Raw genomic sequence first — 116,562 nt, 5'->3', positions numbered from 1 at the left:
TTATCTATCTAGTTCTATATATAGTTCTATATCTAGTTAATTCTATATCTAGTTGTATATCTAGTTCTCTATCTAGTTCTATATGTAGGTTTCTATCGACTTATGCTTTATTAATTTTTTTTAAATCCTAACTTTTTAAAATTTGACAAATTAAATCTGTCTAATCCTGTTTTCTCAGGATGATTGTGTCACTGTCAACTGGAGGATTGTGGAATAAATCTGTTTATTTTTAATATTTCTTATCCCTAATCCTTCTCACACTCTTTCAACCTGTCTTTAATTTTTCTTTATTTTAAAGCAATTCCTCCTACACCAGAATCAAGAACTTTCTATTTTGCTTCTATTCTGTACGTTCCTTATTTAACTTGCTTTCATGCAAAATTTGGTATTTCTGTTTATCTCTTCTTCTGCTCACTTTGTTTTTTTTTTACTGTTTCTTTTATTGTGAATATCCCCTGCTGCTGAATTAAATGTTTAGATAAAGGTGAACATTATTTCCGGAAATCGGAAATAGAAGATTTCCTTTCATCATAATTTCTGATAAAAACAGGTTTTGGAGGTTCAGGATAAATTGAAGAAATTAAACATTATTTTACAGATAATCTACCCATTTGTTTAGACCTTTTGACAATCAAATATTTTTTATAAATTCTTTGTTTTAAAAGGAGGAAACAACTTTTTTATTCGATATCCCTTCCCTTGGCTCTACTGCTCTCATGATTTAGCAACAAGACGTATTTTCCGGGAGAACTTTTTTTATATTTTTTGAAAAATTAAACGTTTTTGTAAACCATTTTATTATCATTATCATTGTTTCTATTTTTTTACATACCCTGCAGACACTATACAACTAACTAGATTAATATGAACATTTGTACTGTTCTCTTTTGTGTTTAAGGTCCCCTCAGATACTATTATGTACTGACAACATAAATGAATGATTATATGGTTGCATAAAATTACTTTAAAAAACTATGAAAATGCTATCTACAGCTTTATTTTTACAAAAAAAATTCTCAAAAATATAAAAAGTCCTCCAGTAATGCTAATATTATTTCATAAAATACCGTGTTACCATTTAAATAAAAGTATTTTATGAAAATTATATCTATTTTACACCAATTTCTCAAAAATATGAAAAATGTTCTCCCGGAAAATACGCCTTGCTGCTATACCTAGCGATTTCTATAATGTTAGACGCCGATGATTTTGGACCATCTTTCAATTATGACTTAATTAAAAACTTTTCTATTATCTCTTTTTTAACTCGAAGAAAGTTACGCAGATGACTAACGAATGCGGTAAAGACTTTTAAAGACTAGTAAGAACTTAACTTTGACTTCACAAAAAAAATTCTTTTCTGGAACAACATACAAAAAACAGACGACAAAAGAAACTACAGACAAATACTGAAGAATATAAGAAATGGTAAAAATTATACCGTACTATTAGGTAAATCCTCTAGGCTAAGAGGAGAACAGATATGGCCCTTTACTGGCATACAAGGGCAGAGGAAGTAACATGCAAGGACGATACAAAAAGACCAAACCTAGATTATGAACAGACAAAAAACAAGGTTCTTTGGGGAACTGCTTTTAGGACTGCATAGAGATACAGATACCCACTACACAGGCAATCTATTACAAAAGATAGCAATAAACATAAACATATATGATGGATATGACTATACCAGAGACTAACCGACACCAAGAAATACAGACAAATACAACCAATACAAATACAATGGTTTGTAAAAAGGAGAAAGAAGACAAGTATTGTTTTTAAAAAAATTGTGGAAATAACGAGAAATTGTTGAACATTCAACTGAACATAAACAAAGTTTTTTTCCATAAAACACATTTCTTATATAAGGGGCTATCCCCCCCAGCCCATCTCTTATAAAAAATATTTGCCTCCCCCTTAGAAAAGTTCTAATTTCACCCCTGAACCCCAATTAAATAGTGTCAATTGAAGACCTAAAATGAGATAAAGATCACGCAACCTCTGTATTGAAAATATCAGAAAATCTTTGGACTGGATTGAAGTTAAGATTATTATTGCGTCGATTCAAAAGTTTGGTCTTAGTCCCAGCAAGCTGTGACTTTCGATCCCAATTTCAATTAAACCTAAAAATATTTAGTTGTTGGCGGATTCGTTTTGAATAAAGAAGTATTTAAGGATTTTTTGTAAATTTTAGGATTGTTTAATTATTGACAAAATGTGATTGAATTGATGTTGAAAACCCGAACGCATTAAGCTTTAGTTAGTACAGTTTGTTATACCCTTTACCTTCAAATTCAACTCCACTGTCATTACTTAACATATCCCAATATGCGGGTTTTATCTATCTTCCATTGGTTTAAAGTACCCCCCCTGGCCTCCCCATTGCTGTGTCTAATCCCCATGATGGTATCTAATCCCACTGGTTGTATTTAATCCCCCTGGTTGTATATAATCCCCTGGTTGTATTTAATCCCCCTGGTTGTATCTAATCCCCCTGGTTGTATCTAATCCCCCTGGTTGTATTTAATCCCCTGGTTGTATTTAAACCCCTGGTTGTATATAATCCCCCTGGTTTTATCTAATCCCCCTGGTTGTATCTAGTTCCCTGGTTGTATCTAATTCCCCTGGTTGTATCTAATCCCACTGGTTGCATCTAATCCCCTGGTTGTATCTGATCTCCCTGGTTGTATCTAATCCCCTTGATGTATCTAATCCCCCTGGTTGTATCTAATCCCCTGGTTGTATCTAATCCCCTGATTGTATCTAGTCTCCCTGGTTGTATCTAATCCCCCTGGTTGTATATAATCCCCCTGGTTCCATCTAGTCCCCTGGTTGTATATAATCCCCCTGGTTGTATCTAATCCCCTGGTTGTATCTAGTCCCGTGGTTGTATCCAAACCCACCTGGTTGTATCTAATCCCCCTGTTTGCAACTAATCCCCTGGTTGTATCTGACTCCCCTGGTTGTATCTAATTCCCTGGTTGTATATAATCCCATGGTTGTATCTAATCCCTCTGGTTGTATCTGACTCTCCTGGTTTTATAGTATCCCCCCAGGTTTGTTTATATTATCGTATTATCTATCATCTTGAACCCTGAATGTTGAGTTTATGCAATTGTTAGGAATTCTGCATTTAATCTTTAAACTAGATTCTAGAAGAATACAAATGATGTGAAACAAAACTAAATTCAAATATCTAAGGACGAAAATTATGAAAATTATGGGAGTTCAAAACTTCAAGATCAGGTTTAGATATAGTTTGGAAAACGGGGGAAACTGTTTTTGGACAACAGAAAATTTTCATATAAAGGGGTTTTGATAGCAAACAACGGTTTGGGACACCAGGGAAAGGTTTGGAACACCAAGGAAAGGTGACAACAGGAAAAGGTATAGGACACCAGGGAAAGGTTTGGAACACCAAGGAAAGGTGACAACAGGAAAAGGTATAGGACACCAGGGAAAGTTTTGGAACACCAAGGAAAGGTGACAACAGGAATAGGTATAGGACACCAGGGAAAGGTTTGAAACACCAAGGAAAGGTGACAACAGGAATAGGTATAGGACACCAAGGAAAGGTTTGGAACACCAAGGAAAGGTGACAACAGGGAAAGGTATAGGATATCAGGGAAAGGTGTGCAGTGGGGCACTAGGTAAAGGTATAGGAAACCAGGGAAAGGTGTGGGACACTAGGGAAAGGTATAAGACACCAGGCAAAGGTTAGAAAACGTATGGGACGACAGGTAACGGCATTATATCAATGGATATATCATAGACAAGGTTTGATGTAAATTTTCCGCTGGGGTGTTATGCAGTACGCGTAGACATTAAACCCTGGACTTACAATTTGTTTTTGGTTTTCGTAAAGTTAATAGTTGTCAAAGGAGTAAAGAAAAACATTGTAAGTCTTTAAAACTTGTATCATAAAAATTGTTGGAGATACTAAAGATTTTAACAAGGAGCTTGTGATGCTACCTACTCTTTGAAGGCCATTAATGCTATGTTCACAAGATTTCAGCTACAGTATCTCATTTCTGCTTACTGGATCCAGGGCCCTCGATCTACCAAAGTTCTTCTCTGACTTCACTTCAAACTTTTTAAAAAGTTTTAGAAGGCTGCGTGTTCAAATTACGTCGGGGTCACCCCTTTTGAAGTAAATTTATTGCTTCTAGTTGTAAATACATGGTTCCAGGATCTGACACTACTGACTTGCAAGTTTTATAATCCTCTCTCGGGGATTTCTTCCGCTATAAAGTAAAAATTATTTATATTGAATGAAGGATAACCAGAATGAAAATTTGTTGGAGTAAAACCTAATAAAAGTACACTATGCAGAAGATTTAAAAATTTTCAAAAAAAAATCTAGGGTCCACTCGGATATAACAGCTGTTAAGCACATCCACAAAATTATATGTACGCTAGCCCAGAATAGTACAGATCGGTTGTGATTATATTACAAATGCGATAGTTATTCAAATTTCATATTAAATTTCTCAAAAATTTATTTTTCAGATCTTTAAAAATGTTGCAGGGAATAGTATCCTGATATAAAATCAAAACAAGCTTTCAAGCTTCAGACAGGATCAATCAAAACAAACATTAAATCTATTTTTTGTCGTAAAAAAAGAGTCAATAGTTCTAAAACAAGATTTTATTTTTTTAATTATTTAGAATGATATTGTCAAATGCCTTTTGTAAGTCAAAGTCCAGGTTTATTAAAAGTGAATAAAAACTTTTATTTCTCATCTTCTTATTAGGAAAGGGAAACGGAAAGGGAAGGGTGGAGTTAAAGGGTAAGGGAAGGAGAAAGGGAAGGGAAAAGGGAAGGGAAAAGTGAAGGAGAAAGGGAAAGTGAAAGTGAAGGGGAAAGGGAAGGGGAAAGGGAAGGGGAAAGGGAAGGGAAAGGGAAGGGGAAAGAGAAAAGAAGAAATAAAAACTTTTATATTTTTAAATTATTAACTAAATTGTTCGATAACTGAAACAATTAACTGTCAGGGATGTGGCGCCAAATTGATATATTGTAGAGTTTAATATATTTAATACTATATTATTGGAGTTAAATATGTTAAATAATGTATTATTATAGAATAGAACTTTATCAATTAAACCTGATAGTTTTTCAACACGTATTCACGCATTAAATGCATACATCCAATTATTGAAATAAAGGAATGGAGTTTCTGTCACAAACTCTGATTTTCTTATCCCTATATCTTTGCCTTTCAATGTCAGAGTCCTTGGATATTTCAAACTATGAATTATTTTAGATCAAATAATAATAGTTCCAAAAATCAAAGGTTAACACCATCAGGTTGCAAAGATATAGTGATTTAAAAATCAGAATTTGTCGCTAAACTCATGTCCTTTATTTTGAAACAAACCCTGATGATTGGGTAATAAAATAGGGACCAGAGAGCTCAACCAACTTATTATAAGTTGAGGGCCTTAGTACACCTATTCATCACCACAGAGAGTGTTCAAGTTTAGCGGACTAAACGAGCATATATATACTATCCATAGACACGTGTTGTTTCGTCCTATATAGACTCATCAGTATTGCTGAATTTTTTTAGTTTTGCAGTTGACGGGGCTTGAACCATGAATCCTTAGATTAGACGTATATATATTGTTAAAGTAAATAAAAAAACAGTATTTTCCAACTTGCATTTTGAAGAACTAATTCACGAAACGATACGAGATACTTTATCAAATAAAAGGGTAAAGACTGTAATGGATTGGTAAACACCATATACAGATGCACATCTTGGTCAGAATGATCAGCTCCACCTCCGCTCCGGCTAGTTCGTACACGACTCACTCCCCTCTCCTCCTTCCCTGGCCATCTTGTGGAGATCCTTGAACCCTTGTTTCAGGAATCCCAGGTGGAATCCCAGGACGGGTATTTCCGAGTAAGCTTGGGCCCCATTTTGGCGGGTTTCTATAAATATCCTTAAACACTAAACAAGAGGTATATATTATTTACAAAACAAAAAATCACTATTCCGACATCTTCTACAATATATATATATTTATACGTCTATTGAGAGTTAAACTTGATGTTCCCTTGGCGTTTAGTTTAGAAGGAATAACAAGTATATACAGAGCTCTTATACAAGAACTTTGTTTCCTTGTCGTAATATACAAACACACCATCAACAAAAACGAACAAAAATAATTTATAATATAATATTTGGTTCATCTGTTTCCATGTTTTTAAACAACGAAAAACATGACGTGCTTGTTGTCGTCGTATAGCTAGCTATCAGTTTATAGAAGTGTAAAGAAATAGACAGGAAGTGAGTTATTGCCACAAACTCTAATTTTCTGATCCCTATATCTGTGCAACCTAATGTCAAAGACTTTCAAACTATGAATTCTGATATGTCAAATCATCAAATAAAAAAACACTCTAAAATATCTTAAAAATCCTATGTTGTTAAGTTTACAATTTTTATAAATCAATAGCACCAAGTAAGTTATAAAAGAACTAAAACAAATTTTCCTTAAAGGAAATGAGTCTTTGTCACAAACTTTGTAACCCAATGCCGTAGACCTTAGATATTTCTGTTATGAATCTTAGTTTGAAATATCAAAGGTTTACACCATCAGGTGGAAAAAATATAGGTATTAGAAAATCAGAGTTTGTTACAAAGACTCAATTCCTTTACAGGATTATTTTGTTTCTACTTTTTTTGCTTTAAACTTGATTGTATATTGTATAAACTGGATTAAAGAAAAGTATTTTAAATGTTTTGATCAGGAGAACACACAACATTTAGAAGTCAGGCTCTTAGCTCCAGGATCGAACAAGAACTTGTTTACATCATAGATAGATAGATAGATAGATGATAGATAGATAGATAGATAGATAGATTAATTTTAAAATTAATTTCCATCCCTAAGTTTATCTCTCTACGAGAGTGAAACCTTTTTTTGCCAGTACGGACAGTTTACTATTTTTAATCTTATCAGAATAATTAGGGATTTGCCCCCCTCAAACCAACACAGTGATAACCAAATAGATTATCAAGTACAATAGGTGGCAACAGAGGAATAGACCAATTATACAGGACGTCACAAGTGTCAAATATAACAGGGAAAACGAAATTTTATCACATTAGTTGACATGTTTTCCACAATTAAATAAAAAAGTGTAAAAACAGGAAATAAAGAACACATAAAATTGCACTTATTTTATGTTAAAATAAGCATTTTATTCTAAAATTATCACTATTATTAATAATTTTGTCGGACACACAAACTGAGTTGACACTTGTGACGTCAGAATATTGCTGTACTGAGAGTGTACAAATTCTACGTTGCCATCTATTGTACTAGAATCTATTTGGTGAAAACCAGAAGACAATAAAAAGGAAGACGACTTTAGAATCAAGTTCTAACTTTAAAAAGTCCAATGAACATGTGACATAGCAAATGTGCAGTGTAAACAGACCCATTTCACTAGATTAGTGGTGTAATACGTGTAATAGTAAAACAATATTATTTTGTAACAACATCAAATACACTTAAGTATTGCTTAATTACGTTAAGGCTTTGAGAGTAAACACAGCGGGCTTTTAGTATATTTCAAACTTTGTTCATCACTGTCTCAAGTTTTAACATTAAACAATATAAATGAAGAAGAAGGATAAAACTGAGGACTCATGTCAACAGTTTAATTACGTGCTTAATTATTCAGGAATAATTCAGCAGGTAACAAATACTACTCCCCATACGGTGCATTCTTAGCAAAATAGTCTCGTGAAGAATGTTCAATTTAATTTGATTTAATTCTTGTACAGCATGTTAAACTAGATTTGGTTAAATTCTTTTTAGCACGTTAAACTAGTTTTTAATAAAATCTTGTACAGCATGTTCAACTAGATTTGGTTAAATTCTTTTTAGCACGTTAAACTAGTTTTTAATAAAATCTTGTACAGCACGTTCAACTAGATCTGGTTAAATTCTCGTAAAGAATATTAAACTATATTTCGTTAAATTCTTTTGCAAATGAGGTTAAACTAGTTTTATTTAAATTCTTGTACAGCACGTTAACCTAGATTTCTTAAAATACTTGTGTAGCATGTTAAACTAGTTTTTGGATGATCTCTTGTGCAGCACGTTTTTCTAGATTTGGTAAAATACGTGTACAGCACGTTCAACTAGAGTTGGTTAAATTCTCGCAAGGCAAATTAAACTAGATTTGGTTTAATTCTTTCACAGCACGTTAAACTAGTTTTGATTAAATTCTCGAACAGCAAGTTAAACTAGTTTTCGATAAACTTTATACAGCATGTTATACAAGATAAGGTCAAATTCTTGTACAGCACGTTAAACTAGATATTATTAAATTCTTGCGAAGCACGTTAAACAAGATTTGGTTAAATTCTTGTAAAGCACGCTAAATTAGATTTGATTAAATTCTTGTGTAGCAGGTTAAACTAAATTTGGTAAAATTCTCTTACAGCACGTTAAACTAAAGTTGGTTAAATTCTTGTACAGCATGTTAAAAAAGATTTGGTTAAATTCTTGTACAACATGTTAAAGCTAGGGTTGGTTAAATTCTTGTACAACATGTTAAATTAAAGCTAATCACATTCTTCTATAGCACGTTAAGCTAGAATTTGTAAAATTCTTTTACAGCACATTAAACTTGATTTGGTTAAATTATTGCGAAGCACATTAAACTAGTGATGGTTAAATTCTTGTGAAGCACGTTAAACTGGATTTGTTTAAATTCTTGTAAAGCACGTCAAACTAGAGTTGGTTAAATTCTTGTTCATCACTTTAGACTAGATTTGATTAACTACTTGTGTAGCACGTTAAATTAATTTTGGTTAAATTCTTGTACTGCAAGTTAAACTAGATTTGAGAAAATTCTTTTACAGCACGTTAAACTAGAGTTGGTTAAATTCTTTTTCAGCACATTAAACTAGAGTAAGTTAAATTCTTGTACAGCATGTTAAACTAGATTTTATTAATGCAGCATTTTAAAATACTGCATCTGCATATTCTGTCCTTTCATTTAAACCTTTCATTAAATTCTTGTGTATCACGTCGAACTAGATTTGATTGAATGCTTGTGTAGTCGGCTGGGGGAGCGTTTGGCGCCCCCCCCCCTTGTAGTGTTTTTGTCCTAGCACTCCCATTTTTAACACCATCACTGTGAAATTTTATGACTTTTAATTTATGGGGTGGGTAGAGGGCGGATAAAAAGTCTTGTCTGTGAAGAAAAAAAATCTAAAATAGCCCATGAATTGTTTTGTGAATAAAGATACAGATCTGAAAAATGCATGTAGTAACATGTGTCACACTTTGATATTTGTTTAAGACAAAACAAAAATATTTTTTTCATTTTTTTTTCACCCTTTTTAAAGCATTTTCTTCCACCCTCCTTAGCACCCAAACTATTAAAGTTATCTGTCTAATTTTTTTTCTTTGACCTGGCCACGAAAAATTGGGCTATGAACATGCATTTCAACTTTAAACCTAAAATATAAGGCCTTTTTCTAGGGGGGGGGGCGCCAAACGCCCCCCCCCCAGGCTGTACATAGTTTCAGACCCCACAGCCTTTATAGGGTTAAACTAATTTTGGTTAAATTCTTGTACAGCAAGTTAAACTATGTTGGCTAAATTCTTGTACAACAAGTTAATATGCTTGTGTAGCACTTTAAACTAGAGTAGGTTAAATCTTGTACGTGAACCTAATTTTGGTTCATTTCTTGTGTACAGCACATAAGTCTAAACTTGATTAAATTATTGTGTGGCACGTTAAACTCGATTTGGTTAAATTCTTGTAAAGCACGTTTAACTAGTTTTGATTAACTTCTTGTGTAGCATGTTAAAATAGATTTGGTAAAATTCTTGTGTACAGCATGTTAAACTAAATTTTGGTTAAATTCTTGTGCAGCATGATAAACTAGACTTTCTTCAGTGCTTGTGTAGCACGTTAAACTAGATTTTGTTATTGCTTGTGTGACACGTTAAACGTGATTTGGTTAAATTCTTGTACAGCATGTTAACCTATTTTTGGTTAACTTCTTGTTTACAGCACATTAGCCTAAATTCAATTAAATTCTTGTTAAGCCCGGTAGCCTAGATTCGGCTTAAATCCTGTAGCACGTTAAACTAGTTTTCAATGAATTCTTGTATAGCACGTTTTCCTTTTTTCAAACTTTTTAAACACAGTTTTATTTCAAGGTTTTACATTCTATACTACAATGATATAGAATCAAGTTATTTTCACATAATCAATGATGGTAAAATTACATATTTTAAGATTTTTTTAACATGTTTTAGTCACGACTTTTTGGTGCAATGCTTGTTTTTCTAACATAAGTTTTAAATGATTTTTTGAAAGTTTTTTATGTTATTCATTGATGGAAGAAACCCTCCTCTTTAGATCGTCCTATCTAAAAGACCGAGGACTGTTAGATCTTATGAACACGGGGTTCATTACCCTATTGGCCAGCATTGGTTTTCCTTCTGTCATTCCTATTGGGCAGCAGTACCAAATCCAACCAACCAGGAGAGTGTATACATTAGCTCATCTTTCTTTCATTGCTTAACTACCTTTTATGAAGGATAATTATGACCCACAAGGAGAAAAAACCAAAATGAGAACACGTTGATATTGTACAGTACAAAACAAATAGCAACGTACTTTATAACATATTCATTTAAGTTCACTTTTTTTTCTCTCTCTTTTAAAAGAATTCTTTGATCTCAAGGTATGCATTGTAAACAGTTCTAAGAATTTTGTAATTTCAATCTAAAACCACTTTAAACATTTTATTGAAGAATATTTATCCACTCTAAGTCATGTTCCACTAAACCTGTACCGGCCCGGCCACAATGCACAGGAATAATCCGGTTTTATGATTAGTCTAGCTTCGGAACCCAGCATTGCCCAAGTTACTCATAGTTACTCCCACCGCTTACCCGCGCTTGTTCTTAAATTGTGATTTTAGCTACTGTTCCCAATAAAAGTCGACTCACTTTTCTGTGGTTCTCTCGAGTTCCCGAAACAAAATTTGAGGCTGATTTAGTCCAGGGCTTCATGAGTTATGATCGGACATTGAAACAAACTAACAAAAAACAGAGATTAATACTTTATATAAGACAGACATATATCTTTTTATTCCAACATTCGAGAATTGAATCAGACAAGTTCACCTTGTGATTTTTACTTTTGTCTCTCTAGCTTGTAGTAATACATTGTAACTTAATCCTTATCCTGGCTCAATGAACCTCTCACCCATCATCCATCCCAGACCATGTCGTAATTACAAACATTAGAATGCAAATTCTACATAAATCCCTATGCAAACTTTATCTCCTTTTCAACCATTATCTAAAAATTAGACTTTGTTAGGTCGGGTTCAGATAATAAGACTAAACAGTAGGTTAGGTCGGGTTCAGATAATAAGACTAAAGAGTAGGTTAGGTCGGGTTCAGATAATAAGACTAAAGAGTAGGTTAGGTCGGGTTCAGATAATAAGACTATAGAGTAGGTTAGGTCGGGTTCAGATAATAAGACTATAGAGTAGGTTAGGTCGGGTTCAGATAATAAGATTAGAGTAGGTTAGGTCGGGTTCAGATAATAAAACAATGGAGTAGGTTAGGTCGGGTTCAGATAATAAGACTAAACAGTAGGTTAGGTCGGGTTCAGATAATAAGACTATAGAGTAGGTTAGATCGGGTTCAGATAATAAGATTAGAGTAGGTTAGGTCGGGTTCAGATAATAAGACTATAGAGTTGGTTAGGTCGGGTTCAGTAATAAGACTAGAGTAGATTTAAAATTCAGTAATGGTGATGGACCAAACCTCTGTAGAGTAAAAAAGTAGATGTTAGTTCCACATTTATTGAAAATATATTTCGGTCTGGGTTGACCCTCGTCAGTTCTTGAGATTAGGTTAGGTTGGGTTCATATAATAAGATTAGAGTAGGTTAGATCGGGTTCAGATAATAAGACTATAGAGTAGGTTAGGTTGGGTTCAGTAAAAAGATTAGAGTAGGTTAGGTTGGGTTCAGATAATAAGACTAGAGTAGGTTAGGTCGGGTTCAGATAATAAGACTAGTGTAGGTTAGGTCGGGTTCAGATAATAAGACTAGAGTAGGTTAGGTCGGGTTCAGATAATAAGACTATAGAGTAGGTTAGGTCGGGTTCAGATAATAAGACTATAGAGTTTGTTAGGTCGGGTTCAGATAAGACTAGAGTAGGTTAGGTCGGGTTCAGATAATAAGACTATACAGTAGGTTAGGTCGGGTTCAGATAATAAGACTAGAGTAGGTTAGGTCGGGTTCAGATAATAAGACTATAGAGTAGGTTAGGTCGGGTTCAGATGTAGGTTAGGTCGGGTTCAGATAATAAGACTAGAGTAGGTTAGGGATGATTTATATTGGGCACTGTGTCCCGTTTTACCGTCTTTAGGCTGTAGTTATTATAGAAAAATCTAGTCTTTACATTAAATGAACCGAAGTTTTCAATTGGACATTTTATGAACGGATTGTTTCATGGAAAAAATTATTTCCTTTTTCAATTACTTTTTCATTTATTTACTATCTGAAGAATTTTTTTTTTTAAATTTATAGAAAAAGATTTCGACTTTTTTAGCGTATGTACTTACCCCCGGGCCACCCATGAGTTCCCTAAAAAAATCGGTCCATTCGGTCCAGCTATTAGCCGGTCAGAGGGAACATATATATGAATGTGTTGTTTTATTATATAGATTACACAGTACATATATATTGTATTTATGATAAAACTTTTTACAGTTTTTAAATCATTCTCAAATTTTAGGATTTATTTTAGAAATTAAATATTCTATTTATGAAAGTTCATCTCGGCTATGAAATGTCCAATCTATGATTTTGTTATCTATGAAATGTCCAATCTATGATTTTGTTATCTATGAAATGTCCAATCTATGATTTTGTTATCTATGAAAGGTCCAGTCTATGATTTTGTTATCTATGAAAGGTCCAATCTATGATTTTGTTATATATGAAAGGTCCAATCTATGATTTTGTTATCTATGAAAGGTCCATTCAGGAAATGCTTCCCACAAAATGTTCTAAACCCATTTTAACAAACATATATTTTGTTTTCATCATAAACTAGCTGAGGTGCCCGGTGTTGCCCATGGAATTTTAAACAAGCACTTGAAAACAAAATATTTTGAAAAAAAAATACAATTTTTAAGCTTATGTTACCCTCAGGGAACCCATAGGTTCCCTCAAAAAATATACAACGGTTTGGCCAGCTAAAGCTAACAAATATACAAATATATATGAGCAAAGAGAATTACGTAAATAGATACTTTTTATTTCAAATAGTTGCAGGTTTAAGGGAAAAAGTTCTTTTCGGGGGTTGACTACAACGTTCTACCGAAGTTTGGAGGAAAAGTTAAGTTTTTTTGGAGAATTAGTTTGATACCAAGAAACTTGTTACACTACTGGGACTAAGCTTCTAGGTAATAAATAAAAACTAAACAAGGACTTTTACAGAATAAATAATTCAATTTTGTCGGTTTTTAGTTTGTGTTTGTGAGTAGGATATTGGTCACATACTGCAAAATATTTAAAGGATCCATGTTTTTGGGATTTAGATCACATCTAAGTCTAAATTGTTCCTAAGGACCCGAATAATATGAACGTATCGTAGAAATTTCACTGCAAACTAGACAAAAAGAGATTACTGTGACCTCGTAGCTCCTTAAATTTTGAATTTACGGAAAAGTATGATATATATATATATTGGAAATATTTTTCATCGTTATATAATACCTCCTCAACAACCGAAGTTATGATTTATCTTACGTCCAATCTACTTTATCTTAGCGTGATTTGCGTGCAATTTACTTTAGCTTAGCGTGATTTGCGTGCAATTTACGTGAAATTTACTTTAGCTTAGCGTGATTTGCGTGCAATTTTCTTTAGTTTAGCGTGATTTGCGTGCAATTTACTTTAGCTGAACGTGATTTGCGTGCATTTTACTTTAGTTTAGGAGATTTCCGTGCAATATACTTTAGTTTAGCGTGATTTGCGTGCAATTAGTTTAGTTTAACGTGATTTGCGTGCAATTTAGTTTAGTTTAGGAGAATTGCGTGCAATTTAGTTCAGTTTAGCGTGATTTGCGTGCAATTTAATTTAGTTTCGGGGATTTGCGTGCAATTTACATTAGCTTAGCGTTATTTGCATGCAATTTACTTTAATTTAGCGTGATTTGCATGCAATTTACTTTAATTTAGAGTGATTTGCGTGCAAACTTAGTTTAGGAAATTGGCTAAAAGAATCTATGGTTTCCATACATTACAGATCGATTCATTGCATAAGCAACAATGCCAGATAGCTATGAATCATGGAAAAAAAACAGTTATTAATTTGAAATAAGGAGTTAAAACTTCTTGACATAAAATGTAATTCAATTCATTTGCTAAAATTTCTATTTCTATATATTGGTTAAACGGTCTGACTATTTTGTTATTTTTTTTTGTTAAGCTTTTTTGGGGAGAAAGTTTCGAATAATAGAATAATACGTGAAATTCACAGTTAAACCATTTTCGCAGTGCCATGTACATGAAGGGAGGTCGATTTTTCGCAGTGCCATGTACATGAAGGGAGGTCGATTTTTCGCAGTGCCATGTACATGAAGGGAGGTCGATTTTTTAGGAATTCTTGAAATTTTAATTGCGTAAGAATTAAACGGATACAAATTTAAATTTTTTTTCTGTAAAATCAATTTTAGTTGGACGAATTTGACTTTAAAGAAGAAAATATAAAAGAATAACACTTGTAAAAAAAATCTACAGAACTTGCTGATATATTTATAAAAGATCTGCAGAAGGCTGCTGATTATGGTACATTTTTAGTTTAGATTTTCGATATTTTAAAAATTGGTCGAGTTAAGGCCCAAAAACGTTTTTTTACTCTTATTTCCCTCCTTAAACCTTTTTGTTGGTCATATTTCACGATATTTTAAGTTACAGCTGCGACCTAAATTTTCAAGTGGTTTGCACAAATAGTTTTGTTTGATAGTGATCAGATTTCTTGAGAAAATAAGAGTTGATTTGTTTTTAAATTGGATTGTTTTGAACAATAAATACATTTTATATAAAGAGGGAGAATTCTCTTAGATCCTGCTGAACATATTAGAAGCTTTAGATAGATTTCATAGAGGAGCTTAGAGTAGATAGATTTCATAGAGAAGCTTAGAGTAGATAGATTTCATAGAGGAGCTTAGAGTAGATAGATTTCATAGAGAAGCTTAGAGTAGATATATTTCATAGAGGAGCTTAGAGTAGATATATTTCATGAAGGAGCTTAGAGCAGATAGATCTCATAGAGGAGCTCAGAGTAGATATATTTCATAGAGGAGCGTAGAGTAGGTATAATTAATAGAGGAGCTTAGAGTAGATATATTTCATGAAGGAGCTTAGAGCAAATAGATTTCATGGAGAAGCTTAGAGTAGATATATTTCATAGAGGAGCTTAGAGTAGATATATTTCATGAAGGAGCTTAGAGCAGATAGATTTCATGGAGAAGCTTAGAGTAGATATATTTCATAGAGGAGCTTAGAGTAGATATATTTCATGAAGGAGCTTAGAGCAGATAGATTTCATAGAGGAGCTTAGAGTAGATAAGATTTCATAGAGGAGCTTAGAGAAGATAGATTTTATATAGGATTTTAGAGAAGAAAGTATTAATAGAGGAGATTCACAGTGATCCAAAAGTTGCAAGCTCTCAAGCAAAAATCGGTGAGAAGTTTGCCAACCACTTCTTTATATAAAAGCTAAAAAAACTAGTGCTTTACAGTTTTATATGTACATGTCTAGAGCTACAAAAAAGTAACACTGAGTTAACGAGGTTTTTAAGGTAAAAGACGTTGTTACACTTTAAAATCGACGTGGTCTTGAAAGCAATCTAAATCTATGCGGCTTAGAAATAGGGACATACTAATAATAAATGAAATACAAAGTTTATGTTTATTAATAAAATTTATATCTTTTACTGATAATTTGTAACAGTAATTATATACATATAATATTGATTAAACTCTTACATAATATTCATAAATAGATATTCATGTACATTTGATAAAATACAACAATTTGTTCAGTTGAAATAAATCATTTGAAAATTAATTTTTTTATTTAATTGCACATGTATATAATGATTAAAATGTGTATACACAAATATTTCGTTTAAATAAATCAATTTTGATTATTGATTAAACATAGAAGGATCAATTCTGATTATTGATTTAACATAGAAGGATCAATTCTGATTATTGATTTAACTTAGAAATATTAATTCTGCATTCTGCATAATCAGGTAAATTCTGATAATGGATCATTTACGATCATTGATTTAATATAGACGTATACATTCTATTTATTGATTTAATATTGTAGGATCATTTCTGATTATTTAGATAACATAGTAGGATCAATTCTGATTATGAACTTAACAAAGAAAAATCAATTCTGATTATTGATTCAACACAAAGGATCAATTTTGATTTTGGATCAAACACAATCAAATCTGATTATTGATTCAACACAAAGGATCAATTTTGATTATCATAGATTTAACATACTAGGATCAATTCTGGTTATTGATTTAACATAGAAGTATCAATTCTGATTATTAAATTAACATTGTGGGATCAATTTTATATTATTGATTTACCAATGAAGGATTAATTCTAATTATTAATTTAACAGAAAAAGATCAATTCTGCTTAGGAACTGAACATACTCGTGTAAATTCTGATTATGGATCATTAATGATCATTGATTTAACAAATTATGATCAATTCTGATTATTTATTCAACACATAGGATCAATTCTGATTATAGATATAATATAATAAGTTCCACTACTGATTAAACTTAACATTTCCACACCAGAAAAATTGACCCTGACATCATGATTTCTATTTTAGTAAATAAAAATGTCTTTTATTGGAAAATAGTTAATTTTTAATTACTTCTAGTTTAGTTGCACTCTTGTAACTTATTTTATTTATTATTTGTCAAACACCAAAATGTTAAATGTTAAAAATTGTTGTTAACTAGATATGATTTATATTTTTATGACAAAGTTCAGTTGACGGATGTAATAATTCAATTTAAACGGTGCTGTAAGAAAACATCTGATGTTATTATTTACAACTACTTGACAAAATGGTTTTTAGATTTAAATCTACGAATATTGGTGTGAAAACAAATTACAATATTGTGTTCTGGGGTCCCGCCATTTTGGTAAAATCTAGTTGAATCATTGGTCTGTTTTTCAAAATGCGGTAAAAAGCATGATTTTGATTGATGGGTAAAGGAATTGATTCTTTGCCACAAACTCTGAATTTCTAATTCCTTTAGACCTTAGATATTTCAAACTATGAAATATGTTAGATTAAATAATTAAAGTTTGAAATATCAAAGATTTAAACTATCAGGTTGCGAAGAAATAAGGTTAAGAAAATTTGAGTTTGTGGCAAGGGCTCAATTGCCTCACGGTAATATATTTTTAACTTGCAAAACATAGATGTTTTAGGTTAAGCTATTGCACTGCAAACTAACCAGGAGGCGAAGGTCAAATTTAGTTGACATTGCTGTTACGACTTTGTGACTCCGTTGCTCCTCTAGTTCTGATTTTAAGTACAAGTGTAATAATAGCAAATTTATTTGGTTACATAATATGAATTCAAAACATTTATGTTCTTCTCAATAACTCTTTAAAAAGATGAGTTATGATGAAAAACATAAAAGATTTAAATCGCAAGTGCATTTTACATTAGTTTGACGTGATTGAGAATAATCTAGCTGTGTTTAGTTTCAGCTGCAAAACCAATTGGGGCTTATGACCCAAGTGGCTGTCCCGCGCAAGCATACACCATTGCACTATGCTTAGCTAACGTGCCGGTCACCCAATTTTTGACTGTCCGATAGTTTTTCGGAGCGAACAGCTGCCTCAAAATAGATAGATAGATAGGTTGACCTCCAGTTGTAGGTTAACATCAAATTGTTATTGTAACTTGGTGCAGTGTAAGTTGACCTACAGTTGTAGCCGTAACATGATTTATTAGGTTGACCTACAGCTGTAGCTGTAACATGATTTAGTAGGTTGACCCACAGCTTTAGCTGTAAGATTTAGGAGGTTGACCCACAGTTGTAGCTGTAACATGAGTTATTAGGTTGACCTACAGCTGTAACTGTAACATGATTTAGTAGGTTGACCCACAGCTATAACTGTTACATGATTTTGTAGGTTGGCCTACAGCTAAAACTGTAACATGATTTAGTAGGTTGACCCACAGCTGTAACTTACTTAGATGATTATTTTGACCAGCCAACGAAGCTAAAGGCTTGGGCAGCATAAGTTTTACATCTAATATTTAGAAGAACATGTAGAAATATCTGAAAAGAAAATTGTAAAGATAATCATTTTTATAGTGCAGATTATTTTACAATAGTTTCAGAAAAATTGAACAATTCTAATTACAAATTCAACAAACTTTGAAAAGGTTTATAATAAATTTTGAATCTTCCTCATAGGTCTATATTTTTATAAATACATTTAAATACATGGCAACCTCTAAATATTAACTGTTTAAACCCCTCCCATTCCCCTTACCTATCATTATGCAATGTAATATTCTCTTAGATGAATCTATTATAATTATGTTTAAACAATTTGCCCAATTATTTCTTATTTTTAAAACGTTTTTATACTTTGATTTTCAACATTCCCTGGCTCTGTAACAAACTTGGATCTATGTGTTTTGTAAAATATTTCAAGTTCTAGGTTTTTAGAATTAATAATAATAAACCAATACAGTGAGACCCATAATACTGTGGAATAGGAAGGAATACTTGTTCAGTAAACACAGATTCATTTCATCACATAAATTTCAAAATTCTATTCCACTGTAGATTTAAAGAATACAATGTCAAATTACCACTACTGAGTACTGCAATAAAGGTTTTTTATCTTCCAAAAGACAAATGTCAAATGTAGTTAATGGTCTAATTTATAAATGTCAAATGTAGTTAATGGTCTAATTTATAAATGTCAAATGTAGTTAATGGTCTAATTTATAAATGTCAAATGTAGTTAATGGTCTAATTTATAAATGTCAAATGTAGTTAATGGTCTAATTTATAAATGTCAAATGTAGTTAATGGTCTAATTTATAAATGTCTAAGACTGGAAACACATTTGACTGCATGACAGTATGAATGATAGATCTTGGACTTTTTTCAAAACCAGCCAATCGTCCAGGAAATCATAATTCTAGTTTTTTGTCCCGTCAGATAAACCTTTTCAACTGAGAAAATTCAAATTTTGCAGATAGCACATTAATATAATTATTATAGGACCCCAGCACCAGGGGCTGATTTGCTAATTTTGAACAAAAACGTTTATTTGAAAAAAAAATCACCCAATTGAACAGTGAACAGTTTAGTACAATGAGAATCAGAAAACGGTGGAAAAGGAAGACGACATTAAAACAATCTGTAAGTGTTCTAAAGATGTTTCAAAGCAAATAGTTTTACTATTAGTTTAAAAATTCCTCATTTAGTAAAATCGCTCTGTTTACACTGCACAATTGCTGTGTCTTATGTTAACAGGACAATTTAAAATTATAACATAATTTTCAAAGTCGTCTTCTTATTTCACAGTTGTCTGGTTATTACTGTATGCAGCGTACATAATGTACATCGTGCATATACTGTTGGGTTATGGGCGAAATTATTATTGACGAATGACGGAGAGTCAATGATAGATAACGGAAAGATTTGCACACATTTAGACCCCCCCCCCCCCTCCGGCCTAGTGAAAAAATATTTACCCAAGAATAAGAATAAAGGTTGAGGGCCCTGTAATCTGTAAACCAGAGTTCAAATACAATTCAGCAGCATTCTCTTCTAAAACAGGAAAATATTTAGCTTTATTCCTAAACGAAACAAGGTGTCAGCATTTCTTTTATAAAAATATTTCTGCAATATTTTTCTCTAAATCAGGAAACATTTAGTAGATTTCCTTGAGCAACAAAGATATCATTTTCTCACATTCTTCTCAAAAAAGAGAAGATTGTTAAGATATAATTCGTAACATTTATGTATATAATAAAGAATATAAAGTCTCCAAAATTACTCCATAAACTTGACATACGAGTTTTTAAACATTCTACCTTTATTTAAAGTTTTAGAAAACTAAAATATTATTTTCAGAATTAAATGCTTCCTGAAATTCTTGGCAACGTGTGAAGGTACACATACTTATATGAAGTTTTAATAATACAGATTTTTGGTTAAATAAAACTTAAACTTATCTTAAAAGGACCGTAGGCTACATTTTGAGTGACCCTCCATTTATAGAGGGACTTGGCCGATTCTCGATGGTGCCCCTTAAACCTTTGTCTAATACTAATATTAAAACAGGTTGAAAACGATCAAAAATTTTCTGTAGATAAACAAGGATAAGTCCGTCAGCAGTCAGAGATTTGAAGGGTACCGTTGTGAATAGGACACGATGCTTTACACTAATGTTAGGTAACTTTAAATTATGCCAATGGTCTCTTTTAAACTTTTGCCAACCATAATATTTTTTTTCGGCCAAACTGGACGGTTAGGCGAATGATTAAAACTACTTCTTTGTAAAATGATTAATCGTACGTTTTCTTAAAAATATTAATGATCAAAACAAATTTAGGTTTGCAACTTCTCAAGCTGTAATATATCGCTACAAGGAATTAATAAGAGCGAAATAAGATTATCATATAAGGCATGATGTCTTGTGAAATAAATGTATCATAATTTTAAAAAAATGGTTTTAAATGCAAGTTTGTTTTGTAAACAAACACACATTTCGCGAACAGTCCGATTTCTTGGTAAATTGTATGTGTGTGCGCTGGTAATGTTTCTTTGATAATTCATTATTTTTATAATCAATGATGAAAATTGGAAAAATTGACATTAAATGAATTTATTGTGTTGAGACTTACTTTTCATGACGTTAACACACAAAATTGTGTTATTATTAATATGTTCACACTTAGTGTATATCGAAGAAAGGAGGGGTCCATGGTTCATGCGCAACATTTCGCAAAAAATATTTCCGGTTTTGCGCAAATTGCGCAAAAAAAAATAGCGCAAAACCGCGCAAAACTCATTGCGTTTCATGCGCAAAAATAGCGCAAAAGTTCGCAAAAAAAAAATTTGCGCGAAAATAGCGCAAATTTTGCGCAAAAGATTTAGCCATTTCGTGGAAACCCTAGAAAGAATGTATAGGCTTACGTCGAAAAATATTCGATGGTGATTGCTACTGATCTTACTTCTATCTGTTGCGTATATAAGGAGAAAATTGTTAAACCGACTCATACTGAAGAACGTATCGTCAATACAAATTAAGAAAGTTACAAAATTCAAAATACAATTTAATTCCAAACAAATCATTCAGTTATTACAACCTATAATCATAGATTTTTTTTCGACGCATTTGTATAAAGTTGATATTTTATAATATTTTTATATTTTTTATACCCCCTTTCATTTTTCGCGAACACTCCCTTTTACATGCAAATTAAAGAATAATAAATTGATTTTATGTTAGATTTGAATACTTTTGTCTCTTTTATACACAAAAAAGAAAATATTAATAAATATCTTTTTACTATTTTGTCTAGGATATTAAAATTTTCATTTTGCATAAATCAAACAAGAATAGATATCAGATGGTTTAGATGAAAACATAATTTGATATTTATAGTATTTACTTATTTGATGCTATAGGAGGAAAGTCAGTAAGAAAAGATTTAAGTATTTGCCACAATTACTCTGATTTTTTAAAATCCCTATATCTTTGCAACCTAATTTTGTGGACATTAGATATTTTAAACTTTGAATTCTGTTGGATCAAATAATGTAAGTTTGAAATATCAAAGGTTTACACCATCAGGTTAAAAAGACATAGGGGATAGAAAAATAAGTTTGTGGCTAAACTCAATTCCTTTGTGACAATTTAGTCAACATAGGATCTGTACTTTACTAACTGGTAGGGAGATTGTACTGTAATGACTGGTTGTATTGTATACCTGTATATACATCAAGGGAGATTGTATTGTACTGACTGGTTGTATTTTATACTTGTATGTATATGAAGGGAGATTGTATTGTATACCTGTATGTACATAAAGGGGGAGATTGTAATGTACTGACTGGTTGTATTGTATGCCTGTATGTACATGAAGGAAGATTGTACTGTACTGACTGGTTGTATTGTATACCTGTATGTACATGAAGGGGGAGATTGTAATGTACTGACTGGTTGTATTGTATATCTGTATGTACATGAAGGGAGATTGTACTGAACCGACTGGTTGTACTGTATGCCTGTATGTACATGAAGGGAGATTGTAATGTACTGACTGATTGTATTGTATACCTGTATGTACATGAAGGTAGATTGTACTGTACTGACTGGTTGTATTGTATACCTGTATGTACATGAAGGGAGATTGTAATGTACTGACTGGTTGTATTGTATGCCTGAAGGGAGATTGTACTGTACCGACTGGTTGTATTGTATGCCTGTATGTACATGAAGGGAGATTGTAATGTACTGACTGATTGTATTGTATACCTGTATGTACATAAAGGGGGAGATTTACTTTACTAACTGGTTGTATTGTTTACCTGTATGTACATAAAGGGGGAGATTGTACTGTACTGACTGGTTGTATTGTATACCTGTATGTACATGAAGGGAGATTGTACTGTACTGACTGGTTGTATTGTATACTTGTATGTATATGAAGGGAGATTGTATTGTATACCTGTATGTACATAGGGAGATTGTACTGTACTGACTGGTTGTATTGTATACCTGTATGTACATGAAGGGAGATTGTACTGTACTGACTGGTTGTATTGTACACCTGTATGTACATGAAGGGAGATTGTACTGTACTGACTGATTGTATTGTATACCTATATGTACATAAAGGGAGATTGTACTATACTGACTGGTTGTATTTTATACCTGTGTGTACATGAAGGGAGATTGTACTGTACTGACTAGTTATATTGTACACCTGTATGTACATGAAGGGAGATTGTACTAGACTGACTGGTTGTATTGTATACCTGTATGTACATGAAGGGAGATTGTAATGTACTGACTGATTGTATTGTATACCTGTATATACATGAAGGGAGATTGTACTAGACCGACTGGTTGCATTGTATACCTGTAGATAAATGTATGTACATGAAGGGAGATTGTACTGTACTGACTGGTTGTATTGTATACCTGTATATACATGAAGGGAGATTGTACTGTACTGACTGATTTTATTGTATACCTGTATGTACATGAAGGGAGATTGTACTATACTGATTGGTTGTATTGTGTACCTGTATGTACATGAAGGGAGATTGTACTAGACTGTCTGGTTGTATTGTATACCTGTATGTACATGAAGGGAGATTGTACTGTACAGACTGATTGTATTGTATACCTATATGTACATGAAGGGAGATTGTACTATACTGATTGGTTGTATTGTGTACCTGTATGTACATGAAGGGAGATTTTACTAGACTGACTAGTTGTATTGTGTACCTGTATGTACATGAAGGGAGATTGTACTAGACTGACTGATTGTATTTTATACCTGTATGTACATGAAGGGAGATTGTACTGTACTGACTGGTTGTATTTTATGCCTGTATGTACATGAAGGGAGATTGTACTAGACTGTCTGGTTGTATTGTATACCTGTATGTACATGCAGGGAGATTGTACTGTACTGACTGATTGTATTGTAGTATACCTGTATGTACATGAAGGGAGATTGTACTGCACTGACTGATTGTATAGTATACCTGTATGTACATGAAGGGAGATTGTACTAGACTGACCGGCCGGGGAGATGCAGTGGTATTTCCCTGAGTTAAAGAATAATTAAAGAAGAGAATTAAAGACTAAGAAAAAAAAATATAAAAGCAAAACCCTCATAATTGCCCATACGTTTACTCACAATGAATGTGAAAAAAGTTTTTTTTCTACTTTCTTTAGCTTTTTCATTCATATTTGTAGAGCCTTTTTCTATTTATAATGTATTTTTTGCAAACGCGCTCCTAATTTTTTTTTAATTAATCAATTCCTGAATGCTTTCGTTCTGCTGACGATACCAGAAGAGACATGGAATAATCCTCCCCTCCCATTCTCATACCAGACCTAAATATTTTATATATTCTTATACCAGACCTTGATATTTTATATATTCTCATACCAGACCTAGATACTAGATACATTCTTATACCAGCCCTAGATATTAGACATATTCTCATGCCAGACCTAAATTCTAGATACATTCTTATACTAGCCCTAAATATTAGATATATTCTCATACCAGACCTAGATACTAAATACATTCTTATACCAGCTCTAGATATTAGAGACATTCTTATACCCGCCCTAGATATTAGATAAATTCTTATACCAGACCTAGATATTAGAGACATTCTTATACCAGACCTAGGGCCCTCTAGTTCACTACACAAGAATGGATTACTCTAATACTGTAAACAAGCAGAGTCTTAGTCCAACTAATGTATATTTTAGGTTTAATGGTACAGGTTAAATCAATGAACGAAATTGAATCAAATCGTAATACACGTTAACGATAAGGACCAATAGGTTTTCTCAGAAATTAACAAGCCTAGTTACAGATAATGTACACCTTAATATATCTAGGTGTGGTCAGGTTTACAAATATGGGTTTTACTACGATATTTATTACAGGTACTTATAAATAGATTATGAAATCAATTACAGAGTTACTCAGAAAGGATGGCCTTTTATGACGACCTGTAAATATATAAATATATAGACTTTGAAGAAATAACTTAGAGTTCCGCACTCAAATAATTTGATCATTTTTATTTATTATTTGATAAAGAAATAAATAATTTTACAACTGCAGGGCACATAAATTTCACTAGAAGGGGATCACTCATTTGGTGTATAGTCACGTTTTTCCATATTCTGTATTTGTACTGTACAGCATGCTTTAGCTGATTAAATATCGGCCTGGAACTTGAAATGAACTGGAGTTTACAGTAAGGGAATCAAAAATGTAAGAATAAAGACTGAATAATTCTGTGTACTCGTCTCTGAAGTCTTATCCTTTGTTGGTAACATCGTAATTGAAAAAAATATATAATTATTTAGAGAATATACTTACGCTTTAAAGGTATCAGATTCAGCCAGATTGATTTGCTAAAATAATATTAAAATTAGATTTTTTTCAATATTTTTCAAATATTAAAATTTTTTTGCATTCCTTTTGAAAAATATCAGAAAAAAAGAGTTTGTTTAAATTAATGATAGAAGGATAAAATAGTACATATACGGATGAATTATTGTAGAGAATATTACAATTTGAAAGTCTGTCAAATTCAGAATTCACATTTTTCAAGATTTCTCAGATTTTATTTCAAAATTTGATTTCCAAATGTCAAAATAAACGTTGAAACTATTTATCAAGTGATCCATATCTAAAATGTATATTCATACTCTGCTCAACCGATTTTTTGTGTGATATAGACGTGTCTACTCACTACTGTATTATTCTTCTAATGCAAGAAGGGATTTAAAAATCAAATATAATTTAGTTGACACAAATAAAAGAACTAAAGGGATATTTGGTAACTTTATTGAATAATAGCATGAAATGAGAAATAAAAGCAAAGCAGTTTTAAAATATTGACCCTTAACTGGGAGTATCTAAAAGGTTGAAAATGAAATAACATTGATTATTAGTTTTGAAAGGAATGGAACAGTTGGAGCTTCATGATGGTCAGCTCGCAGGTGTCAGCATCTTGGCAGCAAAGGGTTCACATCTAGGCGACGGTCCTGGAGGGTTTGCAGTCTGTAACATGTGTGGTGAGGAACGATTTGCCTCTCATACCACAGGACATGCGACTGTTTTGTGGATTTGGACATCTGGAGGCTTAGACATTGCAGCATTTGTTGCTGAGTAGACATCTGCGGCAGTATGAAGGAGTTAGTTCCTAATCGGAGGTGTTCACATCTCGACGTTCTAAAGCTAACTGACGCTGCTCTCCACAAGTAGAGGCGGTGAAGGGGGGGGGGAGAACATGAGGAGACACATTTCGGAGCGGATATAGTTTAATGTATTGTAAATGTTGCCCGGTCAACTGCGCTGCACATTGGTAATCGTCTTCTTATTTTTTCTTGAATTTGTTACAAATTTACAGTTGTATGATTTTAATAAACTAAACAGAAAACAACATTTTTTTTTAATAATTTTTCTCATTAAATCATCCTTCATTCACTTTCCTTTTCCTTATTTATTTATGCAATTAAACTTGGTTTGATAAGGTATAAATTGGATAAATTGTCTAATCAGAGTTGGAAATTTATCAATGACATAGAAGCCACTGGATTAACACTTTAAGTAAGAACATTAAGTAAGCTCAATGGTTAAACAATGTGTTCATGAGACAATGGGGGGTGAAAAATCCGCATTTTAAACCCGTAGTTTACCCCGATTCAAATTGAATTGCATTCATAAATCTCGGACTCTAAACTGAGGAAATACTAATGTAAAGAGTATTGGCCAATTTCTTATTCATTTAACCATAGGTAAAACTATAGGTCGTATCAATCTATCTACACTGCTCTGGTAAAGCGTAACCATAGTGTGACTATGGTTCTACCTATGGTAGAGCGTCTAAGAAATTGGCCATATATTAACCTGATTGTTATGATACCAGAGTATATATGGGATAGATTGTTGATAGCTGGATACCCTACAGGTCAGGTTAAATGGAGATCCTTTGTCAATATGACGTTCCTTACTTCCCCAAATCTCGGTCAACGAATCTAAATTTAAATATTAAAAGTCAGAAGTTTTATTTTGAATCGTTCATATAGAATACTCCTATAAAGGTCTGCCAACGTAATTTTAAGTGACCCTACATTAATAAAGTAGCATGTCCGATTCACAACAGTACCTTTAAAAGCTTTGTCTGATCCAGAAAGACATAGATCTTTAGGTAATTACTTGAAACTACGTCAGCAGTTTTTTTAGACGATGAAAGTCAAGCATTTTTTTAGCGTTAATTTAAAAGGGGAAAATTACACTTTTCTGGGTTAGAAATTTCATAAATATAACCAGCAATTCATCTATTTCTGGATTAGAAATTCCATAAATATAATTCCAGCAATTCATCTATTTCTGGCTTAGAAATTCCATAAATATAACCAGAAATTCATCTATTTCTGGGTTAGAAATTTAATAAATATAACCAACAATTCATTTATTTCTGGGTTACAAATTCCATAAATATAACAAGCAATTCATTTATTTCTGGATTAGAAATTCCATAAATAAAACCAGCAATTCATCTATTTCTGGGTTATACATGTTCCATAAATATAACCAGCAATTCATCTATTTCTGGTTTAGAAATTCCATAAATATAACCAGTAGTTCATCTATTTCTGGCTTAGAAATTCCATAAATATAACCAGCAATTCATCTATTTCTGGGTTAGAAATTTCATAAATATAACCAGCAATTCATCTATTTCTGGATTACATGTTCCATAAATATAACCAGCAATTCATCTATTTCTGGATTAGAAATTCCATAAATATAACCAGAAGTTCATCTATTTCTGGGTTACAAATTCCATAAATATAGCCAGCAATTCATCTATTTCTGGATTAGAAATTCCATAAATATAGCCAGCAATTCATCTATTTCTGGGTTAGAAATTCCATTAATATAACCATTAGTTCATCTATTTCTGGGTTACAAATTCCATAAATATAGCCAGCAATTCATCTATTTCTGGATTAGAAATTCCATAAATATAACCAGTAATTCATCTACTTCTGGGTTACATGTTCCATAAATATAACCAGCAATTCATCTATTTACCAGGATATAGGGTTGTATGTTATAGGGTCATATGTTACGAAAGAGTTCCAACCGACATTTATACAAAAAAAAACAATTGGAAAGGTCTAACGGTGGCCTCTGGTCTACGTTAACAGAACACCTAGATTTTTATAATGAATATGGATAATTAGGAACATAGTATTGGGTTCATGTGCATTGTGCATTTTAAGGGGCCTCTGATAACAAATAAGTGTCTCTGATGTAGAAATCAACGTTCCGATATGCCACACGTGAAAACTTTTTATAATTTGAATAATCCAAGTTCTCTGATGAAAACTAGGAGAGGTAGGGGCTCCGAAAGCAATCCTAAGGAAATAGGGGAGAAGACGGAGAACGAGAATATAAGTAATCAAATTATAGAATAATGAACAATAATTATATTAATTGAATCCAGCACACTCTAATTTAATAATTAGAAGAGTACATATATCAACACTGATAATATTTTTTACGAAAAAAAAACAAAGTCCGAATTTAATGAATTTGAGCCACGGCTCAAATATGAGATGCGGTTCAAACATGGTTGGTTACACTTGAAATTGTATTTAGTATTTCGAGATTCGAGCCGGCGATCAATTGGAACCGGTTTTTGGCGGATCAGCGACGCGGTTTAAATTCTTTAAATTCAGCCTCAGATAAATCTAATTTTCCTCCTAACACGTGGATACATTAATTAAATTAATCATCAAATAATTTACTAAGTTGTTGAAAAGCTTTGAAAGTTGAATAATCAGTAAAATCAATAGAATATACAAAGTTGACTAATTTGGAATTTAATAATTCAAAGTTCGTGCTGCTAAAACTCCAAATAAATCTATGATTAATGCCTTCTAGGGATTTCCACAATTTACTGGGAGTTTAAACATAACACCTTGAATTATTTAAGATTATACAATAAAATTGATTTAAAGGAACTGCAGACGTGATTTTAAATGACTCTCTGTTGGCACGTCTGATTAAATGTGGTACTCTTAAAAGATAGTTAGATAGATAGATAAAGTGTATTGCTAAAATACATGTATCTGTGTACAGAACGAGTTTACAATTTCAAATTGATAATTATTCTAACAGTACAAGTATAAAGCAATTAGATGGAAAATTGCTCCTGGCGGTTTTGATTATTTTTTCAACCTAATTTCAATAATGATAACAAAACAATTCAATTAAATATCTTTAAGGAGAGCTATTAACTTTGCCTGATCAATAATGTATAAAGAAATCCATAATCTTCTCTTCTAAAATTGAATACTTTCAATTACAGTTTTTCTATAAAGTTGTTAGATAAAAGTTGAAAGGGTAAAGTTGTGAATTGGGTATGGCACTTTAAAAAAAGGTGGCTTCAAATTACAATGACAGTTCGTTTAACCCAGAAAAAAGTGTTGTTTGAAAACATTACTATAATATGCAATTTGAGAAATTTAAAGAAAAAAAGTCTAAAAATACAATGCTCACCTTCTGGAAATAAAAAAGGTTTATATAGTTTTAAAAATGCCGTTACAAAACAATAAAACCATTTGTTTCCAGAACTGCAAGCCTTCTGTCATATTTTACATATTTATTTTCAAGAGAACTTATTTTGATAATATTTACAAGAACTACTTTGGTTTGGAGTGCTTGTAGAAGCGGGGAAAGAAAATTGAAAACTCAATTAGAAAAATTCTTGAATTCTAGAGTTTATATTCATGGAATTCTAGGATTCTAGAGTTTATATGCATGGAATTCTAGGATTCTAGAGTTTACATTCATGGAATTCTAAGATTCTAGAATTAAATAGAAATGTAATTCAAGACACTAGGCTCTTAACCTGATGAACTATAAATGCAAACAATTAACTGTAATTGAGACATAAATCTGTAATTTTTACCCTCTCTGTCTGTAATTAGCAACCTGTAATCCTTTACCCTCTCCGCCTGTAATTACCAACATCTCTGTAATCTTGAATCCTCTCTGCTTGTAATTACCATCGATGTAATCTTTTATCCTCTCTACCTCTATTACCAATAGCTATGTAATCTTGTACCCTCTCTGCCTGTAACAATTTCTCTGTGATCTTGTATACTCTCTGCCTGTAACTACCAACTCTGTAATCCATTACCCTCTCTGCCTGTCATTATAATCTCTGTAATCCTTTATCATCTCTGCCTATAATTACCAACTATGTAATCCTTAACCCTATCTGCCTTTAATTACCAACTTTGTAAGCCTTTATTCTCTCTGCATGTATCTTTTCCGTAATCTTGGATACTCTTTGGTTTTGACTGACCTGATATGTTTAGCTGAAACTGAAGACTGCGGACTGGGTTGGTTGAGATCTGACATTCATATATTCCTAAAAACATGACTATTTAGAAAACAATTACTTAAAATCAATATTCATTTTTTAAATGCATCCACCTTTATTATTCTAAGAAAGGGTGATTGATTTGTGACCTTTTTTAGAAATCAGCTAACCTCCCACCAAAGGTTGCTGTGTTTTCACTTTAAAAAAACATTGCAATGTAAAAAAAATCGAAATCGTCCAGACGGTTACGGAGTGACGAAAAATATTTTGAAAAATTTCATGTTATACATTATTTTCTTGGAAATTTTATGCTGAATTCCAATATAAAAAGCGCTTTGGGTATAAGTTCTTTAATTTCAAATTTGAAATTTTTCAAAACATTTTTTGGGGACTTTCTCTGATATTAAATCGTCAATTCGCAAACGTATTGACGATTTGGAAATTTTTCTTTGAGTGCAAAAATTTTTTAAGTGAAAACGCAGTCTGTTGGGTGGTTGGCTTAATTTCAGTATCAATCACTCTTAATCCTAAGCTTTCATATATTGTGAAAGCTATTATAAAGACATTTCATGGAAAAACTTTTTGCTATGCAGAAGACATTTTAAAGCCAGGACATTTAATAGACGGTATCACTTTAAAGGTAGAACATTATATAGACAGTACACTTTAAAGGTAGTACATTTAATAGACAGTACACTTTAAAGGTAGTACATTTAATAGACAGCACTCTTTAAAGGTAGGACGTTTAATAGACAGTACACTTTAAAGGTAGGACGTTTAATAGACAGTAAACTTTAAAGGCAGGACATTTAATAGCCAGTACACTTTAAAGGCAGAATATTTAATAGACAGGACACTTTAAAGGCAAAACATTTAATAGCCAGTACACTTTAAAGGCAGGACATTTAATAGACAGTACACTTTACAGGCAGGAAGACATTTAATAAACAGTACACTTTAAAGTCAGGGCATATAATATACAGGACACTTTAAAAGCAGGACATTTAATAGACAGTACACTTTAAAGGCAAAACATTTAATAGACATGACACTTTAAAGGCAGGACATTTAATAGCCATACACTTTAAAGGCATAACATTTAATGGACATGACACTTTAGAGGCAGGACATTTAATAGACAGTACACTTTTAAGGCAGGGCATTTAATAAATAGTACACTTTAAAGGCAGGACATTTAATAGACAGTACACTTTACAGGCAGGACATTTAATAGACAGTACACTTTACAGGCAGGACATTTAATAGATAGTACTCTTTAAAGACAGGACATTTAATAGACAGTACACTCTTAAGGCAGGACATTTAATTGACAGGACACTTTAAAGGCAGAACATTTAATAGACATGGTAATTTAAAGGCAGGACATATAATAGACAGAACATTTTAAATCCAGAACATTTCATAGACGGTACCATTAAAAGGCTGGACATTTTATTTACAGAACACTTTAAAGACATGAACATGGTCGTACAAACAAACAACAGACAAACAGTGATTACAACGTTATATATATACAGATACACATACATTAGCCTATACATTAGAGTTCCCGGCGTCAATTAGGTTTTATAAACGTTTAGAAAAAATAAGATTAGGCCTAGAGGATAGAGTTACCACTGTACGCGACCACCTCAGAAGTAAGAGAAAATTTTAAAATTTGTTTTTGGAAAATTCCTCCCTTTTAAGGTAGACAAGTGGTTTCATCTTTGAGACAGTTTAAACTATAAACTCCTGAAACTTCATCAGAATTTATTAAAATATCTATTAAAAAGTTTAAACACAGATGCTTAGATTAAACTTAAATATTCAGGAGCTTAAACATTCTCAGGAAGGTTTCTAAAACTTTAAAGGGACGGAGTTGGTCAATTGATGTACCATACTGCCATGTTCTGCAATCTGATTATCTATCTATCTATCTATCTATCTATCTATCTATCTATCTATCTATCTATCTATCTATCTATCTATCTATCTATCTATCTATCCATCTATCTATCTATCTATCTATCCATATAAACTGATTGATTGGAAGAATGCATCAAGGTATAGTGCTCCAGGAATGGAATATGCCCGGAGCAAGATATTTTAATATCCGAACCCAAAGCTTGATCCAACTCCTGGCTGATAAACAGGTTCTAAAACTTCTAGATCAGATATGTGTTTCATGAAAAATCACTTTTTAGGGTTTCTGTTGAAAACTGGTTATTTCCAGATATTAATTATTATAACTTTGCTTGTTTGTCTATATCAAGATGGAAGTTGGCAAAAATAGATTTCAAGCAATCAATAATTCAGAATAAGGTAAAAAAAAGATTATTTCGCTTTACAGATGATAATTTCCCAAGAAATACAATTTGAGACAAACTTTCTCTTCTTGTATTGCATGTCAATGTGATGATGGGTCGATGATCTTAACTAAACTAGGTAGAAAATTTACAATTTAAACATGAAATTATTTAATTATTGAGTTTGGTATTGAATTCTCCCAGAATCCGGCTCCACTACGGCAGCACGAAATTCGAATCAACGAAAACTATGGATAAGAAAGAATCTGTAAAATCCTTATAAACTTTCTTCTCTAAAGATGGAAGATGAGGGAAGTATCTTGCAGTAATTCTGCCAGGAAAATTACAATTCTCTCTAAATGTTTACTGTATACAGTGTACTTTCTGTAGTATTTACATCAATATTGTACTCTGGATGTTTATTGCATACGTAGTGTAAATTCTGTAATATTTACATCAAGATTGTACTCTGTATGTTTATTGTATACAGTGTACATTCTATTGTATTTACATCAAGATTGCACTCTGTATGTTTATTGTATACAGTGTACATTCTGTAATATTTACATCAAGATTGTACTCTGAATTTTTATTGCATAGAGTCAGTGTACATTCTGTAATATTTACATCAAGATTGTACTCTGAATGTTTATTGTATACAGTGTACATTCTGTAATATTTACATCAAGATTGTACTCTGAATGTTTGTTGTATATAGTGTACATTCTGTAATATTTACATCAAGATTGTACTCTGAATGCGCTCTAATGTAATAAAAAAGGAGAAAATCCTTGCCACCTCCCTAGTAACGTTGTTACTTCATCTTTCGCCAATAATAAGTTACGTCATATGAGGATTTCCAATGCCACGAAGACGACATTTATTTTCATTTTAGCGCATCAAGAGAATCTAACCTTAATAAACGACCTTGATTTCCATACTACCTCTTCAAAATTAGGTCTTTACGTGAAATGGTTTGAGAGTACTGTCGAACATAACGTGACTTAAAGGGACTGTAAGCAAAATTTCGAGTGACCCACCATGCAAAGATGACAATGTCCAATTTACAACGGTACCCATTAAATCTAATCTGATATAAAGGTGGAAGATATCGTTGTTTTTCTAAGGGTTTTAAATGGGGTACCATTAGAAATCAGGCATTGCCATCTTTGCATGGAGGGTCACTTCAAATTATGTTAACAGTACGGCCCTTTAAATCTTTAATAATTTTATTTATACCCTGCCAAGCTAGTCATTTACTCCCTTTATAATCCAGTGCTTATACCCTACCAAGCCAGTCATGCACTCCCTTTATAATCCTGTACTTATGCCCTACCAAGCCAGTTACCCCCTTTAACCTTAAATCTTTTTTAAGTTTATAACTCTTATTTAAACCATACCTAGCTAGCCACTCCCTTTAAACTTAAATCTTTTACAATTTTTATAATCCTGTATTTAAACCATACCTAGCCAGTCGCCCCCTTTAAACTTAAATCTCTTAAAATTTTATAATTCTGTACTTTAACCATACCTAGCTAGTCACTCCCTTTAAACTCAAATCTTTTATAATTTTATAATCCTGTATTTAAACCACACCTAGCCAGTCACCCCCTTTAACTTTATAATCCTGTATTTAAACCACACCTAGCCAGTCACCCCCTTTAACTTTATAATCCTGTATTTTAACCATACCTAGCCCGTCAACCCCTTTAACTTTATAATCCTGTATCTAAACCACACCTAGCCAGTCACCCCCTTTAACTTTAAAATCCTGTATTTTAACCATACCTAGCCCGTCACCCCCTTTAACTTTATAATTCTGTATTTTAACCATACCTAGCCCGTTACCCCCTTTAACTTTATAATTCTGTATTTTAACCATACCTAGCCAGTCACCCCCTTTAACTTTATAATCCTGTATTTAAACCATACCTAGCCAGTCACCCCCTTTAACTTTATAATCCTGTATTTAAACCATACCTAGCCAGTCACCCCCTTTAACTTTATAATCCTGTATTTTAACCATACCTAACCCGTCACCCCCTTTAACTTTATAATCCTGTATTTACACCACACCTAGCCAGTCACTCCCTTTAAACTAAAATTATTTCTGATAATAACCTGCGTCTGATGTATTAGTATCTCTAATCTCTAGAACCCAGTTTTCGGAGCTAGGTTTATGAACAGATGTAAACCTAGATAAAATAAAGTAAAAAAATTAAACCTAATGCGATATCAATGGATAGAGCTCATATAACTTGGATCAAATAGGTTCCGTGAGTTAGGAGGTTTTACTAATGAGATATAAAAGACAGAGTTAATCAGATTTAAATTAGTTCTGTCAATTCAAAATTTTCCACCTCAGGCCTGTTTTTCAGCCATTGCATGAATATTTCCATCCATCATGAATTCGGATAAAAAAAATTATTTTGGGACAATGTTATTCGGTAATTTAAACTCTTTATACAATTATTCATAAATAACAGGACTTCCTCTTTTAATATTTAATTCTGCATTAAACTTTAATAATATTTAATTTAAAGTTAGAATTAAGTTATAAATTTTATTCTTGTGGTTAGGTTCTTAATTATGTAATAGCGTAAACTTCATACAAACCTCACACTTGAACTAAAATATTCATAAACCTACAGTGAGACCGATAAAACTATGCAAAAGGAAGACGACAGTTAGACTCAAGTTTATTTTTTAAATAACCCAATGAGCAATGTAACCAAGCAGTGCAATGCACAAAAGCACATTTAACTACGTTGATCATTTGATGTTTATGAGACAGGTACACCTATTTGCTTTACTTTAAAATATCAAAGATTTCAACATAAGATTGCTGAATGCTGAAATGTAGTCTTCCTTTTTATGGGTTCTACAGTATGGTAAGTTTAGAAAACATCCCATTGAGTAATGTACAATCTATGAGACAATTTCAATTATGATTATGCTCTCTAATCAATACATAATTCATTAAATTTTATCAAACAGCAATACCTATATAAAATATAATTTAAAGTAATTTTAAATATATTTTAGATTTTTTCTTCTTTTACAATTTTAACTGTTGCGTTTTTATTTGAAAGCCGCAATGTTTGCAATTTTTGCTCTAAACATTTTTTTGCTAGTAATTTGAGAAGAAATTTTAAGGAAAGTAGAATAAAATAAATTTCATAATGTTTTTGGTTTACTATAAAAATATTTTTTTTTTACATTGTTAATGTTATCTTATGATTAATTGTTATCATCAAGTATTGGAAGGAAAATCTAAAAGTAAAACTATGTTTCACTACATGCAACCTTTAAATCAATAATGAAACAAAAGTTTTTTATACGTTTATTGGAAATTCTTAAATTCATTTTCGATATATTAAAATCTGCATAAAGAGCAATATTTGGATGAATATTCTCCTGTATCTAGTAGATGAGTATATATATATATGTATATATATCCTAGCTAGTATACCTTGTATCAGGAGTATATGTGTATCCTCCTGTATCTAGTAGATGAGTATATATATATATATATATATATCCTAGCTAGTATACCTTGTATCAGGAGTATATGTGTATCCTCCTGTAGCTAGAAGATGAGTATCTGAATGTCGGACCCATGAAACCTGAAGAAAAATAACTTGAGAGGGGGGGGGGCACTATACATGTACTATTACGCGAATAAAAGTTATAAAGTGGTTAAAACCAAATATTAATTAAAGGGACTGTAAAGGAAAAATGAAATCTAAGAACTTCAGGAGTTGATCCAGACCTATAAGAATTCTATCCATGATGTTCCTGTCTCGAGAAATTGATATAAAACTGTGTTCAATTGGGGGGTTAATTGATTTCAGACAGACATTTGAAACGAAATAATTGCCTTTTTAAAGTTTAATAATATGTTTTGTCATATGACATAGATATTAACTAAACTAAATCAACTAATATTATTATTTAGGGTCGCCATAGGAGAAAAATAAACTTGTATTTTCTGTCAAACATAACCCAATAAAAGAAAAAGTTTCCTGATTTCTATTGCGTGCATTTATACAATCCTAGTTATGTCTTCTTATATAATATAACAAGAGAAAATAAATTGGAATAAAAATATTCTTAAACCAGAAAATAAGAAAAAAGTTATAAGAAAAAGTCTGTAAAATAATGCAGGATTAAAAGCAAAAACAAAAGGATCTATGGGAAAAAACTGATTGGACACTAAAAGCAGAATAAGCAGGAACTTTGAGCAGAAGAATAAAGGGGAGAAATAGGAAAAAAGAACCAAAATGAGTTTTTCCACTTTATAATGGAAGAGATTAGCTCGATTTAAGATTGTCTATTAATATATAAAGTTTGCTTGTCTGTCTTGTTTGTAACGGCTGAAACAATCGGGCCCAAATTGTGTGTGGGACCTCGCATGACCCCAGGGAAGGTTTATTGATTCAAAAGCTTTTTACTTTCGTCATTTAAAAAATGCACGCAAAAAAAATTGAAAATCCGCGAACTTTTTTGTTTGTTATTGTATTTAACTGCAGAAAAAGAGAAGATGCTCACAGATAGAGCCATAACTAAAAGCTTAGTTAAATAAATTTGAATAAAACACTTACCGTATAGTTTGATAGATTACGGATAGTACAGACAAGAAAAGTAGTTTTTCCAATTATTCCTGAAAAATTTAAAATTCTGAAATACTACTGTTCGTTTTTATATACATCATAATTTTAAACCATATAATTTTATATTAATCATCTGTCCATCCAATCCAATATTAAGATTATTATTAAGATCCAATATCTAAGATAGGACCAAGATTTAAGATCCAAGATCTAAGATCGAATATACAAGATCCAAGATTCTAGATTCAAGGTCTAAGATTCAAGATACAAGATCCAAGATGCAAGGTCTAAGATTCAAGATCCAAGATCCAAGGTTCAAGATCCAAGATCCAAGATCCAAGATCCAAGATCCAAGAAAAAAAGATCTAAGATCGAAAATTAAAGATTCAAGGTCTAAGATTCTAGATCCAAGATTCAAGATTCAAGATTCAAGATTCAAGATTCAAGGTTCAAGGTTCAAGATCCAAGATTCAAGATTCAAGATTCAAGGTCCAAGATCTTAAGATCCAAGATTCAAGATTCGATATTTAAGATTCAAGATTCAAGATCCAAGATCCAAGATCCAAGATCCAAGATCCAAGATCCAAGATCCACGATCCAAGATCCAAGATTCAAGATCCAAGATTCAAGATCCAAGACCCAAGATTCAAGACCAAAGATTTAAGAACCAAGATTCAAGATCCAAGATTCAAGATCCAAGATCCAAGATTAAGGACCCAATATTTAAGATTCAAGATCCAAGATTCAAGATCCAAGATTCAAGACCCAAGGTTCAAGATCCAAGATCCAAGATTCAAGGTCCAAGATCCAAGATCCAAGATCCAAGATCCAAGATCCAAGATCCAAGATTCAAGATCCAAGATTCAAGATCCAAGATTCAAGATCCAAGATTATGATAAAAATGAGTGGGGATAAAATTTTAAATGAATTCTATTATAATTTCTTACTTTTAAATAGTGTGCTTAAGAAGAAAATGTTCAAATGTTTCCTGCCTTTTATATTTATGAAAATGCAGAGCATTGGTTAAGGTACGTGAGAAGGATCTGTTCAAAAATTGTGTTCATCTCGTCCCCGTAGTGTTTAAGTTAGAAATATAATGTGATGCTGTAAAGAATTATATTTTACCGATCAAAGAAGAAAATATTGAGGTTAAATTGCTTGGGCTGAGCCTCCTACGTGAAGGTTTAGAGAACAGATAAAAACAAGGTTTTACAAGAAAATTTATGCATCTACCCTAATAAATGTACTTTACAGCTTTCACAATTTTACATTCATAAAATATACAAAATAAATCAACCTCAAATATAAAATGTTCAGTGAGCAAGAGAACAAGATAAATATAACACCTTTTTTATATAAATATGACAGTTTAATACCATCATATCTAGATTTAGGTTCAGTGTTCAACCCCTTTTATCGAGAAACAGAACTGTATATAATTGCTTGGTCACGAAACAAAAACAATAAAAAAGAAAAAGAAACATATTTCAGTATTTAAAAAAAAATGAACAGAATTTTCTATAGATTCTGTCGAACATTAAAATATCTATGCGGTGCTGAAATCAAATTAAAGGGAGTCTCCACAAACATTAAAAAAGGGTAAATTTAGAATCTTAAAAAATCCTAATCAAACAATTTTAATTCGATGCATTTCTTGCAAGAGCACAGTAGAAACCTCAAATGCAACAAATGTTTAAATTGCGGTAGAAATCTATCTGAAACTCCTTTTTGAAATAGAGAAATATACCTCTCTTTCAGCCTAGTTTTCCGTTCTTGATTCTAACCTGTAACCGTGGTTCCTGTCTCCTGTAGAAAGTATGGTCCGGAGAGGGATCCTGTTGGGTTCGGAGTAACACTGTCGTAGAGTTTACTTAGATCACTTCCTGATCTCCAACTACCACCCTTACCATCAGATTCCCCTGTACAATGGATAATGTACGTGAATTATGAAAAGGAATGGAGTCATAGCTAAAAACTTAAATTTTTTAATCCATTCTTTGCAATCTGATGGATGTAATCCTTTGATATTTTAAGCTTAATTATGCATTTAAAAGAATTTATAGTTTTAAATATTTAAGTTCTACGACATTGTTTTACAAATATAAAGGGATTAGAGAATCAGAGTTTGTGGCAAAGACTCAATTCTTTTATAGAAGCACTGCATATACAATCCATCCAGAGGTCAAATTGAACTTATGACAGAGAATATAAACGAAACTTGGTAAAGAAAAACAAGTTTAACAAATTGGTACATGTTTTATTTTATTCACATTTCTGAAGTTATGATTACAAAAGTTTTTTAAAAAGTTTTTTATGTACCATTTTTTATTTATAAATATCTAACCATTTTTACAGTTTATTTACAATACTACTTAAAGCCAACTGTGTGCATATACGTATATGTATTTACATTGTTATTGATTATGTATTACAACTTACAAGCATTTCTGAACTGCCTGGTATTTTCGCGCCTCTTTCCTATCTATAGTTTTACCATAAAAGAATTTGGGTTTAGATTAACTTTCCTCCGGGTAGGGATTAGAACTCTATTGATCTAGAACTATCAACAGTTTCAATCTAATTCTCCGGTCTATCCATCGATATTCTAGATAGGTATAGATGGTTTACAGAGTGTATCCATCGATATTCTAGATAGGTAAAGATGGTTTATAGAGTGTACCCATCGATATTGTAGATAAGTATAGATGGTTTACAGAGAATTTATCAATCAATCTAGATAGTTATGGACAGATTGCAGATCTAAAAATCATCACTATTTTAGATAGGTTCAAATGGTTTCCAGGGTGTTTTGTTTAATCTAGAAAGAAAAAGAAGATGATATTTTGTAGATCGAATTTGCATTGATATTCTAGATAGGTTATGATGGTTTACAGGTCAAATGTCCATCAATATTCTAGCTAAATAGATTATTAACAGATAGATTTATTATCTGTAAATACAAAAAGTTTAGTGCTTTTCTTGTGTAAAAACTGATAATTTGCTTACGTGTGTTAATTATGTTGAGTTTTAAATTATATCAGCTGGTTTCAATCTAAATCCGACCTTTACAAGACTATTTATCTTTTGCCCTAGATGTGATATATCGATGGTTGGGACTGGTCGGACTGATGGAAAACAGGATAAAGTCGGGACAAGTCCCTGGGGAGAAAAGAATTTGAAGCTTTACTCTTTCTATCAGAATGATCTTTCAGATACTGGTGGCCGGATATAAGAAGGATAAATCATTCGCCCAGACATGGCGGAACAGATTCAATAGATTATAATAAGGTAACAGATTCAATAGATTAACTAAAAATAACTTATTTGTAAATTTGAAAAATCGAATAAATCATATATATTCAGATACTGGTAACCGGATATAAGAAATATTCAGATACTGGAACCGGATATAAGAAATATTCAGATACGGGTAACCAGATATAAAAAACTAGCCTTAGAGGGCGCTTCGCGCCCATCTTCTAAATTAATTGTGAACATGTTCTCTTTGTGTACATCGTAAAACAAAACAAAAATAATTCGCTGATTTTCACAAAAAATTTCGTGGATTTTCAAAATTTTAAAAAATTTAATGAAGATCGAATTTTGATGGAGACAAATATCATTCATAAACCTTCCCTGGGGTCCCTAGATGTCCCACAAAAAATTTGGGCCCGATCGGTTCAGCCGTTTTGACGTTTATTGGATACAAACAGACAGACAAACAAACAAACATACAGACACACAAGCCAAATTTATATATAGATATTCAGATACTGGTAACCGGATATAAGAAATATTCAGATACTGGTAACCAGATATAAGAAATATTCAGATACTGGTAACCGGATATAAGAAATATTCAGATACGGGTTACCGGATATAAGAAATATTTAGATACTGGTGACTGGATATAAGAAATATTCAATAACTGGTAATCGGATATAAGAAATATTCAGAAATATTCAGATAATGGTAACCAGATATAAGAAATAATCAGATACTGGTAAACGGATATAAAAAATATTCAAATACTGGTAACCGGATATAAGAAATATTCAGATACTGGTAAACGGATATAAGAAATATTCAGATACGGGTAACCGGATATAAGAAATATTCAGATACTGGTAACCGAACAGGGGTTAAAATAAAAATATGTGTAGATAAAGAAAAATAAGAAACCTTCATGAAACTAAAAAATCGAATATATCTAAAATATTAATACACGTTAAATTTGATGATATTTTAATAATGTAAAAGTAAAATAAAGATAATTTTCCATGGAAATTATATTACGGTTCTTTTCTTCAGGGAAAATGTTTTATTGTTTTTATTTTCTTTTTAGTAGTTTTATTCTGTTGTTGCTCCATAGATTAATTACAACCAAAGACCAGATTTAATAATTAGCGATAAGTAGCTGAACCTAGTATACTCGGTTCAAACAGTTTTCTTGTGCTCCGGGTCAAGCTGAAGAGCCAAAAATATCAGATTATCAAATGCCAAATGATCAAAAATCTTTAAATGATCAAAAAATTACGCTAAACAGTTAGGTCAACTATTTTTTTTCAAAAATATCATACAATTTTACTATAAAGTTAATTTAAAAGTTTAAGGTATTCTTAAACATACTTTTTTGATAAAACGTCTGTAAAATGCAAGCTCTCTCTTTCACGCAATCTATTTTTTCTTCTTTCTCTTCTCTTCTATTTTCTTCTCTTCTTTTTTTCTCTTCTCTTTCCTTCTTCTTTTCTTCTATTTTTCTTCTCTTTTTTCTTATCTTTTCTTTTCTTCTCTTCTCTACTCTTCTGTTCTCTTATCTCTTTTCTTCTCTTCTCTACTCTTCTGTTCTCTTATCTCTTTTCTTCTCTTCTCTACTCTTCTGTTCTCTTATCTCTTTTCTTCTTTGAGATGAACAATGATTTTCTCTGATTTGCTTACGTTTCTAGCTTGTAGACTTAATTAAAACGTACTGAGTTTGTACTCCATAATTAGTCATTTGATCATTTGGCATTTGATATTCTGATATTTTTGCCTGAAATGAAGTGGTTCAACATATTCTACTTAGATCAACTATTTATTATATTCATTATTTCTGGTCTGAGGATAGTTAAAACCTTGAAAGTTTTTAATTGCCATCGTAAACTAGCGCCTCACTAAAAAAAACTTCTAAGAAAAACCTTCTGTCGCAAACAAGGAAATTGAGCCACAAACTCAACCTGATATTGGAAACCTTAGATATTTAACACCTAAATTATTTGATCTAACTCAATTCATAGCTAAAAACTCAATTCTAAGGCCTACGATATTTGGATGCAAAGATTTATGGATTGAAAAATCAGAGCTTGTGACAAAGTCTTAAATCCTTCCTTATTTTCCTCACCTTCTCGGAGAACAGAGTTTACTCACATTCACGGAGAATACAGTTTACTCACCTTCTCGGTGAATATCGTTTACTCCCCTTCTCATAGAATAAAGGTTACTTACATTCTCAGAGTATATATTTTACTCACCTTCTCGGAGAATATAGTTTACTCAACTTCTCGGAGAATACAGGTTACTCACCTTCTCAGAGATTAAAGTTTACTCACCTTCTCGGAGAATGCGGGTTACTCACCTTCTCAGCGTATATATTTTACTCACCTTCGCGTAGAATACAGGTTATACTCACCTTTCAGCGTATATATTTTACTCAACCTTCTTAGCGTATTTATTTTACTCACCTTCTCAGAGTATATTTTTTACTCAACTTTTCAGAGTATATATTTTACTCACCTTATCGGAGAATACAGGTTACTTGTCTTATCAGAGTATATATTTTACTCACCTTATCGGAGAATACAGGTTACTTATCTTCTCAGAGTATATATTTTACTCACCTTCTCGGAGAATAAAGATGAGCAGGATCAGTTCACGTCCAGGAAATCGGAAACTCGTCATTTTCCCGTCCTTCGCTAGTTCTTCTTCTTTAAAGTCTCTCTTTGTTTTTTCTATTTATCTTTCCTCTCTTTTCTATTTATCTTTCCTCTCTTTTGTTTACGCTTCCATTTTGTTTTTTTCCTTGCTTTAAATGTTGTGAACTCGACTAAGCCTTTAATTTATAGCTTGCTTTCAATAGTTTTCTTTCTCTTTGATTCTTTCTTCTTTCTTCACAGTTTTCTGCTTTCACCCTATTCAGCTTCTCTCAATGAATTCTATTCCTACGTCCTCCTCTATATATGACTGCTTGTCTATGCATGATGACTGAGGATAATTAAATGAAATCAAGGTTGGATCTGAGGAGTAAGCTTTATCTAATTATATTTAGATGGTGAGTGCAGTCTACTGCTGTGTCTCATGAATAGTGGATTTTGTTCTTGTTTTTTTTTTAACTTTTTGGGAACCAGAATAATTCGTTTATTTTGTGTATTCTTCCAGACCCCTCCGACAACCTGAAATAGTAGAAAATTATTAACTTGTATTATGAAATTTTGAACTGAAAGACATGTAGTTCAATTAGGTTAAAGGGACAGACCGGCTATGTAAGGTAGTTAAACTGAGTATGCAGTGTTGTGTCCCAACTTAATTACTCAAAATGAATATTTTTTATAAAAATTCAAATATTGGTTTCACATATTCCCCCGTCAGCCCCCAGCTGGTCATGGTTTTGACACAAAAATGACCAAATTCCCTTTAAAAATGTACAGAGAGGGGGGGATATTTTTACCCGTATCACCTCCTGTCTGCACCCTGTATATATAAACGTATTAAAAATGTGCCCTCCACCCTCCTCAACTCCCGTCCTTCCAGTTCAGTATTTTACTTGCATTTTAGTGGTAAAGCTTTGTAAAAATATTCTATTTATTTGGATCACCCTGTAATTGTTCTACAGTTTTAAAAATTACTGTCAAGAAATATGAATTAGATTAATGTTAAACATTTGAGAGTACCGTTCTTAATCTGACATTCCACTCTTATAAATAGAGGATCAATTGAACATACGTGACCAAAAAAAAATGATTTTCAGAAATCCTGCAAGTACTGTAACATAGATTAATCTTTGGAAGTGGCGTACACAGTCTGTACAATTTATAGTAAAGGATTATCGTACATCATCACTCTAATATACTATAACCTCGTTGTAAATAACCTACAGCATAGGAACCAAAAAAATGTTTTTTCTTAAATAAAAGTAATTCTGGATCTGAATGTTAACTTATTCTCCGTCTTTACAGAATAGAGATCCAATATCGGAGACAAAGGAATACTGCATATTTCAAGTGAAGCTTATTTAGAATTCTTGTCGTGCATAATCTCAAGAAAAAGATCATTCCAATGTTTATCATGAAAAGTGCACTGTAAAATAAAGAAAGCATTTATTGCTAAACTGTTCTATAATTGTTTTATCCAGAAAAATTGCATGAATTGAGAAATGCTGGTATTCTTTCTTAAGTTCAATTTTTTTGTTATCAAAATAACTGTTGTTCTTTCAATTGTGTGACTAAAAACTTATTTAACTTGGTTCTTAGAACCTTATTTCCCGTATTAATGAGAACATATCCCCCCATCAAAAACATCATTATTTATTTAATTAAATTTATTTGAAAACCTATGAATTAATGAGTTTAATAACTAATTAATTAATGATAATTAATTGGTCTGAATATATGATATATCATGCTTGAATAGATGTTCTAAACAAAGCCATGTTTCAAGTTTCAATCAATCAACTGAATAAACCAAAACCAAACTTTATTTCTCATATGAAATATTGTACGGCCTAATTTACAAACTACAAAATAACTCAAACAAGATTTCAACGAAATCAGATTCCTCAGTAGACAGCAATAAAACCAAAAACAAATGTTTTAATTGCTCATATTAAGAATATTAGAAGTGACTAAAAATTGGGATTGTGTAATTTTACAAGCAATAGACCTGCAGGTATAAGGCAACAAAGCAATATAACGTTGCTTCATCGATGATTATAAACAACCCCGAAGAGAACTGTAAAAAAGTATTAACTAATTTATTTTATAAGAATCTTTTCATACATAATTCAACTGATTTTGTTTATTTTATCTTGATTTTTAAAAATCTGTGTCTTATTGGTTTTATGTACAATGTATAGTAATCTCTGTTCGACTGTTTGTACATTTGTATGTCGGATCATAACTCATGAACCTTTTGTTGATTTGCCCCAAAGGAGTTGAGTCTTTGCAACAAACTCGAATTTTCTACTCCCTATATCTGTCAAACCTTATGACGAAAACCTTAGGCATTTCAAACTTAGATTATTTTATTTAACAGAATTTATAGTTTTAAATATGTAAGATCTACGGCATTGGATGGCAGAGATATTAGGATTAGAACATCAGAGTTTGTGGCAAAAACTCAATTCCTTTGTATTGGGGATAGAACCGCGGAAATGTTCTCAGCTTATAGTTTAACAATTACAAGTAAGAGGGTGACTTTTATAATTAAAGTTGAATCTACAGAAAAAGCTGGTTTAAATAGTTTAAGACATTTGAACTTTTTTTCGGCAAAGAATAATTATACAATTTGATAAACAGAGATGAAAAATAACAAATGGTTCTAGGGCTGAGCAGATATTTCATTATCTTTATCGTCTGAATTTGGAATTATATTTTACGAAAACATTTCTTTTTATTTTATAATTAGTATTTATCTGAATATTGATAAAAAATTATAAAAATATTACGCCAAAAAATACCAAGGAAAGATATGAAATTAACATGGAAGCTTGCGGCAATGTGTGCTCAATTAGCGTCTAGTTTACGCGGCATTATGCGCTCAATTAGCGTCTAGTTTACGCGTGTCTTGTAACCTTGTTAAAACTATGGTCGGTAGATTTGTAGATTTACAGAAAAAAACGTAGGAATCTTTTTCAACAAAGCTTAGCTTTATCAATGTATAAGGAATGGGATGGGTATGATTTCTACACATATTAAACTTTTTTTTGGTTTTATATCTATTAAAAATAAAAATAAAAATTATAAATTATAATTGGACAAAAGCCAGGTTACAATTATGTTTCTCTGGGATATCTTCGTTTTCAGATTGGGATTAGCTTTCACACCTTTACCCCCTTTAAGTTTTCCTTTCCAGTCCCTTTAATGAGAAATTATAACATACTAGATTGGGAACCCAGCGTTGCCCAGGGGAATCATATTTAGTCCCGCCGTTTACCCGCGCTTGGTCTCAAATTACGATTATAGCAACTTTTCCCGATAAAAATTGATCCACTCAATTTAGACTCTCAAAACCAAGATTCTAACATTCCCGCGGCTCTCCCGAGTTCCCCAATCAAAATTTGAGGCGAATCGGTCCAGGGGTTCCGGAGTTATGATCGGAAAAACAAATAAACAGGCAAACAGAGATTACAACTGTATATTATACATAGATATAAATAACATTTTCTACGATTTACTTGGGCTTGTAATTGATTGGACTTAAAAGAAAAAAAGCTAAAATCATAAATTCATAAATATTCATAAATATATAAATGAAAACAATGATTCGCCAGAAAGTTTATTTAGATATATTTTCTATTTTATTTCAACATTTGTGGTTTATTGGCTGTATCAAAGTACAATGAGGGGGGATAAGCAGATCTTTAGATTTTATTTGTTCAAACAATCAAATTTTTGCTCTATGTCTAGTTTTCACCAATGCCAAAATATTCTAAAACCCAATATTTAATAACGGCGAAGTTTTCGAGATGTTGAAACAAAAGTGCACAGTGCATCCTAAACTCACACCCCTTCTTTTTTTGTAAGTTAAAACACTGTGCTGGAGGGGCACAGTGATTCAAAGGTTGCAAGATCTCACGCAAAATGTTATGAGAATTTTGCCAATTACTTTTTAAAAGCTAAAGCTGAAAACATATATATATGCACAAGTTTTGGGCTACAAAAAAGTATAAGTGAGTTAGTAAGGTAAAATCAAATGCCAAGGCGTTGCGACTCTTCAAAGTCAAATAGTCTTACAAAAATTGATCCAACTTTTCTTTATTTTCGATCTGTGTATGGCGGTATCATCTATCTTTCTATCTATCTCATTATCCAATCAGAGTTTTGAATACTTCAATCGGCGCTATTATCAGTAAATGGAAATATTTACTTCAAATGAAACTATGTGACGTGTTTGATCTGAATTCAGGACCTCTAGACAAAGATTATCATTAAAGGGGCTGTCAGCGTTTTTAAGAGATTCTCCATGCTAAGATGACACTGCCCGTTTTACAAAAATGTGGAAGATATGTTTTTTTTTTGAAAACTAAGGAAGTAACACGCAATAAACTTTTGGATCATTCCATGAAGAAGGAAAAAAAAGATTCTTCTCAAACTTAAAATTCCAGTTATTTAGGTCATAAACAGTCACCACATTTTTTTCTTGAAATTTGTTTGGGCTGGTTTTGGCCATTTTAAAAATCTTGGTCGATTTATAGTGTACTACAAAGTCAGTGAACATGCTCTAAAACTTTTAATTTTAGGTATACAAACTTTAGATAGACTTTGAAATCTCATCAAATTTGCAATAAATTTGCAAAAAATTAATTCAAAAATTTCAGCAAAATTACCCCCCCCCCCCCCTCCTAAAAAAACTAAAAAATCACGTCGGACCCCAAATCTCGAATACATAGACTTCGATTTTTAAAACAAAAAAAATTATATGTAATGTCTGAACCCATTTTAACAAGATTTTGTTTTGAATTGTAAAGCCTATGCAAGTTTTAAGGTATGATAAAGAAGAAGTGGTTTTGAGACTGGAAGGAAAAATTAGAGAACAAGAAGAAGGACTCTTGTGTGATAAACATCATAAACAGTATTTTAGATTGTATAAACTACGACAAACTGAGTGTGCTCATCCTTTTAAAACTCACTTACAGAAAATGAAATCTATGCTCAGTGAAATAACCTTGAATGATGTAAAAACTTTCAAGCAGAAATTGATACCTGGTAAAAAAGTTTGTGGGGCTTGTAGAACTAGATTTACAAAGAGTTATTTTATAGCTGATATTAGCCTTGAGTACATAAGTACTGAATCCTCAGACGAATTATTGAGTCAATCCGAAGATGTGCAAACTCTGAGCGAACCAAATGTATCAACTACTTTAGGTAAACAGATCTTCAAATTAATTTCATTTCATACCTAATGTACATTGTTTTGTTTCTTTCAGAGGCATTAGGTCTTCCCCCTGTTAATGCTAGACAATTCAAGAGATCCAAAAAGGATGCACATGAGGTTTTTCCTGGCACTGTAAAGAAAATTAGAAAATCTCTAGAGGAAGAGTTTAATATCCAGATTGAAAGTCCAAATACTAAAGAAGAGGAATTGGAGGAAATGCTTCAGGGGCTTAAGCAAGCAGTTAAAGATAATGTTGGAAATTCAGATGCTCAGTATAGAATTCTAACCAGTCTGCCACCAAGCTGGTCAGTCAGAAAAATTATGAAAGAATCTGAAGTCGGTCAAAGAAAGGCATAAAAAGCTAAGGAATTGCAAAATCAAAATGGTTTTCATTCTTTTTCATTAAAAATCTATATCAAGCGATACAGTAAATACTGACAGCTACTTCTACAACACGGATACAGTAACTACCGTCAGATACTTCTACAACACGGATACAGTAAATACTGTCAGATACTTCTACAACACGGATACAGTAAATACTGTCAGATACTTCTACAACACGGATACAGTATCTACTGTCAGATACTTCTACAACACGGATAACATATCAATATTACTGCCAGGAAAAAAGGATTGTGGAATCTATGAAAGTGAATGGAGAGAAACAAAGAGTACAGAAAAGGCTAATCCTCTGTTCACTGAAAGAGGCCAATATCTTCTTATAGGATAAGTTTCAATATAATATGAAGATTGGATTCAACAAGTTCTGTAAGTTCCGACCTAAAAACGTTGTTCTTCCTAATGCTTCAGGTACTCACAGTGTCTGTGTTTGCACATATCACCAGAACTTTAAACTGATGCTGAAAAATAGTGGTTTAAGCAAAAATAATCTTTTTTATTATAAGGGAAAAAGAACTATATATCATTGCTTATATGTGATCCTCCAACTCAAGATTATTATCTAAATGAGTGCAATGAATGTGAATTGAATATAAGGATCTAAGTGAATATAAAGATGTGCTGGTTGATCATTTCTAAGATAGAGATGAAATTAAATTCAATCAGTGGTAGAGCACAGACAGATGCAATCTTTTAACAAAGATTGCTCCTACAGAAGAATTCATTGATCAAATGTTTCAACAGATGCAAGTACTCAAACCACACAGCTGTATAGCCCAGGAACAATCAAAGTTCTTAAATTCCTGCAAATTATCCCTGAAACCAGAGGAAGTGATTTTGCAGAAAATTACAGTTTCATAGAACAGGTAAAGAGATGCATATTCTAAATTAAGCAATTTTGTGGTAAACATCTTTTTAACAAAGGAGCTTGAAATTTTTTCTTTAGGCTCTCTTATTTTAACAGGATGCTGCTCAGGGATTGGCATCAATTTCTGCTACAATTCATCCTTTTATAGTGTACTACAGGAAGGATAATCACTCAAGTCGCTAAGCATCGCTATTATAAGGGATGAACTAAATCAGTTTAAAAAATCTTTTATTTTAGTGAGGTATGTGCTGAGCATTACAAAAATAGAAAAAACTTTATTAATCTAGCACATCATTAGGAAGACTTAGCATAGAAGCTCAGTGGCATTTTTTGCCACATCACACGGTAAAAGTCCTTATGATAGAATTGGTGGAACTGTAAAGCGGGAGACAGCATACTACAGTTTGAAACAGTGCAGCCCTATAGTGGCATGAACTTAACAGCCAAAAATTTGTATTTTTGGGCAAACGATAATCTGCCCAACATACAAGTGGTCTTTCATGAGTACATTGTTTCACTGCATGATCGATTTGAAAATTCTAAAACTATTCCTGGAATATCTTCAATGGATAATTATATCTTCAAGAAATTATGAATTTAATTTCATTACAAGTTTAAACTATCTTTATGATAATATTCACAGTTTTAAAAATATGTCACAATTATAAAACCTACCAAATTTTTTTAACAACATATTGTCATTTTGTAGTTCCTTCTTTTATTTGTGCAAAATTATCATCGTGATATATTGATTAAATTACTTAGATATTCCTTGTTAAAATGTTGTTAGAATGATATGGGATTGATGTTATTCAAAAAAATTCTATTTTCCCTAATTTTTTTTGTTGCTTTTTAACCTTCTCCCCCCTAAATATCAAGAAAACCAAAACTACCCCTTCCTCGGTCTACCTATCCTAAACTAACCCCAACCTCGGTATACCTATCCTAAACTATACCCTACCTCGGTCTATTTATCCTAAACTACCCCCTACCTCGGTCTACCTATCCTAAACTACCCCCTACCTCGGTCTACCTATCCTAAACTACACCCTACCTCGGTCTACCTATCCTAAACTACCCCCAACCTCGGTATACCTATCCTAAACTACACCTTACCTCGATCTACCTATCCTAAACTTCCCCCTACCTCGGAATACCTATCCTAAACTACCCCCAACCTCGGTATACCTATCTAAACTACACACTACCTCGGTCTACCTATCCTAAACTATCCCCTACCTAGGTCTACCTATCCTAAACTACCCCCAACCTCGGTATACCTATACTAAACTGCACTCTACCTCAGTCTACCTATCCTAAACTACACCCTACCTCGGTCTACCTATCCTAATCTACCCCCTACCTAGGTCTACCTATCCTAAACTACCCCCAACCTTGGTATACCTATCCTAAACTGCACTCTACCTCAGTCTACCTATCCTAAACTACACCCTACCTCGGTCTACCTATCCTAAACTACCCCCTACCTCGGTCTACCTATCCTAAACTACCCCCAACCTCGGTCTACCTATCCTAAACTACCCCCTACCTCGGTCTACCTATCCTAAACTACATCCTATCTCGGTCTACCTATCCTAAAGGATGTAAAAGTCTAAGTTCTTTATATATCTTTGATACTTTAAAAGTTTTATATGAACCTGGACAGTCAACAAAGAGCACTCAACAGTCAACAGTGTATCCCCCGAATATAATCTGCGTATCATGATACAATTATCATCTAGACACAGTCTGTATCCCCCTATAAATTCTGTGTATCATGATACAAGTATCATCTAGATACAGTCTGTATCCCCCATATATAATATGTGTATTATGATACAATTATCATCTAGATACAGGCTGTATCCCCCGAATATAATCTATGTATCAGGATACAAGTATCATCTAGACACAGTCTGTCTGTATCTCCTGAATATAGTCTGTGTATCAGGATACAATTATTATCAGGAGACAGTCTGTATCCCCCGAATATAATCTGTGTATCCGGATACAATTCTCATCTTGAGACATGGCATAAGAAACCTTGCACAACCCATAGAAGATGGACAATAAATATCTAATATTTTTGTTCACAAACCAAGTGTAATGCAGTTTCTGGGAGGAATGTAAACAAAGATATAGTACAGCTTTCTTTTTTTATATATAAAGGGATTGTCTGCAGAACTTAAGGGATTGTAATCGTAAATTCAGGTGACCCTGCAATTAAAGAGGGGTATGTCTGATTCACAGCAGTATCCCCCCCAACCTTTATAAGGTTAAGAACAGATTGATTCAAATAAAGCTTTAACTCAAACTATCTATTTTGAGAAGATGACTGTCTAATTCCAACTAAGTTTAGAAATGTTTTAAATCTGTTTTAAACCTTTATCCAGCAGTTCTAACTTTTACATTCCAAGTGAGTTCTCTCCTAGTCTCACATTTCTGGGTATATGACACTGAACATTTCTAGAACATTGAATATTGAGATATATTTGGTTTTGGAGAAAAGTTAGACCTGTCAATATTCTCGAGATTTATTGGAACCAAGATATATATCTCAGCTGGAAACTTTTGTTTTTTGATACCCATAACCCCGAATGCTTGATCTCGATATCCGTAGTAGGCACTTTTGAAATTCATGCAAAATTGCTTTTGATTTGGGATATCCGCAATTTCTCAATTCTCTGTTAAACAAAAAAAATTCCTGGCTACTTTTTGGCAGTTTGATTAGATTGAAATATTACATGTTTTCTCTCATAACGCCTATTGATGAAAAGATGTCGAGAAGAACGATTAAATGTTTTGAATATCTGATATAACAGGATAAAACCCGATGTTGTAAACCTTTAATATTTCAAACTCAAATTATTTGGTTCCAAAGATATAGTGTTTAGAAAATCAGAGTTTATAGCAAAGACTCAATTCCTTTCTCTCCTATTAATTGTCAATCAAATCAAAACTAAAGGGGCTACGAGGTCACAAAGTCTCACAAGTAATGTTGCATAGATTTGAACTTCTCCTTTTGCCTAGATTCCAGTGAAGCATACATGTAAGAAAACCTGGTTGCAGGTATATTGTAACGTTTATAGGTGAGCGAAGCACCCTGTTTTTTATATAAAGAGACTGTTTACAGAAATTTGCATAAATAGGGACAAGTCACAATTTTTGCTTCATAAATACAGGGCTGTTTACAATTTTGTTGATGATTTAATGCCTTATATTATTCGCATAATTTCTTTGAAAAATTGAAAATATTGAAACTTAAAAAGATAAATTCTTGATATATCTTATTTTGATGAAAGTAAATATGGTAATCTCCCTATGATGTTCAATGTTCTTGTGTTTGAATGGAAATATCTTAAAGTTTACTCAACTTATGGAGTGGTTTACAAACATACATTAATACAGGGGGTTTCTAAAAAGTACAATAAACATCTTCGCTCAAATCTATATTTGTAGATATATTTATATGTCAGCTATAGTTGGCCAAACGGCTGAACAAAATTGGCCGAATTTTTTTGAGAGAACATAAGCTAAAATTTTCAAAATTTGATTTTTTTAAATATCGTGGGCAACGCCAGGAAAAAATATTGTGATTTATAAAAAGACTCGGTTCTTAGCCAAAAAAACATAAATTAAAAAATACAGGGCTTCTGAATAAAAAAATATAAGGTGGCCTTAAATACATTGTCTTATAAAAAAAGATATTTCTCCAATAAATTATTTTGGAACACTTTGTAGAGGTTGCATGCCTTTAAAGATTAATAGAGCTTTATTCCTTTCTTACTCTCAACACCCCCCCCCCCCCCCCTTCAGGGGATAAATCATAGATGGAATCCTTTTGCCAAACTATATCAGCTCAAAATCAATAAATCAAAAAAAATTAAAGGGAGTGTACGCGAAAAATTAAAGGGGGTGTTGGCTAAATCCTAAATCTGCACAAGATGGAGATAATGCTCAAAACTTTAGACCTCTGTATGAATGCAGTTTTAATGATTAAGATCCATAACTATTCTCTCAGCAGTTTCTCCTTTATAAATAAGGAAAATTAGAATTTTTTGTTTAAAATGGATAAATCCCGAATTATTCAAGATTTCCAAATGTATATTGTATATTGGAAATATTAGCAGGTATTGTGGTTTGCATAATATAAATATATTTGGTATCTATACAGTATACATCTTCAAACAGAGTTTAGCAATATTTCTACTTTTATCTCAGCTTAGAGTTAAGAAGACCCTTTCTTGGACTTTATAATTTTAAGAAGAGAACACGGATTAAAAGAAAATTATAGTTCACTTGTCTTTAGGATGTAAGAATGCGTCTAGCATTATATTTAATCAGAGAACAAGAAGAGATTTTGAAATCAATTGGTTCTTCTTTATTTCTAATCTTTGTTGGCAGATGCAGCTTCTGGGGGGGGGGGGAACTGGGGAAATGCCCCCCCTGGAAAGATCAGGAGCACAAAAAGTCTTTTAGTTTTGATTTTGAAGATTAGATAAAAAAATTTCCTGCGGCGCCATTTTTTTACTCAAATTAAAATTTTTTTTATAAAAATCGAAATTTTGCAAACACAATTTCCACCTTACACCGCCAAGCTGCTCATGATTTCGACATAAAAATGACCATATTCGCTGTAAGAAATTCCAGGGGGGGGGGGACATTTTTTCCATGGGAGGGGGGGATTAAAAATTTTAATTATTTTCTCCCTGGAAAATATCATAAGCTGCCCCTGATGTTTGGTTTTTCTTTTATTACTGATCTATGTCTGGTTCTTCTTTTATTTCTGATCTATGTTTGGTTCTTCTTTTATTACAGATCTATGTTTGGTTCTTGTTTTATTACTGATCTATGTTTGGTTCTTCTTTTATTACTAATCTATGTTTGTTTCTTCTTTTATTACTGATCTATGTTTGGTTCTTCTTTTATTACTGATCTATGTTTGGTTCTTCTTTTATTACTGATCTGTGTTTGGTTCTTCATTCATTACTGATCTATGTTTGGTTCTTCTTTCATTACTGATCCATGTTTGATTCTTCTTTATTACTGATATATGTTTGATTCTTCTTTATTACTGATCTATGTTTGGTTCTTCTATATTACTGATCCATGTTTGGTTCTTCTTTTTTACTGATCTATGTTTGGTTCTTCTTTATTACTGATCTATGTTTGGTTCTTCTTTATTACTGATCTATGTTTGGTTCTTCTATTATTACTGATCTATGTTTGGTTCTTCTCTTATTACTGATCTATGTTTGGTTCTTCTTTTATTACTGATCTATGTTTGGTTCTTCTTTGATTTCTGATCTATGTTTGGTTCTTCTTTTATTACTGATCTATGTTTGGTTCTTCTTTTATTTCTGATCTATGTTTGGTTACCTGGGTATAGATAATTTTCTAATGTGTTTAAGTTTTTCATTCTCATATTTCAATTGTCCCTTTTTTGGACCCCCCCCCCCTTCTCCTCACTTTCCCCAGGAGAGGGTCTAGAATGGTTTAGCATATATTAACCAGGATAAACTTGGATACAGAGATATCTATTAAATTCTCTTCTAACTGTACATTTTCCAGCCAGTTAGCTTTCAGGTACATTTTAACTTGGAGAATATGAATGAGTATTTCTAAAAAACAATCCAGGTTGGAGAAATCTTTCAACTACATTGGTAACCAGATTAAAGTGGAATAAATGCTGTTTGCTTATGAAATCTCGTTAAAGATTATGTTGTTGACTTTAAAAGTCACTATAATAAAACAAAGATATCTGAAATGGATATTTCTAACATTTATATAAAAAACGAAAGTTTTGAAATATTTGCATAAGACTTGGTTAAAATTGGTTGGTTTAGAAATTAACAAAAGAATTAATGATGAATATTTGTGGGTACTTCATGGGAGTGTTGTAGAGCTTCATGTTGGTGGAGCAGATCAACAGGAACTGGAACAACAGGGCTTATCCACCCCTTGAGGACGGGATCGCGGCTTTATCATGCTGGCGTTTGAGCGATTATGTTGTCTCTATAATGCATGATGAACTGGGAACCCTCGGGTAAGCACCGCCTGCTGCTAGCTGAGTATCTGCGTCATCATCATGAAGGAGTCAAGAGGCTCCCTGTGTCGGAGCTGTTACTAGCTCAACTCTCCTAACCTGACTGAGGGCTGGGATGTGTAGAGGGGTGAGGGGGGAACGAAGGAGCGAGGGTGACATGTGGGCGCTTCATGGCGGAAATAGATACACACATCTTGAAAATAGTCGACGGCTTCTGAGTTGGTAAAATCGTCTTCCTTATATTTCGAATTTGTGTTAACATATGTATGTAGATAGATTATAACTGATTTATTTCCATTAAATGTCCAAAAAACATTTTTTGAAAAAATATTAACAATTGAAAGTTTAGGAATCCTAGGTGAAAGGAGTTGAGTCTTAGTCTCAAACTCAAATTTATTAACAACTATGTCTTTGCAACATGATTGTATAAGTCTTTGATAATCAAAACTTATACTTATTCATAGTTAAAGTAACCAAGGCCTACAACATCGGATTGCAAAGATATAGGAATTAGAAAATTATAGTTTGTGACAAAGGCTCAATTCATATCCTGGGCTTAAGGAAAACAAAGACGACAAGCAATCCACAATTTTTTGGCTACCACGGTGCAGATAGTAACCAGTATCTTCTCATCAGATCTTTGTTGAACTTACAAATGTTATTTATCAAAAAAATTGCATGACACTTAACTAACCAGAGAACAGAATGTATTTATTTCGATGCTAAAATAAAACCTTTAGAAAGTATAAACCTTTAATCCTAACCGAGGGGTGTGGGGGGGGTGGTAAATGCATGAAAACTTTATATAAAAGAAGAGAAGAAGCTGAAGGATGAAAAGATGAAAGAATAAATTAAGTTAACTCAACTAATTGTATAGACAGGGAGAAGGGTTTTCAACTCGGTTTAACTTGGGTGTACAGGAGAGAGAGAAGGAATGATCTCAACCAAATTTAGAAAATTTACAATTTGTTCAACTTAGTTGGAAATTTTAGAAACAAACTTGTCAGTCCTATCTTTATTCTGTTCATCCTTTCATTCTGTATTCATCCCACAACCTGTATACAATCAGTTTATACATCTTACACCCTGTATACAATCAGTTTATACATCCTACACCCTGTATACAATCAGTTTATACATCCTACACCCTGTATACAATCAGTTTATACATCCTACACCCTGTATACAAACAGTTTATACATCCTACACCCTGTATACAATCAGGTTATACATCCTACACCCTGTATACAAACAGTTTTTTCATCCAACACCCTGTATACAATCAGTTCATACATCTTATACCTTGTATACAATCAGTTTATTCATTCTACACCCTATATACAAACAGTGTATACATCCTACACCCTGTATACAATCAGTTTATACATTCTACACCCTGTATACAAACAGTTTATACATGAGTTTATTTATCCTACACCCTATATACAATCAGTTTATTCATCCTGCACCCTGTATAAAAACAGTGCATACATCCTTCACCCTGTATACAATCAGTTTATACGTTTATACATCCTACACCCTGTATACAAACAGTTTATTCATTATACACCCTATATACAATCAGTTTATACATCCTACACCCTGTATACAATCAGTTTATTCATCCTACACCCTGTATACAATCAGTTTATACATCCTACACCCTGTATACAATCAGTTTATACATCCTACACCCTGTATACAATCAGTTTATACATCCTACACCCTGTATACAATCAGTTTATACATCCTACACCCTGTATACAATCAGTTTATACATCCTACACCCTGTATACAATCAGTTTATACATCCTACACCCTGTATACAATCAGTTTATACATCCTACACCCTGTATACAATCAGTTTATACATCCTACANCATATAGGTTATATTATGTAGATCTGTGAGACTGTGCTGAAGTTCAGACTAAAATTAAAGAAAAAAGTTTCAAATCTGAAACTTTAAAAGAAACTTTGAATTCAACAGCTCATTCTAAGCTCTCAGATCGAACATTTAAATAGAAAAAAAATGATTTATTTCGATGGAACATTGTATAAAGTTCTAGAGGGAGATACATTATACATTCTTATCACTCACTCAATTGGACACAGTATACAGTACAGCAGTACAGATAAGACAATTTTAATATCCACATTGTACTGTGCTTTACTGTACTGTAGTAAACACAATACAAATGCGCGGTACACAGTGTTATAAACAGTTCACAGGAAACTTAACATAGTACACAGTACACAGAACAATGTACTACATACAAAGTACACAACACAGAATGTATCTATCACAGTATAAAGGATTTGCAAAGTGAAAATTGAAAAATTTCTTCTGGGTCACAAGGTGAACAACTTGATATTTTATTAGCACTAATTCAAATTTATTGGGAGAACTTGAGGAGAGACTTTTTTGTTTAAATCTGCCCCAAATATTTCAGTACATAATCTTTAATATTTTAAAAGCTCAGTAAAAAACAAGGTTGTATTATCCAATAGCTGTGTGCGGACATGCCGATGTTTACGGGAAAATTATACACTGTACAGACAACTCCAGATCCTTGTTTATTGTAGAGAAATCTGGTCAAATTCTATCGGAAGTATATTTTAAAGATTGAATAAACAAAGGAATTGAGTTTTTGCCACAAACTCAAATATATCTTTGCAACCTGATGATGTAAACATTTAATAGTTCAAACTTAGATTATTTGATCAAGCACAATTTATAGTTTGAAATATTAAGGTCTATGATTTTGGGTTGCAAAGATATATGGATTGGACTATAAGAGTTTGTGGCAAAGACGCAATTCCTTATCTTTAAAAGCCATAGTTAAGTGAAATATGGCCTCTAGAAGGAACTTTGCAACCCAATTTTGTCTAAACATTTTAAATATCAAACCATAATTTCTGCCGAATCATTTATTCAAAGTTGGAAAAACTAAGAACTAATCCATCAGATCACAAAGATGTAGGAATTATAGAGTTTTCAGTTTCTGTTTTTCTAAGAAAGAATGGATGAAAAAGCTATAAAGTGCTTGACATCTACTTAAAGCCAATACTCCCCCCTTGGGACTATAAACCTTTAATCTTTAGAATTCGGCTAATTATTCTCTAATCAGGATTCTGTATTGATTAATGGTCAACTATAATCACTCTCCACTAAACCCCACTATTTCTTCGGTCAGTGTGCTGAAAATCAGTACAGTATACTCCGAAACAAAGAGAATAGAATATATATTAGAGGGGAATTTAGAGAATCTCTCGGTATAATTTTTTTCAGTCCCTTTCAGCCTGAAGGGAGTTCCAAGTGTACAAATCATGCAAATGTTCACAAATAATATGCAGTAGAGTACATTGATACAGTGTTTTCCCTAGACTATCCATTTCAATGTCGAATTTTTTAAGCTGTTAAATAAACTTTATAATGAATTAGGTGAATAAAAAGCATCATTTGATTTATAGTTATAACGGAAAATCATCGTTTGTAAGTGAAAGGCATAGAGTCTATGTAAAATGATCATTGGTCAATTATGAAACCAGCCTATTTCATAATTTGGTTTTCTTTTAATATTAATTTTAAATTTTCTATAAAATTATATTCCAGGGCCCGAAAGGTTAGCATAAATATGTGAAGTACACCTGAAGTATGGAAACAGTTCAACAAAATGGTCGTTTTACACTTTTTTCTAGTAAATTCCCCTCTAATATATATTCTATTCTCTTTACTCCGAAAGCTTAGTTTATGGTGATGTTTGTATGAAAGCAGTTACAGCCACACTAAAAACTAACTGTTACAACATACATCCTGTTCTTCTATCGGAATATTTTTAGTCATATTTTGATCTTTAAATCAAAATTGCGTCGAAATCGAGAGAAATGTCATTTACTTTAATATTTAAAATGCGCAGCCCTATAGAAAAGTATTAATCCGCGTTGAGTGAAAATAGTTTAAAAAGGTTTGGCTTACTTACGCTTAACCAAAACCTCTAATTTACAGAGGCCAAGATAAGTTTCTTCAGGGATATATAAAACTGTGTCATATGAAGACGACATTTAAATAATCATACGTGTATTTTATGGTGTTATAAAGCAAAAAGTTCTACCAATAACGTAAAAAATCAACTTATCAAGTGAAACGGGCCTGTAAACAGTTGCTGTGTTTAAAGTCATATCTTGAGTCTAACAGTCGTCTTCCTTTTCCAAGGTTGAATATACCTTTAGCATAATCCTTGAATGGTTTATTAATTGATTTAACAAGAATAAACACTCTAGGGAACTGAGGTAGAAATGTAAGAAAAAGGGCTGAAAATATGTAACGGATTTTTTTGTTTAAATTTTTGCGTTTCAAAAATAATAAATATGACATTTTTTCCGGGAAAAATTTTGGGCTCGATTGGTTCAGCCGTTTTTACGTTTATTAGATTATACAATCAAACAAACAAACAAAAAAGACAGACAGAAAGCCAAGCAAAGTATATAAAGATATATATGTATTGTATCAGGAATATATTTGAATCGATGTTAAGAATTCTGTATTTGTTCGCTAAACAACAAAGGACTCTCGTTAATACTATAACACAAGAATACAAAATTCAACTTTAAGTTCATAAATTGAGAATTTAGAATCCAGACAAAAATGAAAATAGTAAAAGAAATGCAAATAAGAAGATATTAGAGCGGAATCATAAAGTAGAGGTAGAATAACACGTGTCAAAATTAAAATAAATTACGTACGTCTCTTTAAAATTTTGAAGATCTAATGAAAGTTTAAAATTTCGACTAAGCAACTTTTTTGATTTGTATTTCTTCTACTTGGGTGTATAGTAAATATCTTATAGGAGGTAAGAGGCTGCAATGTCGAACCAGTAATCACAACTTAAATTGACCTTATCCATCTGTCTAGTTTGGATTGCAAAGGACAAAAGTAATTAAGAAATTAAAACTAGGCTTTTATGAGGTCTGTGCGCCACTTTTTAGAATCAGTTGCAGCTCACTGGGACTTAAAGGTCTCAAACTCTCAAACAAAAATCTATGAGAATTTTGCCAATTACTTCTTGAAAACCAAAAGCAAACAATAAGTTCTTCATCGTGCTTTTTCTCTTTTCCTGTTAAATAAATTTGTAATTTGACTTTTGTCTATGTTTTATTGCTAAATAAATTTGGAATTTGACTTTTGCCTATGTTTTATTGTTGAATAAATTTGTAATTTGACTTTGTCCATGTTTTATTGTTAAAAAAAATTGTAATTTGACTTTTGTCTATGTTTTATTTGTTAAATAAAATTGTAATTTGACTTTTTCTATGTTTTTTATTTTTTAAAAATTAGCACTTTTACAAATCACTGAATAGATATTTCAATAAACATATAATTACTGATTTACATCACTTAGGATTCAAATCAATTATCATAGAATTACTGGTAGTAATTAATTGTCATGGTAGGTGTATTGATTAAGATGAATTATCATAACATTATTACTGATTGCTGATCAATTATATGGTTTAAATGAGAGGAGGGACTTGTAGCGGTAAAATGCACTAAAAGAAAGAACAAAATCTCTCCGTCTGTTAGGATTAGTTCCCTTGGCTCGAGTTTTAGAAGAAAATGAAATTTTCTCTTGAGATTTCTCTTCCTCGTTCCAATATCTCAGCTCAGAGAAGATTAATTATTCAACGGATTGGAGAACTCCGGTTGTGTCAGTATACCCACTTTATATGTAAGATTGAGGGAAGACGGAGATAAATTCTTGATGATAAAAAGAAAATTACCCCCTCATATTCAGGAGGGTTGAACTCCTAAATAATGTAGCAAGAGGATAATTAAACGTAAAAAGAAGGGTGGCAGAGCTAGCTTTAAAGGTTATAACCCCTTTATCGTTAGGAGAAGATAGGTAGAGATGTAATAAGAGGGTGAAACCCCTTCTCTACCATACATGATTGCAGGATGGTTGCAGGATGGTTGCAGGATGGTTGTAAGATGGTTGCAGGATTGTTGCAGGATGGTTGTAGGATGGTTACTGTCTAAACATGGTTGCAGGATGGTTGCAGGATGGTTACTGTCTAAACATAGTTGCATTTATAAGCCCCCATAATATGTTTGAAGATTGGGTGTAACACATAGTCAGGGGGGTAAATCCTTTAATGTAACAAGAAGGGGGGAGGCCAAAGGGGGTAAATCCTTTAATGTAACAAGAAGAGGGGGAGGCCAAAGGGGGTAAATCCTTTTATGTAACAAGAAGGGGGGGAGGCCAGGGGGGGGGTAGAAATGTTTAAAAGTAAAGAAAACGGTCGGTTTTCCCTTTTTATTAAGGAACTATAACTCCTGATCTAATCTAATCTAGGTCCGACAAATTTTATTGCCTCCCCCCCCTGGTCCCCACCCTCTTCCCCTCCTGGTTCCCACCCTCCCCTCACTGGTCCCCATGCTCCAAATAAATTAATTTAATTTATGCATAAATGAAATGCATTATCCCTTTTGTTTGCCAGAATTACGGAAATTATTTAATTTAACATGCTAAACAAATTTAACATGAAGGATTAGGTAAACATGTCTAAAAGAATGTTAAACTTTAATAACAGAGTGTAAACCAGGTGTTTGAGCCAAATAGAGCTGTTTGTGGGACGTTAAACAATAAATGTAAAGTATAAAAGTTTAAAACCTCAAGAACCAAGGTGTTTTCCTCCGTACCAGCAAATAGTTTTAAAAACTGTATTATCTTTATAATATTGCTCTTCGCTCATATATATATATGTATATACTTGTACATATTGTTAGCTAAACCAGAACAAATGTTTTTTCTTAAATCAAAATTATTTTCTTTCAAAAATTTAAAATTTCTTTAAAATTCTTTAAGAATTTCAATTGTTTCTAAAATTCCACGGGGAACGCCGGGCACTTCATTAAGTTTGGTAATATTTTGATGCTATAACGCGTTAAATATTATGCTATAAAGTTTATTTCGGTTCTAAAGTTTTATTATTATAAATTATAATTAGCAGCTAAATGTACAGCTAAGGAACTGAGTCTTTGCCACAAACTCAAATTTTCTATTCTCTATATTTTTGAAACAGAACGTTGTAGACTCATCTTTTTTCAAATCATCAATCATAGGCGTACACCACCGGGTTGCTAAGATATATGGATCGGACCATTTCAGTTTGCGGGAAAACCTCAATTTCTTTAACATTATAGCACGCTGATTATTTAATTTCACTGATATAATGAAATTAAGCATAAACTGGACATGCATGATAAAGTCCACAATAGTTTTCATAAAAAAGAAGATGATCTAAAATCCATGCTCCAATATCTATATACATAAAAGTTGTTATCTCTGTTTGTATTTGAGATTCTTATAGAATCTATAGATTCTTTTAGTGAAAAATAGCTAAATTCGTAATTTCAGACCAAGCACGGGTAAAAAGCGGGAGCAAATACAGCTAGTTCCCTAAAAATCAAAACCTCGTATATTTGAAATCCAACGGATGAACTGTAAAGACGACCCCAAAATTCTAAAAAATATGACAATTTGAGGCTTGATTTTTGCTTTCTGCATTCCATTGGGTAATTTTATGGTTTACGAAATATTAATCACAGAAATAAACACGTTTTGGCCTACAAGGAACCCTGAATGTAAGAAAGCGGAATAAATTAATTCTGTACAATTGTCTCATCCTTTACCCTGTACTACCTTCAGAGCTAGGGAAATGCGGAACTTAAATATTTAACTGTTTAAATATTCAAAATCTATATTTGAAATATTTGATAATTTAATGATTTTACATGAAATATTGGTCCAGGAAATATAATGCAAAATGATGAAAGAAAATGGTTTATTTTAAGTTTCTTACAACGATAAGAAACCAAATTTGAATATTTACATAATATCATCAGAATGCAATTATAATTTTGTGGCTAGAGTTCAATTTCTGTATATGCGTGAAATTAGGTATGACCCTGTGATCTTATATTATTACATTGCAACCATGAGAACTAGCTAAAGGATAAGGTTAAATTTATACAACATTAGTTCTACAACTTTGAGACTATAGTGTTGATTTTATTCAGTGTAAGAAAAGTAAAGAATAATAAAAAACAAGAAAAGTGCCAGAAAAGCAAAGTTATCCAATTACAAAATAGAAACTCAGAACATTTTTATTATTCTCAAAAGCTTTTAAAAAGCGGAGTTTTAATTAAAGTCATATTTTTACATTACATACGTGCAATTTTGTTTATTTTCATATATTGCACACACCTGGTTTACTTCTTATTTGCTCTTTTAAACATTAATTATTTTAGCGTGTTTTGATTTTACGAATAGATATTATGCTTCATGATTTTAAAATACTAAAAATATTAAATATTAGATGATTGTAGTTTAGGACAGAATCTTAGTTTAGTTTTCTAAAAACAAATTGATATAATTTGCCACACATTATCCCAACCTAACTAGTTTGTTCTACATTTAGAAGTTTATAATTATATTTAAGACTTAAACTCAGCTGTGTAACATATATTTCAAATTATCTATAATAGTTTGAGATATGTTAGTTCTTTATTATGGAATTTTTTATAATTTCAGCTAAAACAAATTAACATATTTTAATCAAACCCTGAATATATTTTTACAATCCATAATTTTTCCTTTTTGGCTGTTTTTCGTCTTTCCTCGATTACTGTTACATTTCATTTTTTCTGTCCACTTTTCTTTAAAAAAATCTTTTTACCTCATGATTTTGCTTAAACGTCATCCATCCCTCCCATTCCTTAAAAAATAACTATTTATTTACCTACCCCCCCATTCCATAATAAAATAACTATTTATTTACTCTTAAAAAGCCAATTTACTTTAAATCCTAAATCTAGTATTTCTGTAATATTATACTGGGATGTACACTCTAGAGTATATAAACAAGATACATCTATTCAGTATATAATATCAGAACATGATAAATTTTAAAATATTGTTTTCAGGATACCAAAGGAATTGAGGCTTTGTCACAAACTCAAATTTTCAAATCCCTACATCTTTACAACCTGATGGTGTAAAATTTTAATATTTCAATCTTGGATCTTACAGAATTTATAGTTTGAAATATCTAAGATCTACGACATTGGGTTGCGAAAACTTAATTACTTTAATGAATCAGTGGAAATACGTAGACTAAGTTGAACCACTTCTCTTGAACTTGATCCGACGCACAAGAAAAGTGGTTGAACTACGTAGATCTCGCCCTAGTGATGTTATTAAATTGGTGACAATGCTTTCTAAGATTCTTTGTTTTCTTCCACTTGTGTTAGTTTCGTGTTTTATTTATCATTCCTTTTATTCCTTATATTTCATGTAATTTTCTTCATCTGCTCTACCTTTTCTTAGGGCTAATTCTAATGTAAAGGAGTTTGACTGTTTTATTTAGATTACTTTAGATTTCCCAGTAGAAGGTATAAATTCATTAAATTCAAGGTACGAAACTAAATTTAACAGAATTTCTACAGAAAAATTTCATTTGAAAGCATAGTTTGTATTATTTAAAACCTTCATAACTAAACTAGTTTTATTTCATATCTTTCAATTTTCAAATTTTTCAATAAGAAGTTATTTGTTTAATTCGTTAATTGGTCGATTAAAGGGACTGCTGTAGTAATTGATCCTATATTTAAAGAGGAGTAAGCCGAGTTTACAATACAATAATCTGGAAGATATCGTTATACTATCGTTAACAAGTGTTCAATTCTGGAAATTTTACCAATATGTTTCTGCTGTGCTGCTGCGCAAGTCCCTTTTGAAGAAAAACACAATTGAAAAAAATCAGTTTTTTAAGGTGGGACACATGGATCTATTGATCATTTATAAATATTTAAGGGTACCGTTGTGAATCGGGCATTCGAGTTAAAATTATATCTATACAGTCCCGTTAATAACCAAATTGTGTGGTGCTTTTTCCTTATTACAGAAACAAAGTTTTAAAATTTAATTTGTTGGACAGTTGGAAAATTGGTGCCCCCCCCCCGTCTCCTACCCCCCCCCCTCAACCCTCCACAATCCATATACACTTTTCCTTTTATCTGAATCGTGATGATCCTTGATCAATAGAAATAAAATAATGCAAATATGAATATATATTACATGTTAATATAAATATAATTAATTAAAAATAGATAAAAGAAAATTGAGTGTTTGCCCCAAACTCAGATTTTCTAATCCCTTTATCGTTGCAACCTGATAGTGTAAACCTGTGATATTTCAAACTTACATTATTTAATGTATCATAATTTATAGTTAGAAATATCTAAGGTTTACGACATGGGGTTGCAAAGATAGAGGGATTAGAAAATAAGAGTTTGTGGCAAAGACTCAATTCCTTTATCTTTGCTTTCTTTTTCCTCGATTTACGGGCTAAAATTTGAAAATAATATTGGGAGAATTATAAATATATTGTTAGGGTGCAGGTTTATACGAATAATAGTATAGAATAATAACAACACAGATAGAACACTATATGGCATCTTCTCAAGGTTTAGGGGTATTTCGTTCACAAAAACCCTAAACAAGAAGCCCAAAGTAGTTCCGCGCAGGCAGGGCATGCTCTCTCTCTGTCTTGAAATTCAATGCTGTCTGCGCGGAACTTCTTTGGGCTTCTGCCTCAGGGTTTTTGTGAATGAAAACCTCTAAATTGTTTTTAATCTATGGGACTATAGATCAATATATATTATTAAATACAACTGTCTAGATTATATATAATATAAAGATAACAAAAATACCGTTAAACAAATAAATATGCCTGTATGGGTATATGAATCAGACAGACATTATAATATTATTGCATTTAATCAAATGTTGAGGATTATATATCCAAGCTTCTCGTGCTTATAACACTTTTTTGTTGAGGCTAGGACATTAAAATTTTCTGTGCGCTTACAAAAATCTTTTTTTTAACAAAGTAGCAGAAACTTTAGTTTTCAAATATCGGTTAATTTGTAACCTTGAGGACGGTGGTATAAACCTTTGCTACTTCAATCTTTGACTAGTCAAGATCTACGATATCAGGTTGCAAAGATTTAAAGATTAAAAATATCCATTTTGTGGAAAATTTGTCGAGTTCCGTATAAAACTGTAGAATAATATTTATTAAACCCTTTTCAGGAATTTGTATTTTTCATATTTTTCATATACTTGACGTAAAAATAAATCTAGATATACTGGACATAAAAATTAATCTAGATATACTTGACATAAAAATTAAACTAGATATGCTTGACATAAAGGTAATCCAGATATGCTTGACATAAAAATTAATCTAGATATGCTTGACATAAAAATTAAACTAGATATGCTTGACATAAAAGTTAATCTAGATATGATTGACATAAAAATTAAACTAGATAAACTTGACATAAAAATTAATCTAGATATGCTTGACATAATAATTAATCTAGCTATGCTTGACATAATAAGATCAGAATACGTGGAACGTTTGTTTCTTTAGGCGTTAATACCCAAAACAAAATATTTGTCAAAAAAAAATGCAATTTTCCAAATGATCCTTTAACACAGTTGTAATTTGATCTTTTTGTGTACTCGAGAAAAAAAAATATTGGTGGGCAGAGATTAATAGAATATTAAAAGAAGAATATGAAAGTTTATGGTAACACCCTGTAGGCCAACTTTCCTAGATTAGAAATGAAAAATACGGTTCCTTACAGAAACACCCTGTAGAACTCTAAATATATCAGTTAGAAAACTTACCAGGAATAAAGAGACGACAAACTACTCAGCTTTAATCAGTTCTCCTTTCAAGTTTTAAACATTCAATCTTGTCAGGAAACCTGAAGGGTTCACACAGATTCTCAAACTCATTATTCAACAGTTTTTAGAGAATATCCATCATTGATTAAATTATTATCTAGTCTTGGAAATGTTGAAAAAAATTTAACATTTGCAGAATTGGAATAATTAAGATAAATTGTCTTCTCTGTTTAGAAATATGTCCGGAGAAGTTTAGTTGAAGACCTCGGAGTAAGAACTAGGCAAAGTTGGTTCAAACCAGAGGTTGGAGCTAAGGCCGCCGGTTCAAACCTAAACCGCGGAGCAGACACTAAAACCCGGGTAAAGAACCCGGGGAACAGAAGGACCTGAAGTACAGGAGAACCAGGAGTAAAGGAGAACTAGGAGTACAGGAGAGCCAGATATACAGGAGAACCAGTAGTACAGGAGAACCAGAAATACAGGAGAACCAGGAGTACAGGCGAACCAGGAGTACAGGAGAACCAGGAGTACAGAAGAACCAGGAGTACAGGAGAACCAGGAGTACAGGAGAACTAGAAGAACAGGAGAACCTGGAGTACAGGGGGAACCAGGAGTACAGGAGAACTAGAAGTACAGAAGAACCAGGAGTATAGGAGAACCAGGAGTACAGAAGAAACAAGAGTATAGGAGAACCAGGAATATAGGAGAACCTGAGTAAAAGGGAACCGGAAGTACAGGAGAACCTGGAGTACAGGAGAACCAGGGGAGTATAGGGGAACCGGAAGTACAGGAGAACCTGGAATGCAGGAGAACCAATAGAACAAGGAAATCCCCTGGGTAACATTTCATTTTAAATAATAAACTGATGAAAAGTATGCATTTATCAGCTTATTTTCAATAGTTTGAAATAAAACCAAATATCTTATCTGAACCCTCTATGTATATTTTATAGTACTGAACTCGAAGAATTGTAGTTGAGTATGAGAACAGAACTGCACTACTTGACTGCATTACAAACAAATATTGGTTTATTCAGATAAATAACATCTCATCAAATTAAGGATATTCAAAATAATTTCTCTTCTATTCTATAATAAATAGTTATTTATTTTTCGAGAATTTTTAATCAGAGTTGTACATCTTTTAAAGTGGTTTAATTTAAATATAGGTTCAACACTGGCCAAAGATAAAACAGTAACAGTGGCTCAAGCTCAATTTTTCTCTGAATGATGTTGAGTTCTGCTAATTATCAACTCCGTGAATCAATAATAAATAGAATATTTGGAAAGTTTTGTTCCAGCCATTTTGAGGCAATAACGATACTTAATTCACTTTCTTTTAAACTTTTTTGAAATTGAAATTTGGTATTTAATACTTAAACGTTCTATAAACAAGACTTCACTAATGCAAAATTTCTTACATTTTGAAAATTTATATATATATTACGATTCTAAGGCAATATTTTTGCACTCTAAACTAACCTTAATCGTCTTTTCTGGGAATGTTCATGAAAATTACATAGGAATCAGATCTTATAAATATAATAAAAAATTGGAACTTATTTTATGGAGATTATTCATGTAAATAATTTCTTAAATAAAACCATCGGCATTGAATAAAAAAATGAAGCAATATATAAATCAGCTTATAAAATCATAAAAATAGTACCTATTAGATCATAGTATGATAAATTATGGCACTTATTAGATCATAGTAGGATACATTAGAGTACCTATCAGATCATTGTATGATAAATTATAGTACCTATTAGCTCCTACTATGATAAATTATAGTACCTATTAGATCATAGTATGATAAATTATGGTACCTATTAGATCACAGTATGATAAACTTTATAGTACCTATTAGCTCATAGTTTCTACAAAACTAGTTTAAAGGTAAAAAGTTTTTTGTTTTGTTTAATGTAACCTTCCAGATACAAAAATATAATTGCAGAGTATATTTTAACGTCAATATGATACTGTAATAAAAAGTATTATTAGATGAAATAATAAAACTAGCAGTAAAGTCCAAACAGCTTATTTTACTTTCAAAAATAGGATGGGGTATTATTTTTCCTTCCTAGTTTAATACTGGTTTTTTATAATAATATTTGCTAATATATTCGTTAACTTGATATTGTAAAACCTAAAGCCTGTATTTCCTAGTATAACTATACTATCTCTAGCATAGGCGTACACAGGAAAGGGGGCTATAACGGCTTGGTCCCCCTGGATAAGTAAAATCTATGGTTTTCAGGCCCGGGCAAGTGTTGAGCCCCCCTGGAAAGTAAAAAAAATTAAGCCCCCCGGACAAATTTTTGTGTAGTCTCAAGTAGTCCATTTAAAAAATTGAGCCCTCGGACAAATTTCTGTGTAGTCTCAAGTAGTTCAGTAAAATAAGGGTGTTTACTCCTCTTTACCACTTATATCCAGTGCATCACACTGACAGTTTAGACAAGATTCAGTACATTTTGGACTTGATAACACAAATATTTAATTTTTCTTACTCTGTTTAGGTAATAATGTACAGAGGGGTGTGAGGTGGCAATGTGGTTTTGTACACCCCCCCCCCCACCTTTCTTAAAATCTTAATTCCCCTGTTTTTAAATTCTATTTCCATAAAATATATTCTAATTACGACGCATATGAACGGATTACCGAACAGCTGCCAATTATTGAGAATAAAATTCTAATTAATTTGGTCTAACAGTTTAAATTTCATCATATTTCATGAGTTTTTTGCTTAAACTTTTTCTAAACTTAAAAAAAAAACTTTTTTACAGTGAGAACCATAAAATTCTGGAATAGGAAGACGACTTTTAGACTATACATTGTAACTTGTAATAGTCCAATGAACATGATTCACAGCTATTGTGCAGTTTGCTAGATTCATTTAACTTTAACTTGTTGGTAAAACTATTTCTTTGTAAAACGCTAAAATATTGTTTAAATGTCGTCTTCTGATTCCACAGTTTCTTGTTCTCACTGTGATCAGTTTGCTGTCGTTTTATCTCACGTCAAAATTGATTTAATCAGTATTTTTTTTTTTGCTATTTTGATTTAATTGATTTATTTCGTATTTGATGAAATATTCGCGGTTTCACAATTTACTTCAGGTTTTGGCTTGGAGACGTCCGATTGATAAAATTAGAATTCTCAAGTGGTATCCACCATACTACCAAGTAAATTAAACCAGGAACCTCCATATATATAATGCGTCAAATTGTTCAACTACATTTACGTTAAGCGAAAGTGAATTGCAAGTAAGATTGAATTCTTACATGTTTTCAATTATAACTAAATGTTCTGAATTTCTTCTATGTATTCGGTTAGAATATTCTCCCTCATACTCATAAAAAACAGTTATGAGGTTACAAAGTTGAATCGGTATTTATTGTGGAAGCGCTGAATTTGTTTGTATTCCTATCAGAGAAAACAGTACACAGAGTACACATTTTCCGTTCATTTGATTGGGGGATTTTTGGTATTTGCCATTATAACAAAGCAAATAAACAGGTAGAATAATTCTACTTTTATGCTTTTATACTAAAGAGTGAAGGGCGATGTGGGACGATTTACAATACATTAAAGCCAGCCAGGACAATAAAGTAGTATAGCCGGGATAATAAAGTGGTCTCATTTTTATATACAACTTCATTGTCCCGGATCAAAACCAGGAGGGTTAAGTAATGGTTACTTGGGATAAAACCCTTTTGTAACTAAAATTTTAAAAAATTGGTTGCCCTTGTTCTTGTACTTTAAGTTTGTGGGAGATTTACACGTTTATAATTTATCGGATTTTGCTAGCTACAGGCTTAAACTAATTCAAGGAATTAATTAGATTAATTAATTACTAAATTCGTCTAATTTTAGCATAATATAACCTTTTATAGCTTTCACATTATACTTTCTTTTCTTTTTCATCTTTTCTACCCTTCCTTTTCCTGGTCTACTTTCCTTTCCTTTCTTTTTCTCGTCTACTTTCCTTCCCTTTCCTTTCTCGTCTACTTTCTTCCCTTTCTTTTCATCGTCTACTTTCCTTCCCTTTCTTTTCTTCGTCTACTTTCCTTCCCTTTCTTTTCCTCGTCTACTTTCCTTCCCTTTCTTTTCCTCGTCTACTTTCCTTCCCTTTTTTTCTTTGTCTACTTTCCTTCCCTTTATTTTCTTCGACTACTTTCCTTCCCTTTCTTTTCTTCGTCTACTTTCCTTCCCTTTCTTTTCCTCGTCTACTTTCCTTCTCTTTCTTTTCCTCGTCTACTTTCCTACTCTTTCTTTTCTTCGTCTACTTTCCTTCCCTTTCTTTTCTTCGTCTACTTTCCTTCCCTTTCTTTTCCTCGTCTACTTTCCTTCCCTTTTTTGTTTCCTCGTCTACTTTCCTTCCCTTTTTTTCTTCGTCTACTTTCCTTCCCTTTATTTTCTTCGTCTACTTTCCTTCCCTTTCTTTTCCTCGTATACTTTTCTTCCCTTTCTTTTCCTCGTCAACTTTTCTTCCCTTCCTTTCGTATTTTTTTATTTCCTTCCCTTTTTTCTCTTTTAAATTCCTTTCCTTTCTTTCTCTTTTCTACATTACTATACTTTCTTAAATCTCCTTAACATTGTCATCGACTTATTTGGGGACCCAGCTTTACCTTGAAACTAAACTAAACTAAAGTCAGACTAAGTTAAGAACATTTCCGGGTTCCTCAATTAAAATTTGAAGCAAATCGGTCATGATTTTTGGACACACAAACAAACAGAGATTACTACTTGAAAACCCAGCGTAGCCCGGGTTACTCATAGTTACTCCTTCCTGCCGTTTACCCACACTTGGTCGTAAACTACGATGTTACCTATTTTCCATTATAAAAGTAAACCTACTCAACTTTCCGTAATCAAAATGTGAGGCAAATCGGTCAAAGGGTTCATGAGGTATGATCGGACATCTGAATAAATAAGAATACAGAGATATATCTATGGCTTTATTCAATGTTAGCTTTGTTAATTTTGTATTTATCCGATACCACGATGCTAATGACTCCACGATGTATATAAGTGTTACTGCGTATAATTCTCTACTCTATACTCTCGTTATTAATGTTGATTGTTGATGGAAGACGACAACATAGGCTGCTTTTCACATTCGTTAACACTGTTTAACGTATTCATTAGGTTTATTTATTACACATAATTGATGTTTTCTTTTTATGTTATGTATATTTGCTCCCTGCTACCAGTCTAAAAATTATGTTCGGTATATATTTCCCCTCCTATGGACTTGTGAACAGATGTTTTACCAAATATTCAACATTTTATAGTTTTCTCATCTGCATGAAACCTGACACTTAGACCTACAGGGTGTCCCACTGAACATCAATAAGCAAAACACGACTTAAAGGGACTGTAAGCGGACTTTCAAGAAACCTTCCATTGATAGAGTGGTATGACCACTGCGCAACGGTACCCTTAAACACGACTTAAAGGGACTGTTAGCGGACTTTCAAGAAACCTTCCATTGATAGAGTGGTATGACCACTGCGCAACGGTACCCTTAAAATCTTTGTTGTGTCAAGGATGAATTAGATATCCATGTTTTTGTTTTTTAAACTTTTTGTTTTCATTTGTAGATTATCCTCACTTAGACACAGTAGAGAAACGGACAGAATGTATAACTGCTTATTATTATGTATGACAATTAGTTATTTGTTAATTTTTTAAAAATGAATGTGTAAACTTTTGCGTGCCCTCCTTTAACATAACTTCAATTGTCATTGCCACCCTGTACATATATGACTAAACATAACATAACTTCAATTGTCATTGTCACCCTGTAGATAGAACTCAACATATTATTCAATATAAAGAGTTTACAAAATACATAAAATTCCATATTATATTACTGAAATATTTCATCTTGTACAATATACAATGGTATAATCAATTTTATTGGAATACTAGCCTGGGAAACCCATCATTGATAAAAAAACTAAACTTTTGCTATAAAATTCAATCCATCAACTTAGAATTTCTAAACCCAGCTAAATACTTTTCAATGGTTCTACCGAGTTCCCCAATCAAAATGTGAAGCAAATCGGTCGATGAGTTTATTAGTTATAATTGAACATCTAACAAACAGTGATTACTACTTTATATTTAAAAATTACTGATAAAAATTTAGAAAGAAATAGCAAATTTAGTGAAATGAAAAAGAACAAGTCAGAGCTGTGAACGGTACAGAGCTTATACATGTATATGACATTTACCATACAGTGATTAATTATTCTTAAATAAATTTAATTGTAATTGAACACTTGAGTGTGCATCTATCTACATCTACTAGAAATTCAAGGCGCTTCGCGCCCTTCTTTCTAGGCTTTTAGGGCGCTTCGCGCCCATCTTCTATTTAAATTAGGAACATGTTCGAATTGTTTACATTTCAAAACAAAGATAAAAAAAGTTTTGCGGATTTTAAAAAAAAAATTCGCGGATTTTTAAAAATTTAAATTTTTTTACAAAATTAAAAACCTCTTAAACACAAATTTTTAAAATTTCAATCATTCCTAAACCTTCCCTGGGGTCCCTAGATGTCCCACAAAAAATTTGGGCCCGATCGGTTCAGCCGTTTTGACGTTTATTGGATACAAACAGACAGACAAACAGACAAACAGACAAGCCAAATTTATATATAGATGTATTTCTTTAACTTATAGTTTATTATAAAGAACTAGGGAAAACTGGAATCTATTTAATATATTGCTATTTGCATATATAATTATAATTCTGATTTCAATTTTAATATAATTTAAATTCATTTATATAATATGCAAAACATCTGTTAATAATACTTAAATCATTTATATTGAAAATAGATTGGAGTTTTAACCACAAAATATTTTATTTTAGAGTGATATCTTCACAATTCCATGAATTATTATGTTGTATAATAAGGTCAGGGCTCTACTGTACTAAAAATGTCGTCTTCATAGCAATGTAGACTCAAAATCCTCATATGACGTAACCACGGCCTAAGCTTATTGATAATCTCATGATTATTTGAATTGAATATGATATATTAGGGAGAGTTTTCTTAACCTGAAGGTTCTCAATTCAATTAATTAAGCAAAAAATCAGATCTTTGCAAAAAAAAGGCAATCAGAGCGGTTAATAATAGTACTTTCAAGGCACATTCAAATCCATTATTTTCAAAACTGAAAGTTCTTAATCTTGATGATACATACAAACTTTGTGTTCTGACACTTATGCTTATAGATACTTTAATGATAACCTTCCCTCTTCCTTCCAAAATATGTTTAAGTCTTTAGCTGAACCGAATAGAACAAAATCATATAAATTAGAACCGGTTTTAAACAAAAATTTAGAAAGCTTTCCGTCCGCAATATTTCCTAAATTGTGGAATGATATTGAAATTGACCTTAAAGAAACTAAATCTGCAAAAATATTTAAACAAAGAGTAATCAATAATTATCTTGAGAATTGTGAGAGGTTTAAATGCGAAAAACCTAGCTGTATATCGTGTGAATAAATTTTATATAAAAAAAAATAAAATAACTGAAACTTTATTAGCTTATTTCTGTTTCTGTAACTACTATCATTAACACCCTGTATTTTAATTTATCTCTACATAACAATCCCTCTGATCTCGCCCTGCCACAGATCACCTGACAATCTCCTTCCTTCCAATCAACTCCTTACCTATCCAAAAACATATCTTGATATATGTAACCAATTATGTTCAGTATCGTTAATTAACTTCGGGCCAACCACTCAAAACAACCAACCCTGGTTAGGCTGGTCCAAACTGCATAGTAAATTGTGATTGCTTATTTGTAATTCTCATGCTTTGTAGTTGAATAAATATATGAATGAATGAATGAATTATTATTCTAAAAGTTTATTCCTACCACAACACTCACTAGGAATACAAAATGGCGGCCAGTTTAGCCACCTTGTTTCTACTCCTCGTGCTGGGACCTGTCATGGGTGCCCCTGAGATCCTCGTGCTGGGACCTGTCATGGGTGCCCCTGAGATCCTCGTGCTGGCAGCTGTCATGGGTGCCCCTGAGATCCTCGTGCTGGCAGCTGTCATGGGTGCCCCTGAGATCCTCGTGCTGGCAGCTGTCATGGGTGCCCCTGAGATCCTCGTGCTGGCAGCAGGCATGGGTGCCCCAGTAAGAAGGAAGATTGCGTTTTTCTGCTTACAACAGATAATTTTGATGAGAGTTTAGAATCTCTAAGACTTCCAAATGAATTTATAGATACCCTTTCATTTTAATTTGATTAATTATTTTGAGGATAAAGTCGTTTTTTAACTTGAAAAGTGTTTGATATTAACAATTTTCTTCAAATTGTTTCTGCAAAAGAAATGTGCAAAAGAAAAACAAACATGGATATCTCATTTATCTCGATCAGACAAAGCTTTTAAGAGAACTGAGATGGAAACTTTAGAATTGGATATCCTTAATCCCGATCGGTTATTTAATCTGGAGATTAATAACAAGAGGAGAACAAGCATTATTTAATCTGGAGATTAAGAAAAAGAGTGGATCAAGCATTAATCCCGATATATACCATTCAAAAGTTCCCAGCTCTGTTTGTACCAATCCATTCATAAAGAGTCATTTGAAAGTCGCTCACAGTTGTAATTAAATCAACTAATTATTTTTGGTCTCAGAAATTCTGTAGAATACAATATTAACCTAAAAGTAAAACCCAGGTCTGTGACTAGACTGGCATTCATGATCTAGAAATATTATTTTATGATTTTTGTTAAAGAAAAACAAAGTTTTACGTTTTGATTAGATTTTGGGGAAAACTATATTTTTATAAGATTATCTCTTAAGTTCTAACATGTTGTTCACAAAAATTAGATTAATTTTAAGTTCTTTCAGATAATATCTTTTTGTTCAAGAATGATTTTCTAAAATTTTGCTTGTTTCATATTAGATTATAAAGGGTGAGAAGTATCAAAAAAATTATATAATTAGTTGAAAATATTTTGACTCAAAAACTAAAAACTTTCTTTAGAAAAAAAGAAAAAAATCATGATGATAATTAAACGTTGTGTACTGTGCAGGCAAAGCATTAAATGAAAAAATAAGATTCTTCTTAAACATTGATTGGAAAACCATTGATGGGAAAATTTTCTGTTTCGATGCATTTCCTTCAATTTTCACTTTTTGCTAATGCAACTGAAGTATTCCCGAGAATTTGATTTCTTCAGCCCTGAAAAAAAAATAGAGGTGGAAAGAATCTGTTTATTTTTTATTAGTGACATAAACATTTTCTCAGTATCTTGATAGTTTTGGGAAAATATACCCTTGGGAAGTTGCCGCTTGGGAAAGTATACCCTTGGGAAGATGTCACTTGGGAAAATATACCCTTGGGAAGTTGCCGCTTTGGAAAATACACTCTTGGGAAGTTGCCACTTGGGAAAATATACCCTTGGGAAGTTGCCGCTTGAGAAAATATACCCTTGGGAAGTTGCCGCTTGGGAAAGTACTTCACATCAAATAAAAGAATTGAGTCTTTCCCAAAATGTTCTCAATCCCATATCTTTGCAACCTGATGGTGTAAACCGTTGATATTTAAAACTTTTGATATAATAGAATTCATAGTTTTAAATATCTAAGGTCTATGTCATTGGGTTGCAAATATATAGAGATTAGAAAATCAGAGTTTGTGGCAAAGATTAACTTCCTTTCCAATTTAAACCATAAATTTTGATACTGTTAATAGGAATTGACCTGAATACTTATTATTTACGATTAAAGATAAGTCATTAACTATAAAACTTTGTTCTCTTTCTTAAGTATATACAATACATAACCTTGTTTTTTAGTAAAACAAAATTTCTGTTTGGGTTTGTATATGCCATTGACCCGTGCCGGTTTTTCAAAAAAGTTTAGCTAACAACAAAAACTAAATTAAACTTTCATATTCAAATTTTTCGAATTAGAAGTCAGTGCAGATATTATAGACTCTATTCCTAGTGTGTTCATATTTTTGATGTAGAATTTACAATTAATATTTTTTTTGGTTCATTCTACACTACTTGAATTTTATGCTACAATTATTCTGTTTCCATTTTCTTATTTGCATTTAAATATTTTGTGCACCAACAATAATAAAGTTATCTTTTGTTTGAATTTAAATAAACGCATGGCAAGTGCAAGAAGACAAATATTTTTTTTAGAAAATTAAAAAGAATTAAATGCAGGCACTGCTAGTGTCGTCATCAAATTCTTATTCAATGATTATTTTCAAAAGAAATAGGTTTCATCCAAGACCCCGTGGATGGGCACATAGGGTGTACACAAAAATATGCTTTTTTCTACCCATTGAATCAACTTCTGAAGTTCTGCATGGTGTAACATGTTATTTTACTTTCTCTTACAAAAGTTCAATTTCCAACATTCCTGTCCTAAACCTAGAATCTGAAGATTTAATTTTAAAGTTTGTAAAAACTGTGAAATATTTGTCCTTGCCTTCACTCCTTTCATTTCTTTATCCTCCATATCTTATCCTTCTCCCTTATTAAATTCTCAATCTGGTGTTGACGCCATTTTATCTATCTGAAATAATATGATAAAGGAGAAGAATATATTATTGTTCAACAGATTTAGCAAAATATTTCATTTTCAGACAAATTTATTTCACAAAGAAATAAGAAAACTTATAAATGTGTTATGCACAACACTTATATGCCTTTTTATTCCAAACAAAGCATAAAATGTATGTTTTCGTTAAAAGATATTTGCAGGCCACTGTGTTTTATGATTTACATACTTTAGTGGTATGTACATTATATATTGCATATTGTTTTTATTATCTTACAATATTTCTAGATAGGTCCAGACTGCAATGAAAATTTGCATAAATTGTCAAGATTGAGTCAACTTTAAAGTGTCGCAACTCCTTGGCTATGAATTAACGTCATTAACCCACTTTTTAAGATGAAATCGGCAAAATTCTGAACAATTTTGTGGATCTCTTTTTAGTACAGTACCTTCCTAGCCTTATCCTACCCCCCCCCCTCTCCCTTTCTATAGGATTCATGAAAATAGCTTTTAAGGGCTCTTTGCGCCCCACTTGTTATGAACAATTTTAATAAATTAATAAATGTCGCCTTTTTCCACTAAAAATTTACAATTTTGACGATCCATTAACATTCCCTGGAATCATGTGAGTTCTGCGAATTTGGGCCTGATCGGTTCAGCCGTTTTGACGTTTCTTGGATAAAAACCAACAAACAAAATAACAGATAAAAATAAAATTAGTACCTAACATACCTTGAATAGTCATTCATCTTATTCGCTTCTATAATTAAGGAAATTATGTTTATTCTTAATAAAGAGATTGAATTATATTCATTATGGTTTATATGCATGGACCATAATCAGATTTATATTAATAAATGTATAAATATGAATGGAAATATCTTTTTAGAAATAATTATTTCGGAAAATTCCTAAAAAGTAGATTGAGGTAGCTTTCAGTTTGGTTTCGGTAGTTTTTGCCTTGACTTGCTTTCAGATTCGAAATGTAAGACTAGCAAATGCTTTCTAAATTTTTATCTTAAACATTTGCATTTCTTTAACTTTTAACAATTTCACCCTGGCTGAAGATATATGAGAAAACGATGCAAAAACGATCGGGATGTAACGATCGTGATGTAACAATCGTGATGTAACGATCGTGATGAAACGATCGTGATGTAACGATCATAATGTAACGATCGTGATGTAACGATCGTGATGTAACGATCGTTATGTAACGATCCTGATGTAACGATCGTGATCTAACGATCGTGAAGTAACGATCGTGATGTAACGATCGCGATGTAACGATCGTGATGTAACGATCGTGATGTAACGATCATGATGTAACGATCGTGATGTAACGATCGTGATGTAACGATCATGATGTAACGATCGTTATGTAACGATCACGATGTAACGATCATGATCTAACGATCGTGGTGTAACGAGTAACAGCCATGATGTAACGATCGTTATAAGATAGTCTTTCCATTTTAATTTTTTTATTACAATGATATTACAAAGTTTAATAAAAACGAACATTACAATACATTACAGTAGTTTTGAAATCTTGAAAGTTTTATTTAACTTTTTGCTCAAAACGATTCAAAACGTTCAAAACAACACTATTTGTAGGCTATCAGATTAAACGGGATGTAAGGAAATGCAAGCATTCTTTGAGGTTAAAAAAATTTAATGAAAATATATTTCCTTTACAATTTTCAAGCGTTTAATTTGTAAAAAGCGACATGTTCCTAAACTTAACAATAGGATCACAACATTTCTCTATGTTTTTTTTACTTTTATAATAAACCGGATAGTGTATTTATATACATGTTGTGTCAATCTAAAATATTTGGAATCAAGTTGAAGTATATATAATTAGAACTACACATCTCTCTTATAAGTCAATACATGACATACAGTTTTAAATAATTACATCAACAATAAACATCAAAGTTAATAGATTGAGATCACTTAAAAAAACAGACAAAAATCAAAGTAATAAAAACATTTTTTCCCCTATTCTTTAAACTAGCAAAACCTTTAATTATGTTTTAGGCTGGAATTAATAATAATATTTGCTTTATTGTAGAAAAGTTTCCTATTAGTTTGTTTAAAAATATAAATATTTGAGAAGCGTAGACTAGAAGTCAGCTTGAAGGACAAGGGGGATAATTCAAGGTAAATTATTGTAACTTCACCATTTTCTGAATACAATATATAGGTTTTTATAAAACTATTGTATACTTTATTACACATTATTACTTAATAGTAAATTTCATTTTAGACGTGCTATAAAGTTATCATCGTGGTAAACTTTTCAATAAGCTGTTTAATATTATGGCACGGTGCTATAAAGTTTTATTGCTTCCCGGATTTTCTCAAAAAAATTTTTAATATTTCCCAAAAAAATTTAAATCCTAATGAAAATTTAATTGAAATTAATTTTTATATCATATTTCTGTTTTGTTAAAAAGCTTATTATATCTAAAAAAACCTTGCATCAAGACAAACAATAAAACTATTATTTTTGCATGACTCTTGCTTTTTTATTCTAAAAAGGCTTAAAGATTCTTGACAAGTAGAACATTTTTGTTCGAAAATCTCATTTCGAACCAAATAATATTGTTATAAATAGTTATTTTTAAGTAAAGTGCATGAATGTAGGCGTTGTAAAAATTTTAAAAAAATGTGTTTTAAAGGTTTTAATTTTGTAAAAAATCTAAATTCTTGAAAATCCGCGAATTTTTGTTTTAAATCCACAAAAAAATTTTCTTCTTTGTTTTAAAATGTAAACAAAAAGAACATGTTCACAATTTAATAGAAGATGGGCGCGAAGCGCCTTGAATTAATAGTATCTTTACAAACTGATGGTGTAAATCGATATTTTAAATTCAGAAGCCATAGTTGGAGATGTAGTTAAAGACATTGGGTTTAAAAAATATAGGGATAAGAAAATCAGAGTTTGTGGCAAAAACTCAATTCATTTATCCAAGGTAAATATATCTGTGTAGCATAGATTTGATTGTATCATTTATTTTGAAAATTGTGACAAATTTTAGGAATTTTCTTTTTTCAAATTTGAATCTATCGACGTTAACTATGTAGAAAACTATGCAATAAATATGTTATTGCTGTAATAAAAATTCTAATTGGTTTTATTACAATTAAAATAATCACCATAATGGGTGCTACAGCATAGTTTAACAGTAGTATAATTTTAAGAATAATAAAGGTTTAATCATTTTTAAGGTTGAGAATGAGATTTTTATGAAAAATTAATTAATTTTGACAGCTTGAATTTTTTTTATGTGCTGTGTTCTGTACAGCTAGTATTGTTCAATGAGTATTATTGTGCACTAGACTAGCTTGGAAACCCAGGGCTGCCAAGGTTACTAAAAGATACTACTGCCTTTTACCCGCACTTAACCGATTTTACCTGGAAACTAAATTGTCGCTATTAAAATCGACACACTCAACTTAGAATCTCAAAACCAAAGTCAGATCATTCCCGTAGATCTCCCGTGTCTCCGATGAAAATTTGAGGCAAATCGGTCAAGGGGTACCTGAGTTATGATCAGACAAACAAGCAGACACCAAAAGACAGAAAAACTTTATATATGTAAATATATATATATATATTTATATATATATATATATATTGTTACAAAGTTTTGATTCAGCATTGCAGGCATTTGAATCTTTGATCTTTGAAATCAAGGAGGAAAATCAAAAATTTTCAGCATTATTTGCAGTTTTATTTTATAGCTTTCTAATAGATTGTTCTTATATTTATTTGTAAATAAGAAATAAACTTTTTTTGATTTAAACCCGTAAAATGATGGATAACATTTTAAGGTTATCTTATTTTTGATATAAACCCGTAAGACAATGGATAACATTTTAAGATTATCTTATTTTCTTATATTTTACAAAATTGAATTTTTTTCATTTCCATTTTTTAGTATGAGTATGATATTGAGATTTCGTAAATCTAATTTTTCATTTATAGCACATTTATCAACTTTTTCTTCATACATGTCTGTTCTTTGAATGTAAATTGTGTGATATCACAATATTTAGGGAAAATTTAAATATTTGTACAATATGTATTTTCAAAGGAATTCAGTCTTTGTCACAACCTCAAACTCTAATCTCTACATCTTTTCAACCTGATGGTGTAAACCTTTAATATGCCGATTCCATTAGCGCTTGGTCCAATCATTGTTTATTTGTCTATTTGAACCATTAGAAATAGTATGGCGGAGACATCTATCTTTCTATCATTCTCATTATCCAATTAGAGATATGAATCCTTCAATCGACGCTATCAGTAAATGGAAATATTTACTTCTACTGAAACTGTAGTGTATTATTATAAGCATAGATTATTTGATCTAATAAAATTCACAGTTTGAAATATATAAGGTCTAAGACTTCCGGTTGCAAAGATATAGAATCAGGCTTGCTGCAAAGACTCAATTCCTTCATTACGTAATAGTTCTTCACTTAACCTGAAAATAAAGAATTAGTTGGTTTACTCCATCATGGATCAACGTTTCAAGTTTCAAATTAAAAATTAAAATAAAGATTAAACTTGTCAAGTTTACACCATTTCCTTGCTCCCAGGAAAATACCTATTCAACTTTTTAAACCAGAAACAAAATATAAAAAGTTACAAAACATGCCGCAGAATAAATGTTTACTATTAAAGGGAGGGACCGGCTAGACATGTTAGTTGAGCTAACAGTGTAGAAATTTTGCTACAGTTTTCGTCGTTGTTATTAAATGATTTTTTAAAAACGATGTACCCTAAAAACGTGCAATTTGCAAGAATTTCAAAGATCGAATTTTCCTTCCATATTCAGCAATTATGACCGTAAAAACGTCTTTTAGGTCTCAATGAATCCTAAAATATTTTTCAACAATACTGCAATTTAAGATAAACTACCCCTTCTAACTCACTCCCTTTTCAATAATAATGCAAATATACTTAAAGGGCCTGTCTTAGTAAGTCTTCCTTTTTCTATTTACAATGTTAAAATTTAAACCTTTATATAAGAAAGACAGCATGAATTTCTCTTTGTTCTTGCATCTGAAAATTGACTGATGAATTACTCCGAAAAGGACTAAAAAATGTTTCTCAAAAGAATGATAAAAAATTTCTCAGCTAAAGTACCACGTCTAGCTGGTCACTCCCTTTAATAATAATCCAAATATATATAAAGAGCTGTCTTGCAGTGAATCCCCGAGCGCGACAAATGTAACTTGCTAATAAATGCAGCAGAGGAAGATAGAAAATTGAGATATCATAATCTTTGTTACTCTGATAAAGGGCTAAAAAATAAAGGTTGCTAATAAATACCACGCCAAGGGAAACTCAAAAACACCAGATTTTAAAGTGTTGCAACGCCTTCGCCTCTAATTTTACTTCATCAACTCACTTTATGTAGGCCTATACATATACATTTTAAAGTTGCAACGCCCTTGTTTCTAGTTTAAGTTTAAAAGGAGTTTTGTCAAAATACTCCACGATTTCTGAGTGAGAGCGTTCACATCTTGGTTTGATTTTTCTTCTCACAAAATATTAAATCTGTAAAAACAATCAAAAAAGCCTGGAACAATCTTATTAAGACACGTTGTAGTCGCTATCCACAATGATAAAAATAATAGTAAATTTATCTTATTTGAATTCTGTTGTTTGTATTCCTTAAGGTCCCATGTATTCCATTGAAAAGACCAAGAAATTGCCTGCAGGCTAAAATCATCAATAAAATATAAAAGTAAAAATAAATATTGTCATTCCTGGGCAGTTTTCAGTTTTCAGTCTACCCCTGACAGGAACCACTACAGCCCTATCATGCAAATTCAAGCTTCTTTAAGTAAATAGTATCGGAGATTATTCAATATTCATTGTAACCTGGTTATTTCAAAATTTCATGGCTGTATCTAATATTTAAATGATTCTCACTAAGTTAAATTAGGTGTAAATAGTTGTTTCTGAAATTAACACAAATCTGAACTAAGATTCAGAAAATCTAATTTAAGGTTTCCGAAATCCGGAATATATTCGACACATGCTTCACATTTATAAAAGTCTAACTTTTTGGACATCATTATTAACAACTTTATACTTCCAAAGAAAATTAATTACATCATCAAACTACATATATTTTCTAACTCCTATATCTTTGTAACTTGACGATGAAAACCTTTGATATTTATATTCTAAACTATTTGATCTAGCTATAGCAGAATTCATATTTGAGGCAAATGTACCGTTCCATTGTTCAATGTTTATAATCATTAAAAGTTTCATTAAGAAATAATAGAGACTGTTACCACTATATATGTACGTACCACAGCTTATAGGAGGAAACCCATAAACATTCTCTTTACTGAATATTAAAAAAAAATGTTTTGTAAAAATTTATTTTTATAAATAGCATTCATACATCAAACTATTTTTGTAACATTCATAACATGATTACTCCAAACCCTTATCATAATATTTATTCCTTTAATATTATGTATAATATACAGGGCTACACACGAATATGACTGTAAGAAGACGATCTAAAACTCATTAAAATATGACGATATCAAGGTTTAAGTTCGGAAAGAAACAAGCAAACTAATCCCAAAACGTAAAACGATTATACCGTAAATCAGAAAAATTAGAAACTTTAACATTGTTTAAATAAAGCAGAAGACATTTCACGCTGAAAACTTTTTTTGCACGTTTAAAATCAATCCCTTTCACTTATTTGGGTAATTTCAGGGTAAACTAAACAGCCTATTCGCTCTTGATTGGTAATAGTCTTACTTTTCAAAGACAACTGTGGCCGGAGAAAAAGCCGATTTTTCGTTCAGAATTTGAGCGGAAAGGGACGGTCCCTCTCTATAGACACTATTTGATGTTTTCTTTCAGTAACAGCAGCCCAATAACATTTAAATTTTTTATATTTTAATGTCATTATGTGTTCGTTATTATGTACTAAAATCTGAAAACTTTTGATATTTTAGTTAGCAAGAAATTTACGTTTTTCGTATTAAAACATGTAAAATGTGTTTACAAAGACGACGTCTCTACGACAATCAATTAATCATTACTCGTATTTTGGTTCGTAGATTTTGTATATTTTTTTCCCGTATGTGCACAACTTTTCATTTGTCATGCCGCGATCAATTCAGCTTTTTGCACAGGCAATACACAATTTTGAATGCGATAAAATAGTGTTATTTTAGAAATAGAAAGTTAAAAAACAAAAAAAATTTAAAAATAATGACATTTACAATTAGAGATTAGATACTACAGTTTAATTTTATATTCGAAATTAATTTGATTCACAACATGCTGAAAAAAACATCAATTAGTGTCTATAGAAAGGGACCGTCCCTTTGCGCTCGAATTCTGAACGAAAAATCGACTTTTTCTCCGGCAAGAGTTGTCTTTGAAAAGTAAGACTATTGCTAATCAAGAGCGAATAGGCTGTTTAGTTTACCCTGAAATTACCCAAATAAGTGAACGGTCCCCAGATATAAATTTAAAATCTGAGAATGTTAATGTTAAAATATGCTAGTTATCTTAAATAAATCCTTAACAGATATAAATTTAAAATCTGAGAATGTTAATGTTAAAATATGCTAATTATCTTAAATAAATCCTTAACAGATATAAATTTAAAATCTGAGAATGTTAATGTTAAAATATGCTAATTATCTTAAATGCCGGAATTAAAACAAGATAATTGATGAAACACAAGCAATGTAAATTTGACACTTATGAACTTGATATCATGCAGGATAAAGATACATTTTACTTCATTATTTAAAGTTAAAAACTAAGCAAGTTATTATGAAAACTAATTGCATTAGTATTAGCATGCATTTTGATGAAAAACAACATTTTTTGGTATTTAACCAACATTTTAACAACTTAAAACTATAGTAAATCTGTTTACAACTCATCCTTGGGCTTCACTTCATCATCATCATCATCGTCATCATCATCATCATCATCATCTTCAGCAGAATCGTCATCATCATCATCATCATTTCCCTTTATTGTAAATTAGTTTATTAATTAAGATTTTTACAAGCAGACCTAAAACTCTTAAAATATAAAAATTTAAAGTTTGATTTATCATTAATGATTTAGAGAATAAAGAAACAAGTTTACGGTTGCAGAGTACCAAAATAGTAGGTTTAAATAATTCTTTCTATTGTCTCTGAAGAAGCAATCCTTGTAGCTAACATTGTTTGGAAAGTTATTAAACGAACTGAATAAGTTAAACTGATTTCCTTTGGTGAATCTTCATCAGGTTTTCCTGTTTCTACCAATCTTATTAAAGAATCCAAATCACGCCGTCCTAAAATTAACAATCTAAAAATTGTATATTAGCTGAAATGTTTATCATATTTTCGATATATACATGTAAGAAAACGTTTTACATGATCAAAAGCGCATGTTTATTGGACTCAAGTTTATTAGTTTAGTTTAGTTTATTATATACTGGATACTCTACACTATAGATAAACACTTTACAGGATATATACTGGATACTCTACACTGTAGTATACACTTTACAGGATATATACTGGATACTCTACACTGTAGTATACACTTTACAGGATTTATACCGTATATTCTACACTATAGTGTAGTACACAGGATATATACTGTATACTACACTATAGTATACAGGATATATAATGTATATTCTACATTATGGAAAAATTCATAGATCATCTCAGCAGAACTGAAGGGTTTACAGACCCAACCATTTATCTATTCTCAATCACTTCCGGGATAAACTTCCTCCCCCCTTTATCCCTTGTCCTTTCCTATCCCCCAACCAGCCCCTCTTTACCTCCCCTCTTTCCCTCCCCCTCTTCCCTTGTTCTTTTCCTGTCCCTTACCCTTCATTTAATCCCTCCCCCCCCTTCCCTTGTTCTTTTCCTGTTCCTTACCCTTCATTAAATCCCTCCTCCCCTTCCCTTGTCCTCTTACTGTTCCTTACCCTTCATTCAATCCCTCCTCCCCTTCCCTTGTCCTCTTACTGTTCCTTACCCTCCATTCAATCCCCTCTCCCCTTCCCTTGTTCTCTTACTGTTCCTTACCCTCCATTCAATCCCCTCTCCCCTTCCCTTGTCCTCTTACTGTTCCTTACCCTCCATTCAATCCCCTCTCCCCTTCCCTTGTCCTCTTACTGTTCCTTACCCTCCATTCAATCNACTGATAATCAATGAATATGAAATAGCAAGGAACACACTGATAATCAATGAATATGATAAAGCAAAGGAAGACACTGATATTCAAGAAATATGAAATAGCAAGGAACACACTGATATTCAAGAAATATGAAATAGCATGGAACACACTAATATTCAAGAAATATGAAATAGCAAGGAACATATTGATATTCAGGAAATATGAAAGAGCAAGGAACCCACTGATATTCAAGAAATATGAAATAGCGAGGAACCCACTGATAATCAATGAATATGATATAGCGAAGGAACACACTAATAATCAAGGAATATGCAATATCAAGGAACACGCTAAAAATCAAGGAACATAAAATAGCAAGGAACACACTGATAATCAAGAAATATGAAATAGCAAGGAACATATGATAATCAAGGAATATGAAATAGCAAGGAACACACTAATATTCAAGAAATATGAAATAGCAAGGCACACACTGATAATCAAGAAATATGAAATAGCAAGGAACCCACTAATTTAATCAAGGAATATGAATTGCAAGGAACACACTAATAATCAAGAATTATGAAATAGCAAGAAACCCACTGATAATCAGTGAATATGATATAGCAAGAAACACACTGATAATCAAGGAATATAAAATAGTAAAGAACCCACTAATAATCATCGGTATACTAGATATTGAATCAATTGCTTTATATTCCTTGGTATTCTAGATAAGTCATGCTTTGCTTTATATTCCTTGGTACACTAAATACTAAATCCTTCATTTTACATTCCTTGGTATACTAGATATTAAATCCTTTGTTTTATATTCCTTGGTATACTAAATACTAAATCCTTTATTTTACATTGCTTGGTATACTAGATATTACATCCTTAGTTTTATATTCCTTTGTATATTAGATATTGAATCCTTTGCTATACATTCCTTGACACACTAGATATTGAATCCATTGCTTTATATTCCTTGGCATACTAGATATCTGTATTTCTTGATATAATAGATATTGCATTCTTTGTTTTATATTCCTTGGTATACTAGATATTAAATCTTTTTTTTACATTCCTTGGCATACTAGATATTGAATTCTTTGCTTTATATTCCTTGGCATACTAGATATTGAATTCTTTGCTTTATATTCCTTGGCATACTAGATATTGAATCTGCTTTATATTCCTTGGTGTAATAGATATTGAATCTACTTTATATTCCTTGGCATACTAGATATTGAATCCTTTGCTTTATATTCCTTGGTATACTAGATATTGAATCCTTTGCTTTATATTCCTTGGTATACTAGATATTAAATCCTTTGTTTTATATTCCTTGGCACACTAGATATTAAATCCTTTGTTTTATATTCCTTGGCATACTAGATATTTAATCCTTTGCTTAATATTCCTTGGTATACTAGATATTGAATCATTTGCTTTATATTCCTTGGTATACTAGATATTGAATCCTTTGCTTTATATTCCTTGGCACACTAGATATTGAATCTGCTTTATATTTCTTGGCACACTAGATATTGAATCCTTTGCTTTATATTCCTTAGTATACTAGATATTGAATCCTTTGCTTTATATTCCTTGGCACACTAGATATTGAATCTCCTTCATATTCCTTGGTATACTAGATATTGAATTCCTTCCTTTATATTCCTTGGCACAATAGATATTGAATTACAGGGTTAGATTACTCAGAGAACCAAACTGACGATAAATCATTCTACTTTTTACATACATATTCTATAGTATAACATATTCGATAGTCATACATACGTACAAATAAAGAAAATTATGAAATATCAGCTATACGAATGCGTCGAAAAAAAATCGCTCATTATAGGTTTTAATATTTTCTCCTTATATAGACGCAACAGATAGAAGTAAGATTATTAGCGATCACCATCGAATATTTTCGACGTAAGCCTATGCTCCCTTTAATTTTTAGCGAACACTCCCTTTAACGCAGAACAATCGTTAAGCTTAATCTCACTAATGGCATAATTGTTCGAAAACCGCGTTCGTTGACAAATTGAAACGACAAACGAACAGTAATAATAATCATCGACTAACTAGAACGCCCATATATACATATTATACAGTACATGTTTTACAGTACACAGTACACAGTTCACAGTACACAGTACACAGTACACAGTACACAGTACACAGAATGAAAATATACAAACTGGGCAATTGTATCAGAATAAATGTATTACCGTCATAATCAATAATCTCGTTGGTTTCTTTCTTGAATAGTTTAAGCGTTGGGAATCCTTGAACATCTTGTCCCTCGATCTCATTTTCAGTAGAATCTACTTTAGCGATCACAACATCAGTTCTAAACACGAGAAGTTTAATAATTTAGATTTTACGATGAGAAAATATAAAACGTCTTGACATAATAGATTGACGGGGTAGAGAGGTATGTTTTGTTGCAGTATTGTATTCCGATATATCTATCTATCTATCTATCTATCTATCTATATATCTATCTATCTATCTATCTATCTATCTATCTATCTATCTATCTATATATCTATCTATCTATCTATCTATCTATCTATCTATCTATCTATCTATCTATCTATCTTTTGTGTTTTTTGTCCCTGGGTTCCATTAAACAAACATAAATATAAAAAACTTCAATGAAAAATCAATGACTCATCTTTTAATATAAATTGTAAAAAATATCGAAAAAACCATTAGTTTCCATTTTCTTTGTAAACATGTATGAAAAATTAATAAAGTTGTAGAACCCACTAATATTCCTTAGTATACTAGATATTGAATCCTTTGCTTTATATTCCTTGGTATACTAGATATTGAATCCTTTGCTTTATATTCCTTGGTATTTCATACGTTGAAAATATGCAATATTACTTTTTAATCATACAAGAGAGAGAGCTAGGGATAAAAGAGAATAGTTGAAAAAGGAAATATAGGAAAGATTTTAAATTCGGAGGCGTTACAATTAGGTTCGAAGACCCAACCTTTGAAGAATAAGAACTGTGGAATTCAAGAAGAAAATTAAATTAAAATACGCTATTGCTACAATTCAAGTAAAATAGTTTTGCACTCCGTTGAAGGATTTTCAAATTAAATAAATAAGGTAGAAGTTTTAAAGTAAGATGGTGGTGAACAAAAATATTTTAAATTAGATAACTGAGCCCAAAACTTAAGACAGATTTTTGGAATAAACCCCAGTATCGGAAACCGGTTTCATTTTTGGGATCAGTGAGTTTTGTAGTTTCTTTACATGCATCCTCTTTATTTTGATTTCTTAAATTAAAATCTACGCAAATGTATAAACCCCAAAAAGGAAACTCGGGAGTTTCATTCAACGATGTAAACTCGATTTATTTTTGGCTCTGGGTAATTTTACCCCTCAGCCAAATATAATAAACTCATGTGCATTTTTAGCTGAACAGTTGAGTGAAAGTAAACTAAAAGATAGACAGTAATGCAAAAGTAAATATGTAGTAAAATGCCCTACTCCATAAACTGCTCTCAGACGCGTATCTATCCAGATACAACTCAGATTCTCTTGACTATCAATGTCAACACACTGCTACAATCCCAAGATCTATCAACGCCACTACCACTGGGCGCGATCTCGTTAGCTATCGATGTCTTAACGAGAACACTAGCAATCAATCTATCAATGTCTCAACTAGAACACGATCCACACAGCTACAATCCCGTGACTTAGCAACGCCACTACCAATGGGAGCGATCCTCAACTTGTATGTTTCAACGAGGAACAGCTATCAATATTAATTGGAAGCTCGTAACTATCAATGCCAAACCAATGGGCATGATCCTCAACTTTCAACGAGGAACAGCTATCAATATTAATCGGAAGCTTGTAACTATCAATGCCAACCCAATGGGCATGATCCTCAACTTTCAACGAGGTACAGCTATCAATATTAATCGGAAGCTTGTAACTATCAATGCCAAACTAATGGGCACAATCCTCAACTTTCAATGAGGAACAGCTATCAATATTAATTGGAAGCTCGTAACTATCAATGCCAAACTAATGGGCACAATCCTCCACTTTCAACGAGGAACAGCTATCAATATTAATTGGAAGCTCGTAACTATCAATGCCAAACTAATGTGCACAATCCTCAACTTTCAACGAGGAACAGCTATCAATATTAATCGGAAGCTCTAACTATCAATGCCAAACCAATGGGCATGATCCTCAACTTTCAACGAGGAACAGCTATCAATATTAATCGGAAGCTTGTAACTATCAATGCCAAACTAATGGGCACAATCCTCAACTTTCAACGAGGAACAGCTATCAATATTAATTGGAAGCTCGTAACTATCAATGCCAAACCAATGGGCATGATCCTCAACTTTCAACGAGGAACAGTTATCAATATTAATTGGAAGCTCGTAACTATCAATGCCAAACCAATGGGCATGATCCTCAACCTGTTTATCAAAACAGGGAACGATTACTCTCACAGTAAACAGTACAGAGTCTCTATATCGACTAATTTATTTTAGATATCTTATGTTACAAATTAAAGTACCTAGATAGGTAGGTAGGTAGGTAGGTAGATATATAGGTAGGTAGGTAGGTAGGTTGGTAGGTTGGTATGTTGGTAGGTTGGTAGGTTGGTAGTTTGGTGTGTAAGTAGAGAGGTAGGTTGATTGGTAGTTCTTTTAGTAGGTAGGTAGGTAGGTGTCAAGATAGGTAGGTAGACATATACATTGGTAGATAGATATATATATATACAGATAGATAGATAGATATATCGATAGTTAGATAGATAGATAGATAGGTAGATGGATAGATAGATAGATAGATAGATAGATAGATAGATAGATAGATAGATAGATAGATAGATAGATAGATAGATAGATAGATAGATAGATAGATAGATAGATGGATAGATAGATAGATAGAATTATAAACCTGTCTTTAAACTTTTCTCCGAGTTGGTCCCAGATCGGAGCCAAGGATTTGCAGTGACCTAGAATATGTCTAGGTTTCATTTCTATATTTAAAATATTTTTGTATTATTAAATAACGTCGATAAAATAGCAAAAAAAAAATATATTATAACACAGTATTATAAGCATAAACCCTTACAGTCAAATGCTTTTATTCAGTCAAAAATTGCAAATTTAAAATAAAGCTTTTCTGTAGACGTCATTTACGTGAGTTCGATTCACAGTGGTACCCTTGAAAGCTATGACCGTTCATCGACGGTGGGGAAATCATCCGTGATTTTAGGTCATAAACAGTGTGCAAACTTGCATACAAAAGAAATTGAGTAATTTCCAAACCCTTTAATTTTGTAACCCAATGTCGTTGACCTTAGACATTTCAAACTACATATAAATTATATTGGATCAACTAAGCTAAGTTTAAAATATCAAAGGTGAAAAACATCAGGTTGCAAAGACTTAGGGATTTGCAAATTTGAGTTTCCATACGAAGTTATCACTATTTTTTGGCGGAAAAAAAATAACGACAACTTTGACAGCCTTGATCAGTCAAAGGTCTAAATGGTACCGTTGTGAATTTTACACGTCCATCAACAAATAATTTACGTCTACACACTAACACTCTGTAGAGTTGAAATTTTTTAATATATGTACAGTTTAACATGTACAGTTTAACATGTACAGTTTAACATATACAGTTTAGCCTGTACAGTTTAACATGTACAGTTTAACCTGTACAGTTTAACATGTACAGTTCAACATGTACAGTTTAACCTGTACAGTTTAACCCAGATTTGGAGACATCGAAAGAATTTATAAAATGTCGTTTTCCAAACCAACTGGTTATCTATTTACATTTACAACTAATGAAATTTAGGTATGAAAAAATTGTCAAGACGACATTTAAAAATTCTTTCGAAGTCTCTGAAGTTCTGGACTAAACTGTCAGTAAACCTTTGAAGTACCTTCTAAAAGAGAAAGTACGTACTGAGAATGACAATTTAAAAGAAAAGACAATAATTGTAGAAAAAACTTGTCGTTAAAATATTCTGAAATTAGACTAATGAACCTGTAATCACCATCATCCATCAACTTAACTTTATGTTGTTATTTTCGTAATAATTAATGTTAAAGGGAAAGATAAGAAATTCATCACTAAAGCGATTGTTAACGTAAAATAAAAGTCTGAAAAAAATTAAGAAAAAAACAATAAATGAATGATTCGTTAATCTGATATATGGGCTCATTTAAAGCTCTTTTATAGTGAATAACTAATCAAAAATAAAAACTATATTTTAGCACCCTTATTAAACGAAAAATAGTTTTTTCGCTGTTGTAGATAAATTTTGGACGCCCCCCCACTTCCGCCCCTCCATTCTTTGAAACGTTATTGAAGAGGTGTTTGAAATATTATAAATATTCTTGCTTACCACACCAGGGTGCATAAAACTTGACAAACACGTCCTAAATTATTATTCATATTCTTTCTATTTGAAACAACCATAATTAATAAAAACAATGTTTACAACAGTATCCTGTCAACATACATAAATACAGAGAGTATAGTTTGTGAGAAACATTTACGCATATACATTTTGTGAAATTTCTTTTGTATCACAGTTTAACCCACAATTTCGGATGATCATACGAGTTTATAAAATGTCGTTTTCTAAACCTATCGATAATGGAATGCTGCAGATATTTAGTTTTTAATGGAATAACTATATTGCGCTCTTTAAAATTTTTCCCGCATATTTCATGGCTGTTTATTTATTTATACAGTTATAAGATTTTCGTAAAATATTATAAACTCCTTCTGGATTCCGGGATAAACTAAATCATTTTGCAGCGCAAAACCAATCAAAATAATTGGTTTAGAGATTTCCAGTTTTACTTTAGATGCCCTGAGGAGTGAGGATGCTATTAAGTAAGTTATTCTAAGAATGAAGCTGTACGAGAACAATACAAGGCTCGAATTTTCAGCATAACGTAATATTTTTTGGTTTTCTAGTTTTAAAACCTGTAAATAACTACGATAAAAGTCGCCACGCCGCCGCCGTTAAAATCGAGACTTTGAACTCGAGACTAGACTTTTAAATCGCGGTCTCTTACAGGGACTGTAACGTAATTTCGAAGAGCTCTCCAATGATAGAGTGGCATGTCAAATTGTCAACGGTATTCTGTAAAGCTTTCTCTGATTGCGCGGTATGAATCAGATATCGATGTTTTTTGTTTATTAAAACTGAGCTGAAAGTTTTCAGCTCTGAATATATAATCTCTTTTGTGGTTTCTTGTCCATTTTTCTACATGAGAAACAAAGGGGAATTTAACAAAGAAAAAAACACGTTTCAGTGTCAGAAAAACGATAATATCTTCCACATTATTGATCAGATTAAGGTTTCAAGGTTTTCAGATTAAGGTTTTAAAACCGTCGCTTTACGGCTTGGAAATTTACCAAATATTTTAGGTTTTTTAGCACTTAGCGCTAAAAATGCTGTTATGAGTAGTTTTGTATGAGTGTCCGGAACTACTCTATTGATGGATACGCTTTTGGTTATTATTCTCTTTGCACTCGACAGTTTGGCAAACCTTTATAATTTTGGCACAGTTTAACAAAAGGTATTTGTTGTTTTGAATTTTCAAGCACTAGCTTGGGAACCCAGCGTCGCCTGGGGTACTTATAGTTACTCCCTATTTACGATTTTAGCTATGTTCCTTTATAAAAATCGACCCACTCAACTTAAAATTGTTAAACTAAGCTAAGAACATTCCCGTGGTTCTCCCAAGTTCCCCAACTAAAATTTAGGGAAAATATATCAAGAGGTTTTCGAGTTATGATCGGACACACAAACAAACAAACAAACAGAGGTTATTGCTATTTATGACTATATTGATATTGTACACTGTACAGTGTAAGCATACACTCTAATCTTTAAAGTTACTTGTACATATAACTTATCCACAACTGTATATCTTTGTAGGAGGTATTCTTATTTCTTGAATTCCCTCTCTCCCTCATTCTTATTCGCACTTGGTAAACTCCCTCCCCCTTCCTCGATCACACTTATTCGAAGTACCATATCCCTCACTTCCTCACTACCTCACTCACTTTAATTCAAATTTGGTACCATCCCTCACTCACTTACTCAAACTCAAAGTTCATACCCTTTCTCCTTTCCTTACTCACTCTCACTCAAAGTTGGTATCATCCCTCCCTCACTTACTCACTCTCACTCACTCTGCTCTTCCTCAATCTTACTCGATCGTTTTTGGTCCTATTCCTTCCTTTCTTACTCACTGTCACTCAAAATTGGCATCATCCCTTCCTTCCTCATTTACTTCACTCAAGTTTGGAATCATTCCTTCCTTTCTTACTTACTCTCACTCACTATAATTGGTATCACTCCTTCCTTCCTTATTTACTTCATTCAAATTTGGTATCATCCCTTCCTTCCTTACTTACTCTCACTCAAATTTGATTCCTTCCTACCTTCCCTCACTTACTCCCTTTAAAAGTTGGTTCCATCCCTCACTGATTTCCTGGAAGTAAGTAATGGTATATTATATTTCCGAATATTCCTATTCATACATTTGTCGATTATAATTAATATAAATCCTATTAAGGTACATCTATGATGTATGTATATAAACCATAATGAACAAATACGCATATACATTTACAAGGTGTCCCAAAAAAAGGTTAAAAATACAAATTTATGGTGCCTTTATTATGACGCCTTGTAAGTATGTCCTGTGGATACAGGTATAAACTTTAATTCTAAATATAACAGAAAAATTCTTCAGATCCAAAAATGTACGAAAAATACAAAAATACAAAGCTATACACAACAACCCAAATTTATAAAAATCCTGAACATTCTTTCTTTTTGACGCTATTATTCATCAGATTTAAACTTATTTCTATACGTGATTAAACTTACATAAAATAATATATAAAAAAGAAAGAATATAAAAATTTCCTTTGTTTTATCGAGTGCTATCTCGTTGAAGTTTGAAGAAACGAGAACTTTGACCGGCTTGCTATCCCAGTCCACAGGCAGGTCAGCTTTCATGTTTTTTATGATTATCATGTTTTCATGTACAGTACTAATATTACTAATCATTTACACTGTACCATTCTATTATTGGTATCTTTTACAGTACTTTTTTAGTATTATTTGCAGTTATTATTTTGTTTTCCTGTACAGTACGACACTTTTATCATGTACATTACTGATTTGTTATCATGTTTAGTTTTTTAATGTAATCATGTACATTACTAACATTGTTGTTATGTTCAGTACTGATATTGCTATGATGTGCAGTTCTTATATTGGTATCATGTACAGTACTTATATTAGTATCAAGAACAGTACTAAAATTTTCATCATATACAGTACTTATATTGTTGTGATGTAAGTACTGATATTGTTATAATGTATAGTATGATACTTTTATCATGTACATAACTGATTTGTTATCATGTATAGTTTGAATACTGTTATCATTTAGAATATTGATATTATTATCATGTACATTACTAACATTGTTATTATGTACAATACTGATATTGTATATGATGTAAAGTACTTATATTTGTATATCATATACTGGTATATGATACATATTGGTATTAAGTACAGTACTGATATTTTTTATCATGTACACTACTTATATTGATACGATGTACAGTACTGATTTTTTTTACCAAATACAGTATCTTGTTATGTTGTACATTTGTATAGTAATGATTTTGTTAAAATGTACAGTACTGATATTGTTATCATATACCGTACTTGTCTTACTATGCTTACTATGATGTATAGTAATGATTTTGTTTAATGTACATTACTGACATTGTTATTATGTACAACACTGTTATTATTATCATTTACAATGTACAATAATAATGTTTTTATCATGTATACACTATTTTTATTCTTTTTTATAAAGTACCGATATTTGTATAAAGTACAACACTGATATTGTTATCATGTACAGTACTTATATTGCAACCATGTACAGATATTGTATTGTTATCATTAATATTGTAATAATGTCCAGTCAGTTTTGATATTGTTATCATGTACAATACTGATATTGTTCTCAAGGAGGGCCTGGAGGGTCACTTGAAATAACGTTTTCAATCCCTTTAACAATCCCTTTAATAACTAAATAGATAATCATTTTCCCTGATTTCAGAGTTGGCTTCAGTTTATCTTCCAGGAGATCTTTTGCAAACTTTTCCAGATTTTCAACAGATATTTCCTAAATATAGAAATATATTCTTAACACTATTCCAGGGAACCAGACATGAAACCAGACATGAAACCAGACATGAGGGTAAATAGGGTTAACAGATATTTTCAAAACATAGAAATATATTTTTACAGATATTTCCTAAATATTGAAATATATTTCTTAAATATTGATCAACATATTTTAAACAGATATTTCATAACTAAAGATATACATTCAATTCATAAATTTAGGATGTATCTTACATTTTGTCAGAAAAAAAATGAATTTCTTGAAACGTAACAATAAATTTTCTTATTTCTTTGTGAAATAAATTTGTCTGAAAATGAAATATTTTGCTAAATCTGTTGAACAATAATATATTCTTCTCCTTTATCATATTATTTCAGATAAATAAAATGGCGTCAACAACGGACTGAGAATTTAATAAGGAAGAAGGATAAGATATGGAGGATAAAGAAATGAAGGGAGTGAAGGCAAAGACAAATATTTCACAGTTTTTACAAACTTTAAAATTAAATTTTCATATTCTAGGTTTAGGACAGGGAAACGTATAATTTGGACATTTTAGCTAAACGGTAGTGATACGAAGTTTACAATATTATTTTGATGAACAAAAATATAAAATTCTTTAAAATGAATCCGGTCTTTGCGGACATTGCGTTAAACTCACTGGAAACAAGGCTTTTATTTTTTATTGTTTCCAACAAACTTTTTCTTCTACTTTTAAACATGAGACAATCTAATAATTAGTCTTAGTCTCTAACATTTATAAAAACAAACAACAAAATAGAAAAAAAACTGTTAAATAATATTCAATTACGGGGTTTCTTGGTAAATTGAGAAAATTTAACATTCGACTGGCCCTTAAAAGCCTCTTTTAGCGGTATATTAGATAGGATTAGTTGTGAACATAAATTCAAAAATTGTATACTAAGAATTTTTTTTTAATAGGTGAAGAATAAAAATTTTATCAAATTCCTTTAAAAGAGATTTGACTTCCTGAAGTTTTGTGATTGTGAATACGAAGCCAAATGATTGAAAAAGAGATTTGACTTCCTGAAGTTTTGTGATTGTGAATACGAAACCAAATGATTGAAAAAGAGATTTGACTTCCTGAAGTTTTGAGATTGTGAATACGAAACCAAATGATTGAAAAAGAGATTTGACTTCCTGAAGTTTTGAGATTGTGAATACGAAACCAAATGATTGAAAAAGTGGGAAATTAAAAATCATTTATCAAACATTGTTTGTTTCATCAAAATATCAGCTTTTTGTGTATTTGGGAGATAAAATTTTATCAAAAAAAAATTTTCCACGTTAATAGTAAAAATATTGAATAATATAGTTTTATCAAAGAATAGTAGGCATTGGGAATTATACGCAAAACCAGATGCCTTAATTGGATTTAATAAGAAGAATGTCGTCTTTTCTATAATTTAAAAAGGTATTAGGACTTTTTAAGCATTTCCATCATCAAAAACTTACGTTTTTTAAATCAGCTGAAACGCTCCGGTATGGTGAAGACGACATGAGCTATGTAGTCTAATTTATCTGGGCATATAATGCACCATACACTCAATCAATCAACTAATGAAATGATCAATGAATAGATTTTTAAAAAACATTGTTTCATCAATTGGAAAATTATCGATGAATATTACATAAAATCATATAAAACAAGAAATTGATCAATCAGTTGATAAATATATAAAACTATCAATTCATTGATCATAATGATTGATCAACACATTTTTCAATCGATCTATCCCTCAATTATTGATCGTTAAGTCAATGGATTAATCAGTGGATCAACCTTTCAATTTATTGATCTTACAAATCAATGAAAGATCAATATTTCCATTGATTTATTATGAAAATCAATTGATCACTGATTTCTCCAGTAGGTTATGATCCCTACCTTGTTTTCTGGGTAGTATTTCGTAGAGGTGCTCATCATAAAGATCATGAAGGTTGGAAGATCAGAATCCTTGTTCAACAATCAGACTTTCACAAACTTTAGATTATTTTTTTAAAATAAGTTCTTGACAACCATTAGGGTTAAAATTGGATAAAAAGGATTTCTATGAAGGAAAATTATCTTTAAAGAATAAAGAATAAATAACTAATTTAGTTAAATAAGCTGAAAAAAATGAACCCAACTTCCGAGAGGCAAAGGAAAGGTGTTTTCAAGATTAGTTTCTTCAAAAAGTTCTTGTTTTCACTGAATAAAAGTTTATTTTAGGGATCAGAGTTCAAAATGAAACTTATTCCCAGAAGAATTTAAAGTAATGCATATTTCAGTTTCAATATTAAAAAACTTTCCTTTGCATCAGTTTATATATTTATGTACATACTTCGTAAATGCCCTGCTCCTAAAACTGGTCTCAGACCAGTATCAATCCAGGTACAACTCGTCAGCTATCAATGTCAACACGGACACAGGCGACTAAACTATCAAAGCCAAACCACTGGGCACGATCTCTTCAGCTATCAATGTCAAACACGGACACAAGCGAGTAAACTATCAATGCCAGGCCACTGGGCACGATCTCATCAGCTATGAATGTCAACACGTACACAAGCAATTAACTATCAATGCCAAACATAGGCACGATCTGATCAGCTATCAATGTCAAACACGGACACAAGCGAGTAAAATATCAATGCCAAACAGTGGGCGCGATCTCATCAGCTATCAATGTCAACATGGACACAAGCGAGTAAACTATCAATGCCAAACCACTGGGCACGATCTCATCAGCTATCAATGTCAACACGGACACAAGCGAGTAAACTATCAATGCCAAACAGTGGGCACGATCTCATCAGCTATCAATTTCAACACGGACACAAGCGAGTAAACTATCAATGCCAAACCACTGGGCACGATCTCATCAGCTATCAATGTCAACACGGACACAAGCGAGTAAACTATCAATGCCAAACAGTGGGCACGATCTCATCAGCTATCAATTTCAACACGGACACAAGCGAGTAAACTATCAATGCCAAACCACTGGGCACGATCTCATCAGTTATCAATGTCAACATGGACACGATCTCGTCAACTCTTTCGTTAAAAACATAGTTAAAAAATAAAACAATAGTTAAGCTAACCATGTCACGTAGTTATTTACAGCACTGTTAAGATAAATCATAACATGAGTTTTACGTAGCTATTTACAACGTAGACAATTAATAATTTATCACGTAATTCAGGTTTACAGATATAGTGTTACACGATATTTATTACACATATAAGTATGTATATAGAAATATATGATTATAATATATATATATATACCTATTTTATTTGCACAAAAAGTTTAAATGTGAATAGAAATTCCAATAAGAAAAGAGAAAGGGTAAACAAGCGAAGATAGAAGCTTTTAGAAAGTAGAAAATAAGGAAAATACTTTTTAAAATCCTACGAAATCTATGAAATGAAGTAATTTTGTTTATGAAAAATAATGAAAAATATCAAAGTGGATTGAGAAACTCTGATTTCCTTAACGCCCAGGAAGTCCATGATACCCTTGTGATCCTCTCTATCCGTATCCAGGTGCATAGTGATAATATCTTCTTTATACTTCTTCCCTACTTCAGATCCCTAGAATAATATGCACATCTATCATAAAGGGACTGTAGGTGTAAATTTAAATGACCCTCCCTGCACAGATGGCAACAATTCACAACAGTACTTTTGAAACCTTGATTAATTTTGTGAAAGATATTGTTGTTTTTCTAGAAAAATGTGGAAAATATTGTCGTTTTTATAGGACATTGGTTATTTATGATAATTCCTTTAGTGTTTTCTGCAGCAGAAATACGCAAATCAGTTTTCTAGAGGAACCACAATGGAAAACAATTACTCTTAAACATGATAAATTTTGATATATAATTCATACTTAATTAGACAAAGCCTTCAAGGGTACCATTGCGAATCCGACATTGTCATCTGTGCATGAAGGGACACTTGAAAATACGCTCCATTTGAGGGAATGTCAAATTTAAGAAAGCCACTGTTTTGTTGTGACATAAACTATGTTCTCAATAAACCTTTACCTAAATATGTTTAAATGAAACAATATATAACTTATGCCTGATGCATTTTTTTAAAGTAAGTGTTGGTGGAAAATGGGGGAGTGCGATATCAATATGAATGCTACCTAATTTTCGATAACAATAAATTGAAATTAAACCGTTTTCAGGCAGTTAGAAAAATCAATGTTAAAATTATATAAATTCATATTTAAAGACGTAAAAATTAAGCAAAATTAGAATTGGTATAAATAAAATGCTATGATTAGTATCCCCACCCTCTAATTTTCTTTACATGAATCTAACGGACAGATAAAACAGAATTTTTTTCTGATCATAAAACGACAAGATTTCCTAATTAATAGTGTGTTTATGCAATTATTTGTTTTGAAATGTTTACTTGAAAATTGTTATTTTTTATATAATCCTGAATAATTAATGCTTTGTTTTCCATTATGCACTGTTATGCAACACAGGATGCAATAATTCAACCTGGATTTCCTGTATTTCATCCTATGCACTTCATTTATATACATTTTATATACTAGTATATGTATGTAAGTATATACATTACATACATTTAATAGACTAGTATATGTATGTAAGTATATACATTACATACATTTAATAGACTAATATATGTATGTAAGTATATACATTACATACATTTAATAGACTAGTATTTGTATGTAAGTATATACATTACATACATTTAATAAACTAATGTATGTATGTTAGTATATATATTACATACATTTAACAGACTAATGATATATGGAATTATATACATTACATACATTTAATAGACTCATATATGTATGTTAGTATATATAACATACATTTAATTGACTGATTTATGATGTAAGTATATATTTCATACATTTAATAGACTAATATATGATGTAAGTATGTACATTACGTACATCTAATAGACTAATATATGTTTGTAAGTATATACTACATACATTTAATAGACTAATATATGTATGTAAGTATGTACATTACGAACATTTAATAGACTATAATATATGTTTGTAAGTATGTACATTGCGTACATCTGATACACTAATATCTGTATGTAAGAATGTACATTACGTACATTTAATATACTAATATATGTATGTAAGTTCATACATTGGATTTACCTCAATTTCTTTATATTGAACATTGGTACGGTATCCTATACAAATGTAGCAAAGGAATTGAGTCTTTGCCGCAAACTCTGATTTTCTAATCCTTATATCTTTTGAACCCAATGTCGTATACGTTTGATATTTCAAACTATGAATTCTGTTTAATAAAACAATATTAGTTTGGAATATCAAAGGTTTATACCATCAAGTTGCTTAGATATAGTCTAGTCTTTACAGAAAAACCGAATATAATTACTATTGGTCCCAATCTTTTGCAACCTATACCCCTTCTCAGATTTCGTGCACACTTCCTTTAACATCAGCTGCCCTTTACTAAAATAAATTAACTCACCATTTTGAGGATTTCTGGATAGTTTAAGTCTGCTATACTGGAGAGGATGATCAAATGTTGATGAATCCCTGACCCGAAAACCTGTTCTGAATTCTGTTCATTGAACTCGAAGATGTCGGGTCGAGAGTTCTTACTCACGAACAGATTTATAGATTCAGCGTCGAATTTCTCTCCCGCGAACTTTGCAGTTTTCTCGTCGAAGTTTTTATACAACAGTATACTAGAGTCTTCAAGTTCTAGCTCAGTCATATCATTGGTTAGTTTTATATAAACATATTTATTCTTCTCATCTTTATCAGCTATACTTTCAAATAGTTTAGCATTAGCTCCTGTCAGGTCATTAAAGAATCCAGCAATTATTACAGATTGTTCCGCCATTTTTGCCAGCAGAGCGACATTAGTTACCTGAAAGTTATTAAATTACATAAAACAAAGTTTTAAACTTATTTTTGTAAAATAATCTTCAGTGGGACTAATAAAGCTGTGAAATAAAACGACTTTAACACTCAAGTTATAATTTTGAATATTCTAATAAACGGCACACAGCAATTGTGCAGTGTACATAGACCCACTACTTTAAAGTAAAATGAAAGAAGGTCTAAGCTAAAGCCTAAAAATTTCAGTAGTTGATCGTGACCAATATTAGTTCTATCTAATGTCCCTGTCTCAAGAAATGAATATTAAACTGTGTCAAAGTTATACAAAGGTTAGAACAACATCAACTACTCAGTGTCGTTTTTCTATTCCATCTTTTTATGGATCCCACTGTATGTATTCTAAACCTACTTCTTGGACAGGAGGGCCTGTTTTCTTCTTTAACCAGCCAACAATGCCATCAGCAGTTCTAGATCCAGAATAATCTATAGGATCCTCGGATCCTTTCTTAAACAGTTTTAAGGTTGGAAATCCTTGAATATCATATTTTTCAGAAACCACCCTTTCCTTGGTTACATCAACCTTGGCAAGTTTTATCTCCAATCCTTCATCTTTCAACATACTTGCCGCTTTAGCATATTCAGGTTCAAGAGACTGAAAAATCACAGTTTTATTCATAAATTAAAAATGTAAAATTAAATTAAACGTTTCGTTTAACAGGTGGTAGATATAAAGGATTGATAATAAAAATATTCAAATGCAATTGACACTGAAATTTACATCTGTGAAACTTTCAAACTCCGATTTTCTTACTCTTATATCTTTGTAGCCATTTGTTGAAGACCTTTGATATTTCAAACTATGAATTCTGCTAGACCATTCAGTCAAAGTTTGAAATATCAAAGATTTAAAGTATCAGCTAGGTTGCAAATATGTAGGGATTAGAAAATTTAAGTTTGTGGCAAAAACTTATTTCCTTTCCAATTTCTTATAATTTACATCGCCAAATCTTAGAATTAAAACATTTCAAAAAGTGAATACACAAGACCTAACGGTACATATCGGTACATAATAAACCTACATTTACTTTGATAGCTGAGCTTTTAAAAATCATACCCCCCCTCCCCCCCCCCAAAGCCGCCTCTGCCTTCATAAATGACCAAAGATATTTTGATAGGCCGAGCAGTCTTTTCTTTATGTAGAAAACTATATAGTTAGTGTAGAAATCTAAATGAGAATTTGGGATTTGCTCCCTACTAGTCGCCATTTCCCAAATCAAGCCTTTCTAGAGAGAAATTATATGTCTTGTCTTAGAAGAGCGGCTAATGGGAACATCGCGTGCGCTAACCAATCACCATATTTTACTAAGCTTATAATGTCTCATAAAAACTACAAACTTATATTTCATGAGAAGAAAATAAAATACACTTGTTGTAATGAGCTTGGCTGTGATTATATGTTCACATATACTGATTAGAAGATTGAATATCTTGTGTTAGAATAGATATATAATTACATTAAGAAACACTCAATATTCAGTTAGTTCCATCTTTAGATGTATATTCAGCAGATTTGCTGAGAATAACTAAGTAATTGATTTAATTACAACTTAATTTATCATATTTGTACCTTACAGTGCCCGCACCACGGAGCATAGAACTCAACGAGAACTACATCCAGAGATGCTAAACTCTTATCAAAATTATCATTCGTGAGCACTAAGACGCCATCTTCCTCCTCCGGAGCGCCCATGACAGCTCCCAGCACGAGGAGTAGAAACCACGTGGCTAAGCCGGCCGCCATTTTGTTTTCCTGATGATGTGTTGTGGACGGGTTGAAGAGTGGATTTATATTGAATGATATGTTCAGGTTTAGCTAGTGAGGTGTCAAGTGACACGCACAGGAAACTATAAAATGTTAAATTCATTTAAAACACCTGTTAACAAGTCTATCGATCAAAGGAAAACTTACTTTGTATAAAATAAATGTTTTCAACAAAGTTTTAAATTTCAAAAAATCTGTGTAGTTTTTATAAGAAAAGAAAAAAGTCTGAAAGTTTAAGAAGCGAACGTTTATACAAATCTCAACTTGAGAGTTCTAGGGTATGGAGTACAATACATTGAATACATATTCAGACAATGCAGACTTTATCTTTGGTAAATGCTCTCCAAAACTACAGAAAAAGAAAAAGGGAAAGAAAATTTAGATTAAGATAAAAATATTAAAATTAATCTGAATTATGTTCCGTTTAAATAATTTCTGTTCATGATAATTTCATTATTAACGAATTATTTTTGAGTAGAATTGGTAGAAGTAAATATTTGCTGATTACTTCATCTCTTTACAAATACCGAGATTGTTTCTGGTTCCCGAAGATTGGTGGAAAAATCCCTAGACGTTTACAGAAAACAGTGGAAAATCAAATAATAACTGAAATACAGAAAATGAAAAAGTTATACAAAGTCAGGGAAATGAGAAATATCATTTTTCTTATGAAAATTATTGATAAAAACTTGAATCCAAATCTCCGATTTTTTTGTCATCGAATTATTTTTCGTCTTTTCTTAAAAAAATGTTTACAATATCCAATAATGATGGCGTTCAATGAATCCATTTAATGTTAAAATTCTAACTAAGTTTACAGGGCTCTTCGCGCCGAGATACCACAAAAAATCTAGACTTGATCAGTTCAGCCGCTTTGACGTAATTGTTGGATACAAACAAACAAACAAACAAACAAACAAACCAAATATATATATATATTGAATAAAGAAGGGAACCAGTAAGAGATTAGAGAGCAAATACACTCAGAGAACGCGACATAGGTTTTCCTAGACAAAAATACGAAATAAAAAGCCATAAAAATGAAAATGCTGAATAAGGGAATGTAATCATAATTTCTAGTGATCTCATGGCTTTTCTTGCAAAAAAGGCAAATGCCCGATTCACAACAATATCCTTAAAACCTTTATCTGATCAATAATGTGGATGATATTGTTGTTTTTCTATGTTTAAAAGTCTTTAACGCTAACAATTCCTATATGCTTCCCTTCAGTAGAAATTCTCAAGTCACTTTTGAATTAGAAACCACAATTGATAATTATCATGTTTCAAAATTATAAACATTGATATTCAATACATATACTTGATCAGACAAAGCTTTTAAGCAAAAATATCAAAATATCAAATGCCAAATGATCAAATGCCTAATTATGAAGTAAAAACGCAGTACGTTTCAATTAGGTCTACAAGCTAGAAATGTAAACAAATCAGAGAAAAATCATAACAACGGATCGTACTGCATTGTTCATCTCAAAACCGGTTAAATGGCAACAACAAAGAGAACAGAAGAGTAGAGAAGAGAAGAAAAGATAAGAAAAAGAGAAGAAAAAATAGAAGAAAACAACAAAAGAGAAGAGAAGAAAAACGAAGAGAAGAAAGGAGAAGAGAAAAAAATAGAAGAAAAGAGAAAGAATAAAAAAAAGACTGCATGAAAGAAAGGCTTGCATTTTACAGACGTTTTATCAAAAAAGTATGTTTAAGAATACCTTAAACTTTAAAATGAACTTTATTGTAAAATTGTATGATATTTTTGAAAAAATAGTTGTTCTAACTGTTTAGCGTACATTTTTTGATCATTTAAAGATTTTTGATCATTTGGCATTTGATATTCTGATATTTTTGCAGCTTTTAAGATACCATTTTGAATCGGGCATTGCCACCTTCGCATTGAAGGTCATGTACTTGAACTTACGACTTAGAGTCCCATAAAGCTTGTACGTAACTGAACAACTTTTATTTTATAATAGAATATGGAAACTTGCAGGTTAATATTTGCCTTCTTTAAATATTTATTTCCTTTATTTTGTATTTTCCATTATCAAACCAATTAATCAATTAATCAATCAAACCAATCAATAAATCAATCAATCAAACCAATCAATAAAGTGAAAAATTGTCGTAAATTTTTCCTTTGCTAAATCTACATCAATACAATTTTGAGGAGAATTGATTATTTAATGAATTTCTAAATTTAGATAAACTGAAATCCGTTGAACGTAATGTTTTAATCCGACCCACCACCACCACACCACACAATACTAGAATTCATCAAATTTGCTAATCCTATCCTATAATATATAACCTTGCAGGACGCTGGTTAGATAAAATTTAGATTTAGATATTTTTACAGGTGGGATCAAATGTCACTTTTTCCAAATCCATGTAATTTTTCTTTTTTCATTATTAACATAGACATTTTTGCGCTTGGTGGGCCAAGGAATGGTCTCCAAGACTCCAGCTTGAAAGAATTAAAAAAGAAAATGATTCTTCGCCACAAATTCTGATTGGTAATCCCCATATCTTTGCAACCAAACCTTTGAATTTTTTTCAATATTTAAAATTAAAAGGAATTAAAGGTTTTAAGTAAAGGCAGCAAGGGAATGTTTACAAACCTTTTATAAATATTTTATATAGATAAGATATATCTTGTCTAAAAAAAATAATAAAACCCTTCAGCTAAAACCATAAAATTTGTGAGAAATAATTTGAAAACTTTTGAAGTTGTTTTTGTTAATTTTCGTTCTTCAGTCCTTAAAATAATTGTTTCTCATAAAACATGAGAAAGTCAGGCAGTATATTTAGACAAAGTAGAAATATAAAGTATTTGAGATAAAGAATCTAAACGTTATTAGAGTAGATCCTGTCTAAACTGTCATCGGTAATTGGGCAATGCTATTGAAGCAAACCCACTTTTTTACTTTACCCATCCAGACTGTTCCAGAGTACTTACCAGACTTCAGCAGAATACTTACTGTTCCAGAATACTCACCAGACTGTTTCAAAATACTCACCAGACTGTTCCAGAATACTTACCAGATTGTTCCAGAATACTTATTATATCAGACTGTTCCAGAATACTCATTGTGCCAGACTGTTTCAGAATATTTACCTGTACCAGAATGTTCCAGAATACTTACAATATCAGACTGTTCCAGAATACTCATTGTGCCAGACTGTTTCAGAATATTTACTTGTACCAGAATGTTCCAGAACACTTACAATATCAGACTGTTCTAAAATACTCATTGTGCCAGACTGTTTCAGAATATTTACTTGTACCAGAATGTTCCAGAATACTTACAATATCAGACTGTTCCAGAATACTCATTGTGCAAGACTGTTTCAGAATATTTACTTGTACCAGAATGTTCCAGAATACTTACAATATCAGACTGTTCTAAAATACTCATTGTGCCAGACTGTTTCAGAATACTTACTTGTACCAGACTGTTTTAAAATACATTGTGTGCGATATTGTTCCAGAACACTTAGAAGTACCAGACTGTTCCAGAATACGAACTGGTACCAGACTATTCCAGAATACTCATTGTGTGCCAGTCTAGTATAGTCAATATTATTAAACAGTCTGGTATAGTCAATATTATTAAACAGTCTGGTATAGTCAATATTATTATTATCAATATTATATATCTGAAATTGGAAAGAAGCAGAGAAGAATAGTTTTGTAGTTATCTCAATATTTATAGTATTCTGCATCTAAATTATGTCCAATATATCCCTCCTTTATGCTGCTTTATTGGATTACAGATTCCAATTTGGAATAATTATAAAAAACCTATTCTCGAATAAATGTTGAATAAATATTGAAAAGAAGAAAGTTTTCTCCACTTTTTCACAAAAATGGATTAAACTAGGCCTTCATAATGTTATAATTTACGATGAAAAGAAAGAAGAAAATTGGTAAGCGATGAAAATTTTAGTCCGGCTCTAATATTAGAAGTATTCTTTGTACAATAAAATATAAAGCGAGTTAAATAACAGCAATTAGCGTTACATCACGTAACACAATAAAATTTAGGCTTTGCAACAACCTCTGATTTTTAAATCCCTATATTTTTGCAACTTGATGTTGTTGACCTTTGATATTTGATATAAATTCTGTTAGAACAAAAAGTCGTAGTATGAAATATTAAAGGTTTAGAGAAAAGGAGTCGAGTCTTTGCAACAAACTCAAATTTTCTAATCACTATAAATTTTCAAAGTGACGGTATGAAACTTTGATATTTCAAACTTTTACTATTTGATCTAACAGAATTCATAGTTTAAAATATCTAAGGTCTAGAACATTGGGTTGCAAAGATGTAGGAATAAGAAAATCAGAGTTTGTTGCTCAGACTCAATTCCTTTAAGTTTGTGGTAAAAACTTAATTACATTTTTTGTAAAACAACCCTAATAATTTTTTTTACTCACCTTTTATGTAAATAAATTTTGCACCTTAAACAATTTCTAGTCACGGTAAACCAGAGGTCCAGAGTCCGAATTTAATTAATTTGAGCCGCGTCTCAAATCAGCCATAAACCGGTTTTAATTAAGCACCGACTTAAATCTTGAAATAATTAGAACGATTTTAAATGGAACCAACCATATTTGAGCCGCAGCTCAAATTCTTTAAATTCGGCCTCTGGTTACAAGTCTAGAACCCATTTTCATCAATTCAAAGCAAATTATTCGTTTTATGTATTTTTTTAGTTTTTTGTGTTGGGCTAAGTATTCTAAATATTTACGTAACAAAGGTATATAACACCATTTTGACGGATCTTGAATGAGAGATCAAAATATGATAGAGATGCAGGATGCACTTCGTTGTAGTTTAAGGTGCATGGATTCCGAGCCTCTTATTGTAGTTTTGCACTCGGTAATCGGTATCCATCAGCAATAAATACCAAACAAACAATGATATAATTCCAAAATTCCAAAATATTTTTCTCTCAAGAAACCTTTAATATATTTATCCAATGAATGAATACATTTTTTGTAATCTATTGATAAAAGTAATTATTGAAATTTTTAAAGTTTAACCTTGACTTTTGATATCTATCTATATATATCTAGACACTCACTAGTGTTTACAGTACAGCCCAGTCTAACAGTTGCATGATCCGTGTCGGTACAACATGTACTGTACATGCATTCAGTCGTTTCATCCAGTCAGGCTACCCAGTATAAAGTCGACCCAGCACGTTTTATTTAACAAATGTAGCCAGAGCTGAAAACTTTTGAATGGGATATCGATATCCTTAATCCTGATCGGATAATTAATCTGGAGATTAAAAATGAGAGGAGAACAAGCAATATTTAATCTGAGCTGAAAACTTTAGAATGGTGGATATCGGGATTAAGGCTTAATCCACTCTTTTTCTTAATTCCGAGATTAAATATTGCTTGTTCTCCTCTCATTTTTAATCTCCAGATTAATTATCCGACCAGGATTAAGGATATCCCATTCTAAAGTTTTCAGCTCTGGAGATTAAGAACAAGAGTGGATTAAGCATTAATCCCGATATCCACCATTCTAAAGTTTTCAGCTCTGGTAAGATCACAAACAGGGGCGGGGGCAATACATACGAACCTCGGTATTTGTACAGTCTAGGAGAGTACATTTGTTTATTGTTAATTGTTTAATTTAAAATAAGTTTAATATACATGCATTTATATATTTAAGTCAACACTATAAGCCAAATTTCCATGCAAAGAATATAATTTGATTAAAGTTTACAATAAACTAGTTGTTATTCAAGCTTAATTATAATTTGACAACATTGTTATGCAATTTCCTTGACTGTAGTCATGTTGTGTGTCTGTACCAAAAGAGTGTGTGTAAGGTTTACCGAACTTGTCTGCAAAGCAGTGCGACTGGCTTTCTCATGCCAGGCCAACGCCATTTCGTTTCCCTTTATTCCTATTCCCTGAAGTGTACAGCAGTTAAAATTAAACATAGCTCTTCTTATGTTTACATTAGGGTTTTCTGAACAGAGACATTAGCTAACTAGGCTTTTAGGGCGCTTCGCGCCCATCTTCTATTTAAATTGCGAACATGTTTGTTTACATTTTAAAACAAAGAAGAAAAAAATTTTGCGGATTTCTAAAAAAATGATCGCGGATTTTCAAGAATTTAAATTTTTTTACAAAATTATAAACCTTTAAAACACATTTTTTAAAAAATTTTATAGATAAGCGTGTGATCCCGACAATCACGAAATCACAATCACAAAAACGAAAATTTTGAATAATCAATTTGCAAAGAGAAGAGCTTAAACTGTCTTGATTATGTCACTCTATAAATGTAATATAATTGGAGTAATGTTTTTAAACAACTTGTGCACGGTGCAGATAAACGCATCTTTTTGAATAGCTTGTACAGCGCACAGTGCACAGTGATCAAGAGAATTATCCTGTCAACGCATACATTTAAATTTTCCAGAAAATAAAGAAAATAAAATGCACTGTGCACCCATTCTCTCTCTTTTATTGTTGTGTCAAAGTTTTACTGCTAATTTAGCTTTACTCCAATGGTGGTATATTTAGAGGATGTACAGAAACCATATCTGAGTAAGGAACTTTTGTAAAAAAATAGCGCTAATCTCCATTTCTAAGGGGCAACTTAATCTGTATTATTGACTCATTATTCGTCAGCAAATACTCATGGCTTCTGATTTTACATTACTAACTTTCAGAATAAGTTAAACTAAATCTGTAAAATTAATACAGTGAAACCCTTAATAACGAATACATCGGAAGAATTTATCAAATGTCGTCTTGACAACTTTTCAATGAGTTTTATACTATATTACGTAAATTTCAGTATTTGCGAAAATAAATAAATAGCCATGAATATGCGGGAACAGTTTTAACGAGTTCCATATAAACATTTAATTAAACAACTAAATATCTGCAACCTTCCATTATCAGAAAGTGAAGAATACAACATTTGATGAATTCTTTCGATGTATTCGTTATTAAGGGTTTCACTGTAGGAAAACGGAATAGTGTTTCTCATTATGAAGGGAAGACCAATTCAAAAGTTCCGACTCAATCGTCTGTTCTTAACCGCACAACAAGTAACACAAACACAAACACAAGGATTTTTCTTTTGTGAGGTTAATTGTGCACAAAGTCGACATAGTTCGATAATTAAACATTAAATCCTGATATTCTACAATCCTTGGTGTTCTTCTCTATCTACTCTACTACTCCCTGCTGTCTCACTATACCAGAGGAGGGACAGATAAATGCTTTTCCTTTTGTTAAATGTTTATCTATTTGTTAAATGTTTATATATTTCTTAAATATTTATCTATCTATTAAATTTTCATCTGTTTGTTAAATGTTTATTTGTTTGTTAAATGTTTATTTGTTTGTTAAATGTTTATATATTTCTTAAATATTTATCTATTTATTAAATTTTCATTTGTTTGTTAAATGTCTGTTTGTTAAATGTTCATATTTGTTAAATGTTTATCTATTTGTTAAATTTTTATCTGTTTGTTAAATTTTTATCTGTTTGTTAAAAGTTTATCTGTTTGTGAGATGTTAATCTGTTTGTTAAATGTTTATCTATTTATTAAATTTTCATCTCTTTGTTAAATGTTCATCTGTTTGTTAAATGTTTATCTCTTTGTTAAATGTTCATCTGTTTGTTAAATGTTTATCTGTTTGTTAAATGTTTATCTGTTTGTTAAATGTTTATCTGTTTGTTAAATGTTTATCTGTTTGTTAAATGTTTATCTGTTTGTTAAATGTGTATCTGTTTGTTAAATGTGTATCTGTTTGTTAAATGTTTATCTATTTGATAAATAGTTCAGATGTTCTCAACTATTTATATTTAATCTTCTCAACCCAAAGTTTTCTCGTTTCTTTTCTTCTAGTTTATATTGAAATCTAAAAAGAAGGATTATCTAGAAACCAGTTTCTCTCTAGAGTCCATGTTTAAACTCCAGGAGATCTAGAACTAATCAATTTAGAGAAAATTTAAGTTTTGTTTAAAAATGAAAAAAAACATTTTATTATTATAACTGTAATTATTACGGATATTTTTTATTATTTTTATTTTTTGATTAGTCGGTTTCTTGTATTGTCTCAATAGTTTAGAGGAAAGTTTAAAATGAAACAGGAGGGTTTGAAAATGATCAATATGACGATTAGATGGATATATACTCAGGACGGATAGAGATTCAGGACGAATAGATAGCTAGATAATCAAGACGGATAGATAAATAAAGAATCAGAACCAGGACCAGATAAATAGAGAACCAGGACGGATATATAGATAGTTAGAGAACCAGGACGGATATATAGATAGATAGAGAACCAGGACGGATATATAGATAGATAGAGAACCAGGACGGATATATAGATAGATAGAGAACCAGGACGGATATATAGATAAATAGAGAACCAGGACGGATATATAGATAAATAGAGAACCAGGACGGATATATAGATAAATAGAGAACCAGGAGGGATACATAGATAGATAGAGAACCAGGACGGATATATAGATAGATAGAGAACCAGGACGGATTTATAAATAGATAGAGAACTACGACGGATATAAAGATAGAGAACTAGGATGGATACACAGACAGATAGAGAACTAGGACGGATATAAAGATACATAGCGAACCAGGACGGCAATATAGATAGATAGCTATTTATCTATATATACGTCCTTGTTCTCTGTCTATCTGTATATCCGTGATATCACACACATATATTTCTGAGTTTTACAGTTTATTGTTTTGTTGTATAAATGAGCAAGATTTTCAAGCTAATCATTTTTCAGAATATAAACATTTGAACGAGATAGATTTTTGTTCGGTTTTCCCTGTCAAGTGACATTGAGGCAAGTATATGTTAAGCACTCGGGTCTGGCAATACTTTTTATTTGTATACAGGGATGGTCAACTATTGAGATTGGTTATTATATCCGTCCGTTATATAAGGAATATTTTTCTCTGAAATTATATATAAATTACTCGCTATATTGTACATTTTTATAAAATAATAGGATCTATATTTTTTAGATTGAATTTCGCCAATAAAGATTCCTTTTCCTGATTGTGTGTTATATCTGGGAGAGAAGATAGAAGTTACGATCTGCTCAAGGTATAGATCCTAGATAGATTATTGAACCGTAGAGCGGGTGTTTTTCATCGCTCAACAAAGAACCAGGACGGAAATATATTCAGATAGAGAACCAGGACGAATATATTTTAAGATAGAGAACCAGGACGGATTGAAAATTAGATAGAGAACCAGGACGGATATAAATCTATCTATATAAAGAACCAGGAGGGGTTTATAGATAGATAGAGAACCAGGACGGATATATAGATAGAGAACCAGGATAATATAGCTTGAAAGATAGCTTGTGATCTTGTTGAATTATACGAGTGGAGATTGTGCCTTGAGTATTGGCATTGAATCAAATATAGCTTGAAAGATAGCTTGTGATCTTGTTGAATTATACGAGTGGAGATTGTGCCTTGAGTATTGGCATTGAATCGAATATAGCTTGAAAGATAGCTTGTTATTTCGTTGAATTATACGAGTGGAGATTGTGCCTTGAGTATTGGCATGGAATCGAATATAGCTTGAAGGATAGCTTGTGATCTTGTTGAATTAAACGAGGGAGATTGTGCCTTGAGTATTGGCATGGAATGGAATATAGCTTAAAAGATAGCTTGTTATTTCGTTGAATTATACGAGTTGAGATCTTGCCTGGATTATTGGCAATCTAATCGAATATAGCGTAAAAGATAGCTTGGCACCTCGTTCAATTATTCAAGTTGAGATTTGAACTGTGTCTCCGTCAGAACCGGGGAGTTAAGCCTGGTTGAGAAATTCCCTGTGTAGCAATTTCAATAGCCTGTGTGGCTTTTATAACTAGGGAGTTAAGCCTGGTTGAGATTTGGGACGGTGTGTCCTTTGGAACCGGAGATTTAAGCCTGGTTAAGATATTGCCTTTATGGCGTTCAGAACCGAAGAGTTAGTCCTGGTTGATCTTGGTAACGAGTAGACCTGGATAGATACGTCTCGAGTAAAACTGTTATGGAGTAGGTATTTGCTACAGACGGATATATAGATAGATAGAGAACCAGGACGGGTTTGTTTAACTCTATTTTATATTCTTGAGAAGAATGAACCAAGAGTATGTATACTGGAGTAGAATGTTTTGAATTTATTGACGAACTCGAAATGTCAATTTATATAACTCCAAGAATAGTGGATGAGAGGGGAGGGGATGTATTCTGCTCTGATAAAATAAAAAATAATAAAAATTATTTTCCAAAAATTGTTTGAATAGAAAATGTTACTCAAAATGTGCTTTATTCATTATTAGATGAAGAAACGATCGGCGTTACTTCCATTTTAAACCGGTGTTAAAAAAAAATATTTCCATATTTTTTCGGGTCGCCTTTTTTCTACTAAAATTAAGGGGAGAAATTTTGGGTTTGTAGTTTTAATGCTGATAATTATATTTTTTTTGCAAAACTTTTTAAAATAACTGTTTTATTTTCAAATTCAAGTTTTCTAAAGATTGAAAAGTTTTAGGTTTAAATATCAGTTTGTACTGAAGAGCTCAGTATTGGTGTCATAAAAAGGATAAAATAAAATGTCAGTATAAAGATATAAAGATATAAAGATATAAAGATATAAAGATATGAAGATACAGCTTTCATCTAAAATAGAAAGATAGTTTCTATCCAATCAAGAAATTTCGAAATCCCCTGTTAATATTCTTCTATTAAACCGACAACTTGTATTTAGTGTAGAATATTTCTAATTTGATTGTTTTGCGTAATTTCAATTGACCCACTTTTTAAACAGAGGGGTCATATGTTCATTGTCTAATTCACAACAATACCCTGTAAAGAATTTCAAGTAGGAACGAAATCATCATGATTGGTTTTTGCAAATGTAATTTATATTTTAAAGCTGGAAAAATGGTGATTGTTGTATTTCATGAACAATTGTTTATTTCATGAACAATTGTTTATTTCATGAACAATTGTTTATTTCATGAAAAACTATGTATTTAATGAAAAAGCATGTATTTCATGAAAAATGATGTATTTCATGAACAATTATGTATTTCATGAACAACTATGTATTTCATGAACAATTATATATTTCATGAACAAGCATGTATTTTATGAACAATTATGTATTTCATGAACAATTTTGTATTTCATGAACAATTCTTTATTTCAAGAATAACTATGTATTTCATGAACAACTATGTATTTCATGAACAACTGTTTATTTCATGAACAACTATGTATTTCATGAACAACTATTTATTTCATGAACAATTGTTTATTTCATGAACAACTATGTATTTCATGAACAACTATGTATTTCATGAACAA

General features: G+C 31.7%; 2 protein-coding genes across 2 annotated transcripts; both read right to left on the bottom strand.

Annotated features, from left to right (window-relative positions):
* Positions 1-17,466: 17,466 nt before the first annotated feature.
* Positions 17,467-67,668, bottom strand: LOC111708798 (lachesin). The gene is made up of 13 exons (XM_023482292.1): positions 67,409-67,668; positions 43,085-43,636; positions 38,993-39,127; positions 37,200-37,258; positions 36,151-36,221; positions 34,717-34,790; positions 30,272-30,337; positions 26,797-26,924; positions 25,261-25,295; positions 24,178-24,251; positions 23,897-23,959; positions 19,861-19,936; positions 17,467-18,424 (listed from the first exon to the last, which is right to left on the bottom strand). The coding sequence occupies exons 2-13, from the start codon at positions 43,143-43,145 to the stop codon at positions 18,403-18,405; spliced, it is 864 nt and encodes a 287-aa protein (XP_023338060.1). The 5' UTR covers positions 43,146-43,636; positions 67,409-67,668; the 3' UTR covers positions 17,467-18,402.
* An 18,149-nt stretch (positions 67,669-85,817) lies between these two features.
* LOC111708797 (protein disulfide-isomerase) lies at positions 85,818-105,220 on the bottom strand. Its single transcript, XM_023482291.1, has 12 exons — positions 104,956-105,220; positions 103,738-103,980; positions 102,952-103,356; positions 100,934-101,035; positions 99,344-99,412; positions 97,356-97,431; positions 96,144-96,229; positions 93,594-93,627; positions 92,129-92,186; positions 89,409-89,530; positions 86,253-86,320; positions 85,818-86,010 (listed from the first exon to the last, which is right to left on the bottom strand). The coding sequence occupies exons 1-12, from the start codon at positions 105,127-105,129 to the stop codon at positions 85,909-85,911; spliced, it is 1,539 nt and encodes a 512-aa protein (XP_023338059.1). The 5' UTR covers positions 105,130-105,220; the 3' UTR covers positions 85,818-85,908.
* Positions 105,221-116,562: the final 11,342 nt, after the last annotated feature.

This window comes from Eurytemora carolleeae, unplaced genomic scaffold (genome assembly GCF_000591075.1).
Source record: "Eurytemora carolleeae unplaced genomic scaffold, Eaff_2.0 scaffold892, whole genome shotgun sequence".
Classification (NCBI taxonomy): domain Eukaryota; kingdom Metazoa; phylum Arthropoda; class Copepoda; order Calanoida; family Temoridae; genus Eurytemora; species Eurytemora carolleeae.
This window is presented reverse-complemented; position numbering and strand designations above follow the sequence as displayed.

Excerpts from the sequence above, each read along its gene's own strand:
- LOC111708798 (XM_023482292.1), bottom strand. The coding sequence starts at position 43,145 with ATGACGAGTTTCCGATTTCCTGGACGTGAACTGATCCTGCTCATCTTT. Across the intron at positions 39,128-43,084 it reads CATCTTTATTCTCCGAGAAG|GGGAATCTGATGGTAAGGGT; the intron begins GTGAGTAAAATA and ends TCCATTGTACAG. Across the intron at positions 23,960-24,177 it reads AGCAGAACGAAAGCATTCAG|GGAAATACCACTGCATCTCC; the intron begins GAATTGATTAAT and ends TCTTTAACTCAG.
- LOC111708797 (XM_023482291.1), bottom strand. The coding sequence starts at position 105,129 with ATGGCGGCCGGCTTAGCCACGTGGTTTCTACTCCTCGTGCTGGGAGCT. Across the intron at positions 92,187-93,593 it reads GTTTTATGCACCCTGGTGTG|GTCACTGCAAATCCTTGGCT; the intron begins GTAAGCAAGAAT and ends GACATATTCTAG. Across the intron at positions 89,531-92,128 it reads GGAGAAAAGTTTAAAGACAG|AACTGATGTTGTGATCGCTA; the intron begins GTTTATAATTCT and ends TCTCGTGTTTAG.